The following is a 142,780-nucleotide window of genomic DNA, read 5'->3' on the forward strand; positions in this document are numbered from 1 at the left end:
TGTACTTTAGAAAACATCGCTCTAAATCACTGAATTTTACATTTAAAACAGGTAAACTTTACGATGTATAAATTATATCTCAATAAAGCCAAAACCAAAAATGCCTCTGGGGGGCTTTGAGGACGGACTGGAGGGCATAAAGCGGGAGGGGGCTGAGGCAGAAGTTTAGGCGAGAGGTGTCAGGCCCATCTGCTGGGAGATGGGGAAAACTGGTTTGGGGATGGGGTGGGGGGAGACTCAGGATGTCTTGCCCACAGGTAAGGAGAACCCGGTAGAACTTGTTTTCAGAACCCAGAGCTCCCAGACTTCAGCCCTCCGCTGACAGGTGATGGAGGCACTGTTCTCCCCCTTCAAAGAGAAATGCACTTCAGAAACATATTTCCAAAAAATGTTGCTAAGGGTTTTATTTCTAACAAGAGGAAAATAATAAAATAAAATTAAAATAGGCTTCAGTTGGAACCAAGTTTCTTTTTTTTTTTTTTTTTGAACAAATTAATTACACACCAACGATCTTCTTTTATTACAACATGAACCCAGGAGGAGGAAAGGAGACAGGGCAGGACAGGGGGAGAAGGTCAAGGTGGTTTTGAGGACAAGCACCAAAAGCTTTCTTCAGATCATAAGGAGCCTGCTCAGCTCCCCAACCAAATTCATTTAAAATAAAAAACTGTGAGCACAGCTATGTGAAGTTTCCTCCTCCTGGGTGGAACAGTCGGGGGGGGGGGGGCGGAGAAAGTAGGGTGGGGGTGGGGGGGATGGGAGGGAGAGGCAGGAAAGGGGAGGGAGGAGAAAGAGTGAGAGGGAGGTGAGGTTAGTGTAGCATGGCCTGGCCAGGACCAGAACTGGGGAGAGAAGGGAGAGGAGTTTTCCCCCAGTTTGCATACGCACTGGCCTTGTCTCTGGAATGGTGCTGGCCCAGCCCCAGCCACCCCCCTGCCCACCTGCCCATCCATCTGTCTATCTGCCTCAGGTGTCTGGGAATGCTGGTTAGAGGCTACCAGGGAGGGGGACTCCAGGGGCCGGCCCCCAGGAGCTGAGGTCTGAACAATACCTTGGAGTCAGAATATAAAAGTCAAGGGACTCGGGAGTGGGCTCGGGGGGGAGGGGGGTGGCCATCCCCCCTTCTTGCCCACCTCCCAAGAAGCAGGCTTGATGGTCAGAGGATCCTTGAGGCCAAGGGGGGGGGGGTCTCTGTGGGGGATCTGTGCTAGGCTCAGCCACTGTCACAACTGTTGCTGAGGCGGCTGCTGCGGGCAGGGCACATGCAGCCGAGGAGTCAGAGTAGAGAAAGGGGCCGTGGGGCCTGAAGTGGCCCCTAGCGCCGGCTCCAAGCCATTCTGGTTCTCCTGGGTGCTGGGGCTGCCAGTGGTGGGCAGGGGTTGGGGGGGGCCCTCACCCCCAGTCTCCTCCTCCAGCTCCTCCTCCTCCTGGGCCTCCTCGGCCTCTGGCCCTGAGCTCCGTACCCTCTTTGGCTCTAGCTCCTCTCGGGCTGGGTCATCGCCCTCCCCACCCCGATCCACCTTCCGCCGTCGCCGCCTCTCCAATGCCCGGCCCCGTGCCCGGCTCCCATGGCGCTCTGCCTTCTCCAGCTGTGTATCAGACAGGCAGAAAGAGGTGTGGGCCAGTGGTCAGGCCTGGGATCCCTGCCTCCTTGGCCTGACCTCCTGGCCCTGTCCGCGATCCCTGTCCTCACCTCCAGAAGTGTGCGGATCCGCTCCATGTCTGGAGGCTGCCCAGCCCGCAGTAGCTGCCAGATGCTGTGGTTCTCATCCAGGGTCACCTCAAGCAGGTCCCCTTCTAACATGAGCTCCTCCAGAGGGGCCCGGGTGGCCTCAGGCAGCTCTAACGCGGGGCCAGTCAACTGTGGCAACAGCGACGACAGCAGCTCCAGGTCTGGTGGGTTGCAGGGACAGGCTGGGTTAGATGCTGCTCTGGGTTGTACCCCTCCACCCCCACCCCCCACTGTGAGCCGAGGAGCACACGGGGCCCTGGGGATATCCAATCAGCAGCCTACCCACACCTGGACCTACCTCTCTTACCTGAGCCCTCCCCCGGGGCTACCTTCTCAGGGCTGGTCACACTGTCTCCGTTCTCCAGCAAGCCCGGGACCTGCCAAGGAGAGCGAGGACGGATGGTGGTGACTGAAGAACCAGGCCCTGTTCCCCACCGACCCCCGACTCGGCACGTTCCACCTCCTGGAGGAGGAGAGCAGACAAAGGCTGCGGCAAGGAGCAGTCGGGGGATCTGGGCGGAATGTAGAATGGGGCAGGGAGGCCGGGCCGAGAGAGAGGTCGGAAGTCAGAGAGCAGGGATGGGGCTGGAGCCTAAACAGGGGCGGGGCAAGGAGACAGGAATGGGAGGGCAAGAGCTGGGGCGGGCAGCTCACCTTGGGCATATCCTTGCCACTGCCTTCTCTGAGAGGGTCAGAGGCAGGGGCTGAAGGGTAGGTAGGGGGTTCCTCAGGCTTGGGCTCAGCCTGCAGCCGCTGGCGAAGCTCAGCCAGCCGTCCCAACAGAGCAGTCACGTCCTCAGAGGCCAAAGCCTGCCTGGCACGGCCTTGCCAGCTGATGGCCCTCTCTGTGAGACACTGCAGGGCCTCGCCCTCAGGCAGCCGCACGGGCAGTCTCTGCAGGGCCACCAGCAGTGCCAGGATGGTCTCCAGGCGCGGGCGCCGTGAGCGCATGCACAGCGGACACAAGAATTTGGTGTCCCACTCCCACCAGGCCAGCAGTGGGGACGCGGTGGGACTAGGCCTCGGGGAGCTGAGGAGGCGGGGTACCGACACACATCGCCCATGGAACCAGTCCTGACACAGGTCACACTGCAGCGCTCCCGCCCCAGCCGGCACCTGCCCACACACACAGACAGAGGGTGCAGAGGAAGCCGTGGCCGACGATGCCAGTGGACTGGGCTTGGCGGAGTTGGCGCGACGCAGCTGCAGGATACCCTCCTTCTCCTTCTGCTCCCCCTCCTTGAAGGCCACGATCTGGCATGCCCAGGACAGCGGGAGAGGGGGTCAGCGGCCCGTCCGTCCCCTCCCTCCTCCGGCCCCATCAACACCCTACTCCCAAACCAGGAGAAGCGAGGCCTAGGGAGCAAGCAGTCCGCCCAGGGCGGCCCCGCTCAGACACTTATCACCGCCAGGCTCTCCGCTCACTGTGAGTCCTCGCTCCTTACCACAGAGCCTGGGTCCCTGAGGTCCTGTGCGGACAGTCCCAGCAGCTCCGTGTCAGATTTGTACAACCCCAGCTCCTTCTCCATCCACCGGCTGCGTTTAGTGCTGTCCGAGCCGGCGTCTGCACACGGGCAGAGCACCTAAAGCAGGCAGACAGGGCGTGGATGAGTAGGCCTCCCCTCCCTCCCACTGCCAGGGCCCCGCAAGCCCCACGGTCTCCTGTGAGCCGCCTCACAACAGCTGGGCTGGAGGCAGGAGAGGCTGGCGGGGGGGGGGGGGGGGGGCGGTCAGGGCCCAGGCCTCACCTCCAGCAGTGTGTAGCAAGAGTTCTTCTTGAGGAAGGTCTTGGAGGCCTTCTCCCTCCAGGAGTGCGCTGTCAGCACCTGTAGCTCTAGCTGTCTCAGCTCCTCCAACCCCACAGGTAGGTCCCGGCCCACAGCCACCAGGCCCTCTAAGTCATCCAAGCAGGGGTAGTGGTCGCCATTCTGGGACAGAGGCAAGAGAGAGCTCAAGTCAACTTGCCAGCATTTACTGAGGTTACTCTGTGCCTGGCCCTGAGCTGGGAAGAGGCACCAGACTTGGAGTCTCTGGGCAGAACCAAACAGGGATCATGCGAAGGGAAGCGCCCCCCTACAACCCCCACAGCCGCCGGCTCAGCCTGCAGGTAATCCGGTCAGTGCCCGTGACCATCGGACTCATCATTTTGTTGTGGCCTGCCTCTTCCACCCTCCCTGCCCCTACCCTCCTGACCCTTTCCACAACCTCTCCACCCTCAGGCTGGCCTTGCGAGCCCTCCTCCCATGGCTCGCTGCCAAGCATATTTTGCCTCCTTTCACTGGGCTGGACTGCTTCTCTAGCCAAGCCAGCCCAACCCGATGTATGCCAGCTCTCTTTGCTGGACTGAAGATCTAGGGTAGAGGTTCAGGGGGCGACAGGTTCCTCACCTGAATCTCGTCCACATCAGCGATCCAGGCCCGGGCCTTAGCAAGAGCCTCCTTGAGAGCCTGGATGTTGGGCAGGTGAACAGGGATGTTTTCTGCCTCGTGGATTATGGCCTCGAGCGTGGCTGGTGGATGCTTCTGCCTAAAGGTAAGGGGAAAAAAAAGAGGCCTCAGTCTAGAGTGATCTGCCTGACCGGCAGCCTGGCCTGCCCAGCAGATACATCGGCAGCGGCCCCTGGAGAGGCCACTTGGGCCTACTTGCTAGCACTCCGCCTACAGAGGGCTGCCGGTCCTGCTCGCTCCAGACCGCACACGCCCACCCAACTTCTGCCGTGGCCTCTGCGCCTCGGCTTCTCTGCCTGTCAGCCTGCTTGCACGGCCGCCACAAGCGGCGGTGCGCCCCTGGCGCCACAGTATGTCAGGGTGCCCTGCGGGGCTTTGCCTGGCACCTGTCCGTCCGCCCATTAGTGTGTGTGCCCACGTCAGCCAGTGGGGCTAGTCCTCTATCCGTATCTGTCCATCTCTGCTTCCCCGTAAGCCTAGCTCTGCCTCTATGTATACATGTAGTTAAAAAAAAAAAAAAAAAAAAAAGATAAACTAGGGAACAAAAGAAGGAAGAAAGTCAATACACGAGCACTGGAGTCTGGTACCCAAGGCCACCCATGGAAATCACCCCATCAGCTTTCCCACTAAACCTTGAAGGTTGGGGCCGGGGGGCGGGGCGGGGAGAGGGCTGGACCTACCTGGCCTCCAGGCAGAGGTGGGCTTTCTCCTCCCAGCGTTCCGCAATGGTCAGCAGCTCCTGCAGCTCAGCCCGGGCCTTATCGACAGCAGGGCTAGGGGCGACGCTAGCACCCGCGACCAACAGTCCCCGCATGACAGCCAGGGTGCCCCTTCGGGCTGAGGGGGCCAGCGTTCGCTTCACCTCATCCAGCCATCGCGCCTGTTCCACCTGCCGCTGGAGCTGCTGGGCCTCAGGCACCTCCACCCCCAGCTGCTGCCCCCTCTCCAACAGGGACTGCAGTAGCCCTGGGCTGGAGGGCAGTGAGGCCAGGGCCTCACGGGCCTCAGCCTGGTAGGCCTCCACCTGTTCCAGAATACCCTACCAGGATACAGAAGAACAACAGACTCCTCAGCTGGGCCCACTTGGAGGTCCCACCACCAAATACCTTTGCCCCACCTACCTTCTTACCTGCCAGTATTTGGGAAGAGAGCCTAACATGGGCTGCGCTCTCCTCCTTTGCCATGCCCTAAGGTTCCTGCCCGCTAGAATACCCTGGGGAATTTGTTAAACACAGATTCCTGGGCCCCACCCTTAGAGTCTTAATAGGGTTTGGTCAGGAGTCTATGCTTTGTTTCAGTCCCCAGAGGATTCTGATGTACAGCACCAGGAGACCCTCTGCCTTAAAAACACTCTGCTACGCTTGGCCTCCTCACAAACCCTTACGCTTACACTGGTGTCCACTGCCCTCTTCGTCCCACCTCTCCTCTCCCTTCCTGAACTTGACTCAAGCTTTCCAGGCCCACAAATATCCTTGTTCCTTTCTCCTCATCCACCTCCCACCAGGACACCTTCTCTTGACTCTGCATCCTGTACTTACACCCCTGCCACCCGCCCCTTTGCCTCCCAGCTCCTGTTACTCTGACAGGCGCATCCTGTCTTGCCCAAATATTTTTGACGCTTTTTAAGGAAGCCAAGAGTGGCCTGCTGCTCAGGTCTCCCAATCCCCCTGAACCCTCATCAGCACTCTGAGTGCACTCCTCCTCACCTTGACATCCCCAATCTGGTGCATGGCACAAGGCAGGTTGTTCATCTGGTCCAGAAAGGCCCGGAGCTCAGCCAGGGTCATCTGTAGACCAGCCACCCTGTGGGGGCTATGGAGTTTCACATGTGGGGTTTCAGGTCCAAACCCAGTCCCCTCCCTCCATCTCTGTGCTCAGACCCAACACCTTTCCTCACACCTGCCCACCTTGATCATGCCTCCTACTCCACAGTGCCCCCAACTGTCCAGATTAGAGGAGGGGGGTTTAATATTTCAGCACATACATATGATGAGAGCAAATAAGAAGAGGGGAATATAGGATATATGGCGGGGGGGGGGGGCTTAGAAATTAAATGATGGTAACAGAAGCTGGACTTTTCAACTCATCCTCTATCGTGAATTCTCTGATCAGGCTGATGCTTCTTGTCCCTAAACCTTCCACAACTCCTCCCTGCCCACAAAATCCCTAAGCCTGCCGGAAATCTCCAGGTACTGATAAAAAGAACCATTTCTAGCTTTCTTAGCACTCTTCTCCATTCTAGTTGCCTGATCTCCTTGCCCTCCCAACACCTCTTAGGCCACCCCGCACGGCAGTGCTTGTCATCTGCCCAGTGGCGCTCAGAGTCCACTCCTCCTAGGTGCCGGCTCCTCAGCAGGCAGAACCTGAGCCCGCCACCTCCCACTGCCATACCCAGCTTCCTGGCCGCTGACGAGTCCCAGAGCCCGGGACACGCAAGCCTCCGCCTCGCTCAGGCAGTTCTTTAGTCGCTGCAGCAGCTCACTGTTTGGGAACCTCCGCTCACGGGCCTCAGACTCTAGCGCCCTCAGCTCTTCAAGGCCTGGGGAGAGAATGAAAGCGGCAAGGAGTAGGCAGTACTGAGTAAAGGCAGAGGAAGGGGGTGGGGGTGGGTTCCAGAAGAAAAGGGAAGAGAACTTGCCTGTGGAGTCCCTCCGTCCCCCCCATCACTCACTGCGCTTCCGCCCATCCTCCACCTCCAGGGCCACTCGAACTTTGTTGGCCCAGGTGTCAAAGGACTCGGCCCGAACCTTCAGCTTATGCAGCATGGCAGGGAGCTCATCCAAGGTGTATCGATACCTGGAGGAAGACGGCAGGGAAGCACACATCTGGCCCAGCTCTGCAGCCCTCTCCTCAGCCCGCTTTCTTCAGTAGGCCCCCTGCTCACCGCAGGTACTGCCGGCTACTGGAGCACTTGCAGAGGTCATTGATGTGGGAAAGGCAGACAAGGCCGTCTGGGCAGTCATAGCAGGCCAGGGCTGATAGGAAGCACGTGGTCTTGCACTTGATGCACTGGCGCTCATCATCTGGGAGCAGCTCAAAAGCCTCTCGCTCAGCTTCCGTGATGCCCTGGGGGCATTCAACCCACGCGCGTTATATAGAACCAGAACAGGGATACAGATAGGCCCCTATCTCTGCCACAACTGAGCCCCACGTTAGACTCCAATCTGTGCTAAGAGTTCTGGAGAGCAAACCCCACAGAACATACTGCCTCTGTGAAGTTTAAGCTCTCCACACTGGGGAAATCAGATGAACCAGGGCAAGATCAGTGTGGGCTGAGAGGAAAAAAAAAAAAAATCAGGTGAGAATCAGATCAGCAAAAAGGGCCTTTAGGGTGAGAGGAGGTGAGGAAAGCAGTGGGCCAAGGCACCAGAGGTGGCACTGTGTGGGAGTGGCCAAGGGAAAGGCTGAGAACAAGGGGAACAAGGCTGGCTTCGAGTCACTCAGCGCCCACCGTGTTCCAGGCGCCGTGCCGGCAGCCTGGCAGGCAGGACACACTGCAAAGCACATACGGAACTCACAGAAACAAAACTGCACTTGTGTCCAGCGTTTAAAGATAAAAAAATTTTTTTTCAACAATATGGCTTCCAAACCTATGCCAATGACTTCATCTGTTACTCAGATGAAGAAAAAGCATTCTGTTCCAAAAATGGAGAAAAGCCAGTTATGCTGAAGTAACTGAAAGACAGTATGACACTATGCATTATGGCCAATTTTAGGGATTTTTAAAGGGAAATTCTGACTAACAGTTTTTGTTCTATATTGACTGTAACATCTAACCTCTGCATCAGATAGGAGTCTGTTGTACATTACAAATCCCGCTCTGCCACTTATTTAATTAGTTGTGTGGTATGGAGTAAATAATTTACACCTCTCTGGGTTTGTTTCCCCATCTTATAATATGGGAGATAATGGCACCATCTTCATTGTGTTGTCATGAAGATTAAAAAGGTACAGCAACTAAGGACTTAGAAAAGTATCAAAACATTTAGAATAAGTGGAACCACAAAAGACCCCTAACAGCCAAAACAATCTTGACAAGGAAGAACAAAGCTGGAGGCATCACACTTCCTGATTCCAAACTATACTACAAAGCTACAGTAATTAAAACAGTATGGTACTTGCATAAAAAGAGACACACAGAGCAGTGGAACAGAATTAAGCCCAGAAATAAACCCTTGCATATACAGTCAACTAACATTTGATAAGAGAGCCAAAAATACTCAACAGGTAAAAGATAGTCTCTTCAATTAGTGGCACTGAGAAAACTGAGTAACCATGAGCAGAAGAACGAATCTGGGTCCTTATACACGCATGAAAATTAACTTGAAATTGATTAAAGACTTAAACATGACACCTAAAACCACAAAGCTCCCAGAAGAAAACATAGTGATAAAGTTCCTGGACATTGGTTGGCAATGACTTCTTGGATAGGATACCTAAAGCACAAGCAACAAAAGCAAAAATAAATAAGTGGGACTACATTTAGCTATAAAGAAAGCATCTGCGCAGCAAAAGAAATCATCAACAAAATGAAAGGAAACCTACAGAATGGGAGAAAGTATCTGTACACCATCTATTTGATAAAGGGCTAATATCCAAAACATACAAGGAACTCATCCAACATCAATAGCAAAAAAATAAAACCCCACTAACAATCTGATCAAAAATAGGCAGAGAACCTGAACAGACATTTTCCAAAGAGATACAAATGGCCAAGAGGTACATGAAAAGATGCTCAACGTGACAATCATCATCATCAGGGAAATGCAAATCAAAATATCACCTTACATCTGTCAGAATGGCTATTACCAAAAAGACAAGAGATAGTAAGTGTTAGCAAGGGATGTGAAGCAAAGGGAACCCTCGTGCACTGTTGGTGGGAATGTAAATTGATTCAGCTACCTGGAAAACAGTATGGAGGTTCCTCAAAAAATTTAAAACAGAACTACCCTATGATCTAGCAATCTCACTTCTGGATATATATCCAAAGGAAATGAAATCAGAATCTCAAAGAGATATCTGCACTCCCATGATCACTGCAGCATTATTCACAATAATAGCCAAGATATAGAAACAATCTAAGAGTCCATCAGTGGATGAACAGATCAAGAAGACATGGTATTTACATACAACAGACTATTATCCAGCCACGAGAAAGAAGGAAATACTGCCAATTATAATAACATGGATGGACCTTGAGGGCATTATACTAAGTCAAGTAAGTCAGACACAGAAAGACAAAATACTATAGAATGTCACTTATACGTGGAATCGAAAAAAGCCAAACTCAATAGAAACAAGAGTAGAATGGTGGTTTGCAAGGGCTGGGGACTGGGGGAAATGGGGAGATGTTGGTCAAGGGCACACACCAGTTAGAAGTTTGGGGAACCCAACAAATACTTACTATTATTAGCTCTAATTTTCAGATTAAGGATACCTATTTCACAGGCCTATCCCATTTTACTAAGGAGGAAACTAAGTCTCAGAGAGAGGGTCTATAACCTGCCCAAAGAATCTGGCTACAGTCTATTTTGACTCTAAAGTCAGAGAATGCTCTAAGTTCAGATGCAGTCCCTAGGTATTTTTGGATCATAGATTCCTCTGAGAACTGGATGCAAGCTAGGAGCCCTCTCCCCATAAAAGTGTACACACACACACACACACACACACACACACACACACCTTTTACAGATTTTTAAGACTGGGGGGTTCAGAACCTTCTCTGAGGTAAGAGCCAAGTAAAAGTACGTACACACACACACACACCTTTTACAGATTTTTAAGACTGGGGGGTCCAGAACCTTCTCTGAGGTAAGAGCCAAGTATAAAGAATTCTCAATGTCCGGATGAGAATACCTAGTCTTCCCACCTCGCTTTGACTCCTTCTTATAGTCTGGAACAACCCCAGGGTCATCATTTAATAATAGCACTGAAGAGAGAGAAAATGATGCCTGGGAAAGCCCAGGGGCTTACCAACTAACACCACAAACTTCCAACATTACCACAGCTGAAATTCTCCTTATAGCCCATGCTCACGGGCAAGTTATAAATGAGCTTTAACATAAGAAAGTATTACCCTAAATGGGCAGCAAGGGGTCACTCAGGACCAGCATTCCTTTGTAATACTATAGAGGACTCTCACTAAGTCACTTCCTAACTGGGCAAGTGTGGAGCTTTAAGAAGGCAGTTGAACTACATGAGTAGCAGTCCCACTCACCTACAAACACAACAACTGACCACTCGCTTATGAGAGATTAGAGGACTGCTTTAAAAAAAAAAATAAAATAAAGGAGGACCACCTTGTATTTGGTAGTAGCACCCTAGTTTGAGCTACTGAATCATCTGAATGTAATAAAATGGCATTTCCTAAGAAATGTTCCATATTTCAATCATTTTCTTCATGTTATTACCAGTAACAGCAGCTAGTACAATGCAAGTGCAATTAACAGATGCTTTGACATAAATCACCTTCTTCAAGCAATTACAATTCCCTTGCAAGTTCGGTATTTATTCCCATTTTACAGAGTGGGGAAGTGAGACTATCAGAGGTTAAATAACCTGAAAAGGTCACCCAGCTAAATCAGCAGTTGTGGTTCCACATGCCAGCCTGTCCTGTTGGGTTATTTAAATAATGACGAATAGCAGTGACACCAGCACTTGCTACGGGTCAGTTACTTAATAAACATAATCTTTAATCTATTCAACTATCCCAAAAGATAAACATCATAATCCCCATTTCCCAGAGACGGATACTGACAGTGAAGTAAATTAACTTGCTCACAGTTGTTGATAAATGGCAGAGCAGAGAATGGAATGTGATTTTTTTTTTAAGATTTTATTTATTTATTTGAGAGAGAGAGCACGTGAGAGCTAGAAACACCACAAGCAGAAGGGAGGGGCAGAGGGAGAGAGACAAGCACACTCTCTGCTGAGCAGGGAGCCCGATGCAGAACTTGATCCCAGGACCCTGAGATCATGACCCGAGCCGAAGGCAGATGCTTGACTGACTGAGCCACCCATGCGCACAGGAATGTGATTTCCAATCCAGATGGATCTAGTTCTTTTTACTATACCCCAAGAATAGAAGTTACATCTACTTCTTCCTTCCCCCACTTCTGCCAGGATTGCGTGCCTAATTCAGGGCCCTCTCCCCTCCACCCTACCTTCTCAAGCAGGGCCTTTCGCAGACGCCGTTCCTCCTGCACCATGATGAACATCTCCTTATGCACAGCTGCTGCCAGGTTCAGGTCCAGCTTCTCTGGGCAGGCAGCCATCTTACAGATGAGCTCCTCATGGGAGAAGACGCAGTATCTTCGGAGCCGGCGGTAGTGCTCAATGCACTGGCGCCCAGCCGGCAACTGTGGACAGATTCAAGGCTGAGTGCGGCCAAGGCTGAGTGTGGCCAAGTCTGAAGGCCGTGGTGCCTCAGCTTCCCCACAACCCTCCTGCTTCTCCCTGCCAGCCCACCAACACTCCAGACTCACCCAGTCAGCAGTGCAAAAGTTGACAGCCTCTGCAAAGTTGTAGCCTTGGTTGAAGCCACTGTGGTAAGCGCGAGGGAAGGTAATGACGAATTCTCCTGCACACTGGTTTGTGCGGACAACCTGAAGAAGAAAAAGGCCAAGGTCACTGAGACAGGTTTTCCAGAGTTGGGAGAAACTTGATTTAAGAGCAGGATCCTTAAGGAGACAAAAGAGAGCCTGAAGGAACAGCATGACGAAAGACTCTCAGATCCTCCAATTCTAAAAGGAAGAACCACTGGCCTCGGATCTCAAAGTTGAGATTTATGTTAGCAACAACAGAAGATTTGAGTCAAAAGTAGGCAATGTACATACCAAAATATCTCAACTTCCCTAATTTTTATAAAAATTTAAAATACTTTTCGTTAAGCTGGCGATGGTTTTTTTCATTAATAATTAATCAGTCACATAGGCAGTTCCAAGAGCCAAATGGTCTATAAGATTTGTTTTAAAGTTAGCAGGCCCTGCCATTCTCCACTCCTCAGAGCCAATCACTTTCACCTCTTCTGATTATTTTGGCATTTACCTTAACAACCCTAAATAACATGCCTCTAAACTTTAAAGATAGCCTATTATTTCTCAGTTTGCTTAGTTTTCTGCACGTCTTAGTAATTCAATCCCAACCTTTAAGACAAGTGTCCAACCCTCCTCTTGCCTATCAGTTTTCACCTTTCTGTAGCAGAGCCCTAAGATCTGTTCCAACTCGAATCAGCTGTCGTCCTCCCCGGACCGTCCTGATGATCTCTCCTGTTCCCTAGATCCCAGGTCTTCCTCTCTCTTGGTGTTTACTCTTGGGCTATACTTGAGCACCTCCAATAGCTTCCCAGGAAGTGGTGTGAAGAACTTTTTTTTTTTTGAAAAATGTCTCTATTCTACTCTTGCACTTCATAATTTGACCATATAGAATTCTAAACTGAAAACCATTTTGAAGGCATGGCTCTAGTCTTCTAGATTCTAGTGTTGCTTTTGAAAAGTCTTAAGTCATTCTGGTTTCTAATGCTTTGAATTAAACCTGTTTTCTCTCAGGAAGCTTGTAGGATTTTTCTGATCCCAGTGTTTGATTGACAGAAAAATTCACGAGATAAACCCTCGTGTGCACCTATTTTCATTCATGTACTAGGTAGGCCCTTTGATTCTGAAAACTCAGCCTTTTGGTTCAGGGAAATTTTCTTGAATGATTTCATTAATGATTTGATTCTTTGTTTTCATCTATTCTCTTTTCAGAACTCATTATTTGAATATGGAACCTCCTGAACAAAATTTCTTTCAACTTTACCATTTCCCATCTTCATTTTTTATTCTATTTTCTGAGAGAGTTCCTTAACTATTTATCTTCTAAACTTTTTTCTTCCCCTTCTACTATTACAGTTTTAATTTCCAAGAACTCTTTTTTGTTTTCAGGGTGTTTTCAAATAGTATCCTGTTCTTATTTCAGTTTGTGCTATATGCTCATCTCTGAAAATCTTCATGAGGTTTCTTTCCCTTTTTTTTTTTTTTAAAGATTTTATTTATTTGACAGAGAGAGAGGGAGACATAGCGAGAGAGGAAACACAGAGAGAGTGGAAGAGGGAGAAACAGGCTTCCCGCTGAGCAGGGAGCCTGATGTGGGGCTCGATCCCAGGACCCTGGGATCATGACCTGAGCCGAAGGCAGAACACTTAACGACTGAGCCACCCAGGCGCCCCAGGTTTCTTTCCCTTTTTGAAGTTTACTTCTCTGCCTGCCTAACCTGTTTATCCAAGTTGTTTTGTTTGGTTGGTTCTATTTTCTAGAGTTTCCTCAACTGTCTGTTAATCTGTGACTGTCAACTTTAAGAGTAAGAAATGGAAAAGCTGAATGGAAGTTCTGAGTATATAGGCGAAGTTTATCAACTGTGAGCTTCACTGCAGGGTGATCTGGAAGTGCCATTCAGTTTGGGAAATTCTAGGTCTTTCTTTTCGGGCCACTCAGATTCTCCAGAGAAAACTCTCCCATTTTTTTGCCTGAAGGAAAAAGATCTGTCTGCCAGTGTTCTAAGAGCCAAGAGGAAAAAGACAGTTGGGAACCTCAGCATCCATTATGTACACAATGATGAATCCTACTATTTTCACTATACCTCCACCCTCAACTGTATCTAGAAGACCTCAGTCCAGAGATCTTTTATTTTTACCTCTTCAGAAGTAAAGTCTTTTGCTTTAGTGAGGGAGGGTCACATTTCCAGCTGCCCAGTGTGGAAGGGGACCTCACAGCTTCCTATATAGACACAAACCAATCCCTATTTTCACCTCACTCATCTTTCTTCCCAGAATGCCTGGTGTCACTGACTACTGAACCTTTGGGGGAATTCTGAGGTATAAATCAGATTGGTTGGTTCTCAGATGTCTCAATACTGGCCTAAGATTCAGTTTTCTCATCCATTTTCTGGTTTCAAGAATTTTATCATTGTATCCTCTCGTTTTCTCCATTTTAGTAATTTTTAAAAAACCTTAAAAAAAAAACCCTTTGTGCCATTTGAGTGGTTTCAGTAAGGAATGGAAGCAGCCATGTGTTATGTTTAATTTGCCATCTATAGAAGAAGTCTCACAAAGGTTTTTAGGATGAACATTCAATGCTGATGAACACAGAGTGAAATAGGTGCAGTGCTGATAATAGGACCAGTAACTTCTACTCTCTGGAAAACCAAATTGCTAATATAGATCAAGAACCTAAAATGTTTATATCCTTCAACCCAACAATTCTTCTGTAAGGATTCTAGATTACTATGGAGAGAATTAATGTCCTCACAATATTGAATCTGCCCATTCATGAATACATCTCCAAATTTATTCAGGTCATATATCAGCTCCCACCTCCAATACATTTTCTTCTTCTCAAATCTATCCCTACTTAGGGGCAACCTCAGTATTTCTTGCCTGGATTACTGCCCTGGTCCCCATTACCAAGCACTAGAATGATCTTCCAAAAAACGCAAATCTGACTGGCAAAGTCATGGCTGAGAACCCCTTACTTGAAACCCCATGTCCACATGATGAAGCCACGGCTCCAACAGGCAAACTCTTATCTTCCTTCAAGGATCACCACTTCTACAAATGCTTTCCTGAGGCCCCCCCCACCCCAATGACCCAGTCTGCTGTCCTTTTGAAGCATCTCTTAACATTTGCTCACCTCTATTCTCCACTCAACTGCACATACCCAAAGGCAGGGACCAGTTTATTTGTCTTCAAGGTGTTGGCCAAAGGCCTGTACACAGAGGGAGTTCTAGCCAATACTTGCTGAATGATCTAGACCCAGCCTTAATTTTATAGATGTGAAAACTGAGTTCCAGAGAAGCGTCAAGTAGCAGGGCCAGAAACAGAACTTAAGGCTCCTGACTCTTCATCTCAACCTGTACCCTCACTTTGGCCATGTCCCTTTACCATTTCCTATGTAGTTATCTAAAAAGGCTCTCCTCACATTCTGCAGTCATTAAAAATGACCCAAATGTTCATCGAGTGGTGAATGGATAAACAAAATGTGGTACTTCCATAAAATGTAGTATTCCACCATAAATTTAGGAATGAAGTTCTGACACATGCTACAACATGGATGAACCTCGAAAACATTATGCAAACTGAAAGAAGCCAGATGCAAAAGACCACATATTATCCCATGTATGTGAACTGTCTAGAAAAGGGAAATCTCTAGAGACAGAAGGCAGATGACTGGTTGCCTGGGACTCGGGGTTGGAATGGAGACTGACTACAAAAGGGCATGAAGGATCTTTTTGGGGTGACAAATGTTCTAAAAACTGGATTGTGGTGATGGTAGCACAACTCTGTAAATTCATTGAACTCTTGTGTACTCAAAATGCGTGAATTTTATGGTACATAAATTATACTGCAATAAAGTTGCGGGGTTTTTTTGTTTGCTTGTTTTAAAAGACGGTTATAAGCAATTCATAGCAAGGAAGCAAAAATCATTCTAGACCAGCACTGTCCAAAAGAAATATAATGCCAGCCACATATATACTTTTAAATTCTCTAGTAGCCACATTAAAAAAGTAAAAACAGGTGAAACTAACTTCAATGTATTTTATTTACTATATCCACAATATCACCGTTTCAATGTGTATGTGGCATACTAAAGTAGTATTAGTGAGGTATTTTCATACTAAGCCTTGATATCCAACATGTGTTTTATATTTCAGAACATTTCAGATGAGATTAGCCATGTTTCAGATGCTCAGCAGCCACATGTAGCTAGTGGCTACCAAACTGGACAGTGCCATTCTAGACCATTTAAACTTAAAAAGAGATTATAAAATCCATACACTGATTATTATGTCAAAATTTATGTAGAAAAGTAACAGAAACGGGATGCCTGGGTGGCTCAGTCGGTTAAGCGTCTGCCTTCAGCTCAGGTCATGATCCCAGGGTCCTGGGATCGAGTCCCACATCGGGCTCCTTGCTGAGCAAGGAGCCTGCTTCTCCCTCTGCCTGCCTTTGTCTCTCTCTCTCTCTGATAAATAAATAAAATCTTTAAAAAAAAAAAAAAAGAAAAATAACAGAAACATAACAAAGTGTGGAGGAAATAGAGATGACCACTCTAAATTTCCATTTTCTGGAAAGGGGGCAGGTTTCTTTTATAATGAAGATAATACTTACACTATATAGCTATGAAAAGAAATGCCTGCCTTCCACCAAAGGGGAAGGGCGGAGGGGGTGGGCTAAAGATAGCTCCTTGGGGAGCTTCAGCTGGTGCAACTGCAGCCTGCCAGCATGAGAATATGAAAACCAGATGCCTTGGATTGAGGGGATACTGCCAAGTCCAGAAAGCCTGGAGATGGTGGGAACCACCTATAGGAGGGGCAGGGCCGGTGGGGGGGGGGGCAGAGGGGGAAGCAGCAGCTGGCCAGAGAAGCTGGTGAGCCATGAGCAGGACAAATGCTGTGGAGCTGGAAGCAAAGAGCACATGTTTAAAAATCTGTATTAAAGTTTTCTTAAAAAGAGGTAAGAGTTAAACAACTACATATCTTATCTGTCTAAATCCTTAAGGATCCTCTTCCACTCTTAGAAATTTTTCTTGACACTGCAGGCAAGGACTAATGCTGTGCTGTGGGTCAGGAAGAAAGGAGTATGAGGAAAAGTCAGATCCAATGCCTACTTAGGAAGAGCAGAAGTGGAAGGGCCCTCGATCACCTCTACCTCTCAAGTCCAATAGTTCTTAAAAGGAGTGAGGCAGTGAGAGAAAAGGATACCCCCACCACCACCCTGAGTGGAGAAAGGCTGCCTGAACTGTTGTGGGATACACTTCCTCTAATTCCCTAGCTCCCTCAATGCTTAGTTAAGTATTACTAAAGTATATAATAAAAAATATTACAGGGTATGTAGTGTATCAATACAAGCTGAAGGCAAGAAGAAATGTGGGTGAGAACCACTGGCCTAATCCAAAGCCCTACTGTACAGATGAGTGGGGATCTCAAGGAGACGTTACTTCAATATGCAGTGACTGCCTACCACGTCCTATGCATTAGAATAAGTGGCAGGGCAGCCAAGGTCGTGGTGGTGGGCAGCACCGGGGTGGGGGGAGGTTGAAGGAAGTGGGAAGGAGTAACACAGAATAAGACTTAAAACACAGGTGGAGGATGTACTAATTACTGTTCCTACAGAAGTGCTGATCAGGCTGCCTTAAGATCCACACCAGAAAAGTGGCTGATGCTAATGCTAGAAATTCCCTTATAGGCAAGCCAGACTGTACAAGCAGCAAAACATTTTATGGAGTGGGAGAGGAGTCCACAGAGGAGGATAGGTTCAGTCTAGGACTCTGGGTTTAACTTTTTTTATTTTAAATGTTGATAGACATTAGCACTTTTAAGAAGAGATTATGTACCACCCCCCACTTAAGATATAACATAAAATTGTTTAAGTTTAAAGTGCACAACATGTTGACTTGATACACTTACATGTTGCAAAAAAAATTACCATAGAACTTACGACCTATTACATAATTAAAAAAAAACCACCCATTGCTCTCAGAAGGGCTACTATATAGAACATGTCAGAGACGGCTAGTTACCCCCCAATATTCATTCTCACCCTCTTTCAGAACAATATGAATTTGCAACTGGTACATGACCATCCAAAATAAGAATCACATTCTCCAGTCTTCCTTGCAGCTAGATGTGGCAATGTGACTAAGTTGTGACTAACAGGAGATGAATGGAAATGATGTGGGTCTTTAGGAATAAGGAGACTTGTCCTCCCCTATCCTCCCATTTCCCTCTTCCACTGGCTAGAATACAGACATGAAAAGAAGCCATCCTGAGGTGTTGCCCTCAAACACATGGCCCAGAGGGCTCACCATCACATTGCTTATCTAACTACTATGATGTGAGGTCTCTATTAGAGTTGTCAAATTAAGACACAAGAAGAATGAGAAAGAGGCAGGGGTAGATTCCAGATGATGACCACCACCACGGCCACCACGACCACCACCACCACAAAGGACACGCTACATCATTTCTACCCCTTGGTCCTGTTTCCTGAGCACTCACCGGCACACCATGGGACATGAGGGTGTTGGGATTCATTAGGGTGACAAGTTGGTGCAGGAGGTCAGGCTGGCTATCAAAGAGCTCAGGTGTCAGCTTCTTCATCACCTCTTCCAAATGTTCTGCCGCAAGGGAGGGTACCCCATACCAGGTCTTCGGCTCACCCCTGGCCACGTGGAAAGGGGACACACAGAGTGGTCACACACGTGGTCGCAAGGGAGCCTACCCTGCCTCCCCGGCTTCCCAGGACCCCCACTCACCAATGGAGGTAGTTAATGGAGTAACTCCAGTGATCCTCAATATGCCAGCAAAAGGCTGAGAAGACCATGCCCACATAGAGCCAGGGCACCTTCATGCCGGAAATATCCGCATTGATATGGCACAGTACGGACTGCTCCAACACTGGCATCACATTCAGGTTCCAACCACTGGTGGCATACTCCTGTCAGGTTGGGTATTTGTGGAAAGGGGATGAGGGTTATGCTAAGGAGCTGAGATCTTTAGCCCAGGGAACCTTAATTTTGAGGTCACAGACCTCTTTGACACATCTGAGAAATACTATAGATGTTCTCCACCTCCTACCTGCCAGATGCACACACACAAAATTTCAATTCCCTTCAATTTAGGGAGTTTTACACATATACTCACTCACCAAAATACCTGCAAGCTAAAAGCCCCCGCTCTGGACCAAAATGCCCCCTTCTCTGGAGGTAGGCCTGGGCCCTCATTTTTTTCCCACATACACAATACCAGTCCCTGAACACTTCTTATGAATGAGCCAGGAACCCTTCCAAGTATTTCATACACCTTCTCATTTAATCCTTACAACAAATTTGTAAGGTAGATACCATCCCCATCCTACAAAGAAATAGCCAATCTCGTGGTTAGAGATGCCATGCCAGATACCGTGCTGTGTTCTTTACGTATACCATCTTATCTAAATCGCACAGCAGCCGTGGGAAGCGGGCATAATTACCCCCACCCAACAGAGATACTAAATGACTTGCCAAAGCACACACAGCTGACATATAACCATGAATCATCCACTCACCTCCTCCTCAGGGGTTAGGTGCCGCTTACTGTCACTGACAGGGAAACCGCTGCCAAATTCTTTGGAATGGATGTCAGCCCCATACTCAACAGTCACATCTTCCTCAATGCTGTTCACCAGCCGCCAGAACTCCTTCTCCACGAGTTCTGTAGGCACCATCTGGGGAACAGGGGTAGCAGATGACCGTGGCCCATCACATCCTGGCCCCAATGACTCAAAAGAGCTAAGCCCATCAGGCACCAACACCTATGACGCTAGCCCTGATGCTACCCCAGCCCTCCATCACCTACGTGCACGGGCATGTTGAAGTAATCGGCTTTAAAGGAGTCAGCCATCTCGCCAAAGCTCTGTAGAGTGTATTCCCGGGTAGCCTGCTCAAAGCCAAAGGCTTCAGGGGGGCGCTTACACTCCTGAAACCCAAAGGAGAACATGTCACCAAGACAGAGGGCACAGAGGTGGAGTATCCTCAAAAGCAAAGCTGAAATATGGGGGAGGAGCAGGGAGGAAGAGCAGCCCTAGGTCTGCACTCAAGGCCCCGGAGGCAGGCCTCACTTTACACCTCCACTGTTTTCTCCCAGCGCTTCAGCTTAATTAGTCTTTTCATCCCCCACATGCACTGCTGCCATGCTTTTGCTCTTCTCTTCCTTTAGGACTTTACTATCAAAACCACGACCTCTGACTTAAATACACTATCCTGTGTTCTTCCGCCACCGCTTTTTCCTCTTGAGCTAAAATAGGGAGTTTAAACAGGATGTCTAAGGAAGCTTTCTTATGCCCAGACTGGGAACTACAAGCCTGGGAAAATGGCACTGAATATTCTAGTAGCTCAGAGGATGGAAGTCAAAGGCACCAGCTTCTACACGGTCACCCCCTACACTGTTCCTGTTCTTTAGACGGTCTCAGAAGATAGGACATGAGACTACCTCGCTTTGAACCTAGGTTCACAGTTTTAGAAGAGAACTGTATGTACCCCAGAGTTAAGACAGACTCACTCATGTCTGAAAAAAAATCAATGTCAATCTGGTCCACTGGCCCACAACCACTTAAAGAGAGCCAAGTAGAGCTGACAGCCTTCACTGTCTATCATACTGTTGGTGTCCAAACTCCTCCCTGAAGGAAATCTCCACCACTTCCAAGGCCATTATGCACTGCCCTGGTCTCTTTCCTCAGCTGTGTGTGTGTGCGCACACGCACAGCTGGTCTCTAGGACCACAGATGAGTCCCTGACATAAGACGAGAGACCATCAACATCTGCTCTCCAGAAACCCGGAGACGAATGTAGATGAGCGCCCAGAATTTGGATGAAGGAAGGAAGCAAGCTCATGAAATGGACCTGGCAGACTTACCGGGCCTCTCAGCCCTCACTGATGCTTCAGATGCTCTCCTGACTGCCCTTCTTGCCCTCCTAAGTACGCCCCTCCCACCAATACCCTTGCCCTGGCATGCCTCCATCCCCAAGTTTACTAGCCCTGCCCACCTCTTCTAGTTAAAGCCTGTATCACTGCAAACCTAATCAAATTATCAAAACAAAAGGAAAACAAACAGTATCATACCCATATGATGGCCCCCCCAACAAAAAACAAAAAACAAAAAAAACCCACACAAATCACTACCCATGAATAAATGTAATGATATACAAAAATGATTATAAAATAGCAAATGAAAATATATAAGAGCCCAAACTTGTTAAAGATAGTTATATATATGCAACAACAAAAAGATGAGAAGAAAATATACCAGACTATTAACAATGGTTGTCTCTAGGTGGTGAGATGATAGGTAATTTGTCTATTTTCCAAGCTTTCTAAAAAAAACAAAGAATAACAAACTTGGAAATCAAAAGAACAATTTTTTTCTTCATATTCCTGTCCTCCAAATCTCATTCCTGACACCTTCCCTGATTACTACCCTTAGTCAGTTCCCTCTCCTCTGAAATTCTACGCCTCAGTTTGTAACGCATAATTTAGCATCTTGACTATACGTTGGCATACAATCTGTCCAATCAGGACTCTCACCACCCCAGGTGGTCTGGGGGCTCCCAGAGGACATATGCAAAGGCTACGTCTCCTCTTCTTTCTCCCCAAACTCAGCCCAGCCTGGCCCCACCCCAGGGACCCAAAACATTAAACCATGGCTGAGCTGGGAAGCTGCTGTCAGTAAGGCCTGATGAAGGAAGGCAAGAATACCCTCTGAGGCAGACATGAACTGGGGCTGGGAAGGCCTTACCGCCATGACACACTTTGGGCACCGCCAGACACCCTTGGGAATCTCAGGCAGAGGTGGCAGCAGGCAGAAGATGTGGTAGTTGTCATCACAGCCATCACACAGCAGAAGCTTGTCATCCTCATCCCCTCGGGAACACATCCGGCACACATAGGACTCGATCTGCCAGGAAAAGGAGGCAACAGTTCATCAATCTAAGCTCGTCTAGCCTTCAAACTGTCCTCCAGACAGCACCCTAGTCCACAGAGCTCTCCATTAGAAACCCACCGTGCTTGGTGGCTAGATCGTTCATTCACGGCCCTGTCACAGGCTAGTCGTGCTAGTTCTGGAGTTTAACTGCATGCACGTATCATCTCCCCAAATAAAAACTGGTAGAGCTGTGAGAGCAGAGTCTTTATCATGAGTCGTGAAATCTCCCATTTTTATTAATTCGATAAACACTGAGCACTTAGGTGTTCAACACTATGCTGGAATCTGAAGTACAGCAATGGGTAAGACATGGCATCTGCCTTCTAAAGTCACACAGTACTCCAGAGACACATATTCATAAAAATTAAAAGGTAATGTGGAAACCACCGATACCAGTTCACAGAGAGTACACTAGGGGACCCTAGAGAAGGGAGCACTCAAATCGGCTGGAGATAAGGAGGGACAGCCTTGAGGAAGAACTTCATTGAAAAGGTGACACTCAACAATGACATCTGAAACTAACTGAAAGCTGAAGGTAAACTGAAGTTTGGCAATGGGGCAGAGCACAGGGGAAAACTCTTCCAGGTGGGAGAGATAGCAGGTGCAAAGGGATGGGGGGGGGGCGCAGGGGGGAAGAAAGAGCATGGTGCGTCTCAGGGGAAAAAACGAACATACCTACAAGTAGTTCAGTGTGGCTATAGCAGAGGAGTGAGGTGGGCAGTGCTGGGGAATGAGGCTAGAGGTCAGCAGGGACTGGATCATGCATGGTAATGAGGAGCTTAGCCTTTATCCTGAAGCAATGGAGGGAGCCTCCTTCTTTGGACCCTTCCAGCACTTCCTGTTGACAGCACTTGATCACCCTTTCTTGTCCTTTGTTCCATGTGAGTTGGCCTTGTTTCCCCAATTAAGTGAGCTACCTGAGGGCAGGGCCCATCAGGCCCACTTTTCTGCTTAATGCAACCTGGTCCAGAGCCATGCTGGGGAAATGCTCGCTGAAGGGATGAGAAGCAGAGCATTAAGAAGTCAGGGCTGGGTCCTTACAAACTGGGCATTGCTGTGGTTCCTCCGCAGTCTCATGGTCATCTTGGTGCAGGGCTCTGGGCTGTGACTCAGCTCCTCCTTGCTCTCCAGGAAGGTCTTAGGTGAGGTTGACTCCACCTTCACATCCCCGCCTGACTCCTCCTTCACCACTACGGTGGGGGGACACTCAGGCCCTTCCTTATCTGGGAGAGGGAAGAGGGGCTCTAAAGTACAGGTCTAGAACAGTCAGGGCCCCGCCTCCTCTCCCCAGGTGAGGCCATCCTTCACACTGCCCCAGCCTGTCAGACCTTACCTTTCTTCCGCAGGGTCTTATCCTTGGCCATGAGGCCCAGGCCCATCATCTTGGGGCCTGCCCCATAGATCTGTAGCTTCTTCAGCTCCGGATTCTTTTCAATGTCTTCCTCTGTGGGTTCCGGCTGGGAGGGAAAAAGGAAATGAATCAAGTCTGCTATCTGAGGCAAACTGCCCCATCCTAAAAGAACAATAGCTTGGACTATATATCACTTGAGCTCATGCCAGGAGGCACAGGCAGGCTTGGGCAAGAATTCAGAGCTGCTTTTTGGAGACTAGGGTTAAGTGAGCTCCCCCATTATCCCTCTCTTGGAAAGAAAGTAAGGTGGAATTTCAGTTTTCCCAACTGTAAAATGAGAATATTAACTCCTACCTTACAAGGAGGTTCACAAAGGGGCTTGGGGATAACATATAGAAAGAAATCTGACAGTGTGTGGCACTACCAATAAACGGCAGTGACTAATACGATCTACTAAATGACACGCTTTGGTGAGCCCAGGGACAATGTCTATCTTGTTCTCTGTTGTACCCCCAGTGCCTAGAACAATGTCTGGCACATAAGCTTCTGCCTGAAACTAAGATATAGGTATAAGGGAAAAGAAGAGGTCTACCCCTAGGAGCAGAGTGAGTCCAGAAAGAACAAGACAGGCAAAAAAGGGCAGACACAGAAAAGCTATTATAGGAGCAGATCAAGACCCAGCTCAGAAGCTCAGCTGAGAGTAAAGGAAAGAGCAAGAGTGTAGCCAGAGGGGGGCACACTACTGCTCAGATCTCAGAGAACAGAGTGAAGGGAGAGTACGACAGGGAACAGAACTCTGGTCGGAACTTTGTGGACTCCCACCCCCGAAGCTCTTAGAAGTACTCACATCAGGCTGCAGCCTCTTGGCCCGCCGGCCATAGCTATTGAACTTGGAAGGCTGCACAGACTGTCGAAGGGGGATACTGTGGGGTTTGTATTCCTTGTCCTTTTCCTCATTATCAAATGGACGTGTGTTGCACTGCTGGGGACAAGTGAGGAGTAAGGGTCAGGGTACGGGGCTGCAGCCCCCAACGATGCCTTCCCTCTATCCTTACCCAATGGCAAACAAAACTGTGGCTGCACCCACCTGACCCACAACAATAGGCCCTGCTCAACTGGTCGTTATCAATGACACCAGCACACACTTTGAGAATTCTTCTCTTGCCTTTGCTTGTGTCATTCCACCTTCAAACCACCTCTCCACAAGCATCTAACTCAATCAGATGCCATCTCTTCCCAGACCTCTTGAGCCCCAAATGCCTCTCCCTCCTTGGAATTCCTTTATCGGTTACAATCTTGTCACATAGTGGATAGCAGGTTGGCCCTGTGGGCAACTCCAGGACCTCTGACCCTGGGCAGCATGGGAAAAGAATAGGCACCACCAGAAAAGGGCAGAGTCTAGCTCCCAGATCTCCAGCCCACTGAACCAGTTCCATTAAGAGCAAGTATGAGAAATCTGCATCTGGTGGGGGGGAAAGCCTTCTTCCACCCCAGCCTGGCATCCTTACCACCAGGTTGGCTCCAGACTGGTACATCTCATAGGGGTAAACGATGCGTTCATAGTGGGAGCGTAGCAGGGAGCCAATGTTTTTGCCTGGTGGGTAGTTGAGGCGCTGGGCCACCCGGGCCCATCGACGATCTTTGCAGATGGCTTCATAGCCACCTTCTTCCACCACGATCTGCAGGGACAAGCAGGAAGGGATGTGGATGTGCTGTGTGTATGTACATAAGGGAGTTGGCCTGCAGAAAGGGTGATGAGGACAACTCCAGCCCCTCACCTCACTGGGGGCTATCCCCTCCTCCTACCACCACCACTCAGGTTCAAACTGCAGTAAGAGATGCCAAGAAGTTCCGATGACAGCTCATGTGTTACGAGGCTGTGCCCCTTCCACTGCAGCATAGAGATCTAATATCCCAAACCAAGGGAGCCCCCAGAGTATGAAGGATATTAAGGGGTGGGGAGGGGTTTGAGAAAAGCCTTTCTTACTTTACTGAGGCTGTAGAGGTCTAAGATCCGCCGTTCTACATTGGGAATCTTTAAGGAGGAGCCCTGGATTTCCCAGAATTTGGCAATCTGGTCCAAGTAGTTCAGCTTCACTCTTGTCTGGGCCTGGAAAAGAAATGGCTCAAAGAGGCCGGGCTCCCCCTCCACCTGAACCCCATCTTCTGGCCTAATCTTATGAGGGGAGAAAGGGTACAGAGCAGTCCACCATCTAGGGCTTTTCCCAGTGAAATGGGTCCCAAACTCTAGGCAGTGCTTAGCCCACCTCTCTCATCTCTGCCACCTTCTAGGCAATAGGATAAGCCCAAGGTCCCCACACGGAGAAGGTCGAGTCACAAGAGCCACAGTTTTACACGCACACCCTCTCAATATCCCTGACAGGGCTGTGTGAGTATCATCATCTCTTTTACAGAGAGCCTCTGCTTAAGTCACAGAGCAGGTACCAAGAGATCCAAATATCAAATAACTTAAGTTTTAGCTATTCCCTGCTACTGATTTGCTGTATAGCCTTGAACAAATTGGTTCTACTCTCTGGACCTCCATCTTCTGATTATAAAAGGGAAATAAAATAACTGCCCAGTCCACTTACTCCAGAAGGGTAGACTTACAAGAGAGACAGTGAAGGTCCCTCTGGAACCTCCAAAACTGCATCTAAGCTCTAGGCATGTTTCAGAGATTGAAGGTTCCAAAAGAGCACATTTACCTCTTCTTTATGCACCACAAAACTTGTCCAATGGTGGCTGAAGGCTGAGAGTGCATGCTGAAGAACTAAGAGATAGTGTACTAAAGCAGCACTAGCACTCGGCCAACCCAGGACCCGATGTGGGCCAAGGATCCTGGGAACAAGGCATGTACCATGCTTCCCTGAAATTTCAGTGACCCAAGAAAGGCTCCCCAAGGTCCCAAGTCTAGAACCACCTTGCACGGGTCAGAAGGCCTGATTCTAGGGAGAACTAGAGAAGTCATTACCATTCACCACCTTGCTCAGATCCCATTAGAGGAACAGAAACAGTTCTATTTCATAGATTAGGAAAACTAAGGTCTATTTGTAGAAAGAAACAACCTATGGCTCTTTAGCTGTGAGAACATGATAGAGGCCAAGAACTCTACTCCCTCCACCTTAACTCCTTAGCTTTGTAATCTCATCCTTGCTCTTCCCCATCATTAGCCAGCACAGTATCTCTAGAAAACCTGTTCTTGTCCCATGCTAGATGACATCTTGCACTAGCTGTACGCCCACAGACCTGGTCAGATCCATTTAACTTACACCCCCTCCATGAGAAGATTTTTGCTCTGACCAGGACAGCACATAGACTCACTCTAGAACAGTGGTTCTCAGTGAGGAGAACAATTTTGCCCGCCCCTCCAACCCAGGAGACATTTAGCAATGCCCGGAGACATTTTTGGTTGCCATTACTGGGAGAAGGTATTACTGGCATCTAACACAGGTGAAAGGAAGCCAGAGATGCTGATACACATCCTAAAATGCACAGGACAGCCCCTCCACAACAAATAATTATCTGGGCCAAAATGTCAATAGTATCAAGGTTGAGGAACTGTGGTCTAGAAACAAGTAAGCCTTTAGGTCATGGGTTTCCAGTCGGGCCTAATATGCCCCCTCCCCAGGTCATCCAGTAAGGTTCCTGGATGTGTAACAGTGAAGCAGAAAGGTGGCAACAAACTTCTAAACTACATCTTCTGTGGGAAACTCCGGGATCTTCTCTGGAATTGGCTTCAAAGCACCCACTCTCATGACCCCAGGGCATTCTCAAGCCCTTAGTGGAGAACCTCACCTATTCATGCAAAGGGCCTGGACTTCCTGCACAGAACAAAAGGGAGAGGGAAAAGCCTACCTGCCCGACCCCGGTTCAAATTTATAACCATTCTAGCCTCCATACGGACTGGTTCTTGTGTTGTTCCTGCCCATCCAGCTTGCATCCCACCTTACCAAGCCCCACAGAAGGAAGGTAGGAAGCACAGGGCTGTGGAGGAATTGGATAATGAGGCCACATTCAGCTGGCCAAGAAAGGCCTCAGCCAACCTGTTTCCCTTGTTGACTCAGGTATGGTAGGTTAGCTGGCAGGAGAGCTTCAGAAGTAGCAAAGCTTTAGGGAAACTGACATGCCCAGTCTTTGAGCTATCAGACTGGAGATGCTAAATGCTCCTGCTCTTGGTTATATTCCGAGCTCTAAAGCTTCCTCCATGACCTCCACGCAACTTCACAGAAGACAGAATAAAGGTCGAGTTGGGGAAAGTACCTTAGCCCGAGAAGGAATGAGGGAAGTGGGATCAGAGCTCAGGTATCCACTCACCCAACCCCGCCACCAGCTGCTAGTTTTCTCACCTCTAGTTCATTCAGCCTCTGGATTCGGGGAGTAAACCTGAAGTTGTCCACTTCTACAGCAAAGGGTGGCTGCCAGTCCTGGGGTACAGAGGGGAAAGGGAGTTGGGTTATTCCAGCATGGTGTAAGACCAGAGGGCACCACAAACAGCTCAGCATCCCATTTGTGCCTTCCCAGACCTCTGGCCACCCCAGACTCTCTAACCTGACAAACACCCAACCCATTACCCACCCCCCCCGAACTCACAACAGGGCCCTAGCAGTCCCTGAAGTTCACACTCAATGCCCAAAGCACATGTCCTGGGAAATTTCTCCCAAGTCCCTTCCAACAGTACAGTACCAGGATTTCAAGAAATAAGAGAGATGAGGTCCAAAACAGTTGACCCCAAACTCTCCCTACATCCACATTAACTCCTTGTTTCCCAGGCATATGCTGTAGGACACAGGCTGGAAGTACTGGTAAGCACAAAGGATCTGGAGTCAGAAGACTTTGGTTCATGTTCTAGCTCTGCTACTTACGAGCTATGGGATTTTACCTTTCTGAGCCTGTTTCAGCAGGAAAGAAGGGTGCCCGGAGTTTTGGGTTTGAGTACCTTTCTACCTGCACTAAGGGGAGTGCCCTACTGATGGGTGGCAAGAGGGCACGGGGAGCTTGTCTGGGCTTGAGCCATACCATTTTTGTCTTTTCTCTCTCTCCCTCTCTCTCCTTTTTTTTTAATTTGCCCGTGGTTCACTGAGCCTCAGGTGTTTGCCGAAAGCCTGCTTCAGCTGGGGGCTTGGGGGGAGTATGTGTGCATGCAAGGTTCTCATCTGTAAGGTGGGAATATGAACACTTGCCCTGGCTTCCTCATAAAACTGATATGGAAAATTAAACTGGTTTTCAAATGAAAATGTTATCCAAAGGAGTCATCCTTAAAACTTGGTATCTTAAGCTGACCCCACACATGCAGGGTAGCTCAGCTCCAATTCTGGCAGGATTTAAAGGTTTGGGCCTTTAATGTCTGTTCTCTCAGTTTAAAGGGCCCGAGACAAACACTGCAGGGGAAAAACAAGAATCTGCATCACTTGCCCAGTCTGGAAGGCTTCCTGTGGGTCCTCTCTCAAACACCTGCCCAGTACAGGAAGAGGCGGGGGGGGGGGGCAGTTAGTGATGGAATACCCAACTGTGGTGGCAAAGAATGGGAGGATTTGGGGAGGAGGAAGTCAGGGAAAGATAATGAAAGTGGGGGCTGACCGCCCTGCCAAGTTGGAGCTTGTTGTGTCCTACCCAAAGGGTGGCTGCGGAGAGCCCCTCACTGATGCCCTTCCCCCCCAAAACCTCCCATGCAGTCCTCTCCTCCCCAGAGCCCCGGCTCCTGCTGGAGTGGTAAGAAGAACCTAGAGTAACCTAGCCCAATGCCCTCATTTTATGAATGGGGAAAGTGAGGCCCAGAGAAGAAATGCAATTTCTCCAAAATTACATGCTGATTTAATGGCAGACCCAAAACTAGAACCCATGTCTTCTGACCTCCAGTCCAAGGCTCTTTGCACTACACCAGGATACCAGTGTTCTCACACACACACACACACACACATACATATGGAAGCGGGTGGTAGTAAAAGAGAAGAAAAAGCTGCTGGCCTCTTCCGCACACACTTTTAGAAAAGAGGCCGGGGAACTTATACTTGCATGCACACATACTCCCCCCAAGCCCCCAGCTGAAGCAGGTTTTCAGCAAACACCTGAGGCTCAGTGAAACACGGGCAAATTAAAAAAAAAAAAAGGAGAGAGACAGAGAGAGGGAGAGAGAGAAAAGACTAAAATGGTATGGCTCAAGCCCAGACAAGCTCCCCGTGCCCTCTTGCCACCCATCAGTAGGGCACTCCCCTTAGTGCAGGTAGAAAGGTACTCAAACCCAAAACTCCAGGCACCCTTCTTTCCTGCTGAATCAAGTTCTAGATAAGTACACCATCAAGCAACCTGACAGGAACTAGCAAAACCAAATCCTAGAGCAGGAGCTGTAGGTGCAAGATAGCTGGGGAAGGTCCAGCAAACCTCCCGGCCTGGCTCTCCCTGGGACCTACGAGCTCCCTCATCCAGCCTTCAGTCTCATACACCTGTGTGCCAAATACACCAGTATTATCAGGATGGTGATAAAAAAGTTGGCTACCTGATGCAGGAAGCAAGGCCCTTCCAAGATCCCCTGGGTCTACTCCAGGGTACCAACACTTTCCTCCTACTCATCTTCCCCAAGACTAGTAGCAGTCAACCGTCTAGCAACTCAAAACCCAAATCACCCTTCCTCAGGCAAACCTCCAATTTCCAAGCACCCATCCATACACAGGTTCCCACTCTGGGCCCAAGCACCACTTGGACGAGTGCTTCAAATTCCAGCTACAAGGCCTGGCTGCCTAAAGGTGGCGTAGGAACGGCCCTACAGGAGGAAAAAAACTGAACAAAACCAGGGAGACCAGGTCTCCTGGATCGGAGGGAAGCACACTATTGAGGTAGAGACAAGAAGCACAACAAAAGATGGCCCCCTGCAGGTCTGCCTCTCTCTCTCTCTCTCTCTCTCTCTCTCTCACACACACACACACACACACACACACGCACGCACGCGCGCGCAGGGGACATGTCACTTTTCCCCTTCCTGGTACCCCAAGGAAGGGTAACAACACCTGCACAAGGCCAGCCTGCCCGTAAGTCCAAGGCACAAACATGGAAATGCAGGCCTCAGGCACCCCCTATATCAGATACACTTCTTTCCCACAGGTCTCCTCGACCACTACAGGGAGTGCCTCCTTAAGGCTGCCCCGGGACTCCAGCCTCTCCTTTCTGCTAGCCTTCCTGACTTCTCACTACCTAATACTACACCTTCACTATGAATAAGGATACCTCAGAGATCTGTGGCCAGGCTCCAACTAGGAAAAAATTAGCTTAACCAACACCTCCCAGAAGATCCATTTGAAACTAGCCTAGAGGGGCGCCTGGGTGGCTCAAGTCAGTTAAGCGACTGCCTTTGGCTCAGGTCATGATCCTGGAGTCCCGGGATCGAGTCCCGGGATCGAGTCCCGCATCGGGCTCCCTGCTCAGCGAGGAGCCTGCTTCTCCCTCTAATCCTCCCCCCCTCATGTACTCTCTCTCTCTTTCTCGCTCTCTCAAATAAATAAATAAATCTTTAAAAAATAAAAAAGAAAGAAACTAGCCTAGATCTGTAGATGAACACCAGAAAACACCAAGCTGGATAAGGAGGCCTGTGGTGCCCTCCTCAGGTGGCAGTGAGGCTTCCCAGCCCTTTTCAGACAGGAGACACCCACTCAAAAACACCCTGTTCCAAACTCAATTCCTGCCTTTGGAATCCCAAGTGGAGACGGAACAACACATATCATTTCTCCTCCATGCCAGCAAGGTGGCAGCCTATCCTAGCCCTTGGGGGACTTCCTGCGGCCTGAAGCCAGGCCTAGGAACAAAGATATGCCCTTTGTGGTTGACCTCTGGGAATCAAGTGTTTTAAAGGAGACAGACTTCCATAGCTCCATTCTGTTTTTAGGAGTCCAAGAATCCCCCACCCTCTGGGACCTGCTACATCATGGGACAGAACACAGTACAAATCTGAGGAGGACTCGTACCCCACTGCCAAGCTGACTGGTCCAAGCCTATCCATAGAAGTCAAGTCTAGGGGGTGATGTGCAGGGAAGGATATTGCCTTCAACTAGGAAAAGGGGACAATTCCCTAAACCTATCTCAGGGGAGTCAGATAGAACATTCCCTGTGAGACTGATTTCCTGACTGATCTGCCAGGACATTATCATAGATGGATTGGTCTGGCAGGGTGTGAGTAAATCAGTCAACCCACATAGAAGCAAACCAATGACCACATCAAACACCTTCGCACTCACAATAATTATCTAGCGCCTACTACACACAGACTCTACCTAGTTTAATCCAATTCTCGAAATAACCATTCACGGGACTCATTTCACAGGCTCAGAGAGATTAAGTTACTTGTCCAAGGTCACACAGCTGGTAAGCTGCACTGTGGAATTATGAACTGTCTCCATTTACAGCTGTGGTCTTTCCACTACACCACACTGCCTGCCTTAAGGGAAGCGATGACAATAAACGGAAAAATGGCCTTATTCAGTGCAGCTTTGACCTGGGTGGTCCGGGGTAACTGAGAGATATGCGGGTACCTCTCTGAACTCTCCCCGGCCCACTAGGCATCCCTGTTTTGAACCTTACCAGGAATGAATCTGAAAGGCGGAGTGGAAGCGAGGGTGGGTCTCTGACCCCCAGGTCCCTTGGGGGCCTCACACCACGGGAGGACCCCCCCCCCGGGCCCCATCACCCTTTCTCCGACCCCGCGCCACATCCACAGCGGTCCCAGCCACTCCATTTCCCCACACCTCGAGATGTCCCCTCCGCCCCAGAGTTCTCAGCCAGCTACCCTAATTCTTCATCCCCGGCATCGCGGGCGGCGACCACAGACCCCGGGCCTTACCGCGGGTGGGCGGATCTTGCAAATGCCCGACTTCTCGGCGATGGGCCGGATTTTCGCGATGTAGCCTAGAGGGTCTCGGAACTCGGCCCAGCTAGGCTCGAACACCGGGCACTCCGGCGGCGGCAGGAAGTCGTCGGACCCCGGCTCCATGGTGGGCCCTAAGACTGGAGGGCTCGGACCACCCTTAAGGACTCATGGCGGACGCCGCTGTATGAAGCCGAGGCACTGCTCGGGGACTAGGCCCTAAGCGGGGTGGCCGCCGCCCGCCGAGGGCCTTGGGGGGCGTGTAGCTGCCGCGCTCTGGGAGGCTCAGGCTGGCGCTACTGCTACCGCCTCTTCGTCCTGCTCCGTTCCTTCCAAACTCTGCCGCTGCCTCCCAACTACTTCAGCCTTCCCCACCACAGTTACCTCCCAACCGCCGCGGCCTTCACCGCCGCCGCCGCCATCTTGGTTTGTCAGCGTCTCCCCCCTCCCCTCACCACAACAAACCGAATCCCTCCGCGGAGTGTCCCTCCGAGCCTCGTATACCTTGCGTGAGGCCAAGCCCTAGGAAACTTTCATCCCGTGGGGACAGAGCTGAATCTCATGTGTAGGTTCCCTATTTGGAAGCGGGAACTCAAAAGTACCTCCCAGACTGAGAGCAAATAGTCCACCTCGGCGGCGGAGGAGCAAAATTGTAATTAAGCTGCCGGATCCTTTTTCCGGATGGACCGGCGGCGCACGTTTAAAGGCCAGTGATGCGCATGCGCGTTATGAAGACAGACCGGAAGAGGAGCTGGCGTTGGTGGGTGGTGGGCCCACACTGGCGCCCCCCTCTATGACCTCAGCTCTGGCGCGGGCCCCGCCCCAACATTTTCTTCTTCAGGGTCTTTCCGGTGTGGGCCGCCGAAAGCGGCTTTGGGCGCTTGATTGCTAGGGACCCCTTATGCTGGCAAGCATGTTGGGAAAAACTTAGGGAGCTCCCAGCTCTAGGCGCGGATACCTCTGGGGCTTTGAAAGAAGGAGAGCAAGCTGCTGCTCACGCCCTGGGGTTTATAGATTTTTAGAACTCTGGGTCCCAAGGAGAGGAAGGAAATATATATTTCATCCAAGGTTATGTGCAGAGGCCTCTCGGAGATGGGGCTTCCATTCATACCCCGCAAAGAGTCATTGTCAGTCAGCATTTTACTGAACTCTTTGAACTGTGTCTGTATGCACTTTTATTGTGTGCACATTTGCAGAATGGACTCCCATAAGCTAGGCCTGAGTGTATATATATTTTCATTGTTGGATGTTTAACAACAGCATATTTACCTATCGCATACTAGCGCCTACTGTATGAAACAGCATTTGTGAGCCCACAGCCTCCTTATCAAACATCTGTGTACATGGGTTGTATTTATTGTGTATAGCCCCTGTCACAGGCATTTGAGTACCTACTATGTGTACATCTACTCCTATTGTGTGCATGTTCATTGAGCAGTTTCTGAATAGGTTTATTGCAACTACTTTGAGTATCAGACCAGTACTTTGCCCACACATCAGGCATCTGCTGCATTTGAGGATTATGTTATTTCTTGGTTGTGGGCCTATTGCATACAGTGTGAACATCTACTGTGCACATATTAAAGTACATGTATACATGCTGATTAAATGCTTATTTTGTGTTCCCCCATCAGACTGAATTCCTTAAGGGCAGGGACCATGTGGCTTTATACATCCCTAGGTTTTGTCACGGTAAGCAGTAAACAAAAGAAAAAAATGAACGTATATTTTTGAGCATCCTTAGCATATATTGACTGAAAATAATACATGCTCTTTGCAAATACTTCCTGTGTATATTAAGCATCTGTTACAAGCTTGAATATGTTTGAAGCAGGAACAGTTAACTGTACCATGTCCCAGTTAGGTACATCATTCTGCCTACTTCAGGACTGAGCTGAAGACATCCTGATAGAGCAGTGCACACCAGTAGGAGCTCACATCCTAGTGCCAGATAGGCCTAATTATTTTAATTATGATTAATCTTTGCAATTTCCCTTAACCTTTGTCCCGGGAAAGATGTGGGTCAACTTACCCATTCTGTAGATGAGGAACTAAATTCTAGAAAGATTAAACAACTTGCCTACTATTGCCCAGAAAGTTGCTACCTCCTGGTCAAATGCTCTTCCTATCATTTGCTCTCACCAGGAATAGGACCAGGCAGAAGGGCGAGGAGAATGCAGAAGGTGGGAAATATGCCAAATCCTAGGCTGAAGGCAGTTCAGCCTTTCCATCAAATGCAGCTCAGTGAAGGGCAAAGAAATGAATCAGGAGTCAGGAGACCAGGTTTGGGGGCTCAGCTCAGCCCACACATCCATAGCCTTCTCTGAGGTCCTTAGCCCAGACACCACCCCCACCATCTTGGAAGGGCAAATGGAGATTGCACAGAGTCTTTGAAGCCAGTCGGATCTAATTCATTCACTCACAAATATTTATTAAACTCCTCTTATGCACCAGGCACTCTTCTGAGCCCTGGGAATATGATGGTGACCAAGACAGATATGGTCCCTGCTTTCCTGAAGCTGACATTCACCAACAGAGATCTGCCGAGTACCTCTTCTTCCTTAGCCTTGATTTTCTCATTTATCCAATGAGGCTCTGTAATCCCTTCCTCACAGGGTAGTTATGAAGATTAGAGATAATGATAACTGCCATTCATCAAGGGCCAAGGGCTATGAAATAGGTATTGTTATCCCTGTTTTACACATTAAGGGGACTGAAGCTCAGGGAAGTGTGAACTTACCCCGGCATATGGCTAGTAAGTGGCAGAGCTAGAATTCAAACCCAGGTCTGTCTGACTGCTGCACAATTCTGCCTGTGAAAGTCTCAGATGGTGCTCCCTGCCCCCACCACCCAGCCCCAGTGAGGTGCTCAGGAAACGGGTTCCTTTCCCAACCCTTGGGTCATGCTGGAGATCAACCTGCATCTGGGCACTGCAGAGAAAAGAATTGGGAAGCACCAGGGAGCTCACCCTGGGCTGGGGGCTAGGTCGGCCTCACCCACCCACCTGGGAGAGAGAGTCTGGCATGGAGCCAGTGCAAAGCAGTGATTGGAAGCCTAGGCTGGGCTCTCCACCACCCTCACCCCATCCGTGTTTTCTGAATGGACAGGATGAGAGTGACTCTGTAACCTTACTTTTTTGATTTGTAAAATAGGGTCCCTTCTAGTTCTGAAGTAGGTATGAGCTGTGAGTTCTAACTCCTGAATACCTCTGGAATCCATTCCCTCCTCCCTCTGCCATTTTCTATTCTTTTATTCCCCTGAGAGCCACTTACTATCTCTAGCCTGGGTTATTAAAAGAGCCTCCTCAAGGTATCAAGGTATCTGTGTGAATTCGTGGATATATCCATACACATAACAATAAAATGATATATTCAAAATAATAATTCCAAATGAATTATGATAGTGGATTATAACTCATTGAAGAGTGAAATAAAAATCCATGACTCCACACTCATATACATAAATAAAATGAGGGAAAAAGGAAAGCTTTTCCTTAAAGGAAGGATGGAGTAAGAAGATCATCAGCAGATGTTCAGACTTTTTCCAAGCAAAAAAGTAAATTCTTAAAACATAGCTATAACACTGAAATCTTGGCCCAAATCTTGCTTCCCAGATGCCATTCTCTACTAAAAAGAACCAGGGCTCCTTGGAAAAAGTGGCTGATTCCAAGACTGGGGCAGGGAAAGTACATGATGGGCCTGGAGCATCTTGTGGTGCCAGAATACAAGGAAGTGCTCAAAAAAAAAAAAAAAAAAAAAGATGGAGACCTGCCAAAAGTACATAAGAGCCAGCTCCCAGAGGGCCTCCTGCTGGCCAAATCTGGGGCATTTTAAACATCATAATAAAGAATGATACTAATGTGTTATAACCTATCGAATACAATAGACAATCAAGAGTCCATGAGGATATAAACAAATACTTGTAGAAGAGGGGCAAGCTCTTCCTTACAGTGGAAAGCCAACTAATCCATGTCAAAAGAATGATGGCATTTGAAAATCACCATTTGGCAACTGGAGAATCATCAGTGAATACAGGTGGGTGAAAGTTTGAGGAGAACGGGATATTTACATAATCTCAATGTCGCTCTCTACGAGATGCTCATTTACTACAAAGGGGAAAAACTAACTTTACAGTGGGGAACACTGTGTAGCTCAATGTGCCACGGGGTCTTCCTTTAGGTCCTCATGAGGCTCGGGTGAAAAAAACCTGTTGGCAACAGAGGAAAGAGGGCACACTGCCTGCCAGCCTCTGGGCTCCGGAATATGCCGTGCCTACCACCTGGGCTTCCATCTCCCATCTCACTGTGCCACTAACAGATCACACACTCACACGCCTCCACGCCTTTGCATACCCTGCTCCCTCTGACGAATGCCCTTCTTTACCAGGGTGATTCCTACTCACCTTTCGAGACTCAGCTAAAGGGGCAGTTCCTTCCTTGCCCACCCACCCCCACCCCCAAGTTGGGTTTTCCCCTTCTCTGCACCCCTTCTAGGCAAGGGTGCTCTGCTCCCTTCTGGGCCTGTACTTAGTATCATATGGCATGGACGTTATCCCTGCCAGGCTGTTCCCTCCTGAACTTGTCTTGTCCTGCTCTGTCTAATATGGTAGCCACCACCCACACGTGGCTATTTCTATTTAAATTTAAAAAAAAAAATCAGTTCCTCGGTTGCACTGGCCACATTTCAAGTGCCCAATAGGCACATGTGCTAGCGGTTACTGTACTGGACAGCACAAATACAGGACATTTCCATCATCCCAGAAAGACTTACTGGACAGCACCAGTCTAGGACAAAGAACTCTGTGAGAATCTAGGACTTTTGTCCTTTGTTATGTGTTGCCCCTTCCCATCCACATCCCCAAAGAGACTGGCAGTAGAGCCTTTGATGGCCAGACAGCCACTGGGCTGCTTGTCTTCAGGCCCTCAAAGAAATGGGGAGGCGAGGAGCCAAATTACCCCTCCTCCACAGTCTGGATGGTGAGGCTCCGGGGAGTTGGGGGGGGGTGTGGGGCAGGGACAGCCCAGTGCTGGTGCTGCAATGAGGAGGGGCGGGGAGAACATAGGAAAGAGCTGAAGGAGGCACGAAGAGGTCCCAGGGGGCCCAGAAGCTCGATACACAGGTTGCACCAATCAGTAAACCAACCAATGCAAAGATACCTTACTCTAAGAGTCAGCTTAGAAAGAACTATACATTCATTCAAATCAACAGAATTTCCGTGTGATCTGTGCTGTGCAACACTCTGAACAGCAATGATTCAGACCATTGTCATTCTTGAGCCACTTAGGGCCTGGTGGGGAAGAAAGACAGCGACATGAAGGATCTCAGAGGATGTGATCAAGGGCACATTTTGTGAGGAATGGGCCTTTTAAGCCCATCTCAGCAGAGTGAGGAAAACTTCCTCAGGGAGGCCGGGGGGCGGGGGGGAGCACTTTTGGTGGGGATGGGGGCAGGCACAGGTAAAATACGGAGCCGGAAAATTACACACAGGCCTTCTCAGGGAACAGTGAGTGGGTGGTCGAGGTGTGGGCAAGGAATGAGGATGAGGAGATCGACTGGGGCCGCGTGGTGGAGGACCTCCAGTGTCAAGACAAGGAGTTTGCGTTCGTTTCTGTAGGTGGCAGAGAACAGCTATACTGTGTGTCTGGCAGGAGGCAGGCATTTCACATGCATCTGTTAACAATTTCCCTGCAAGACTGTTACCCCTATTATACAGGTGAAAGACCAGGCTCTGAGGAGCTAAGTGATTTGCCAAACGCAACACGGTCAAGTCTGAGACTGAGCCAGGATTCGAGTGCTAACAGCTAAGCTTTGGGAAGACAAAACCAGCATCAAGTTGAAGGTGGGAGAAGGGAGAGTCCAGCCTGGCCCACCAGGGAAGAAACAAACAAGCAGAATGCTTATTGGATTTCATTCTGGCCCCTGTGGATCTAAGCTCTTCGAAAGCTCAGTTTGGGTCCTCGAGGAGGCATCAAATGATTAGATGGCCCCAGCTGCTTCTTCCACTCAAATGTGCATACAAAGATGAAAACTGAGACATTGGTCCAAGCTGCTAGGGAGGGGCCCTCAAACCATTCCCTCTAAGAGGCTATTCCAGACTCTAAGAAGGCACCAAAAATGTTTACCGGCTGCTGCTTCTGGGGACCCTGCTGACCCTAACCAAGAGACAACGCTCTGCCCCATTCCTCCTGGACTCTGTCAGGACATAATTGGCAGGGCTGGAAACATGTTCATTTCCGGGGGGGGCAGTTTGGGGGACTGGAGAGTGGCCTGGCCTCGAAGTCAGGGACCCCTGTCCCGACTTGCTGTGTGGCCTTGGAAAAGACCCTTCCCCTCTCTGGACTTGTCCCCTCTCATGTAAGCTGAAGAGAATCCAGCCATCTGTTACCTGACAACCTAAGTATATACACGTAAGAGCTCTTATAATGGATCTAGCCCCTGGCTTCCTGGCCCAGATCACCTACCCCCTCCCCAAGGGCAGAAACACGGCTCGCCCTGCGGGGGGGGGGGGGGGGGGGCGTGCTGGGTGGGGAGGGCCCCAGGGCATAGCCAGGCCAGCCACAGGGAGGGTGAGCATAGGTGGCACAAGAGCAGAAGGAAGTCTCCAACCTGTGAAAGGAAGAGCAGGGAACTAAACTTCCCAAGACCACGTGCTCCATGCTGTCTGCTTGACATTCGTCACCGCCTGTCATCATCGTGACTCCCTGTGGCAACGGCTCATCACCTCCAGTTTTAAATTAAGAAAACCGAGACGGAGAGGGTGCTTTTCCCAAGTGTGCGTGCCTCAGGAGGGAAAATCCCAGGATTTCCAACTGGCTCAACTCCAAATCCCATACCCTTGCTGTGGTCCAGCGGGCAGTTAGTGAGTTAATGAGCTGAGAAGGGGAAACCTCCCTCCTCCCCCACCTCACACCCAACCAAGGCATCTCACCCACCCAGGTGCCTGACTGCTACCCTTAGTCCTCACCTCCCAGGGCTAAAGGCCTCTCTCTCCATGGGCTCCACCCCAGGGGGGAGGGGGCATAAGTAGGAGGCAGAGGCGGGAGGTGAGCACAAGGTCTTTTATGAGGCATCAAATATACATTCTTATATACAAGGAGGAAAAAAGACAATGCCTGAACCCCAGCTCCTCTCCATACAGCCCCTCCGGCTGCTGCCCTCCCCCGCCCCCAAGCCCCTGGGTCCCTGGACCTTCATACAGCCAGGGTCTGTCTGTCTGTACTGCAGCCCACAGTGGAGAGGGGGAGAGGGAGGCAGGAGCTGAGAAAGGAGCTGGGTATGCGGGGCAAGAAGAGGAGCTGGGGCTTGTAAAAAATATATTTATAATAAATAAACAGGGCTGTAAAGGGGCTGGAGAGGCAGCAGAGATTTTGACGGACAGAAGGACTCAGGCATCCTGGCTCCCAGCCCCCGCTCTGATGGCTTCAATCTGCCTCAGGAAGGACATCATGGGCTTATGGTGGCCCTCTGGGAGCCTCTCTCCCCAGGGCTAATGCTGGGTGCCCTTGCCCCAGCGAGGTGTATGTGGGCAAGATCTGTAAAGTGCATTGTCTTCGGTTGTAGGTGGGGTAGGTGTAAGGGAATGGGGGGGGCATGCAATATGGGTGAGGGAGGGCAGTGCCCTTCTCATCCCAGACCTGAGCCCCTCCCCCCAAACTTGTCTGGACTTTGATCAGGGTAAGAACGTTGCTGTGAGAGGCAAGGTCCTGAAGCTGAAGAGGTCTGGGCTGGGGCCCACTGGAGAGAGGACAGAGGCTGGTTCTGGAGGGGAAGCACTGCCCCTTTGGGGGGCCAGCCTTAGTGGGGGCCCACCCACCAAGGGCACTGACAGCCCTGTTCCTCTGGCAGGTGGAGAGACACATGGAGGAATTTAGCCAGGCCCTGAGGTCTGAGAGAGGGCTGAGCCAGCTGAGGTTTGGCCACAACTCTACAGAACTCCCTCCTAGCCCTGCGTGGCTAGAGGTGCTCTGGGGAAGCCTTCACCCTCACCGCTCCTGACACCTGCCTGCCCTTCTCTACCAGCCAGAGCTGACAGGGAGCCCACACTGGCCCAGAGGTCTGAGGCCACCTCTGGGGAGTGGGGGTGGGGTGGGGGATGGAGAGAGGGGGAAAAAAAAAATGGACGAGGATCTCCAAAAGGTCCTCACCACTCCCCAGAGCTTGAGAGCCCTGCGTCCAGGCTTCAAGGGGCAAGGATCCTTGAATCTGGAAGGAAACCCCACGGCGCCTGTTGGGGGTTAGAGGAGGGGTTCCGAGGCAGGGAGGGAGTGGGGGGGAGGACATCTCTATGTGTATATATATATTTTGGAAAAACCGGGGAATCTCTTGTGGATTCCCCAGACCTCCCTGGGCCCCAGCTCGCTCCCTCTGTTCATCAGACCACGGTGCTGATCCGGCTTGGCTTGGCCTTGGGGTTCGCACTGGGTGGGTTGGCCGTGCCAGGGGGCCCAGAGGCGTGCAGTGGGCCATGGGGGGAGGTGGGCGGCAGGGGCGAGTGTGGGGTGTGGGGTGAGGGTGGGGGCAGGGGTGGGTAGGAAGGATGGGGTGGGATGGGGGAGTGCGGTGACAAGGGTGACTGGGGGTGGTGAGGGTGGGAGTAGGAGCCCCCTGGTGGCCGGGATCCAGGGCCCCCAGTGGCCCCCGCTGCTGGCATCATCTGTGGGTGGTGGCTGAAGATGAAGTGCTTAGGGCCCTGTTTGTGGGCTGGAGGGTGCTGGGGGGCAGGACTGTACAGGGGCAATGGGGATGTGGGCTGGTGCAGGGGGTGGCGGCCATGTGGAGCAAACTGAGGGTGTCCTCCAGCCCCCCGTCTGGGGGCCCTACCTGGCCGGCCCAAGGTATAGTGCTGGGGGCCTGGGACTGGGCCATGGGCGTGGAAGTGGCGATGTGGCCCCACGGGTGGGGCCGAGGCGGGCGGTGGTGGGATGGAGGCCAGCTGGGGCAGGGGTGGGGGCTGCTGAGGAGGTGGGGGGAGAGGGGGCTGCTGGGGTGGGAGGTAGGGCGGCGGGGCAGGGCCTGGTCCTTGGCAATATTGGGCATGCAGGGCCTGGAGCTTGGACTGCCCGTCAGGCAGCACCCCCAGGCCACCGTGGCTGTGACCGTGGTGGTGGTGGTGGTGGTGGTGGTGGGTGGAAGAAGCAGATGAGGAGGAGGCAGAGGCCTGGCCCGTTGGCGGTGGTGGCATCTGGAAGGGCCCCTTGCCCCGCTTGCTTCCAAACAGGGAGCCCAGGAAGGATGAGGAGTTGGAGACGGGCCTCTGGCTCTTGTACTCCTCTGGCGGCGGGGGTGGGGGTGGAGGTGGCATCCTCTGGTGAGGGCGTGGACTGCTAATAACAGACCCCTGGAAGCGGGGAAGGGGGGGGCGGAAAGTCAGGCCAGTCTAGATTTCCTAAACCCCCAACCCTAAACTCCACCCGGTCCCTGAGGGCTGGAGCTGGGGAGACAGGAACGCCCAGGGCGTAATGAAAACCAGTAACAGTCCTGTGCTTTGTACATGGAGCCCCCCAGCTTGCAGGGCTCTGCTGGCACATCCACTATCTCATCTGAGCCTCCGCCGGGAGAGAAACAATCAGTAGGACCTCCTCCTCATCCCCCTTTTGCAGGGCCCCGAGACACAGAGTGACTTGCTCCGTCCGGCACAAAGAGCAGGACTTGGAGGGGAGAGCTTCTCACGTTCCAACTCCAAGGGCATCTCTACTCAGAGTCGGCCCTGGGGTTGAGAGGGGGCTAGGGAGAGTGGAAGACAGACTGAGAGACAGGCAGAGTGAGGACAGACAGAGTTGAGGACAGATGGAGAGAGTGGGTGGCTGGGAGAGGCGGCCTCAAGGTCCCCATCAGGGAAGAGGGGAAGCCACAGGTCCCCGCCTCCTCTGGGGCCCCCCCGTGGCAGGGCAGGGCTCATGCAGAGGGCGAGTGGGGCAGGAGCTGGCACTTACTTCGATGGTGCTGTCCAGCGATCCCACGCTGTTACGCCGCCCCCGCTTCCCTGCACCCACAAGCAAGGAGCCCAGCGTCAGAGCAGCAACCCCCCCTCCCCACCCTGCTGGGCTCCAGAGCTGGGCACCAGGCCTGGGCCCCTCCCGGGGACAGACACCCCTATCCCCTTTCCCCCCGTTGAAGAGGGGAAGGTGGGGAGGAGGAGAGGTGGAGGAGGAGGCGTGAGAGGAGGAAAAGATGGAGAAGGAGGAGAGGTGGTGCTGGAGAGATAGAAGAGGAAAGAGAGGAGGAGAGGTGGAGCAGCGAGAGAGAGGGGCTAAGACCGTGGCCCCACTTCACACTCCCTGGCCCAGATTCCGGGCTCCACCTGATCTGACCTGGCTCCCGGGCCCCCTGCGGCGCCGCGCCTAGGGCTCTGGGTAAAGGCAGGGTGCGTGCAGGTGTGGCGGGTGCAGGCAAGGCTGGCAGCCAGTGACAGGAGGCAGAGAGGACACCCGGTCCCACATCTCCCCAGCCAGGGCGGGGGCCCCGAAGACTTGCCTGCGTCAGAGAGGTCTCGCAGGGAACTGCTGAGAGCGCCCCGTTTGAGCCCATCGCCTGCCCCATACGTGTCCTCCAGGCTGCTGCGGGCCAGTGTGCCATTCACTGAGTCCTTGGCCCCTCCAGGCTGTGAGGCGTTAGGCCGCATCATACCTTTCTGCTTCTCTAGCTCCGCTGGGTCGTAGTGGGGGAGACAGGGACAGAAGGTCAGGGACAGGAGTGAAAGGCCACCTGACTGACCCCAGCCCTCCATGAGCCCTCCCCATCCTTGCCCACTCTCTCCCCAGGCCTCCTGCTTTGCCCCCTGGACAGGCAGCACGCTCCCGCCAAACCTCAACTCCATCTCTGAAGTCCTCCTCCACCCACCCCACCCCACCCCCGCCCCACAGCGCCCCACAGCACCCAGCCCCGTTTTGCGCCATCTCCTCTGGTTGGGTTTTCCCTCTGTTCCTCCTCTTCAAGGTGCTTGCTCTTCCCGCTCCTCTAGCTCCACCTCCCTTCCTTTCGTCCTTCTTGCTCCCTCTTGCTCCCGGCTTCCCTGCCCACTCTCAGTCTGCTCTTCCCAACCCACCCCTGCCCTTCAAAACAGAGCTTCACAGCTGCTGGTCACAGCAGGGACAGGAAGGCCTTTCTGGATTACGGCAAAGGGCAATCATTCCAAAGTCCACTCAGTTCTCAGATATCTTGCTCCACAGCAGAGGGCTCCTGGAAGGACAGGAGCAGGAAACCAACAGGAATTGAAGCCTCTATTATGTGCCAGCTGTATGCTGGGAGCTGTGCGTACTTGATCTCGCTCCATCTCACAACAGTTCAGAGGTAAGTATTATCCACATTTTTCAGAGGAAGAAACTGAGAACCCGAGAAGTCATAGAGCTTGCCCAGGGTCATACAGCTGGAAATGGGGGAGCCCATATTCTGGAAGCAGGTCTGCTGAGTCCAAAGCCTGCATTCTCCAGCCTCTCTACACCCCCACCTCTCCGAGGAGGTCACGGAGACTTCTATCGCCTTCCCCCTCATCTTGGTATGCTCACCCCTCTCTGAATATCCCCTGGGTCTCAGGGATCTGGTGAACTGAAATGTGTGACCCTGCCTTGCTGAGGAGTAGCGTCGACCCTGGGACGTGAAGAGCTCACCAAGTAGCTGTCCACTGCCTCAGTTTCTCTCTCTGTGTCTGCCTGCCTCTTTCTCCTCAACACCATGTTACTTAACTGTGACTGCTTAGCCTGGAGAAGAGAAAATTTGGAGGGCATCGGGTGGAATGAGATGTGATCACTATTTCCCATTATATATGCTGAAAACGACTTGATGTGGCCCTCTGGGGGCCAGAAAGATGGGCGATGGGGACTCAGCTCAGGAACTGGAATGTGGGCAGACACCTTGTCTACCTTACCTCACCGAAATGCCACAACTCTATGAAGGAGATTTCATCTTCCCAATGTCATGTATGAAGAAATTGAGGCTCGGGGAGTCAGGCAACTTGCCCCGGTTTACCTAAATAATGAGTAGCAAACCTGGGATCTGAGTCCAGAGTCCTACCTCCAGAACCCTGATTCTTCTCCCTGCTGCCTTTCAATAGAAGGAAGAGTCGGTTCATAATTAGGGCCTGGAGTAATAATTAGCCATTCAGAGGTAATGAGCCTCTTGTCACTGAAGGTATTCAAGCAGAGGCTAAAAGGTTCCTAGAATGAGGGTAGGAAGGCTGGACAAGCTAACCCTCAACTCTGAGGTCCTCAGAGGACAGGATTCTTGGTGTCTGCAGGGTGCTGTGTCAGGAAAAGGGGAAAGAGGCGCCACTGGGCTACTCACACTCCACGCGGTATTTCTCCATCTCCTGCACCTCGGCAATGGACTCGCGCAAGTCAGACGTGAAGCGCAGCCGGTCCTGGAGGCTGGGCGCGTTGAAGATGATGAGGACTTTGCGTTCCCCGCCAGGTACTGCGGACAGCAGCTTGATCCCAAACTGGTAATCTGTGCGGAAGGGGGAGGTCAGGCACCTCTGTCAGGACTGAAGCCAAGTGGCTCACACGTGCATCGGTTTTTCTACTGTCCAACCCTGATCCAGCCTCCTCTCTGCTCGAGCATCTTTAGCGGCTCCCCTTTGTCCCCCCGAACCCCCAAGCTCCTGGTAGTCATGGCCCCATTACGCCCTATACTCCAGATACAAAGGCAAGCTGGACTCGAGCTGCTCTCTCGAACCCCTTCTTTCACACCTCTGCCTCTACTCACATTGCTTCTGCTGCCACCCAACAAAGCTCCTCTGGCTCAGTCCTTCAAAGCGCAGCGTGATCACCATCTCTTCGGCCCACCAGAAAACATACACACCGCGGTTCTCGGCCAGACCATGAGCTCCCCAGGGCATGGACCCCAATTATACTTCACCCCAGCCTGTCCTGCATCCCGGGACCATGTAGGTGCTTTGGAGACCTTAGTCCCATTGTAAAGGGCTCCAAAAAGCTGGCGGTTGGTATGGATGAAGGAGGAGCACAGGGGCCATGGCATAGAGTTTTGGGATGCTGGGATCCAAGAAGGGACTCACATGAATTCTGGAAGAGCTGCATGTGCATTTCCACGAGAGGAAAGGACTGACGGAAGCTGTACGTCACCAAGATCTTCTTCTTCTGGAAAATTTTGGTGACCTTTGGCAGGGGGCGGGAAAAAGACAAGAGGCAGGGTTTGGGGTGGGGAATTTCCACATGACACCTATTTCTCATAGCCACCCTCCCCTCCCACCGCCACTAGCAGACATAAACACACAAACACACATACCCACGAGTTGGGAAGAACTGAAGCTTGAGGAGCAGAACGGGAGAAACGGGAAAAAATGCAAGTTCCTCATGTAATGACGACGCACAACAGGCATTTACGATTTTTACAGGAAGTAACTGAATGCTGTTCTCTCCAGAAAGCCCGTTCTATCTAACACCTCACACGGAATCCCCCACCCCGCTCCCTTCTCAGAGCTTCCAGAGTGCTGCTTCAGTGCCTTTCACCATGAAGCTTTAGGTGAGCACTCTGAGGGTGTGGTCGCCCCCTGCTGGACCGAGAGCGCCAAGAGGAGTCTGGTTTTCGTGTCTCTTGCCCCCCCCCCCCGCCCCCCCTAAAGAACCCAGCAAACAATGGCAAATGCTAATGAACCCATGTCTAGAGTTAACAAGTCTTCCTCTCAATAGCCCAAGGTCTTTATCAAGGACTTGGGCGCTCTAGATTTGACCACCATAGGCTGTGAACACCTCAGACAGTCTCCAAGTGGAGTTCAAAAGTAAAGTATTTCATTTCAGGACAGTTACAGCACACGGTTATGCTGAGCGTTTTTTTTTTGTTTTTTTTTTAGTGCTTTGGATTGTGAGCTCCCGAGAACAAGGACTGAGTCTCACTCATCTCTGTGAACCCAGTGCCTAGCATGGGGCCGGACACACACAGGCGTCAGTGCGTGACAGGTGGTGAGACATTTACTCAGCACCTGTGTGGGCCAGGCACTCCTCTGGGTTAGGCTATTCCACATCTGACTTCTTAACTCCATCCTCATGACAACCCCATGAGATAGGGATTAGCCCCACTTCACAGAGGAGGAAATTAAGGCTTAGAGAAGGCATCGGAGGGGCTTCATCTAAAGCAGCAATTCTCAACTAGGGGTGACTTTGAACCCCGGGGGACATCTAGCAACATCTGACAACAGTTTTGGTTGAAGGAGTGCTACTAGTATCTAGGAGGTCGAGACCAGGGATGCTGTCCTCCAATGCCCAGGATAGCGCCCCCCCAACAAAGAAGAGTTATCCTGCCCCAAATGTCAATAGTGTTGAGATTGAGAGACCCCGTTCTAAAGAAGAGAAGACCACGGGGGTGGGGTGGTGGTGGGGAGACAGGTCACTGTCCTCAAATCCCTGAGGAGCTGTCTCAGAGCAGGAGAACACTTGTTCTCTGTGATTGCAAGGGCCCAGGGAAGATGGTTAGAGGAAACCCATTGGGAGACAGTTTCTATCAGTCAGAGCTGTCTAACCAGGAAACTGTCTCTGCAGTGATGCAAGCAGGGGGCCATGCAGGAAACCGGTTCCTGCCTCGGGGAAGACGTTGGACGGTAGACCCTGAAATTCTCTTCCCGCCAGCAGGGTCCTTAAGAGTCCCAGCTCTAAAAGATGCACGTCTACAGTGGTGACAAGCTTGGTTTTAAGACTCACTTCCAGCATCCTGACCACCCGAAGGTTTCAGAGTGACCCCAGGGTCACAGGTTCATCTCCCCCAGCCAACACTCTGGGCTACGGAGATGGACGGGGACTTTTCCTACCGCTTCCCAGGTTGTAGGTCTGTCACCTCCCCTGGTCCTCACATTTTCTCCCCCTGTGCCACTGTCACCACCTCCAAACGGATCCGAGAGGGAAAAGAGGGGCAGAGGGGGCCTGTGCCTTATCCGAGACTGCACAGATCCCATGGCAAAGCACCTCACCCACCACGCCCCCACCCACCAACGTTAACATGGTTCACCCCGGACCCAGGGTCCAAGCTCACCACCTCCCCTTCGTTTCCTCCCCCCACCCAGTGCTCATACCACAAGGAGATCGTTGAAGAGGAAGACTTCCCGCTGATGCAACCCTAGCCGCTGGGGGCGGTTTGGATCTGGCACCTCGTAGAGTTGACAGCAGCAAACCAGTCGACGGTGGGGAAGAGACAAGACCTAGGCAGGCAAGGGGAAATAGGTGTCAGCAAGACTAGCATGCCAGCTTCAGGCCTCCGGCGCCTTATCATTCAACCTCAAGAGGAAGTCTACCTCTGATCTGTATCACTGTCACTCTGACACGAGGAGTCTGAGCAACGGAGGCCTCGGCTTGCCTTTGTCCGTCGAGCTCTCTCTGTCTGGAGTACCTTTCTTGCCCAGTTCCATATTCCACTCTTCCTCCAAACCCCAGTTCTAGTGACTGAAAATGACCTCTCCCTCCTTGCTGCTCCCTTAGACTGATGATAAGGCAGACGTATTGGGCTGACACCCCCACTCCCAGTCTGTGAATGCCCCCAAGGATGGAGACTCTGTCTGATTCGTATCTGTGTCCCTACTCCCTAGTGAAGTGCTGGACTCTGTGGAAAGGCATCTGTAAATGTTTGTTGACTACAAGACCAGAGGGTGTTCTTGGTTTTGGTTATCAGCTAACTATTAGCTTGGCTCCTCACCTGGGATGGAGAGGCAAAACCACAGGTGGGAAGGATGTGTGCTAGATTCATTCCCCCAAGAGGATCTCACTCTGCACAACGACCCCCGAGGAATGCATTATCACCCACTCCATCAGAGGGGGGAGTCTGGGGCTCAGAGAAGGGTACTGACTTACCTACCACTCAGTGGCAGAAGCCGACCCAAACCCTGTCCCCTCTGCAGCCTCCCAAGGCACTCACCGGTTTCTTGCCCACAATCATGCGCTCCACGGCCTGCACCTGGGACACATGGTCATCATTGGTTCGCAGTTCACGCCCCTGGATACGCTGGTAGATGCCTACCAGGAGGTCTCGGGGGATGTCCTCACCATTGTCAACCCCTGGGGAGAGGAGCAACACAGGGATATATTGCATGATGTGGGGAGTGGGTGGCAGGGGTTCTCCACAATGCCCCACACTGAGGCAGGAGTGCAAACAATGGCTAGGACTGGAGGGAGCGGGCACCCTCAGTCCCTCGGTCAGGAGGATTGGGCCAGAAAAGGTGTCCTTTGCCAAGCAACTGGATAGCAAGTTGCTTTCTTTTCCAGTGTGGGGATTTTTTTCTAGGCAACTCAGAGCACACTGTGATGAAAATAATCAGATAGCTTTGCCTTTCTAACTAGCAAAAATAATGTTAAATGATATAGCCAGTGTTAATAAGGGGGCAGGGAAGCGGGCATGTATATTAACATAACTGTTTTGGAAGGTAACTTGGCAAAAGCCTAAATATTCCGTGATTCTTTTTCTAGGAATCTGCTCTAAGGAATTACTCAGAAATATGTGCAAAGATACAGGTACAAGTGCTACATACAGGAAAACTTTGAAACAACCTAAGTTCTCACGATAGAGGCATAATTAACTAAAGCTGAGTGTATGCACTTAAAATAATTTACAGCTATTCAAAACTTGATGTTTATAAAAAGCATGAGAAAATTCCTGTAGCAAGGTAAGTGGGAAGAGCAGGATAATAAATTACATTCCTGGCATGATCTTAACTGTATAAAAAGTCACATATGCATAGGGAAAAAAAAGACTAGAAAACAGCAAAATATCAACCACGGTTGCCAACAGGGGGCAGAATTCAGGATGAGTAAATAATTTTTTCTCATTTGCTCTATTTCCGTAATTTCTGGGTACGAGCAAGTATTCATTTCGTTTGTTTGTTTGCTTATTTATTTAATAATTGGAGGGGGAAGAAACACGCATATATAATACATATATATACACATGTACATACATACATGTATGCGTACGTATATATATTTGTATGTATGTATATGTGTATATATGTATATATATTTGGAGAGGTACCTCCTCTCCACACAAACACACACACAATTACATATACACACATATATGTACGCACACATATACACATGTAAGCACACACACACATACATACAGAGAGAGGAGGAGGGAGGGAGGGAGGGAGAGAGGATGCGTGAAATGAATGAATGAATGAATAAATGACTAATAGCAGGATTCTGGGAGACAGCTCCAGATGGCCTCTGATCTAACTCCCTCCTCCCAAGTCTACCATCCTTCTCCACTCCTGTCTGCTGAGTGAAACCCACTCACTCTTCCCTCTAAACCTCCCGCTAGAAAAAATGTTTTCTCCTTTGGGAATGCCACACCTCCTCCTTGGACAGGTGCTAAGAGAACATCCTTCCTCACACCGCCTTTTTCCCTCAGCTGCCAAAGAGCTTGAGCCCAGCAACCGCGCACAGCCTGCCGGTCAGCCAATTTGTCTCATCTGTTTGTTTTTCCTCAATTCTATTTCCCTCGTTCATTTCTGTTTAAATAATCCTAATGCCTGTGCCATTTTTAGTAGGCTGCTCTTTGGTGAGATGCCCAGGCTTGACATCAATACGATAAACCAAGAAAAAAACGTCAAGGTGATACCTTTCACCCGGCATGCAAGGCCCTCACATATTGATTCTCACTGACCTTCCCATCCTGACTGTTCTCCCAACACCTTTTCCCTACCTCTGTGCCTTTGTAGTCTTACTGCTAGGTAAGCCTCCTCTATTGCTGTTCTGTCACATTATCCATGCCTTCAAGGCCCACCTTAAAATGAAAATGCTACTTCCTTCAGGAAGTGTGTTGGAGGTGGGATCTCCCTCCTCTGAGCTCTGACTGCACTTTTGGCCCATCTGACATCATGATTCGCTTCTTCTCTTGTGTTGGGTATCTGGTCCTCTAAGTCAGTCTGTCCCACAAACCGGGAGCTCTCTCGGGGCAGGGGCTATAGTGTCCTTAGCGCCCATCACAGGGCCGGGCACATGGGAGGTACTCAGTGTCAGCTGGCTGGCTGGCTGGCTGGCTGGCCAAGGGATTAAGTGAATGCGTGGATGGAGGAAAGGGTACAGAGAATAATTAAATGAGCCTTTATGGGCGTAAATAAAGAGGAGCGGGAAAGAGAAAGTGATGCGTCAATGAGTGGATTAGTATAAGCTCTGTAAGAACCAGGGCTTTTATCTCTCACGTTCATTGCTGTAATAACCCCAGAACCCACTCGGTCAGTATTCGGTGCAGGAATGAGCAGACAAACGATATTTGAGTGAATTAATAAGGGAATGTGGCAGCTTTGGCAGAAAATGAGAGAACATCACAGGCTCATTTCCAGGGAGTCTGTGTGATCTCCCCCCTCCTTCCCCAGCCCACCCCCACCCTGCCCACTCTCCCTTCCCAGGTGAAGGACGGGACAAGCCGATAGGGAGGTCTAGGGTCACCTCTCAGGTTCTTGATGAAGTCATCTAGTTTCATCTTGCGTTCAGCCTTGACGCTGGGACTGTACATGTCGGTATTGAGGAGGATGATAGCAAAAGCAAGGATGAAGATGGTGTCTGGGTTCCGGAACTGGCGCACGAGGGCTGGGTTACACACACAGTACCGCTGGCTGCAGGGCAGGATCAGGGCCAAAGTCAGGCACCAGCGATCTTCACCTACCCACCATCCCTCCCTCCACAGCCCAGTCTGGTGCCCCCAACCCTCTTCCCCAAGAAATATTCCCAAGCCTTTCGGGCATGTCCTCTTCCTTCGGTTTCCCCAAGACTAGCATGTAAAAATCACAACCACTACCTTTTACGGAGCTCTGCTAGGGGACTTAGGTACGTTTTGTCATGTAATCCTATCACAATCCTGTAAGGTACCGATTAGCAGCCCCATTTTACAGAGGAAGTGATGAGGCCCAAAGAGAAGAGGTAACCTGCCCAAGGTAATAGAGCTGGCAAATGGCGAAGACAAGATGAAAATCCAGACCTTTCTGACTATAAGGCAAATCCTTCTGCCATTATGGGCAACAGGCTCTCGGCAATTCTTCTGTTTCCCTGCTACCTACCCCGAAGTGGTGGAGCCAGGATTTCTATCCAGGTCTGCCTGATCCCCAAAGCATGAACAGTAGAGGAGAAGAATTAAGGGCGTCGGGTCATGGAGGCAAACACACCTGGGTTTTGAGTTCAAATCCTGGCTCCACATCTTACTTGCTGTATGACCCCGAAAAGTTACTTAACCTCTCTAAATTTCCGATTTCTTATCTGCAACATGGGAATAATAATGAAAGCCCCTACCTCATAGGGTCGTTAGGAGTATTCGGCGAAATAATCGTATAAAGTGCCTAGCTCAGCACCTGATACCTGGTGAGTAGTCGACAAGCACTAGCTGTAGCTGCTGTTGTCACCTAATGGACGCCCACGTCCCAGGTGCTGAGCTAGATGCTTTAGGCTCACTACCTCTGTTCCTCACAACTGCACAACTGCCTGGCAAGATAGGACTTACAATTTCCATTTTCTGGTGAGGAAAGTATGAGGCTCAGAGAGGTGAGGGAAGGGACCCCCGGAAAGAGGGAAGCAGCTTCAGGAGTGGGAGACAGGCACACCTGAAGGCTTCGATGAGTCGCTCTACTTTCTGGGCCTCGCCTTGAACCCGGATATGGGATTGGAACTTCCGGAGTGCGTCATCCAAATCCATGGAGGAGAAGTCCATCTCATCCACCACACAGCTGCGGAGCAAAGAAGTAGGTATGGCACTCTCAAGTCCTCTATAGAAAAACCTCTGCCCTACCCTGACCTGCCCGAGTGGACAAACGCCCCCAGGGCCAGACTTCCAAAATCTGGACCCATGGCCCTTGCAGGTACTTACGAGGATGGAATGTTTGAAATGGAATCCATCCCAGAAAAATCAAGGCCCGACACATGGTTACTAAGTGTCCTTTCCATTGACCCACTCTTTTCAGAGTTTGGAAAACTGAGGCCCAAAGCAGGTCAGAGGACAAGCAGGGCAACCCAGAAGACTTTTAGGGACAGGGCTAAGAGAGATCAGACCTTTTTGAAGTATACAGGGGTATGGGAGCAGGAAGATCTCTTCATCCTGTTTTGTAAGGTTTATCAGAGCGAAAAGGACCAGCTGCCCACTTCCTCCCTCCTGCCCTTGTTTTCCAGGAATCCCTGGCCCAGTCTTCCCCATCCTGGGGTCCTCACTCCAACACGTCTCTGTTGAACTGCTTCTGCCGGTTCCCTAGGAATTCCCCTATCATCTGCCGGCTCAGGCCTTTCCGTTCCAGGATAAAGTGAGCCACTCCCACGGGTGTGTCTGACAGGAAGCCCCGCTCAATCAGATACTGGATGCCCTTCTCTGGCTTCCTGCAGAAAGAGGGGAGGTAGATGAGATGACTGTCCTCAGAAGAACTCGGCCGTCTGTCCCATGGCTTGAACTAATTTGGGGCCCAACCGTAGCCTCGGAGAACCAAGGAAGTTGAATATAGAATTTGGTCCAATCCCTTCACGGCACAGATGGGAACACTGAGGCCCAAGGAGAGGAAGCCACTCTCACAGAGCTTCCAAATTCCAAGGTATCCTCAACCCAACTTCCTCCTTCCTGGGGGCCACACTACGATGGAAAAAAAAATTAAGATCTAATGAGAGGCTGCTCTATGCCAGGGGTTTCCATACTCCCAGCAGGCACAGAGGACTCCTGGGAAAAGGCCTGAGCTCCAGGCTATGCCCTTCTTCCCGGGTCACAGACCCTCCAAATAGGAAACCAAAGAGGTTACTTTGTCTGCATCCCACATTGCGCCCAGACAAGGTATTACCCAGCCTCTGTGGGTGGTTCAACTGACAAGATACGCCCTGCTTTCCACGAGGCCAAATCCAGGTCTGAACTGTCCCGTATTCAGAACCCCAGAGCCTTAGGCCCCCCACGAGGCTGGAATTTGGAAGAGCCTTTGGTGCCACCAGAGTCTCAAGTCCGTTACTTACCAGTTGTATGACTCAGGACAACTCCTCTTACTTCTCCAAGCCTCGGTTCCTTCTCTATAAAACAGGGACACTACTTCCCACCTTCCTGAGCTATTTTGAGAAGTAAATACAGGTGGCAGTGTCTACTAGGCTATGAAGACATAGGCCACTCGCTTTCTCATTCTTTTCTGCCCAAATGTCACACTTCCACCCGGCTCCTAAGCACCTGGCACAAGACCAGGCATCTAGAAAGAGCTCGGTCACGGTCACGGACTACTCCAGCACCCCACCCTGCGCCCCCAGTGCCTCAAATATACACACCCTGCTAATCAATAGATGGAAGCCCTGAAGCCCAAGGAAGGAACACACCTTGCCCAGAGCTGCACACAGCATTTGGCCGAAGTCGGTTTAGGGGTCCAGGGCTCCTGTGACTCGGGGCATGGCTCTTGATACCTCACATCGCCTCCCCACCATAAAGTGGATGTGGGGGAACCAAGGTTCAGAACCCATCCCTATAGACAGCGAACTGGGGAGAAGGAATCTTCTTGCCCAAAGTCCCACAGCCAGTCAGAGGCAGTATTAGGCCTAGAGCTGCCTCTGACGGAAGTAGGGGTGTGTGTGTGTGTGTGTGTGTTGGGGAGGGCTTTCTCTTCGGCCACCCTGCTGCCCATCCTCTTCCCTGAAAGGCCGGGGAGAAAGCCCAGTCCGCAAAACGGAAGTAGGGGTGTGTGTGTGTGTGTGTGTGTGTGTGTGTGTGTGTGTGTGTGTGTGTGTGTGTGTGTTGGGGAGGGCTTTCTCTTCGGCCACCCTGCTGCCCATCCTCTTCCCTGAAAGGCCGGGGAGAAAGCCCAGTCCGCAAAACAAGAGGACTGCGGAAGCAGGGTCTCTGCTTGGAGTTCAGCCCTCGAGGTCCAAGCGCCCCTAGCAGGGGAGGGAGGGGTGAGGAGGCAGGATAGCGAGCACGTACTTGTTGAACAGGTTGAGGCCAATTCTGTAGTGCCGCCTCTGCACCACGTCGTTGTTAAAGGCTGGCGAGTCCCAGCTGTGCCGCGTCTCCCGCTGGTAAGTCTGCTTGCACAGGCCTGTGGCTGGAGGCTCCCTCAGGCTGTCCCTCGAGGAGGAACCAGAGCTGCAGTTGATGGTCTCATTGGAATTGCTGGAGCTCTCAAGGCTCTCATTATCTCCACCATCAGAGTTCTCGCCTGCTGCCTCGCACTTCCCCAACCTCCGACCCCCAGCCACACCACTGGGCCCAGTGCCACTGTTGGGGGCTGGGGGCAGGGGCCCTGGCGGGGCTGGGGCTGAGCCCTCTGGGGCTGGGTAGTGGCGGTGTGGGATTGGGGCCCTGCCCGGTGGCCCCTTGTGCTTCAGGGTCCCATGGGGGCTGCAGCCATCAGCCTCATACACCAGCTGGCGGTGGACAGAGCCGCGATCTGAGCGGTCGCTCAGGTCCACGGAGCTGTCACTAGGAGGCTCAATGGTAAGCAGGGGAAGGTGGGCAGCCCGCAGCCGGAAATCCCGGCACTCCAAGCACCCAGGACCCCTGCGAGTGCCTTCCTCACGGGCACCATCTTCCCGGGTCCCTGGTGGCACTGGTGGAGGAACTGGTGGGAGAGCGGCTGGTGCCCAGAACTCAGGCCGGCCCTGGGGTGGGGGCTCTGTGCTGGGCAGTCGCTCAGGGGATGGTGGGGGAACTGGGTCATCCAAGTAGAGGGGAAGATCACTGAAGGATGTGGCCGAGCTGTCCTCTTGCTGTTCCTTTGACTCCCGCTTCTCCAGTTGGGCTGACCCTGGCTCCTCAGACATGGGCCCTGATGGGTGGCAGTTCAGGGCCTCATCAATGGATTCAGCCAGAGACTTTACCTGTGTGGGCGGAAAGGGGAAGGGGGAAAGGGAGAGAAAGGAAGGAAAGATGAAGGGAAGGAGGGTGGGATGGTGCAAGCGGGGAATGAGGAAGGGGGAGGAGGAGGGAGGATAGGAGGGAGGGAAAGAGGGGGAATCTTCCTAGTGGGTCAGCCAAGAAGAAGTGGGTCCCCTCCCCCGCCTCCACAGGTTCTCTGCAGTATATAAAACAACTCCCAGGGAGCCATTGTGAGCTCACAGGAGCCTGGTAATGGCGCCAAGTTCGCTTCTCAGATATCTCAATACCTCCTTCATGTCCCTATAGACCCAAGCCAAATGCCACCTCCTCCTTGATTTAATCCATATTTCTTGCCTCTGCCATCCCCCAGGGTAAACCCAAATCTCGGCTTCCTCCAGGCTCCCAGAGCCCTCCATCTGGTTCTGTCTTAGGAAATGCATAATATTTATTATGTGAGAATCCAAACCATGGCTGGTAACTCGGCTTCTCTGTGGTATCCAGCCTCCAAACTGGTCTCTAATGATCCCTACCTCTTGGTATCTACACCCTTATGTACCACACTGTCCCAGACGTGGTCTGTGGAACCAACAGTATATGGCAGAAGGGATGGGATGTCACTTCCGAGATTAGGTTATGAAAGACTACAGCTTCCTTCTTGAGCACCTCTCTTCACTTTGCTCTTGCGCTCTTGCTCTCTCTCTCTCTCTCTCTCTCTCTCTCTCTCTCTCTCAGACCCCTTGCTCTGGGGGAAGCCACACCATGAGCAGTCCTGTGGAGATGCCCACATGGTGAGGACCTGAATCCTCCTGCCAGTAGTCAAGTGAGTGAGTTTGGAAGCAGACCCATCAGCCCCAGTCAAGTCTTCAGAGACTGTGGTCCCACCCTACAGCCTGATTGCAGCCTCATGGGAGACCCTGAGCCAGAACCACCAGCCAAGCCACTCCCAGGTTCCTGGCCCTCAGAAACTGTATGAAGTAATACATGTTTCTTGCTTAAGCTCAGTCTTTAAGTTCAGTTTTAAGCTACTGAATTTTGGGGTCATTTGTTACACAGCAATGTAACTAATACATGTAACTAATGTACTTCTCCATCGGATGTGGATAGCACTGATAGCTGGGCCCAGGCCTAGTTCCTCAATCTCTGCACCAGACTGTGAGCCCCTCTCCCCCATTCTCCCCTTGATCTTTTCTCATGGCTTGGAGCACACTATTTCAGGAGACAGTCATGCATACACGTCTGCCATTTCCTACTGGCCTCGGATATCCTTAAGAACAAGGACCCTGGATGGCTCTCATCTGTCTCCATCACGGTACCCAGCACAGAGCCTGGTCCCTAGTAGTGCGGTATAAGGGAAGGGGCACAGAGTTTGGAACCAGACAGAGCTGAGTTCCACTCCAGTTTGGAGCAGTCACTTCGCCTCTCAGGGACTTGGGGCCCCAGTCTCCTTCTCTGTAAAATTGGGAAAACACCACCACCACCACCACCACCCCACCCGGGTCTTGCAGACTGTTATGAGGCACACCCAGCCCCTGGCACAGAGTAGGAGCTCATCACCTGTTAGGCCTGAACTTGACAGTGGATCAAGTTCCAAAGAGTGGGAACATAAATTTTCTTATGTGTTCTCCACACCTAGATTTTTAACTTGCTTGTTTTAATGATCTGATTCTTTTCGTCTGGCCAAATCTTTCTCATCGATCTCACAGCCCCTCCTCAAATGCTTGCCAGGCAACTCCTTTTCGTATGGAATATAGGTAAAGAGCCGGAGGAGTAGCCAGCGCATGGGGACGGGGATGGGGAGGAAAGGCCCTTTGCAGGGATGCTGACCTGTTTGGAGAAGGAGTCCTCGAGCTCTGTGATGTCATTAGAAAACTCTCCAGATGTGGTGACGGAGCTTCCGCCACCATCGATGCCCCCTCCACAAGAGCCTCCGTAGGGGAGCCCTCGTTCGAGCCGGTGGCTCCGAGCACCAGCCATGGCGCCCTCGTCCAGCGAGGCAGGCTTGCCCTCGAAGTACGCGGGGTTCTGTGCCTTCTCGTACTCTTCGAAGGAGAACTGCATCCTCATGTTGGAAAGGATGATGCGGCGGGACATGCGGCTCTCTGAAGCTGAGCTGCGGAGCCGCTCAAAGTTCTTGTTCATGCGGTACTGGCGAAAGGCGGTCTGGATGGTCCTGGCAGCTCTGCGGCTCAGGAAGGAGCCCCCATACTTCCTCTCCAGCATTTCCACCTAGCAGGGGAGGGTTGAGGGGAGCAAGGTCAGAAACTCACGCTAGCCTCATTCATCTCCCTGGGCCTCAACCACACCACCGCCCCCCCCCGCCCCGCCCCAGTCACAGGGAACTGCCTAGAGCTGCCTGGACATGCCAGGCTGGGCTCTGTGTGGTATCCTCACTTTAATCTTCGATAGCGCTTGTCACATGGGGCTGGATTGTGGTTTTCTTTCTTATTTACAAGTAGAGGTACATTATTCCAAAAAAAAAAAAAAAGTTCGAAAAAAACCCCAGAGAAGCCAAAAATGGAGAGAAAGTAAGAAATAAATTGAGAGCCGGAAGGAGGAAAGGAAAGAGGAAGAGAGAGAAAGAAGATGAAGAGGGAGGAAGGGAGGGGGAGTGGGAAGAGAGGGAAAGAAAGAAGGAAGGAACAAAGAGAGGAAGGAAGATTGGTTCGCCTAAAGTCCCGATACCTAGGAATAACCACAATTAACATTTTGGTATATGTCCTTCCAGGTTTGGTTTTTGTTTTGTTTTGTTTTTTTCTATACATGGTATTTTGTGCACCCCCCACCTTTTTTTTAAGCTAAATGATATCTTGTGTGATATATGTGATATACTATAGCACACTCTTCTGAAAGTGTCAAGGTATGTGTGTGCTTCTTCTATTTGACAGATTTTTGGAGGACTGGGTGCGGGTCTCATTCATCTTTATGTCTCCAGCACAGGCTTGGAGCTCAGTCGATGTTCGTTGAGTGAACAGGAGACTCCGCAGATGGGTGATGAATGAGTGGGTGAATCCCCAGTAGGGTGAAGGATCTTAGAGCTAGTCTCCCATTCTAGGCTCCCTATCCCTCCCTGGATACCACCCTCAAGTGCCACATCCCGATCCCTCCCTTGGTTCTCTCGCACCCCCATTCCCGCTCCCAGCTCCCATTCCCAGCCAGAGCCATCTCCTCTGCACCTTCTTGTCCTGCAGGTCCGTGGAGAGTTCATAGCTGTCCGATAGGGCCTTGGAGCGCTTTATCTCCTCCTCCTCCTGCTTCCTCAGGGCGACACTGGCTGGCTGGAGGCGAGCTCGCTGAGCCCAGGGAAGGCCCACCCCAGCTGGGGGGCCCCCCATGTGGCTGCTGGTGGGGGGCAGCTGACTCAGCCGGTAGGGGGGTTGGCTCCCAGGACTATCAACCGCTGTGCTCAGGTCACTGCCTGGGGCATCACCCTCCACACTGTGGGGATGAGATAAGATGAGCCAGGATGTGGGACCAGGAGATGGGCCTGCTCAGCCAGACTGAATGTGGGTGGACCAGATCCCTTCCCACAACACCATCCTCCCCAGCTTCCTCACAGACATAGGAACCCCAACATTTAAAGGCCAGAGGGGAGTTCTACCCTCCCCCCCAAGCTGCCTTTTGCAGTCCCTTCCCTTCAGGCCCCCTTGTCTTCGCAGCCCTACCCTCAGTGCCCTTCCGCCCCACCGCTCACAGCTCCAGCTGCTTCGACTCCTTTACCTCAAGGCTGGGTCTTCTCACAGGCTTGTCCCCATTCCTACTCACCCCGCATGCCTGGTCCCTTCATGGCCACGTCCCCTCACAGCCTTATCCCCAGACCAGTTTCCTCCCAGTCTTGTCCACTCAAGTCCCTTTTTCTAATAGTCCTGGCCCCTAACAATTCCATCCCCAAACCCTCCTTCCTTTCATGGACCAGTTCCCTCACAGCAACCCCCCCCGGCCCCTTCCCCTCTCAGCTCCAGCCCCTCATGGCTCTGTTCCCAACACTGTGTGCTGCAGTTTCCCTCCCAGCCTGATCCCCCGGCACCACCCCAGATCAGCCCTGACCCCAGGCCTGGGGCCCACTCCTGCATCCTGAGCCTCCAGACTCACCCCTCCCCTCCCCAGCCCTGCCCCCTACAGCCCCACCCCTGTCCTCAGCTGCCTGGACACTGGCCTGGCCAGTTCCCAGGGTTCCCTGGCTGCAAGGGCTCAGGCTCCGAGACAGCGAGAGGTGCCTCCAACTCAGCATCCTCACAGGTAAAGAGCTGCCCTGCGGGGCAACTTCTTTTTTCTCCTCATGGCCTCCTCTGCTCAGCTGGGGGCGGGGGGACAAAAGTCTTGAGGTCGAAGACTGGCAGGAGCGGGGCACTGGGCCTTGCCTGCCCTGGTTACCCAGAGCTGTTGTTCCGCCAGACCTGCTCCCATGGTGCCATGGCAACCAGGCTGCCAGGGAACCCAGGTGGCGACAGCGCCCAGGCGCCCTGAGCCTAGCAGGCAAGGTGAGGAGCCACAGAGGTGAGGAGAATGGAGAAGGGGGGGCCGGGAGGGAAGAGACAGGTGGGTGAAGCATGGGGGTTGTGGGGGGAATGGGTGTGGTGGAGCCCAGAGAATGGTCTGGTTTGGGCAGGCACATGGTTGACAGGGCTCTTGGCTGGAAAGGCTTAAGGGGCCACTCCCCAACCCCTACTTGGCAGAGGCCAGGACGCAGGGCAGGGCAAGCTGGGCTGGATGTAGGGGAATTCCCTACCTGTGTAGGAACTTAAGCTGCATCAGACCTGCCAGCCTTGCGGGAGAGCACTTTGGGCTGGGGGCTGGGTGCAGGGGGGAGGCTGCACCCACCCATCAGGCCCGGTCCCGGGCTGCAGGGGTAGAGCTCAGCTCTACCCTAGAGGGCCGCCCCCCCCCCCCCCGCCCACCATTCATCCTCCACCCTCCCAACGTCAGTCTATAACATTGTCAGGAGCAAGGCAGAAACAGACTGGGGAACTGCCCTCTACCCCAAATCCTCTCTCCTCCTGGATCTCAGGGGCTTGTGAAGACCCACTTTGGGGGTCAGACCTAGTCTAGCCCCTCCCCAACCAACCCAGGCATCTAAGATGCTCCTCAGGACTGAAGGATCCCGCCCATCAACCTTTCAAATCTCTCCCTCTCAGCACACAGCTCAAACCCCGATTTGATCCAATTGTCTCCTCTGTTCATGAACCATCCATAGCTCCCGCTGCCCACAAGAGATAGCCCAAGTTTCTCATTCTGGCACTTGAGGCTTCTCAAAGATACAATAGCTAATGCTTATAGAGCACTTAGCACGTCAGGCACTGTTCTTGCCACTTCACGTTTAGTAACCTGTTTACTCTTCAAAACAACCCTACAAGATAGGTATCGTGATTTATCTTCATTTTATACATCCAGAAACTGAGGCCCAGAGAGGGTAAGTAACTTATCAGTGGTCACACAGCTACTAATGCTAGAGCCAGGATTCAAATCCAGGCAGTCTGACTCCAGAGCTCACGCTCTTAAACATTCAACTAGTCTGCCGGGTGAGCTGCCAGCCCCCCATCCCATCCACCCTTCCCTCCAGCCTGGCCCAGATCCTGTTTCTCCCAAATACTCCTCTGCTTCCCACCTCCCAAGCTGCTCATACAGTACCTTCCACCTGGAATGCAGTCCCTATCATCTCTGCCATCTGCAATCTGAGAAATCCCCCCACACCCTACTTCTATCAAGATTCAGGTCATATGCCACCACTAAGAAGCCCTCCTGAAGCCCGCCTCCAGCCAGAAATTATTGCTGATCCTGTTCAGAGCTCCCACACACAGCACATGTCTGTCCTTCTTTTTATGGTACAGGTTAGCTTTGGCAAAGCGTGACAGCTATTTGTGTTCATAACTCCCAGAATCCCAGCACAGGAAGAGAATTTGGTAATCTCCTAGCCAGCACCGAGCACAAGGCCTGGAACAGAGTAGCTCGATAAAAGCTTCTGGAGTGAAGGAGTCTATGAACGAGCTCTGGCGGCTGTGCTAATAAATCCTCCCACCTGAGCCTTGACCTCCACCACCAGTGTCCTCTTCCCATCCCTTCTCCAGCCTGCGGCCAGAGAGAGCCCTCCAAAGTACAGATCTGACCATTTTACTCTCCCACTAAACCATTCCCCCAGCTCCTCAGAACTCATTCAACGAACAACAGGTGAGCATTTTCCATGTGGCAGGCACAGTGCTGGGTGCTGAGTATATAACAGTGAACAAGACACATAAGATGTGCTCCCTAGGGGAGGTGACATTCTAGTGGGAGAGGCAGACTGTGAATATACACTATTGTTTCAGGTAGAGATAAGTGCTAGGAAGGAAAATACGGCAGAGTGATCCAAGGTGCTGTTTTCAACATGGCGGTCAGGGAAGGTCTTTTTGAAGAAACGGCATATAAGCTGAGCCCAGAGGGAAGTGAGGGAGTGAGTTCTGGGGTCACCTGAGGCCAAAGGAGTCCAGACAGAAGGTAGAGCCAGGGCAAAGACGTTGAGGTAGAGCAATGCCCGGCATGTTTAAGAAACAGCAAGGAGGCCAGTATTTGCTGGAGTGGGGTGAATGAGGGGAGGGTGAGAGGAGGTAAGATCAGAGGGGGAACGGGGACCAAATCGTGAAGGACATTGAGCCCGCGATAAAGACTTTGGCTTTTGCTCTGATTGAGAGGAGCAGAAGAGGGACGTGGTCTACCTTAGGCTTTATAGGAATCATCACCCAGGGGATAACCTCTAACTACCTCAGCAGAGCGGTGGATGGCTCTCCTGACCTGACCCCTGCCTCATATACCTTCTGCCCCATGACTTCAACCTGGCTACCTCCTGCTCACCCTTCAACATTTAGCTCACGTGTGCCCTTCCATGCCTACCTGCCCCCTCCACACGGGTTGGCTTACAGGTCCTTCCTCTGCTGCCACGGGGCCTTATGGTCACCTCTATCCCTAGGGCAAGAGCATTAATGAGCTGACTGAATCCTTGAAACTTATCGAGGAAGACGCCATTAGCCCCGTGTTATAGATGAGGACACAGAGGCTCAGAGAGGTGATATAAACTTGCTTAAGGTCACACAGCCTATTAAGTGAGAAAGTCAGGATGCAAACACAGGGCCCAGGCTGTTTTTTCATGACATCTCGCTGCCTCTCGCCACTTCTGGCTCCATGCTGCCCCTGGTTCTTCACTCATTGGCAATTCTTCCCTTCAGAGCTGGCCCCCAACTGTGGTTGCCAAGGGAAGAGTGGCAGGGAGGTCAGGCTATCAGCACAGCCTCCCCAAAGAGGGCCTGGCAAAAAGGACAGTGCTTGAGGGTGTTTTTCCTGATATCATACATCCTGCTGAAGAGACCAGACCTGGGCATGTGAAATCCCTTTACTCAGGGCCCCCAAAACACTGAGGGGCATGCTGATCACATGGAAAAATCTCTTCTCTCTCTCTCTCTCTCAAATGCATGCATACACACGCGCACGTGCATAATATGGGCAGGAAAAAGCTGGGAAGCCTGGCTTCAAGTCTTGAGTGCCATTTACCAGCCGTGTGAGCTTGGGCATGTCCCTTTACCTCCCTGCACTTGTTTTTCATCTGTGCAGGGCTAGAGGGAAACGCAATTCCCTCTTTGGATTCCTGGACTTCAGAAAGGGCCTGGGAGAACCCTCCCCCCCATCCCGGACTCCTCCCACCAGGAGCAAAGAACACAAGAACACACACACACGTGCCTATGTGCACTGTCTTCTGGGCCATTCTGTGGGGGAAACTGAAGCGCATCCTCTGCAGCGGGGGAAATAAACCACGTTACACAAATAACCACAGTACAAAGCTGAAAGTTCTCAAGGCTAGGGAACAGAGGAAGTGCTGGGGGAGCTCAGGAGAGAGATTCCTTCGGCTTGGGGGTGGCTGAGCAGAATAAAAATAAACTCACACTTACAGTGCACCTTCCCTGTGTCAGGCATTTTCCGCACATTATTTAATCTGCATGACAAACGTGAAGGAAGAATTAGGATTCCTATTTTGCAGGTGAAGAAAAAGGCTCTGAGGGGGAAAGTAACTGCCAAAGGTCTCAGAGTTAGCATGTGGCAGAACAGGAATCCAAAGCCCAGAGCCTGGACTAGTTCCCCTGCTGCCTTAGAGGCTTCCCTGGGGAGAAAGCGTTGACCTGGGCCTTGCCTAGGAGGAGCTGGTAGAAGTGAGTGAGTGACCTTGTGTGAGCCAAGGCACTAAGATGGGGAGAAGCAGGGCATGACATTCTGTAGGGATTTAGGGTGGACTGCCCGTGGGGTGGGGCATTGACTCTCCCAGGATGCTGCTCCTAATGGGAGGTCTCTTTCCCTCCTTCTCTTTATTGGCACTGCCCGGAGCCAGGCAGCCAGCAGGGGACAGGATCAGGATGCAGTTGCCATGGAAATGAATGGGGGCTGTCGCTATGGATACCATAAGATGAGGGCAAGAGGAAGCTAGGGATGCTGAGGACTATCCCCATGACAACTTAGGCTGGAAGGGGCGGGGGACTAGAAGTGGGAGACAAGAAAACCAGAGGAGGAGGTCAGCGCACCTAGATGAGAGCAGGGGCTTCGGGCCCTGGAGGAACACTGGGTCAGGAGACCGGACAAAGGGGTGGGTGGGGCAGAGGGGCCGAGGGACCCCAATCACCTCCGTCTCCTCTGATGGTTCTTCTGCAAGCTGTTTCTGCTGCCCAATCCCAGTGCCGTGGAGATTCCAAACCCAAGGCCAGCCCGGCTTGGCACAGGGGCTGGCAGGGGAGGTGGCCATCATAGGGGCTGACTGGGGAGACAGCAGGCAAACGTGGGCTTGGGGGCACGCAGACCTGGGCTTGAATCCCAGCTCTACTTCTTTGCAGTCCTAAAGAGAATTGCTGTCCTTTACTGAGTACCTACTTTTGGCTAGGCCTAGTCACTCTGCAAGGTCCGAATTGTTCTCCCTGAAGGAGATGGCAGATGAGGAGACTGAAGTGCAGAGGGATGAAGTAATCTCAAAGCTCAGCAGTGGTGGAGCCAGAAGCCAAATCAACACTCCTGTTCTAATCCCCCCGCCCCACCCTGGCCCTCAACACTGAACTGCCCCTCCCAGGTCTGGTCTGCATTCTCCAGCTCCCTGTGCCTTCCCACAGTGACATGTAGGGGTCCAGATGCTGGGTAAATATCTGTGGAGTGTGAGAAGAAGCAACCCAGGAGGAAGCAGGAAAGACTGAGGTTAGATGGAAGGAGTGCCTGACTTCGAGAAGAGTGAGTCATGGGTTTGACTGGCCACGGGGAGAAGAGCCACAGAACAGGGATGGGCTTTATGAACCGTCCAATCCCCAAGATCCAAATTGAGGCCCACAAAGTCAAAGTGACGTGCCCAAGGTCGTGAAGAATGAGAACCCAAATCCCCTACCTTCCAGGCCAGTGTCCCCACTTTTAGTGTGAGCGGCGCCTTGAATCTGTCCAGCTCCCCCCAAGCCCTGCGCCTTGAAGTTCCCAGACAACAGCTGGGCAAAAGCAGGCAACTTGCACTTGCCAGGCTAGGGAGCCCAGTGCCCGTGCTCATACTCTTCCTTTGTTTCTTCTGCCCAGGATGGCCTGCCTCTCCCCTTGGCCCCAGACCTCATCTGCATCTTGCAGCACTCTGAGCAGGTGAGCCCTTCCGGAAAGTCAATTCTGACTCACTTCCCCCCCCCGCCCCCCCACCAACAGAACCTGACAGGGTCCGCTACTCCCTCCTCTGCGTCTTGTGCACCCTCACCTCACGGGCGGTCCTTATCGGCAGCTAACTTGTGATACCCCCTTGAAGTGTCCCTCCCCTTCCCTGCTCCTGTCTCCCAACGGCAGTGGCCGGGTATGAGTCACACCTCTGTGGACCCTGCATGCCCAGGCCAGGGCCCAGCACACAGCACGTGCTCAGCAGCCACCTCGGTCCCCTAAGACAGGTAGCAGTCGTGTGTGTCTGAGTGTGTGTGACCATCCTGCCTGACAACTGTCACCCTAAAAGCCACAGCCCCACATGCTCAAAAGCCACCCACACCCAGTCTTGTGATTATCTCTACCGGGCCGACACAGAGAGCCTGCCAGGCACAGAAGGTCAGCACCTCACACAATCAACCTCACACACACACTCAGAATTCCTCACACCCAGCCTCACACAATCACATCCCCTTAGATACATAACAATGCCCGGCCTCTCACTACTGATCCACCTGCCTGCCACACATAAGGACACGCACACATATGCACAGGCACACACACTTCCCTCACAGCTGACAGAAACCTTCCCCCTTCCCCCAGCACAGGCCCTCGGCCAATTCAGTTGCCTACACAGGAGTCTATACCTCATTGGCTCCCACGGTGATCACCTGACCTTGGCTTGCCCTCTGCCTCCATTTTAGTTGAACTCCCACCCCTACCCTACTTCCTTGCATCTCCAGTCAGATAAAGGGTAGAATGGTCTCTCTAGCCACAGGTCATCCAGCCTCCCACTCCCTGGAGAGCCAGTTGAACAGAACAATCTACACGCCATTCCCCAGCACAACCCTGAGGCTCCCTGCCAGAGTTTTGTCCAGGCTGTGCCTGTCTCCTGTGATGCCTCTCAAACCCTTCCCAGCCTTCCACTTCTTGCCCCTCCTCCTCCAGCAAGCCCTCCTTGACACCACCATCCTCCCTAGCCCACCCTGACATACTCCCTCCTCTTTGGGCCAGGAACAGATGCTGCTCACCAGTGAAGCCGTATCTACTCCATCATTTCTGCCCCTCAGGCCCTGACTATTTTTCCAAAGGAATTCTCGTCTCCCCTGGGTGATGGAGAACTTAGGGAGAACACAGCCACTGTCTTCTTTTGGAGCCCTCACAGAATTTAGCTTAAAGCCTCGTCAGGGGACGCCTGGGTGGCTCAGTCGGTTAAGTGTCTGCCTTTGGCTCAGGTCGTGATCCCAGGGTCCTGGGTTCAGGTCCCGTATTGGGCTCCTTGCTCAGGGGGAAGCCTGCTTCTCCTTCTGCCTGCAGCTCTCCCTCTCTCTGACAAATAAATAAATAAATAAAATCTTTAAAAAATAAAATAATAAAATAAAGCCTTGCCCACAGTTAGGTGCTCAAGCAATGCCTTCTGGAAGAGTAAAGGAACGAGAAGAGGAAGAGAGAGGGGGAGCAACAGAGGAAAGGCCAGAGGGAGGTGAGAAATAAATTAGAATTTGAGTAAGTGAGTAGATGAGTTGAGAGGCTGAGTGAAACAGAGAGTGAGGGAATAAGGTGAGCCTCTGGGGAAAGGACAGGACCAATGTGATGGGGATGCTGAAGGGAGGGCTGAAAGAAAGGACAGGGGGGACTCTCTTGTGGGCTCTAATCAAAGCAAGAGCCACCCATCACTGCACACTTGCCCAGCTGTGCACCAGACCCTATGCTGGGCTCCTTGTGTTTCCTTGTTAATCTTCACGATAACCCACAGAGGTAGATACATTCTCACCGTGCTCGGGAGGAAAATGAAGCTCAAGCAGAAGATACTTGCTCAAGATTACACAGGCAATAAGTGAGAGAACCAGAAGGTAAACTCAGATTTGTTCAATGCCAAAGGCTTAGAAAGGGAAAGCCGGGGTATGAGCCCGCTTGGGGGGGTCTCCTGACTTTGTTCCCACCGAAGACACATTATGGAAGGTGTGGGTCCTACAGTCCAAAAAGGATACCTTCCACCCTCCTGCCAACAGCCTCCAGGGATTCTTAGAACACACTCCAGGAAGGTGCAGGAAATATTCAGGGTCATTGCATCTGGAGGAAATGGCTTCCCCTTAGATTCAGAGACCCCTAAAGTTGCAGAATCGGAACCTTGAAAGTACAGAATCGGAACCTTGAAAGTACAGAATCAAGGACTCTTACCATCACAGAATATTAAAATCATACCATCAGAAACTTTTTTAAAATAATAGAATCATGAAATCCACAGGATTGGAGACTTCCCCAAATCACAGTGTTGTGGAAATAGAAACCACAGAATTGCATGGAATGTGTCATTGAATTATCATATTTTAAACACATGTAATCATACTTCCTTAAAACTGTTGCATTTGAGATCGATAGAATGTTGGAGCTGGAGGTGCCCTTGGATATCCTCTGACCCAACCCCCCTCCACCTTTCACACACGGGGAGGGGGGGCAGAAACTAGGAAGCACAGGGGCCAAGCGGCGTGTCCGGGCTGGCCAGGCTGACGGGCTGGAGAAGGCAGCAGGCTTGCCCGTGGTGAGAGCGCCGCAGCACTCATTCATTGAGTGAGTGAGTGCCTGCCTCTTGGTGCTGGCAATACCAAAAATCGAACCCTACTCTCTCTCCCAGGCCCTGTCCCAAGCCCTGGATAGGAAAGAAGGGAAAGCCCTGGTGGGGATGCGGAGAGGGAAGTGGGGGGGAGGGTGGAACATACATCAGACAGAGAGAAGAGATCAGCTTTTATTGATGGCAATTCCTTTGTACACCGCGACACGCGCACTCTGAAAGGCCTTTTCCCCCTGACCACACTTACAGAGCGCTGTGGGAGTGGCAGAGGGCATGGGACGAGGCCTTCAAGCAGCAGAGGGGATGGCAACAATGGCCACAGCGAGGGAACGAGCAACGGGGAACTAGGCAGGCCGGGTCCCGCCCCCGTCTGGTCCTCTGAGCCCTAGGCACCCTGCATCTCTGTTTGTGCTCACAGAGGACAGAGGTAGGTCCTTGGGATGTCATTTGGAGACCTCTCCAGGAGTGGCAGGCTCCAGGGTGCCTGGGAAGTGGGGTGCGGGTGCGGGAGGGTCCAGGTTCCAAGCTCCAAGCTCCAAGCTCTGCTGCTCCCACATTTTAGTCAGACCTAGGGCTCCAGCCTTTATAATTGGGGGGCTGGAGTCCAGGGGAGACAGCAGTGGGGGGGTGTGGGAATTCCAAGGAGGTGGGGGAGGAAGGGGCACGATGCTTGCCCATCCTGAAGCAGGGACAGGGTCCCATGGGGGATCGCGGGCGGTGTGGGGGGGCTGGTTAAGGCTTTTGCTTCTGCATAGAAAATGACCCTTGTCCTCTCAGTTACCGAGAGGAGGGACTACTGCACTCGGAGGCCGGACAGCAGAACTGATGAGCGTCTTCCTCTTCCTCTTCCTCAGTCTCCTCCTCCTCCTCCTCTTCCCTGGGGCCAGGAAGGGCAGGGTAGAGGCCACAGGCGGGCGGGTGACAGAGAGAGGCAGAGGCATTAGTTTGCAGAGCAGGGGAGATACATGAACGGCTTTGGAACCAGGGTGGCGGGGCTAAGATGGGGGTCTGGATGGGGAGGCCAGTGTCACCGATGATCTAGGGCCACGCCCAGCTCAGTCTCCAAAGAGGCTGCAGCAGCCCTCCCCCACACCCAAGCTGGGCTGGCTTAAGGTCATGCCCAGAGTATACCAATTCCATTTCGGACCTGACAGGTGGCCCAACCTTCATTTGAAAAGAAATAGTAGCAGCCTGCTCGGTGCTGGCTCTTTGCAGACATCACTCATTTAACCCCTGCAACAACACGGCAACATTTTAGAGATGAGGGAATTGAAGCTCAGAGAGGCTGAGATAACCTGCCCAAGGTCACATAGCTGGGTGGGTGGTAGAGTCGGGAGTTCAGCCCGGAGTTCTCAGAGCTCCAAGTCTCAGGCTCATCCCACTGGGTCCTTTAGGTGAACTTGGCACAATGTCTAGAAATCTACCCTGCCCTTGAAGGACTAAGATTTGTATCTCCTGAACGCTCAGGGTCGGGGAAATCGGTGATGCTCAGAGATGGGGTGTGGAAAGCCCACAGCTTTGGAAGCAAACAGACCTGGGTTCTAACACCAGCTCTGCAAGTGCTTCCAGGCTATGTGCCCAGGCATGCTATTGCCCCTCTTGAAGCCTCAGGGTCCTCATCTGTAAAAATGGGGCTCATGATGCCAACCCCACAGGACTGTTGCAAGGACTGGAACATACGTCAAGTGCCTGGCAGAGAAGAGCAACGGGAACATGGTGGCAGTCCTTGTTAACTGTGCGGGAACTGAATTTGTTTCCCAAGGCGGCCACTGGCACCCGCATGGAAGCGCCACGGTGGCAGGGAGGAGATGGTGTGGGAGCAAGCTCCTGTCCCCGGGGTACTGCAGACGGCTACTGGGAGCCAGTCTGCGTGCGGCAGGCCCTGGAGCCGGGCTACGGTTTCGCGGCATGGATGGATGGACAGTAGGGCTCAGGGGGCCCAGCTGCCTTGGGAATGGAAAGTCTGCTCCTCTGGAGATAGCTGATGAAACAGTATCGCCCTGCTCCCAGACCCCTTGGCTCAAGAGAGGCAGGAGGTATGGAAGCCAGGTGACTGGAGGATTGGGAAGAGATGGGAAGGAAAGAGGAGAGGGACAGGCAAGGAAAGGCACTGCTGTCCATCGGACAGGCAGACGAGCCCACACATGTGCACGTAACACACACACACACACACACACACACACACACACACGTGCGCACACGCGCACACCCCGCTCTTCATACTCAAAGCTCCCTCTGACACATTGTTCCATAGAGTCACTGAGTCAGCAGAAGCACCTGAAGCAGAGCTCAAGCCCAGGGCAAGCAGCTCGCCCTTTCTGAGTCTCCCATTCCTTACCTAGAAAAGGAGAAAACGCCACACCTCTCAAGGCTGTCACAAAGGACAAGTGATCTTCCAGGCCACCCCCCACCCCCCTTCGCATCCAGGTCAGGCCTCTGCCACCCCTCACTCCGGCCCTGCGGTCATCTCCTGGTTTCTTCTCTCTACCCTTTTGGACCCGTTAGCCTTCCTAATAAAGTCGGCAAGCATGAATCTCTTGCTTGTCTCTGCTTAGACACCCACCTTGGCTTCCCGTTGCTTCCTGGATAAAAGGTCAAGACTCTTCAGCTTGGCATTCAAGGCTCCCCCATCACATGGCCTCACTTGGCCTTCCTCGTCCGGTGGAGAAAGCATGGACTTTAGAGTTCCACAGACCTGGGTATGAATATCAGCCCCACCTCCTCCTAGCTGGGTGACCTCGGGTCCACTTCTTTACTTCTCTAGGACTTATGTTCCTCATCTACAAAGTGAGCAAATGCCCATTCCGCAGGGCGTGGTGGGATTAAATGGATTCAAGTATGTCGAGCACCTGCCACAGGGTAGGTTTGGTGCTTCATACACAGTAACTGTTATTATTACTGTCAGTATCAGTGGCTCACTTCATGCTCAGCCTCCATCAAACCAGCTCGTTCGTTATTCCATTAGGATGGCTGGCCTCTTCACACCTCTGTGCCTTCGCTGACGCTGTTTCTTCCTTTTGCACACATCTTCCACTACTGAAATCCCATCTGAACATTATGGCCCAGCTTAAATGCTGCTTCCTGCAGGAAGTCCTCCCTGACTCTCAAGCAGAAGTATTCCTTGCTTCCTCCTAGCTCCCCCATTCCTGCCCTTGGCGGTTGCTCCGAACTCCACTGAAGCATTTCCCTCACCAACCCCCTCAACGCCCTTGTCTTCGCCCCCACTACCCCTGCTCTACCTCTCTGTGAGAAAGAGAGGGCCCCTATACTATTTAAGGCCAGCCCCTCCACTCGGGCTCTGGAGCCCACCCCTGCTACCTCCTCCACAACAATCATCCCCTCTCCCTCCTGTGTTTCAACCTCTCTCTCTCTCTCTCTCTCTCTCTTTCTGTTGCCTCCTTCTTACCAACATTTATAGAAGCTCAAGTCTCTCCCATCTGGGAATAAAAACCCTCGATCTGCCCCCACATCTCCCTCTAGCAATCACTGTCCCTCTCTCCTCTTCACAGCTAAGCTTCTTGAGAAATTCATCTCCACTGGCCATCTCCACTTCAGTACCTCCCACGAGCTCTCCAACCCACTGCAATCTGCCTCGTGCGCCCACCCTGCCACCAAAACTGTTCTTAGCCAGGTCGCCGAGGACCTCCTAGTGGTTAAAGCCAATAGACTCTCTCCCACCCTCATCTTCCTTCCCCCAGCTGTAACATTTGCCACTCTTAACAAGCCCCTCCTGTGCACGCGGATGGCTCTCCTTCCTCTGCTTCCGTGAACCCACTCCCTGCTGGTTTTCCTCCTACTTCTCTGGCCACCCCCATCTCTTCTTCCTCTCCCCATCTCTTCTGCGTTGGTGTCTCTTCCCCAGTTCTGCTCTGGTCCTCTTCTCTTTCATTCCACACCCTTTGCCAGCAGTCTCACTCCACTGCTTAACCTCAGGGATGGCTTAGGACCCCTCCCCCAACCCCGTCGCTGTCTCATGGACCTCTCTCCTGGGTCTCAGACCCATCAAGTCTAATGCTTGCAGGAAGCTCCACCAGGATGGCCTTTAGGGCCTTCACAGCTCACGGGGACCTCAAACTCAGCATCTTACCACTGCAAACCTGTCCTCTGCATGTTGCACCTTAGTGAAAAGCACCACCATCCACCCAGTCGCCCAAGCCCAAAACATACCTGGGAGTCATGCTAGACTATTCCTGCTCCCTTAACAAGTCAGTCACCAAATTCTGCCGATTCCACCTCCTCATCTTCTACTCCTCTCACTCCTTGTTGGCTCTTTCTCCAATCACACTGGTCTCCCTGCTGTGAACATGACCCGCACACTCTTGCCTCGGGGCCTTTGCGCTCCACGTTCCTTCTGTCTGGAACATCGTCCTCCAGAGAGGCGTGGCACCAGACACATTCTATATATTTGGTTGCTTATTTATTTATTATCCATCTCACCCACTGTAAGATCCATCAGGACCAGCATCTGTTCTGTTCAGTGCTGTATTCCCAATGCCCAGCACAGCGTCTGGCGCTCAATAAATATTTGTTGAATGAATGATTCCACTGCCAGACCTGAACACTGAAACACTGTGAATTCCAACCTCTGCCATCTCCACTCCCTCCCACCCCCACTATTTATTCAGCCTACTACTCCAGTTCTCTCCTCCTCCCAGTCACCTCTCAAATGCATCTCCTCTGCTCTATCCCCACAGCCACTACCCCAGCTTATCTCTCTTGGATTACCACAGCAGCCTCCTCCCTAGTTTCCCTTCCTCTAAAAAGCCTCTTTGATTAGTGTCATTTTGCCTCCTCAAGAACTGCTCAAGTCTCCCCAGCTGCCTACAATGAAGAAGGAAGCAGGTCTAAGCTCCGCCCCCTCCCACGTTCGGTTTCACCATCCCTCACCCCTGGGCCTTGGTGTGCTCTCTCAGAGCATCCTCCCCCATCTCTAGCTCTCCAAATCTTTATGGACCTTGAATGATTGACTCAAACACCACTTTCCTCAGGAAACAACCTGACTCACAAACCAGATGTAAATCCTCTCCAAAGTCCATAGAGTGGTAAGTGTCTCCAGTGTTGCTCTGGGACCTCCAAGAACCGAGTAGGATGGAAGTTAGTAACCACCAAGGACTGGGTAAGTGCTGGGTAAGCATTAACAGAGGTTCCCTTTTCCTCTTGCACTACTACCCTGGATTCATGTCCCTGTGGCCCTCTGCTAATGCCAACATATCCTTGTCTCCTCCCTTTCCTTCATCTTCTATTGGGTCTCTCATTAATAACTCTCAAAGGCTTTTAATTCCATAATTTGAAATTAAAATGTTTCTATATGACCAGTGCCCAGTGGAGTAGTGCAACAGGGTAGTTTTGCTCAAATCCATTCCCTTCTGTGCCAATACCCCAGTTTAGGCCCTCCAGCTGGCCCCCATGCATACAATCCATTTCTCATACTGACTGCTAATGTGATGTTTCTAAAACACAAATTTTACCAAATTTCTCTCCTATTTAGAATCCATTCTAAATGGATCTCAATCCCATGACACTTTGTCACTAGCAACATTGGTTCTTGACCTTTTTGGAGTAACACAAACCCTTTATGCATATAACGAAAGCCATGGAACATCTCCCCAACAACAACAAAAAGCCCATAGGTGCACACACAAAACATTTTGCACTCAATTCAGGAGGTTCATGGACCACCTGAAGCCCATGCCACCCAGGTTAAGAACCTCTGGCCCTACCCAATAACATCTAGGTTCTTCTGCATATGCCACTCCTTCTGCCTGAAATGTTCTTCCACACTTCACCCTTCTGTCCCTGACTACCTCTTACTCATCCTCTAAGACTCAGCTCTTAGGCTGAGTTGACCTGCAGCAGTCCTGGACCGGGCCAGATCCCTTCCTTTGGGCTTCCACAGCACCCACCCCCCACCATGAGCCCCTCTATCATAGACATCCTTGGTCTCCCCAACTAACTGGGGACTTGTAGAAGGCAAGAACCATTACCTAGCATAGGCCCTGGCTACAGCAGAACTCTGTTAAGTGTCTACTGAAATGAACACTAAGAAGAGCTATGCTTTTTTTGAGTACCCATTATGTGCCAGGCACTCAGCAACTGATCTCATCCATCAACCCCATGATGTTGGTGGTATTGTGTTTCTTTCAACAGGTAAGGAACTAGGCTCAGAGATGCAAAGGGAATTGTTTATGGTCACCCAGCTAGTGAGTGAAAGAACTGGGAATGAAATGGAGATGTATTGGCACCGGTGCAAATACTGGTCCACCATACTTCCCTGCCCCAGACTGTGAGACTGGAAGATGGGAGCAATAAAAGAACAGGGCCAAGAGCCAGGGCCAGAATGCCCTGTCTGGGCTCCATTTCCCAGGCCACCTGCCCATTTTTTTCCCTCCTGTGTCACCTTCATGGCAAGACCAGAGACGTGGCCCTCTCTTCTTATACTGCAATCCCCTCCATCCCATGTACTACTCTCAGCCTTCTCATCTCAAAGCCCCACTATGGTCAGGCCCATTCTTTGCTCCAGAACCATCCCCAGATCCAATCCAATCCAATGCTACACACTTGGCTATGAGGAACAGAAGACACGGGTGGTCCCTGCCCTTCAAGAGTTGATAGTCACCCAGGAATTTTACATGTACCATCTCCAATCCTAAATCAGCCCTGAGAGGTAAGTAGGCATTATCCTCACTACATAGATGAGGAAACAGAGGCTCAGAGGTTAAATGGCCTGCCACAGTCATAGAGTTGGTAAGTGGTCAGACTTAGGTTTGAATAAAGAAAGGTACTGACTCAACTCTTTTCCCCCATTAGGTCATCCTGCTTGGAAGAGCCAAAAAGTAGGCAAGACCACTTCTGGCAGGGTTGGGGGATGAAGGAAAGCTATTACTCTTCAAGACTCAGTACCCATGTCCCCTCCTGTAGGGGACAGATGGGATTAGGTGCCCTTCCTCAGGAAGCCCTCTGAACCTACTTCTGTCCCATACCAAACCACACTGTGCTGTCATTGTCTATGTGTCTCTCCCTTCTAGACTTGAGCTCCCTGATGGTAGGACCAGATACAATTCAGTCCTGTATCCCACAAAGGTTCAGCACAAGGCCTAACCAAGGATAGGCAGGACAAATCTCACTGAATGAATAAGGTGGTATTTGAGCTAGTTATTAAAAGGAAAAGCAAGATCTGAACAACTGGACATAGGGAAGTGGTACAGAGGAAGAAGGAAATAAGTTAGTAAAAGCAAGGAAATGGGACCAAGGAAAAAGGCCAGTGGTTTTGAAATTATGACAGGATGTGCATAACATGTTTTCATCATTGTTATGTGGATTTTCTTTTCCTTACAACAATGGGATAATACTACAAGCCCTGTTCTGCAACTTGCTTTTTTTCACATAACAATAAGTCTTGGAGATCCTTCTATGCCAGTATACAGAAATAGACCTTTTTCTTTTGATCTGTAAGAGTATTCCATGGTAGGGGTGAATCATGAAGGAAAAGCTGCTCTCTACTGATGGACATGAAGGTTGTTTTAATTTTTTGCAATCATAAACAATGCTGCAGTGAATATCTTTGTGTATGTCTGGAAGTGGTTTTGAAGGATAAGCTCTTAGAAGTTGAATTGCTGGGCCAAAGGAATGCACATTTTGTTTAAAATGTAGCTAAAAGTTATTTCTGTTGCTTTAACATTTTTATAGACTGGGTAAAAGATTATTCCTACTCACATAATCCTGTCTTTATTTTGAGTAGCATACATCATGCAACCTTTTCATTAAGGGTTGGCTGAGAATGTGATCCTACAAGGGCATGTGACAAAGAGTTGCGCAGTATGGTTTATGCTTGCAGTTGGGACTAAATGTTTTAGAAAAGACCTCTGGTTGGGGGACCATCTTGTAGTAAAGCCTTAGAGAAATTTACCTCTAAGACATGGTTCTCACGTTAGAAGTATATGCACATGTTAAGGTTCTGGGGGCAACTAACAAAAAGGTGCCATAAAAAATCGCACTAATTTGCACTCCAGTCAAGGAATGTGAGAGGTTCTGTTTCTTCACAACTCTTTCAATCCTCTCAATTTTGGCACTTTAAAATTGGTACTTCGTTATTGTTTTAGTTACATTTCTTTAGCTATTGGCAAGCTCAAGTATCCTTTCTCATTCATCAGCTAATGGATGTCAATTTCTTTGCTGAATTGCCAGATCACGTTATTTCTCTATTCTAAATGTGGTATACCTCTTTTTCTTATTGATTTCCAGGTGATGACGTATAGACAGAGATAATTAACCTTTCCCTGATATCTATGTAGCAAATACCTTTTCCTAGCCTGTTATGTTTTAACTCTGTGTATAGTATCTTTCTCCACACAGGAGTTCTTAACTTCATTGTAGCCAAAATTACTGCTCTTTACTTTATGGCTTCTGGGTTCTTCCATCATGCTCAGAAAGGCTCTTCCACCCTAATATTATAAAAATATTCTGTATTTTCTTCTGGTACACTTATAGTTCTATCCTTTGTATTTGATTTTATATGAGACAGGGGTTTAACTTCACTTTTTCCCAACTGATAGCCGATGGTCCTCTCCCACTTACTGAGTCCCTACTGATTTGACATGTGTTTTTTTATCATAAATTAAATTCCCATATGAATATGTGGGTTTGTTTCTAAAATCTCTATTTTGTTCCACGTATGTCATCCTCTATTTCTGTGTTAATATATGTAATTTCTGCAGCTTTATGGTAAGTTTTGTATTTAATAGGACAAGCTCCCCCTCATTGTTCTTCCTTTCCAAAATTTTCTTAGTAATCCATGGGCCTTTACTCTTCCAAATGAACTTTAAAATCCAATTGCCCAACCCCCCAAGGAAAATACCACTGAAATTTTAATGAGAAATGTGTTGAACCTTTTGACCAAACTGAGGGGAAAAAATTGTCATTTTTACCATATTCAATCTTCCCAACCAGGAACAGGATAGGACGCTTGACTATTCAAGTCTTCCCACAGCCTTTGATGAAATTTTATAGTTTTCTACAGAGAAGTATTTCATGTTTCTTGTCAATTCCTAGGAATTTTATCACTTTTCCCTACTATTGTGAAGGAAATCTTTTTCTATCATGTCTTCTAATTAGTTGTTGCTGGTATTCAGAGACGCTAATGGTTTGGGTGTATATTTATCTTGTATCTAGCCATCTCACATAATTTTCTTATTAGTTCTAATAAATTTTTCCTTTTATTCTCTTTGATTATCTAAGTAGACAACCACATCATCTTCAAAGAGTGCTAATTCTGAGTCTTTCTTTCTAATATTTATACCACTTACTTCTTTTTTTTAACCCCACTGGTTAAAAACTTCTATTAAAAAATGTTGGTTAGTGACAGTGATGGCAGTCATACTTTTGTTCCCGAACTTAATGGCAATTTATCTAGTATTTCACTATTACATTTGATGACTGTCTTTGGTTTCTGATAAAAAATTCTTTACCAATTTAAGGATGTTTTCACTGATAGCTTACTGTACTAGTTATCTATTGCTGTGTAACAAATTACCCCAATACAGCAAGAAATAACTAGGACACTTACTAAGAGTTCTAAAATCAAGAATGGATATGTAATTCTATCAGATTATGTTTTCAGCATTTATGGAGATAGTTATATGTTCTATTTAATCTATTAATGTAATCCATTATAATAACAGCTTTCCTAATGTTGAACAATTCCTGCGCTCCTGGGACAAACCTTCATTTGTCAAGATACATTCTTCTTTCAATACTTTTGGATGAATTCAGTTTGATACTCTTTTATTTAAAATATTTGTGACTGTATTAATATATGAGATTAGGCTATAGTTTTCTTTTCTTTTTTTTTTTTTTTTTTGTCTAAACATATCCAGTTATACTAGCTTTCTGGAATGAACTGGGAAGCTGTCCATTTTTTTCTATTATCCGATCTTTCCAGATTTGATAGAACTTCCATCATATGAGAACTTCCATAATACCAAGTGGGCCCTGGTACCATTTCTGAAGAGAAAACTTTGACCATCTTTTTAACTTCTTCTATATTGTTCTACTCTAGTCAGCTTTTCTGTCACTCCTTAAGTCATTTGGTGATTTATATTTTCCTAGAGAACCACCCATTTCATCTAGAGTTTCACATTTATTGGTATAAAATTATACAAAGCATCTTTTATGACTTTTTTCGTCTCTTCAAAATCTGTGGTTAAATCCCCTGCATCATACCTTATTTTATTTATGTCTTTCTTGCCTTTTTCTCTGTCATATCTGTCAGAGGACAGTCTGTCTAGTTTACTGATCTTTTAAAAAACCACCTCTTAGTTTATCAAATCCTTTGTTTTCTATTTCATTAATTTCTGGTTTTATCTATAATAATTACTTTATTCTGCTTTCTTTTGGTTGTTCTTTTTCTAAATTCTTGAGTGGAATAATTAGTTCATTTAATTTAAACTGTCTTGTTCTCTAATAAAAGCATTTAAGACTATAAATTTTCCTCTGGGAATCCCCCATGGTCACATCCTGTAGGTTTTGGTATATAGTATTCCCATAGACATTTATTCTAAATAGTCTATAATTGATACTTACCCTAAATAGCCTATAAATTCCATTCTTATTTCCTCTTTCAGCCAAGTATTTTTTCAACTTTCAAATAGGCCTAACCTTTTTTGCCATTGCTATGAATATTTCATTTTATTGCATTATAATTAGAAAATGTAAAATGTGATTTCCAATTACCTTGGAAATAATGTTGTTCTCAAAGGTGTGGGCAATTTTTCCCCCTGCCTAAACATCCTTCCCCATCCTATCCAACTGGCCAGCTCTTACTCATCCTTCAAAGCAGCTCAAATGTTACATATTCTAGAACCAACTACTCCCACTTTTGGGGGCAGGTATCTAGGGAAGGATTTTTAAGGAAGGACAAACTACAAACAGAATCTGAATGTCCTCTTTTGTCTCCTACCTGGTCTCCCAGTCACTCTCCTCACATGCTCAGACATCCATTCCACATTCATTCCAGGGGCTAGAGGGAGATGGGGGAGGGAGTCTGGCAATGCTATGGCAGATTTGTCCAGAAGGGTTTAGGATGGGGGGAGGGATGGGTCTAGCTCTTACCTGCTCTCTGCCAGCCTGCCTGAGGGGGTAAGCTTCATGGAGTCAAGGACCTGAGTAGGACAGCAATACTGGTGTAGAGTATGAGACGCTGTGGACCTGAGAGACAGCAAGAGACAGAGAGAGAAAGAGAGACAGAGAGAGAGACAGGGAGGGAGGGGAGAGGCAGGGTGGGGAATAAGGACAAGGAAGAGAGAGCGAGTGGGGAAGGGGAGAAGGAAGACTGGAAGGAATGGGTGGTAGAGGATTGGGAATGGAAGAGGAGGGGTGGGAGGTGGGGAGGCAGGGCAGGAGGGAGAGAAGGAAGAGAGGGAAGGAAGGAAGGAAGGAAGGAAGGAAGGAAGGAAGGAAGGAAGGAAGGAAGAAAAAAAGAAAAAAACCACAAAGTCAAGAAAGAGAGGACGGCACTCGAACCACAAACAGAACACAACGACAACAGGGGGCAGCAGAGACAAAAGAGCTGGTCTGGGCCTCCTGTGATCCAGGTGACTCCGTGGGGACCTGAGCCACGGAGACACTGGGACACCACAGCAGGGAAGGGGGAAGGGAGCCCTCCTCACACCAGACGCCACACGGGTAGGGAAGAGGGGAGGGGGGATGAAAGAGAAAGGGAAAAGCTGCATGGGGGGTCCCCCTTATAGAAGTCCCCTTATAAGAAGGGAGGAAGGGATGGAGAGAGAAGAGGCTCTGTATCCAAAGAGGGGGAAGAACCCAGGCCAGGTGGGTGGAGGAAACACTGTAGGAGGAGAGGGAAAGGGACAGAGAGAAACCGAAAGAGACAAGGAAAGGGTGAGACAGAAAAGGAGAAAGACAGAAAAAGAGGAAGACAGAGAAGGGGCGAGACAAAAGACACAGAGAGAAGACAGGGAGAGGCAGAGAGCGCCAGAGCAGAGGAGAGGCGAGGCGAGGGCGGAGGAGAGCTGACAAGGTCTCAGTGGTCTAGGTGACAGGATGGGACTGGGGCTGAGCGGGTGGGTGGGGCCCAGTGAGCCAGGGACAGGGTGGTTCCCAGCAGGAGTCTTGGCTTCCAAGGCCAGTGCTGTGCCCCCAGCCCAGGGCAGGGCCCACACTCCACTCCCCCAGCGCTGTGCCCCCACCCCTAGTGCAGGGTCCAAAGGCCCCTGTGCCTCCTGCTTCCCACGATTAAAGTCCAGAGAATGGGCGGGGGGTGGGGGGGGGGGCTGGACAGGAGGTTAGTGAGGCTGAGGGCCTGGTTTATCCAGTGCAGGGTGGATGCTGGGAGTGGAGCTGGCCCTTCCAGGTCAGCCAGCCCCTGTCCCCCACAAGCCCCTGAAGGCAGGTTGTGGTCAGGGCCTAGCCATTCCAGAGCCGAAGTAAAGACCCGGAAATGTGGCTGCAGGCCATTCCAGCTACCCAGCATCTCACTTGTGATTTTGAGGATGCCCAAATCTTAGATCCTTATAGAGATCTTAGAATCTGAGACCCTGAAGTAATCGTCATCATCAGAACGACTGTTTCTCAAGTGCCATCTAGGTGCCAGTCACCAGCCCCAGTTCTTGACTCATTATCTCATTAAACCTGAGAAGTAGTGCCCCTTGGGCTGCCGAAATGTTCACATCAGAGAATCTCAGCGGCCATGGGGAGCCCTGCAGTGCTGAGCCAGGCCAGCATGCCAAGGCAGCCACAGTTACACCCCTCATGGGCCACGGACTGTGCTGCTCAGGGCTCCAGAGTCCTCACAGGGCCAGGCACCCAGATGTCCGCTCTCGCTAACTCCCTCCCCAAGCCAAAGGCCTCCAAGAGTCCAAGAGGGGAAGCCAGGAACCAGGAAGCCAGGAGGCTGCTGAATCAGCAGCCCAAAGACCGAGTCCAGGCCGGGGCAGGGAAGGAGGGGGTCAGGCTGCAGGGTGGGAGGGGGGGCTAAGTTCCTACCTGCTACTCCTCCCGGGGGGCTCCATGGGTCTGGACCTGTCCCGAGGGCAGGCCCCCCTGGCCAGGCAGTGCCTCCACTGTGTCACCACCCCCTCCTCCCCAAGCCCTTCCCTAGAAGGAGGAACCAAGGAGGCGGGGCCAGGCCAGCCGGGCGGTAGGCCAGACTGCAACTGGAAACTTTGCTCCTTCCCCTGCTCCCCCAGGAGGGCTGGGAACTCCAAGTAAGAGGAAGCAGTTTTGAGAACTTACAGTGACTCCTCCGGGCCAAACCCAGGCTAGGCTCCCTACATGCATCTTTGCTGGAATCTCCCTAAGCACCCTCTCAAGTATGTGTCACTAGCCCTATTCTCCTGAGGAGAAAACTGAGCGGGAGAAAGAGATGCTAGGTCATTGGGCACAGGTTCTACAGCTACTAAGTGGCAGAACCTCAAGATCAAGACCTGGTTTGACCATTCCCCGGATCGGGATTCTGTCCCCTCGGCCATATTGCTGCCTTGTGAATACAGAAAACTTTCCACAGAAGCTTTTCAACAAACATTCTCATCTTCCGCACAAAGAGACTCTCTTTTGTTGTTATGCCCAGATGCTCCAGATCAAGTAATATTCAAATCAACCACCTGGGGAAATCAAGATGAGGCCCTGGCCAATATTCCTGACCACCGCAATAAGCTCTCATTCTCTTCTGTGTTGTTTCCTGGACTGGCTAAGAGAAATGTTCCCTGAAGAGAAAAGCAAAAAAAATCAGAAGAAACGCTGTTCTGGATCAAGAGGCTCTTCTCCCAAGGAAACTGCCCTGCCTGACTTGACAGATGGGGAAACTGAGGCCTAGAGAGGGGCAGAGTCTTGCTAATGTTCACACAGCCAGTCAGACAAGAATCCAGATGCCCTGACTCCCCACCTACCTATCACAGTAACCTCTCTCTCTCTTTCTCTCTCCTCCACATGGGTGGGGCTGGAGAAAGGAGAGAATTTGGACGATGTGAAGGACTGAGGGCGGGGGAGGCTCCTGAAGAGTCCCACAGCTCCAGCTCAGAGCGCTCCTGTCATTTCACAGCCCCAGAGCCCAGGCCCCTGGCTGTTCTGAGCAGAAGGCGGCCCTGGGAGGGGCCAGGGGGGCAGTGATCTAGAAGGAATAGGAACTGACAGGCAACAGGCCAGCCTTCCTGTCTTCCTGCCTCCCTGCCGGGGCAGCTGGTTCCTCTCAAGAAAGCCAAAGCCGCTGAGAGAGATAGGCCCTCCAGACCACCGGGAAGTTGGCATCTGTGGGCCGGTTGGTTGTGGCCTCCTCTTCCTCCTCCCACCCTCTAAAGCCCCTGGTCCTCGGGGCTCGACTCTGGCCTCAACCCCTGCTTTTTTCTTTCTCCTTCAGCAGCCCTTCTCGCTCCTGCAGCCAGCTGTGCCTTGTGCCCACTCACCCCTGGCCCAGACCTTCCTTTTGGCCTGGTAGGAGCTGAGAGAAATTCTAGTCCCGGCCTGAAGGCTGAGGTTGTGCGACCCGGGGCAAGCTCCTTTCCCTCTGTGGTGAGGCAAAGAGCCTACACCCCGGTGCCTGGTGGAGCGAGTGCAAGTCCCAGCTCTACCACTTTCTTTTTTTTTAAGATTTTATTTATTTATTTATTTAACAGAGAGCTAGAGAGAGAGCACAAGTAGGCAGAGCGGCAGGCAGAGGGAGAGGGAGAAGCAGGCTCCCCGCTGAGCAGGGAGCCTGACATGGGTCTCAATCCCAGGACCCTGGAATCATGACCTGAGCCAAAGGCAGCCGCTTAACCGACTCAGCCCCCCAGGCGCCCCCCAGCTCTACCACTTTCTAGCTGGATAACCCCTCTGAGGCTCAGTTTCCTTATCTCTAAGAGACAGGTGGCAATTTCTACCTCATGGGTTCTTGTGGAGATTCAGTGAAACGAATGTGCATATATGATGAAGAGTCAGCTTGAGCCTGAAAGAGTCTGACCCCTCTCCCAGGAAGACAGGGGAGACCCACGGGGGAGCCTATTTGTCTCAGGGAAGGGGAGAATTCTCAGAAAATCTCCCCGAGCCACTCCTGGAATTTAGACATATCTGAGCATGTTGGGTAGACTCATGAGATGACCCAGTGGGCCGAAAGGAAGAGGAATTAAGGGTGAGGAGCTTGACCCCAGCCGCAGGGCACTGGCGGGGCCTTCACTCAGTTATTCAACAGATCCTGTGGACCAGGCACTGGGCCTGATCTCATGGAGCCCGTATCCGAGAGGTGACAGACATTCACAAATGAATGGAGTGAAGCTGGGCAAAAAGTGGAGGTAGCAGGGGAGAATGTTCCAGGCTGAGGAAACAACTTGGACAAAGGACCTGAGGCGGTATTTCCAGGAACTGCGAGGAGGCCAACACAGCTGCGTGGAAAAAGCAAAGGGGAGAGAGGCGAGACCAGAGATATAGGCGGGGGTCCAATCATGCAGAGCCTCGGAGGCCACGATAAAGTTTCCATATTGATACTAAGAGCAGTTTGGCAGGCTGTGGTTCATGGGTGCCCCCACTGTGGGGAAGGGGGAGTATCTCTGAAGCCCCTGAAGTTGTATGGAAAATATTAATGAGTAACAGCATGTCTGGGGGGAGAGCAGACGCGTTTATGATCCCCAAAGGGCAGGGAAGCTCCTAATATGATTCTGTTCACTGAACGCCAACCATAAGCTAGGGGCAGGCACCCTAGAACCTTCTCTGAACTGGCTGCTACCCCCCCACCCTCCAGCTAGTCTCAGCCTTCCCCCGCCCCCCCATCTTCAATCAGTGCTCCACCCAGACAGAAGCACTTACATTCTCAGCCACACGGCTGTCCAAGCCTTCTCTTTGTCTTGGCTCAAAGAGCCATTCCCCATCCCCCCACTGCCCCCTCTCCACCTGGCTAGCTTCCCCCTTGTTCTTCACAAGTCAGCTTAGAGGGTGTGCCCTCTGGGAACTCGCCCTGACCCCTCCCCTGTTTCGTTCCCACCCCACGCTTCTCTCAGCATCGTCTGTTCACATGCTGATGCTCCTTCTGGGCCAGGGGCCCTGTGGGGACAGGGGCTGGGGCTTATTTATCCCCGTGTCCCCAGCACCCAGCACAGGGCACCTAGTCAAACAGGTCAGTAAGTGGTGGTTGGCGGTAGACAATCCACCCTGTGGCGGAGGCTGCAAGATGGGCTGCTGGACACTAGAGGGCACTGCGGTCACTGGAATCCTGGCCTGATGCTGCCCAGGCGGACCCAAGGCGGGCCCCAGGACCAGGTGTGCAGGGAGGCAGGGAAACTCTGCTCTGGGGGCCTGCAGCTCCTCAGCTCTGGGCCTAATTGACCAGGGTCCCTGTTACAGCCTCCCAAATTACCTTCTGCTCCTGTTCCAGACCATTTCTCACGACAGCCCCGTTCCTCTGCAGATACAGCTTTAGTTCTTCACAAATGCAAGTGCCAAACACGCCTCCCACAGTCGTGGCATACATTTTCTGCTCTGCCCCTGACACTCTCCACTTCACCTAACCCCACTCCACTCCTCACCTGGCCAACTCCTACTCGCCCTCCAAGGCTCTGCTTAGATGTCTGCTTAGAGAAGCCTCCCTGACCCCCTCAGGCTGGGTTGGGTATGCTTCTGAGATGCTCCCGCCCTGTACTTCCCCAGTAATAGTCTGTTTTCTCGTCTGTTTTCCTACTGGACAGTGACTTTCCTCACAGCAGGACTCTATTATTCATCGTTGTATCAACTGCATCTAATTTAGCGCAGTGCCTGGCACATTGGAGGTACTCAACAAATCATCCTTGAGTGAGTGAATGGATCGATGGATGAATGGATGGATGGGTGGGTGGGTGGACAGGTCGGTGGGTGGATGGATGGATGGATGACTCTGGCAAGTCACTTTACCTCCACAGGCTTCAGTTTCCCCACAGCTGTGAAGTGTACACAATCACCCCTACTTGGCAGGGTGGCCAGGAGGCTTAGAGACAATGTGTGCCGAAAGCTCCCTAACAGTACCTAATGCACAGCAGACATTTTGTGGATCAAAGCAATTATTAATATTTGGAATAGTAAAAAAAAAAAAGGGGGGAGGGGAGAAATTGAAGGAGACTCTGCCCTGAACCTGGGATGATCTCTCCCACTCACATTTACCATTTACACGTGAAAGATGGCTTTAACGATAATGAGAAATCTATCATTCTTATTTAAAAATAACGACAGCACCTTCCGTGTGCCAGGCCAGAAACAGGAGGCCCCTGGGGAGGTGGTGGGCAGCCTCTAAGTCTCAGCCAGAGGATGTGAGGCCAAGGCCAAAGTCAGAGCCGTGGGCATTGCCCCTGCGTCTGGAGAGCAGTCATAATGGGCACAGCTGGTTCCAAACTCTTTACTCATAGGTGAAAACTTGTCTAAGAGGTCATTAATTCTCTCTGTAATTAATGTAAAAACTGCAGGGGTTTGTATTAATGGAAAAGTAAGCTCAAGCGTCAAGCTGATAATATTGATAATGTGTGCTTGTAATTATATACTGCAGATAACTATAAATTCAGTCCCTGCGCTAATAAAATGTGAAAATTCCCAAAGCAACCAAGAACTTGGTAGCAGCTGGTACCATGAGTAGCATTTATGCCAGTTGTTCCGAGGCTATGAAAATCACCACACACAGGTAGCAATGGTAATATTCACTGTGCATTTAAAAGCTGTTCTGGCATTTAAAGGGGGGAATGATTTCGATAAAGTGGGGTGTTTTGAGGCAAAAGCACGGAACTTGAAAGCACAGTGAGGAAAGGTCAACTTGCATTAGAGTAGGAGTGGAAGTCTTGATGGATGGGCAACCTTACCACTGTGGGCTCTGAGCAGACTGTCTCCGCCCCAGGCGCTGACCTCACTTGCATACCCAGAAAACTGCTCACCGTGAAAGTATTTGACCTCTCTCTCCTCACCCACTTCTAAGGGAACTGACTCCCACCGACAGCCCCTTGCTGTCTTGTGTTACCACAAGCTGGACAGAAACACTGCAGTCATAGGGGATGGACCCTTAGGCTAGAAGGTCACATAGCCTGCGGGTTGCCAGTCATAGCAGGTCGTGGGAAAGCAGAGGAGGCTAGTCCAGAGAGACGAGTCAGTGACAAAGAGATGACAGGGACCAAGCAAGCCATGAGATACATAGACAAGACATGGGCCTGGGAGGTGCAGAGAGAAAGACAGAGAGAGAAATCTTGGTCCTTGACTTCTTGGTCCTGCTTCCAGTTGGTGTGAGGCCTGGCTATATATACTTCATTTCTCAGATTCTGTGAGAGGTAGTCTCACAATAGTCCCCCCCCCCCGACTCTTTATTCTGGAGCAAGTTTGAGTGGGTTTCTGTTCCCTGCAACAAAATGTACCCAGACTAAGACAAGGGAAAATTGGGGATATAAGTGCAGGGCTTGCATAAGCAAGACCGCATACGGAACATTATGCAGGGAGGGGGGAATGCAATTATAAAGTGTTTGTGATTGCTCCCTCATTTCCTGACACTTGCTACCCCAGACACACGCTACAGCCACGCACTCACACACACTGACATTCAGTGGCGCGCAGAAACAAAGGCAGCGATGGCTAGATATGCTGGTATGCAGGCACCCGGGCGCACATGGCCACGTGCCAGCACCCCTGTGCTCTCCACACCCGCGTGGACACGGAACCGGGTGGCACACAGGAGCGCGCCGACACGCGTGAACACAGTGGCACGGCCCGCGAGGCTCGGGGCAGGAGGCAAGGCTTGACTGGGCTCTGTGCAGCTTCCCTCCCCAGCTGCCAAATGACTCATCCCCAGGGCTGCTAATTAAAGCCAGGACAGAGGGGACAGAGGCAAGGGGAGGGGAAGAGAGAGAAGGCAAGTTTATTTTGGTGCCAACCAGGCACACAGCCAGCTCAGGGGTCACCCACTTCCTGGGGCTGGGCCAGGCAGAGGCAGGGGAACGCAAAACAGGAAGGGAGGGAAGACCCTCTTACCCCTTCTTGTCCCTCAGGAGCTTCCTGGAATGGCACCTCCTTTGGGAAAATTACCCAACTCCCCCCCCATCCTCCTCTATCCCACTGTCGTCCCAGCTCTACCCACTCCCGACTCTCGTCCTTACAACTGGCTTCTCCTCTTCAGCACGCTCCCATATGGGCTTGCCAGAGCCGGCTCATTGGTGTCTGTACCCCGCTTTTGTCCCGCCACCCCCACCCCCAACAGACCACCCCACACAGGTCTAGTACACCTGTCCATGTGCTTCTGGAATACAATCGGGTTGACTCCAGTATAGTGTGGGGACGGCAACTCGGATGGTCTGAATGCCTATCCTCCTTCTCCTACGGGGTAAATAATTTCAGCTCCCGTTAGTCTCCTCACTGGCAAAACAACAAGAATATACAGCCGATAGCATTATTATGGAGATTAAATGAGAGAGTATATAGGTAAAGTGGCCAGCAGGGTGCCTGGCATATAACAGCTTCAGCTACAGCAGTCAGTGCTGCTGCCACTGACACCCCACCTCAGGCCTGGGGGAGCGGCGATGACACAGAGCCAGGTTCCAAGCCCGGTTTCAGCACGCAGTGCCTGGGGAACCTCAAACAAAGTCGCATAAGCTCACGGAGCACTGCCTCATAGGCAAAAGGGGACTCATGATGTGACGCCAGAGAGCTACTGTAAAGATTTGAGCCTGTCAAGCATCCCGGGTGGAGCCTGGCCCTTAGAAGCTGCCAGATAAATGGCAGCAAGGAGGAGCTCAGACCTTTGGGGCCAGAGCATCCCAGGAGGGAGGAAGCAGGCGGGGTGGACCAGGGCAGCCAGGGAAGGCTTCCCAGAGTGAGCAGGGCTGGAGTTGGGCCCCCAGAGCCAGAAAGCATTCAGCAGAGAATAAGTGACAGGGTTTCAGGCACAGGACGTGTTGGGAACAGGGAGCTGGGCAGGGCGGGCAAGCAGGTTATGCCACTGAACAGGAGGCGGACGCAGCATGGGAGGGAAGACTTAGACACAGCTGGCTCGCCTCCAGGGACTGGTGGCGTCTCAGACATGTGGCCGTGGGAGCCTCGGAAGGTCCATGAGGTCTCAGCCACCCCAGATTGCCAGGAGGTCAAAGCAAGGAAGAATCTTGGGGATTATCTAATGCAAACTCTGGTCGGACAGATGGGGGCACTGAGGCCCAGAGTGGGAGGCCTCCTCTGGGAACCGAGCCAGCAGGGGCTCCTCCTCCCACTTCTCCTCCCCGAATGCAGCGGCTCCCGTTGCCATGGGGACATCCCTGGCTCTGCGGGTGTCAGTGGCTCCCCCCACCTCCTCCCTCCTTCCCTAGCAACAGGCCACCTCCTCGGCTCTCATCCTTGCGTGCCTGGCAACCCCAGCCTGGTCCCCAAGGCCCCCTAGTTTCAGCCTGACCCTCCCTACAGCGGCAGGGCCTCCAAACCTGGGATCCCTTGGCTTCTGGCTTCTGGGGGCAGAGGTATCAGCCCCTCCTACCTCTGGGGGGGGGCATCTCCACATTCCTCAAGCTTCACTATCCAGTAAAAGACAATAGGTAGAGGAGGGCAGAGGGCACTACCCTGTATTGAGCACTATGATATGAACGCTGTTTTACTTTCATTTCTCTCATCTAACCCAGAGAAGTCAGAATTGTTGTCCCCATTTCACCAATGAGGAAGCCAAGGATCAGAGAAGTTCAGGGACTTTGCAGAGAGCGCTCAGCTAGGAGGCAGGCTCCGCTGAGAGCCAAGCTTTGTGAACTTGAGCCATTACCCTCTGCAGACCTCAGTTTCAAGTGCCTGTAGGCTTGACAACTTCTCACAAATCCACAGGAAGTCCGGGCACCTTCCTCTGCCCACAGCCCTCACACAACACCAGCTGTTCAGCTCTAATTAGACTCCACACTTCCTCTGGCACCCCATACTTAGAAGCCCTCAGGCCCCGGTGGTTTTCAATCTACTGACCCTGCTCCCTCCTTGCTGTTTTGCTGCCACAATAGCCAAGGCCTAGCCCCTCTCCTTGGCCGTTCTTCTCCCCACCTAAACCTTTCCCTTTTACACACACAGACACACAGTGTTTACTAGATGAGGACACTGGGGGCTCCAAGGGAATGAACAGATTTGTCCAAAGTCACATAACTAGAAAGTGACCTGGCCAGAAATGGAGCCCTTTGCCCAGATCCAGTCACTGCCCTTGCTACCCTGCAGAGCCCAGTCTCTCTCCTCCAGCCTTCCCTGGCTCCCACCGATGATAGACGGTATCTGACCAGCCCCTGTCCGTGTTTACAACTTTAACATTAGCTCTTTTCCTGCCCAGATCTGTTTCAACCCAACCCACTGCGCCCACTCTGATCCTGTCCTTGCTTCTGATGCACGCTGGTCCCACTTGCAGGGATGTCAACCCACCACCCCCCCGCCCTTGCAGAGTCGGCCTGTCAGTCCTCCAAAGCCCGGATCAGATTCTGCCTTTTCCAGGAAGCTCTCCCAGACCCGTCACTGAAGTGAGCTCAAGAATCTATGTGCGGTCCTGGGAGCATCCTCACACGGCCCCACCCCAGCCCCGGTTCCAAGTTCCAGGGTCTTCCCACCGCGTTTGCCAGATCTTGCCCCACAGGTGCTATCCTTTAGGACCCTCCCACAGCCCGAGCGTGACCCTTGCTTCTCAAGTGCTGAGTCCTCAAGGCCCCCATAGCATCCTGGACTGTGGGCCCAGGACGGATGTCGGGAAGCATGTCTTAGTAAAACAAATGCTGGCTTTGGAACCAGACAGCACAAGGTATGAGTCAGAGTGATGCCACCCTGACCTCTTGCTCTTCTTTCCTCGGGCAAGGCACTGACCCTCTGGAGCACCTCATTTTCCTCATCTGTAAATCAGGGATCCCAATCCCCGTCTAACAGAGCTGTTGTGAGCATTAAATAAGATCATGTTCAGAGTTCTTAATATGTGAGAAGCAAATGATAACCACTATTATTACTAATATTAGGATGATGATGAGGAGGATTATTATTATCTGCAAGGCTGTCAAGAGCTCCCCCAGTGGCAGCGTGGGCAGGGCTCTGGGCTTGGTGCCAGGCAGACCTGGGTTTGAATCCTGGCCCAGCCATCTAACCATTCGTTGCGTGGCTGTGGGCAAAACCCATAACCAGCCCAAGCTTCAGTTTCTCCAACTGTAAAACAGTGATGATAAGGCCAGCCCAGGTTCCACCTACAAGGTCACTGGGAGGATCAAACAAAGAAAGTCCCTGACAACTTCTGTAAGTTGTAAAGGCCCAAGGCATGTCATCATGACTTATGATTATGAGCAATAGTAAATACCCCAAGCTATAGGTCCCAGGAACTTCCCTGCTGGGGAGAGCTGGGACCTGGAGATGCCTTTGATCAGGTTCCTTGACGAGTAGCAGGGCTATCAGTGCGGAGGCCTGGGGGCCTGTGCTCAGAGCCATGCCCCGTTGCCTTTCTCCAAACCCACAGTGGGACAGTAGGATCCATGTCCTTTGCTAGACTAGTGCCTTCCTAAATGCTAGGACAGGCTGTGCCCATGCCCTACTCCTTGGCTGCGTGCTGGGACTAATTGCATCTTGTCATGTACTCTTTGCTGGGACGCTGGGCCTGACTGCCTCCATCACAGTCCCCTGCTTTCCCACATGGCCACAGCCCCTACCTTGGCCCTAGGCATCAGCAGGCTGATCCCACGGCCCCTGCATGGGATGCCAGGACATGGTGTGTCCCATTACACACTCCCGGCCGTATGCTGGGATCCTCAGCTCCCCTTCCCACATCCACTGCCTGAATGGCAGGACCTGGGCTGTTGCATACGGTTGGGTAAGTTGTGCCCTGCGCAAGGGTTCACAGCCAAGAGGCCACAAATGGGGGCTGACATGCAACCTGTGCTCTGCTCACTGAGCCAGGAACCCCGGTGAGAGGCCGCAGTATCCGTGTAGGAAGGAAACATTCCTCCCACTGATCCACTCGGTGGATTCCACCCTTCACGAAGGCACCATGTATGCTAGCTAGGCACCAGGTAGCCCTGGCTGGGACACAGTGTACCCATCCCATGCCTCGGTTGCCTGGGCCCCTCTCATCTCAGAGGCTCACTGCATTGCCCCTAGCCTAGATGCTAAGACTGAATGGGCCCTCGCCTGAGTCCCCCATCATTCCCATTTCGACCCCATCCTTGACACTTGTGTCTTCATGAGGCCTCTGATGGGCTAAGGCCTGGGAAAGGTACAGTGAGTCCCTGTGTTTACCCCAGTTTTACTCCCACCTCCCCAAGTGGCATATTGCTCACACCGTGACAACTTAATGAAGCTTGTAAGCCCTTTTTAGCAAGCATGTAAATAAAAAATGTGCCCTTGTCACCATAATGTGTGTTTCTAATGTGTAGAATGTGTCACATTGAAAGTCCACCCGGATCCCACTACTCAGGGCCAGCACAGTTCGGGGTGGAGCACCAACACTAGACCAGGGAAGCCCTGCTTCTCTCATGCCCCCTTCTCCTGAAAGAAAGCAGAGAAGGTCCCAGGTCCGGAGCCGGCCTCTCTGCGGGTTGGCTTTCCCGTCTGGGCAGCAACCATGAGCCCCTCTGGGGTTCAGCCCAGCCCAGAGGAGCTAGGGTCAGAGAGACTGAGGAACAGTTTTCAACCTCCTGCCCACGCCTGCCACACTCACCCCAGCCCTCCCACTTGGCTCCATACCTGCTCCTAATACCAATGGGACAAAACCCCTGGGGTTGACCCCCCCACCCGTGGATTCCCCACATAACAAACCAGAGGGCTCCCCCCCAGTCCCTGTCCCATATCCCAACTGCTACTAGAGAAAGGGGCTACTGACCTGACTGTCCTGGAATTCTCACCGTCAGATCTGAAAGGGAAACAGAAGAAAAAAACCCAACAATCAGCAACATGCTCTCCATGCTTCTTCTCCCTGTGCCCTATGCAACGGCCTTGTGGCCCAACACATGTCATGAACGTGAGGGGTAGGGTGTTTCATGCAGAGAAGAGCCAGTGCAGAGGTTGGGAGATGGTGAAGGGCCTGGCCGGGTTGTTGGGAAAGGGAGGGGGACGGTGTGGCTGGGGTGGACCGAGCAAGGGGAGGAGTGGTAGGCGGTGAGGTCAGAGAGGTGCCAGGAACCAACCATGTTGGACCTGGAGGGTCAGGAGGGAGAAGTGAGGCCCAAATCCAAGTGGCTGAGAGGCAGCCTGCAGCTGTGGGCCAGGGCACAGCCGAAGCTTTAAACACAGAGAGACCTAGCCTTGGATATTGGTTCTGCCACATACCAGCCCTGTGACCCAAGCAAGCCCCTTCCCTTCTCAGGACCTGAGCCTCAGTCTCCCCACTTGGAACCCAAGGCCAATCCCAGCAGGGCTGTTGGGATGATTAAGCCCTTTGGAACCCAGCAGACAAATGCCAGGTATTATTAACAACACAGGAAAAGCTTTGCCAATTGCCTGGTCCAACCTGCTTATTTCCTAGATGAAGAGAAAGAGGCTGAGGGGGTAAGTGAGTCAGCTGCTGGGCTCCTTTCTACTACATTGGTCTGCCTTCTTCATTGTGAGGCCCCCTCAGAGGTGAAGGAAGGGCGAGAGAAGAGAATGGAGTGGAGGACAGCTTTGAAGGAACTGAGGGGATGAGCGAAATCTGAACCACACCCCTCTGGTTGCTCCTCTTCAGAGGGCTGTGGGGGGGGGGCGGGGATTGGGACAGCGGAGCCCGTGCCTTGGGGGTGGGGAAGGGGAGGTAGAAGGACCAGGGAACTTGGAAGAAGTGGGACAGTGTGGGAAGCCGCCTTTCTCATCCCCTTTGTCTTCTTCCTCCTTCTTTATACCCCTCCCCACTCCCTGCCCCGCCTTTGCCCTGTGAAGAAGACAAAGATAACACATCATCGGCTCTGTCCTTAGGTGAGGGAACCAAGACTCAACCTCAGTGAGAGGAGCATCATCTACGTTGGGTGCACAATGATAGAGGGATGCACAGGCAGGAGAGGTGGACCTCAGGAGGGAGTATTTGTTAGAAGAGTGAATGGAGGGCGCCTGGGTGGCTCAGTTGGTTAAGCGACTGCCTTCGGCTCAGGTCATGATCCTGGAGTCTCAGGATCGAGTGCCAGGATCGAGTCCTGCATCGGGCTCCCTGCTCGGCAGGGAGTCTGCTTCTCCCTCTGACCCTATCCCCTCTGATGTGCTCTCTCTCTCTCATTCTCTCTCTCAAATAAATAAAATCTTAAAAAAAAAAAAAAGAGTGAATGGAGCCCTCAAGGGCAAGGGGGGGCAGGCAAGCATCAGGGTGCTAGAGCTCTAACTGGGTGAGTACAGCCCTCCCAGTTCTTTTTTTTTTTAAGATTTCATGTATTCATTTGAGACAGAGAGACAGAGAGAGAGAGAGAGAGAGAGAGAGAGAGAGAGAGCGCATGAGCAGGGGGGAGAGGCAGAGGGAGAAGGAGAAGCAGACTCCCCGGACTTCCCACTAAGCCTGGAGCTGGACGTGGGACTCGATCCCAAGACCTGGAGATCATGACCTGAGCCAAAGGCAGACACCTAACCATCTGAGCCACCCACGCGCCCAGTTCTGCTACTTACTAGCCACACAATCCTAGGGAAGGCACTCCCCTATGCCCAGCCTCGGCTTTTTCACTTGGAAAATGGGGTGGGGGAGAGTCAGGTGGCTGTGAGGCTCCACCCAGCACAGTTGTCTGCGTGGCATATGATGCGTGTTCCCCCAAGGACAGTGGCACTAACCTTTAGCCTTCACAGCCCCCTAAAGGGACAGAGGACCAGGGCCACAGAGCGCTTTTTCACATTTATTAAAACTTTCCATCTCACTCCGCAGCAGCAAAATTGCTTCTGAGGCTCGGCCCAATTATTCACAGGTGCCAGGTGGGCGGGGTCTGACTTCAACAACTCCCCACCTGCCAACAGAATTGAGGCCAAGCCCCTCAGCCGCTCTCCCTGATACTAATCCTCTGCTCCAGGTGGCTCGTCTTCTCGCCACACCCCACCCCATCCCCAACCCCCAGCACACACTTAATCAGACCCAGACCTGGGAATACGAACCTTCCAGGAGCTCATAGGCTGGCCCCCTTGCCCCAATCTACTTGAGAGCATCAGCCACCTATATAGTCATCTCCATCATCATGTGACTAATCACTGAGCCCCTGCTATGCACCAGGCACAGTGTCAGGCTCTTTTCTTACATTATCTACTTTGGTCCTGCAATGTGGGAACTGCTCATCCAATTTTAAGATGACGAAACTGAGATTCAGAGAGGTGGAAATGATTTGGCACACATCATACAAGTAGGGGAGCTTGGCCTGAAGCCCAAATCTTGTGCTCTTACCCCCCCCCCCCACTGTACCAGGGGCTCTGTGCTGGGCACATATGCACCGTTAAGGTGAGTTCCCTTATCCTACTTCCCTAATGTCAAGACAGACTCTTCCTCTCTAGGGTTCTTTGTTCTGAGAGGTTATCACATATGCACCTCTGCTCCAAAAGCATTTCTCTCTTTTTTAGATTTTATTTATTTATTTGAGAGAGGGAGAGCACGAGCGGGTGGGGGGAGCGAAGAGGAGGGAGAAGCAGACTCCCTGCTCAGCTGGGAGCCCAACGCAGGGCTTGGGTGGGGGAGCGGGGCTCCGGGCTCCATCCCAGGACCCTAAGATCCTGACCTGAGCCGAAGGCAGACGCTTAACCGACTGAGCCACCCAGGCGCCCCTCCAAAAGCATTTCTATATGATGTGTTACGGTCCTCAAGACGGCAGCTAAGGGAGCTCTGAGCCATGATGCAGAATGAATTAACCAGTTCTCCTCACTGTGGACTGATTCTTACTAGTTTGAGAGTATATGGCATCGTGTGACCCTCAATGTAGGGGTGCATCCCACCTCAGAGGTTTACAGCCCCTTATGCACTTAGTATATTATTAATTATGTGTAGATAACAATCATCACTATTGCTGCGCTTTACCTCTTTGGGGCTAATGCCCTGCCTAATGATCAGTCTACCTCTTACTCCATGGAGCTGAGCCACCATTCTTTGGGAGGCAGCAGAGACTTGGATAAGTCACTGCTGTCTGGACCTTGGTTCCTCATCTATAAACAATGGGGCTATGCGAGTTGAGTTCCAGGCAATCTTCAGGCCCTAAAATATTTCGTTTCTTCAGAATGCCAGAGTTTCTCTTTTGTATCAGCTGGGTTCAGCTGCCTACATAGAGACCCAAAGACCCAGGGTACCAGGCCTTTATCAGTCCATATCAGGAGAAGAGATCCATCTCTCCTGCTACTCCCACAGCCTTCTCCTAATGAAAGGCCACTTAGGACCCCGGGGTTCTCAAAAGGTTTAGCGGGGCCAGTTCCTATCCTCAGGAGTGGTCCTCAATAAACAGTAACTTACTGAAGCCTGTGAGTACAGTGACCACATTTTCTGAACCAAAAACTTGGCTATGTAATCTGACCTAGGATTTTAAGTCACCTCTACCCCCAATGTGGGGCTCAAACTCATGACCCTGAGATCAAGAGTCTCATGCTCTTCCAACTGAGCCTGCCAGCAGTCCCTGACCGAAGATTTTGACGCTGCTGCTTCCAGGTACAAGAAGTCATCTGGCAGATGGGACAATAAATGGCAAAATACTGAAAATTCCTGAACCTTTGGGGGACTTACAGGGATAACAGGGCAGAATAACGGAAAAGAAGGTAAGCCCTTGAGTTGCCATGTTGAGGTTTCTACCCTCGCTTCCTGACTGGTTCCCTGCCTCTGGTTTTGATCCTCCGAGCCACCTGTAAACAGTATCTGGGGAAACAATGAGGTGTCTCACCCCAAGCACCTGGAATTAGATAAACAAGACCATCCTCTGAGAGCTAAACTAATAAGCATAAAATACATCAGAAATGACACATGCAAAGTTGCCCGAAAGAGACAGGTCTTCAAGTCAGGATTTGAGTTGAGTAACATGTCTAAAAATTCAGGTGTCCAACAGAAAGGCGAAATCTACCATGGATGTAGATTTTTTTTTTTTTAAGGAGGCTTGAAGGAGGGGCGCCTGGGTGGCATAATTGGTTAAGAATCTGCCTTCGGCTCAGGTCAGGATCCCAGAGTCCTGGGATCCAGCCCCACATCGGGCTCCCTGCTCATCAAAGAGTCTGCTCCTCCCCCTGCTCATGCTCTCTCTCAAATAAATAAATAAAATCTTAAAAAAAAAAAAAAGAAGGCTGAAGACAACTGTGAACAGGGCTCCTTCCAGCAGTGCCCTGAGGAGAAAGAGGTGGGTACCCTGGCCCAGGGATCTCACAGGTCTCTCAAAAAGCTGAGAACCAGCCCTGGGGCAGTCAGGCACCCTCTCTCCTAGCCATCACCTTGTCTAACTGCAAGTCTCTTCAATGGGGAACCCCCTTCTCACTGCTAAAGGAACATCTCTAAAATGCAAATCAGCTGATGTGGTTCTCCTGCTTCAAGTATTCAGTAACACCCTCCCCCCAACCAACTGACTTCCCTGCCTGTCGACCCCAAACTCTCCAAAGCTCTCCATCTCACTCTGCCCTCCCATCAACTTTTCTAGCATATCTGGTATTTGCTACCTGGAAAACTCTTGCCCGTCTTTAGGTCTTCTAATTGTATTAAAGTGATATGTGAAATAGTTTTAAAAAGTCAAATTGTAGGGGCACCTGGGTGGCTCAGTCGTTAAGCGTCTGCCCTTGGCTCAGGTCATGATCCCAGTGTCCTGGGATCGAGCCCGCATCGGGCTCCCTGCTCGGCAGGAGCCCTGCTTCTCCCTCTCCCACTCCCCCTGCTTGTGTTCCCTCACTTGCTGTGTCTCTCTCTGTCAGATGAATAAATAAAACCTTTAAAAAAATAAATAAAAGTCAAATTGTAAAAGGATCTCAACAGAATGAAACTCCTTTTCAACGTTATTTTTTTCTGAGTTCACTTTCAGATTTCTAAAGTATATGTTCATACTATATTGCTAATCTCTTGTGAAATTTATTTTCTTGTGTGTCCTTTTACAATTTTTTTTTTGCCAAAGTAATACATGTATGTAGATTTTCAAGTTACAGGGACTTCGAGGATTATAACAGAAAACACAAATTCCCCACTCTATCCCCTTCTCACACCCAACCCCTACTCTCTTCAACTCTTTAAACTGCTTGTTCGGGTATTTGCCTCCTCATTTCTAAAGAACCCACGAGGGGCACCTGGGTGGCTCAGTTCCTTAAAAGTGCCTGCCTTCGGCTCAGGTCATGATCTCAGGGTCCTGGGGTCGAGTCCCTCATCAGGCTCCTCTGCCCCTCCGCTCCCCTTCCCTCCCCTCCCCTGCTCCTGCTCACCATAGCATATGCTGTAACTACATTTCCTTTCCCATACAACTTTTCCTTTTCCCTGGTGTTGATAGTGGTGATGGTGATGATGACTTTGCTTGCTTAGTTTTCTTCATATCTATGATCGGTTCTCCCCAAACTCTGTCAGTTCATTTCTCCTCTCAATGTGTTTTTGACACCTCAGATAATCCATCAGATTTTCTTTTTTTTTTTTCCCTTCGAGACATTGTCTCGACTGCAATTCAGACTGTGTGCTCTCTAGACCTGCATAAGGGTGCACAGAGGATCTTGTCCCCGCCCCATCACTCTGGGATTCCTTCCACCTCTCTTCTGCGTTGGGTTTCCTGTTTCCTAGATCCCTTGGCCTTTTTTCTGACTTTATGTCCACATTTTGCTGGAGCACATTCTCCAGTACTCCCCCTGAGAAAAGAGGCCTGGGACATAAAATCTTTAGACCTCATCTCTCTGAAAATGTCTTCCTTACACCCTCCGCCTTGACTGATAATTCAACTGAGTATAGACTTCTAGAGGTTGGAAATTATGTTCGCTCAGAATTTTGAGAACACTGCTCCACTGTTTCCTAGCTTCCAGTGTTGCTGTTGAGAAATCCAATGCCATTCACTTTCTTGATCCTTTGTGCATGATATGTTGTTGTTTTTTTTCCTGGAACCTTTCAGGATCTTCTTGTTATCCCTGGTATTCTGGAATTCCACAGGGATACCTTGGTGTAGGTCTTTTTATCATTTATTTTGCTGGTTACTCAGTGTGATTTTCATTCCTTCGGTTCTGGGACATGTTCTTGTATTTTGGCTTTGATCACTTCCTTCCTGCAGTTTCCTCCACTCTCTATTTCTGGAACTCCTGTTGTTGGATGTTGGAGTTCCTCAACTGATCCTCCAATTTTCTCATCTTTTCTCTTCTGTTGTCTATTTCTTCATCTTGTTATTCTGCTTCCTAGGATATTTTGTCTCCTTTTATTTTCTAAATCCTTCTCGCTGAAATCTTTATTTTGACTCTCACTATCTTTAATTTCCCAGGTTTCTTCTCCTCCCTCCTGACCTCTGTTCCTTCCAAGTTCCTTTGTTTTCTGTTTGTTTGCTTGCTTTTTTGGTCACTCTTATAGGTTCAAATACCCTTGTACTATCTGATCATCTCTAGCTACCTAAGGCTTACCAGTGTGTGTGTGTGTGTGTGTGTGTGTGTGTGTGTGTGTGTGTGTGAAATGTCAGTTGTACTGAGGTTTAATGTACATAAAATCAAATATACCTATCTTAAGGGTCCTTGGCTGGTGATCCTTGGCGATTGGTTCCCATGACACTAACAAGCAGATGGGAAGCTCTGTGTATAGACGGAGCTTGCCAAGTGGTGGGCTTCACTACAGTTGCTGGGCTGAAGCCTGTTCTTTTGTTGAAAGACTCCCACATGTCATCATTTGGAGACCTTTTTCTAGAGCCTTTCAGTATCCTCAGAGAAGACTACTTTGTTCTCTTGTATGCTCCTGACTTTGGTGTCCTGGCAGTAGGAGAGTGGGGGGAGGTTGGGGTCCCACTGTTTTAGGATGGAGATCCCTTTTCTTATAACCCTGTTTCATCCCACCCTTCATTGTGCCTGGTATCCCCAATCCCAGGGCTTCTTAGCTTCAGTTTCTCCAAAGAATCAACCCCCATCCGCAGAGATGGGGCTTGGTGGGGGGGGGGGGAGGTCCTTCACTAGATGAGGCCAGGGTGGGGATGAGAGGGTCTGTTCGCAGACTTTCAATATTCTCCCTGTTTTCAATTCCACACCTCACCCAGCCTTCTGTGGTTCCTAGCACCTCTGAATCCTAAGCATTTCTTGGGCTCTCTGGGCGTAATAATTTACTTCTGGTCAGCATCCTGGACCCTGTGAGTTTCTACCTTTTTTATTTCTTTACTCATATTTCAGTTGGATTTGGGGAACAGCAGAGATAAATAAGTTTATTCAACTCATTATGTTTAACAGGAAGTTCCTCTTCTTACTGCAGCCAACTCCTATTCATCTTCCATGACTCATTTAGGCAAGACCTCCTCCAGAAAGCTTATCTTAATGTCTCTAGGCTGGATGAGGAGGCCCTCCTCTGTTCTCCCGCAGTGTCCCTTTCTTGCTTCCATCACAGCCCCAATCAAACTGTTCTGAAAGTGTCCATTTCCATGCCCAACTCTCCCTATAGATTGGGAGCCCCTGGCGGTCTGGGGCTGTGACTTAGTCACGCCTGCCCCCCACCCCAGATCTTGGTGTCTGGCCCACAGAGGTACAGGGCCACTGTGCAGTGATGGAATGAATGAATAAATGAATGACTACCAGAATGAATCAGACCCAGCCGGAGGGACCATCCAGAAAGGGAAATAAGCTGAGGACGATTGTTCCTCTCCAAGGCCAGTTCCCTAAAAGCTGCAAGTTCCCTAAAAGCTATATGCACACGCTTGCCCACTGCAGCATGATCTAAAGCCGTGGAAAAAAGGGCCCAGCTTCTATGCCCTACATTCAGAGGATGGTTAAGTACATTATGGTATATCAGTTGCTGTTAAAAATAATGCTCGTGAAGAATATGCAATTACATGGGGGAAACGCTCAAGTGAAAAGAAGCAAGAAAAACTTGTATGTGCTGTATCATTTCAGCTATATGAAAAGAATAAAAAGAACAAGGGAAATACACCAAATGCTCGCAGTGGCTGCCTTTGTGTGCTGTAATTATGGGTTAATGTTTTTCTCCTCTACTTTTCCGAGTTCTTCAACATTTTCTAATGCAAGAATGCATTAAATGTCTAATTTTTAAAAAGGCTCCTAAGAAACGAAGGTAAATGTCCTGACAATGCTATGGAGAAAACACTGTGAGGGGCACCTAAGAGTCTGTGTGCAGGCCCAACAGTGCTTGCTAGGAAGGCTCTGTTCTCCACTGTCCAGAGGCCTTGAAGACTCAGGCCCACGGACCACCACCCCCTCTCACTGCAAAAGCAGGATCTAGCTCAGGAAGCCAAAGGAGGAGGATCTTGGAGTCTAGCGTCTTACAAATCGCAACACCATAGGCTGTGCTGGGAAACAGAGGCCCCTACACGGGGCCCCAAACTTCAAATGCCCCTCTCCATGAGGTAAAGGGTCTGTGGGGCCAAGGGAATATGACCATCAGGATCTTTGGTCCTCTGTCTTCTAGACTGCACTCCAGGTACCCAGAACCCCAGAATTCCCTGCCTGTATCTCTTGAGCTTATTTGCAAGAATTGTGTGGTCTTATCCAGGTCCATCTGCTAGGCCCAACGGGTGGCCAAGGGGAAGTTGGAGGGAGGCAGGGCTTTGATGTGGCCTGGTGAGTCCACATATATCTCAAGGTTCTATATGAACCACAGGTGGGAAGAGAAGGGGGGAGGGCCAAGGGCCTCAGCTGGTACCTTGCCTGGGCCCTGCAGAAGTAGAGGTAGGCAAGTCCATAGGTCCTTAGGCCTCAGGGTTTATAGAAAGGCCTAACACTGAGAGATGGACAGATCTGCGTTCAAATCTACTTATTTGCTGTGCGACCATGAATGAGTCCATTCCTTTCTCTGAACCTCAGTTTCCCCAACTATAAAATAGGTATAGTAATTCCAACTTTAGAGGGTTGTGGTGAGGCTTGCTGGGGACAGAATGGCCTAGTGGTTATGAGCACAGGCTTTGGGTGAGACAGGCCTAGGCCTCAGTCGCAGCTCTGCCCCTCGTAACTATGTGATTTACATCTGTAAGGCTCAGTTTGCTGCTCAGTATAATGGAGATAACAATAATATTAATCCAATAGAGTTGCTGGAAGGATTGTGGTTGTAAAGAATATGTAATAACATTGGAAAGTGCTTAAATGAGGAAAGGCTGCTTAATAATCGTTGTGCAAATATTGGTTATGGTGGAGTTGACAGGGCCTTCTGTACTCCCCATGCCCCTGCCCAGCTTTATTCTTTGCCATAGCCCTGATCTCTATAGGCCATATTCTGTACCTTCTTGTTTCTTTTCTGCCCCTGCCCTCTGACATATACACACTAGAATATCAGCTCCGCAGGGCAGAGATTTTATCTGTTTTGTTCACTGTGTCCAAGTACCTAGAACAAGGTGAACAGAGAAGATGTTCTTCTACAGTTAAGTAGATAATCTGCTACTTAGGGGTAAAAAGGCATTCTTGGCTAATAAAATAGCCAGAATATAGGCATGGGGTCACAAAGAAGTCCACTATGCTTAGGGAACCCTAGACAGTTCAATCCAACTTGAGTACTGGTCAGGAAGGGAAGACCGTGGCTAGAGAGATGAGTGGAGCCATGGCCTGACCAAAAGGGGTACACAAGAGCTTTCCTAGACCACAAATGGTGTAAAGACTTACATGTGATGATGGCCAGGGAATGGAAAAGCCCTCGGGAAGAGGCAAAGATACCTTTCAAGTTCAAGAGCCACCTAAATCATTACAATGTGAAAAGTGACTGTAAAAACCTTTTGAAAGATAATTCAGTTGGAGAAGAAGACTCCTGCCTAGGGGACCCATCTGAGCCCAGAATCAGACCTAGAAATGACACAGAGGCAGGTAGAGAGGTCAGGAGGATGACAGAATGGTGACATGCAAGAAAATCTCATAAAGGTTAATAAGAGAGAACAACCAGATCAATCACTGGACAAATCAGAAAGCTTGCTGGATAATGAAACCACTTTCAGCAAGGGATCCACCCGACATCGAAGGCCAAGATGGTGGCAGGGATGCAAAATGAAGGCCATGGCAATTTCGGCTGCCCGTTAACCTTTTGCTGGTGATTACTCTTCCCATAGTCCTTGATCACCACTACTCCTTGAACAAGTTCTGGGAGGCCAAGGATGCTGAGGATGATGATGAAGACGGCTGCATACTTCAAAGGAAATAGTTGGCTATCACTTTTTAAATTTCTTCCCCGGGAAATAACGAGGCAAGTGCCACTTCACATTTTTTTTTAAAGATTTTATTTATTTATTTGAGAGAGAGAATGAGAGACAGAGAGCACGAGAGGGAAGAGGGTCCGAGGGAGAAGCAGACTCCCTGCTGAGCAGGGAACCCAATGTGGGACTCAATCCTGGGACTCCAGGATCATGACCTGAGCCGAAGGCAGTCGCTTAACCAACTGAGCCACCCAGGCGCCCCTCACATTTTTATTTTAAAAAGAAGACAGGCAGAGACTGCAGCAAAGAGCCTTGAATACCAGGCAACAATGTATTGTCCTATAATTTCTGGGGAGCCCTTGGGGGGCTCAGCCCTGGGAGTGATAAGGTCAAATGCTGCTTCCCCAACCTCATGCTCCTTCCTGTCAAGCAGGCTTTATTTGGTCTCTACCATGTTCTGCCTTCTAGTAATCCAAAAAGAATAAAGTGACTATTTATTAAGCACTTACGACGGTTTGGGGCTTGTGTTAGGTTCTTGACAGCTGGGCGAGATGGTTATTCTTCTTGCCATTGTGTAGATGTGAATACTCAGGCTCAGGGCAGCGATGTGATTTGCCTACAGCTAATGAGCAGTAGAGCTGAGATTCAAGTCTGGGTTGGTCTGACTTTAAAACCAATGCTTTTAACTGCTACAGCTGTTGTTTCCTTCTGTCAAGTCAGAGCTAAGTGGCACTTCATCTCCCATACCAGCCTGTGAGCTTGGCCTCTCTCCCTCACCTGGCTCCAATCTCCCCTACATACAGTGCAGCCCAAGCCGCCCAAGCCCGCCCCCCCAACCCAGTGAGCATTGGGGGGGGGGGATGTGCTTCTGGAAGAAACAATCATTCAAGGTCAGAGGGGGAGCACCAAAAAGGGAAGGTGGGGTTAGGCACAGGTATTGCAGCCCAGATCAGCTCAGCATTATGACCATAAAAAAAGGGGGGGGGAGAGAGAAAAGGAAAATGGAACTGGTTCTCTCCAGCCCTCCCTTCCTGCCTCCCTCTGCTAGAGGCAGAGGGATGGAGGTTCAGCCATGGTGGGGAGGAGAGTGGGTGGGAGGGGGAGCAGCTTAGAGCAGCTCCCTGTTCCAGAAGCCTCAGCTCAGCCTCAAAGCCCCCTTCTGCACGCTAGGGGCCCATCTCTGACCTACCTGCTCTCACTGCCTAAGCAAAGGAGGCTGGGCTGCACTCCCAGGAGCCCACTAAAATGAATGTGAAAAATAAAATAAGGTATGAAGTCATAACAGTGAAGGGGATGGAAGAGAGCAGTATCAATGGATGAGAGATTTCAACAAATTTCTGGAAGCCAAAAAAAAAAAAAAAACCAAATCCACCACCAACAACAACAAAGAGAAGAGTGTTCATAGTTGAAGGAGAGCCAGGGACACCGCTCGGGGTTGCAGCCAGGGTGGGAGCCAATCGGGTCAGCAGAGGCCCAGAGAGACTCCAGACTCAGAGATGGTAGGTACGAGGAAGGGCATAAATGATCAGGATCTGGAAACAGGGGGCGGGGGGACACGCTGAAGGTAAGTACATGAAATTCTCCCCTGCTCCTCTAACTCCCAAATCCAGAATCCAAGCTGCCTAGTATGGCAAAATATCAGAGCGCTCCTGGCTAAGGGAATTAAACTATCTGGGATGAATTAGGGTACCCAGGGGCATGCTGGAGTACCCAGAATGAAATGCTTTTCATTTGGGAATTTAGGGGGCACCCATTATAACAGCCAGCCCCCTGGAGGCTCACCTAAAATAAAGCCAGCAAGTGGACAAGCCAGCCTGGATATACAGACATCTCAATCAGACTTTCTCCTAACTCACTCAGAAACTATAAAATAGAAAGTATGAGAGAAAGATAGGCAGCCTCGAGGATCGATCCGGATAGTTCCACGTCTAACTAGCGGACATTTCAGAAAGAGGAAACAGAGAAAACGAAGAGGAGGAAACTACCAAAGAAATTATGTAAGAAAAGGGTGCCTGGGTGGCTCAGTTGGTTAAGCGACTGCCTTCGGCTCAGGTCATGATCCTGGAGTCTCGGGATCGAGTCCCGCATCGGGCTCCCTGCTCGGCAGGGAGTCTGCTTCTCCCTCTGACCCTCTTCCCTCTCGTGCTATCTCTCATTCTCTCTCTCTCTCAAATAAATAAAAATCTTTTAAAAAATTATGTAAGAAAAGATAAAAAGGCATCCAACTGAATGGACTCACTGAGTACCAGGTCGGGTGAATGGAAAACAGACCTTGAACTGATTACATAGGGTTACATAGGTGGTTACAGAGCTGGTTACCTAGGTGTATTTGGCTTGTAAAAATTGACCGAGCTATTCATTTGTGATATGAGCACTTTTCTGTATGCATATTATATATATTTCAGTGTGGTGTTTAAAAAAAAAAAAACAACCCTTCTTCTAGAAATCTCTAAGCAAATTGTCCCCAGAAGATATGCTATGATTCTCCTGCAGTTTCAAGGAACTCCACACAACAGTAACGACATAAGTGAGCAAGCGAGCAAGCAAGGTAGAAAGAAAGTCCTGGTCCCAAATATAAAACCATGTAAACAGTGGTATGATTTTGAACCATGTCGTAGAGCATAAGAAAGGAAAATTCATTTGCTCTTGATGCTAGGAAACCTTCCTGGGAGTACAGAGGTTGCGACAGTGGACTATGGAAACTGAGGTGCAATTATAGTCATAAGCACGTAAACATGGTGTATTTATTGGTGGTCAACTTTTAAAATCAATTTGTCTTGATAAAGCACCGAAGACCTAATTATTATAGGATGCAAATGCAATCAACCTTGCAGAATGCAAAAGTACGGAGCACAGAATGTGGGAGGTGCAAGGGTGGAGGAGAGACGGAGGGAAGGATGAGACCCTAATAACTAGGTCTTACAGACCAAGCAGTGAAGAGATACTGTGGAAAATGGATGGAATAGGAAACCGCAGTTTAAAACACCACTTAAAAAAGTTACAAAGGTAACTAACAGAGGAACCAAAGTGGTAATGTAACTATCACAATCTGAGAGGGCGAGAAAGAGTCAGGTGTTGTAAATAAGCTAAATCCTCATTTGTCCTAGCAGAAAGAAGTCAGTAGATAATGTTTAAAGTTGATAAATGAAGGGCGCCTGCGTGGCTCAGTTGGTTAAGCGTCTGCCTTTGGCTCAGGTCATGATCCCAGGGTCCTGGGATGGAGTCCCGCATTGGGCCTCCTACTCAGCAGGGAGTCTGCTTCTCCCTCTGACCCTCCCCCACCCCCCACTTGTGATCTCCCTCTTTCTCACGCACTCTCTCTAATAAATAAATAAAATGTTTAAAAAAGATAAAGTTGATAAATGAAGAAATAACCACTGAAGCATGTTATTTAGAGATAGGAAATCGCCACCAGAAAACCTAAATGGTAAAAGCAGTCACCTCTGGGGGCTGGAAGGGGGGGGAACAGGGAGACATCAGCTTTTTACTACACAGGTCTTTGTGTACTCTTTGCCTTTTTTTAAAAAAGATTTTATTTTTAAGTAATCTCTCCGCCCAACATGGGGCTCTAACCCAACAACCCCCGAGATCAAGAGTCATATGCTCTACTGCCTGAGCCAGTCTGGCGCCCCATTATTTGCCTTTTTAAAATATGTATATGTACCGCTTTAATATAATTTTAAAAAACAACTCCCTCCTCTTTCTTTGGACCTCAGTCTCCTGCATGGGACGGACAAAAGAGGGAGGGTGATTATTCCATGTGATGTGAGGTCCTGTTCTCCAATGCCGGCTTCTTTTTAGAGCAGGAATGACACAGGCAAGTGAAGGGCTAATGCCCCCCACCCCAACTAACACCTCAACTCCTTCTGGAGCCTCATTAGTCCGTGAGGATGCCTTCTCAGCTGCCCCAGCCAGCACCGCCCTCTGGTCCCCTTCCAGCCCCACCATCATCCGTCCAGCCTCCCCAGCCTTCCATTCATTTGACTATTTACACCCATTAGTTATTTATACCTGCCTGAGTCACAAAGGATTTGAGGTGGCTTACTCCAATAACACAGATAAAGAAAGAATAAAAAATTGAACTAGAAAATAGGAGCTCAGAAAAAGAGATCAACAAAGATGCTCAAACTGTATTTCAAATTGGCCGGCAGCCGGGGAAGAAGAACGAGATACAATGAGCCATGATAGCCTCATATTAGGAAGGAGGAAATACACCCATTCTCAGGGGATGCAAATCTTTGCCGGGCACGGAATTTTGCAATTCACTGTCCATGGGAGATTTCATGAAGGAGAAACAAAGTTTTGTTTTTTAAACTTAATTTGTCCTACTTTAATGATGTGTTATCCAGATCTTTGGATGAGTTATCTCCTATAAAAACTAAAGAATCTCAGGTAACATCATGATTATAAAAATGAGGTATAAGAGGGGTACCTGGGTGGCTCAGTTGGTTAGCGTCTGCCTTCAGCTCCGGTCATGATCCTGGGGTCCTGGGATCGAGCTGCACATGGGGTTCCCTGCTCAGTGGGGAGTCTGCTTCTCCCTCTCCCTCTCCCCCCGACTTGTTCTCTCTCTCTCTCTCAAATGAATAAATAAAATCTTTTTAAAAATACAAAAAAAAAAAACTAAGGTATAAGAGCATGTGCTTTGGCACAATCTTGGATTATTTCATAGGTTTTCTTCCCCTGGAAATGACTATTAAGCACCTACAAGTATCAGGGAATGCCATTCAAATGATCTCGGTTAATCCTGATGACATAGCTGAGGTCCTCCAGTGGGCTGGGGCACAGCTGAGATTCAAACTCAGGTCTGTCTGCTAGTAGCCACACTTGTGGTGAGCATAGCATAGCGTATAAACTTGTGGAGTCACCGTGTCCTACACCTGAAAACGAATGTAACACTGTGTGTCCACTGCATTCAAAACAAAACAAAGCAGAGACAAACTTAGGTCTGTCTGTCTCCAAAGCTCATTCTTTGTGTATCATATGATGGGGCCTCAAAACCAAGGCATCCGGGCTGGAGATACTCTGCCCAAGGCAATGGGCACACAAGTGATGACAGACGCAAGCCTGCCCTCTTCCATGAAGACAGAAAAAAGAGGGATGGACGACAGGCCTGGCTCTCAGGTGGCAAGCTGCTTCTGAGCTGCCTCAGTTACATTAAATGAGGACCCCGAAGGCAGAGGAGAGCCGCAGGAAAAAAGGTGGGCCTGGGTGGAGAAAGGGAAAAATCTGTGTCCCCTCCCTCACTGTGAATCTAGAAGATTGGGTTTCTGAGGGGCTGAGCCAGACAAAGCGGAGGGTCTGTCTGCCACGGAAGCAAGAGACCCTTTCTTTGGGTGATGCCTCCTCTTCATGGCTTCCTCCCCAGCAAGTCAAAAACCTCCTTGAGCCCCGGTTTTCTCATCTGTAGGACACAAAGACAATGAGCCTTGCAACCTTCCCAGGATTTCAAGGCATAAAATTGCACACTTAAGGAATGGTCCTTTGACCACTGGCATTAACACTGACGTGATTCTTCTGCTCACACATCAAGCGGCCTCGGACAAGTCCTTTCTCTCTGGGCCTCAGCCTTCTCATCTGTGAAATGAATAGCTTGAGCAGAATGATTTTTAGGGTCTTTCTAGCTCCAAGTTTCTTGGCTTTTATGCTGGGATTATTGAAATCCGCCTGATTGTGAATTAGCCCAGCAGTCGGCTGCACACCCCTTTGCCACAGCACTTGCCAATGTGCTGTCACTGTCTTTCTCCTCCAGTAGATTATCTCTACTCCCCACTGCCCGAGATCAGGCCTTATCATCTCTCATCTACACTGTCACACTAGCCTCCTCACTGGATGCCCTCCAATCTGTCTTCCAAACTGTCCACTCATGGGATCTCTCCAAAACATGGCTCTCGACACATCACCCCATACTCTAAAATGAGCACCTCTTTCCTCAACCTAAAACCCTATCTTGGCTCCCAATTCCCAACAGAATAAAGTTCCTTATCCTGCTATTCAAGTGTCCTCCTGATCTGGGCTGGCTGACTCTTCAGATCCTCCTCCAGACCCTTCCTGCCTCGCTGTTTGTGCTTTAGTTTGTACTGACCTCATAAAAGTATTCCCCCCCGCCCACACACACACCCTGCTGGTTCCATGTCTCTGCACATTCACTCATGCAGTCCCCTCTGCCTTAGCCTCCCTTTTGCTCTCCATTTCCACCAACCCACATACCGTCCTTCTTCATCTAGCTCACTCCTACTCATCCCCCAAGTCTCAGCTCAGGCATCACCTCCTCCAGGAAGCTCTCCCCGACGGTCTAGGTAGATGTCCCTCCTTTGGGCACCCACAGCCCCCTGTGCTCCCCTCTGGCCCAGCACACAGGAAACCCCAGTACCTTCATCTTCGCTACCCAACTGACAATGCCGTGAAGCCAGGAGCTGTATGATAGTAACCACGGAACTTCCTGCCTGCAGTACTACAAGGCATGGCTGACCTCTCTTTCAGAAACGTGGTGAGCTCCCACATGGTCTTTCCCTCTGGCTCTTCTACAGCACAGAGTTTGGCAAAGTTATTAACAAAAATAATGCCTATTGCTAAGTAAGCAGACACTGTGTGCTAAACCCTTCACCTATGTCATCTTATTTAATTTGCACAACGATCATGAGAAGATTTATAACCATTTATGAATTGGTCAGTCTATCAGATGGACAACTGCCTCCCTCCCAGTGTTTACAAGGGAATTTGGGGGAGGGAATACAATTTAGGTAGCTTTCATCACGGATATGATGACAATGATTCTAAAGTGGCTATAGAAAGGAAAATATTGGCTTTATTCAGGTGAGTGCAGCATCCTGGAATCCAGTAGGAAATCACAGGGCCCCCCAGACATGCGGTCATATTCTCCCTTTAAAAGGGTATAAAGATCACATAGCTACAAAGAAATGCACTGATATTAGGGAAATGATACATATCAGGTGCTAATTGTGATAAATTTCCTTCCAAAATGTTAGAGGAATCATCCTAATGTGCCCGCAGAACTCTGGCTTGTTATTTTTGTTTTGAAGATGTGAGGCGACAATCTTGGTGAAGTTGTTTTGTTTGCTACATTACACCTCTAGGGGGCAGGGCAGCCCCACAGATTATTTTCATCCTTGTCTCTCAGCTTTCCATCCTGATCAGAACCTTGATGGGTATGTTAGGCAGACAGGCAATTTCCTGACATATTTGGCGGCGGGGTTGGCGGGGGGGGGGGGAGGGAGAGGCGCAACATGAATCTTATCTATCAAAAAACATAGTTTTGGGGCGCCTGGGTGGCTCAGTTGGTTAAGCGTCTGCCTTCGGCTCAGGTCATGATCCCGGGGTCCTGGGATCGAGCCCCGCATCGGGCTCCCTGCTCAGCGGGAAGCCTGCTTCTCCCTCTTCCTCTGCCTCTTCCCCTGCTTGTGAACTCTTTCTCTCTTTCTCTGTCAGATAAATAAATAAAATCTTTTTTTAAAAAAAAGAAAACATAGTTTTATCCTCATCTGCTACTTGAGAAAACAGAGGCTCTCAAAGTTAAGTGACTTGCCTAGAGTCGCAGAAAAGTCCTCCTTCCACGGCCTTGCACTTTCCCTGACTACTAAGGCCCCTAGAGAGATTTGGCTCTTAAGTGCTTGAGAACAGCCTTCCCCACATAAATGGTTTCAACGTGGATGCTTGGAGAGAGACCAAATAACTTCCAGGAGAAAGTCGGAGTAACTAGCAAATTACCTGGTCCTAAGTGAGTTACATCAAAAGTGGAAACAAGTCACTTACTCATCATTCTTCCCCATGACCAGGGTATATCATTCTGCCAGGGAACGCAGCAGGGAAAGAGCCAAAGGGGCTGCATCTCATTTTGACTCTAAGATCCCACGCCTGGCCCAGGGTCTGAGCCCAATAACAACTCGATGGTAAAGAAGGCACTTTCCACTAGACTAGGCAGACTGCATGCAGGTCCTATGCGTGTCTCTTGGCTCCTTTCAGAGCAGAACATCTTACACTGAGGGTCAAGACCATGGTATGACACGGCCACGGCATGGGAGGGAGAGGTAACGATGAGCAGATTGGCCTCGATGTCCCCGAAGGTTCATCTGACTCTGCTAGCCTGACATCCTAGCAACTGGCAAGATGGGTGAGTGCGAAACGCACAGAGAGTGGAGGCCAGACCACTTCTGGGGGCAAGGCCACAGAGGAGCCAAGAGGACTCTGCAGTGGAGCCATCTCGTGCCGCAGGAGCCCCGGAATGAGGAAAGACGTAGGCTCCTCTGGCCATTAGTGCACCGAGGCTTAAGCTGACATTCATTTGTCTATTCAACACTTACTGGGCAGCTGCTATGCGCTGTGCTGTGCTGTGCTGTGCTGTGTGTTTCCAAGCTGCTTGCTCTCGCACTCATGCCCAGAGCACCTGCCACAGGCGTCGGCACAACATGCTCTCGACACGTGTCCGTTCAATCTCAATCTGAAGGGGCCCTCGATCCAGTAGTGAGGACATGAGATGCAAACAAAGAACCATAAAGGTATCAAAAGGGGCAAAGTGCTCATTTCAAGGGTCGGAGATAAACCAGCAAACCAACATGGGAGAGGGGACAGTGCAGCTCAGCCTTGGGAAGTGGATGGAGCTACAGCCCAGGAGAAGGAGACAGCATAAGTAAGGCCCACGAGACCCTCCGCAGGCTGAGTGGGCTAACGCGGGGGTACCCTGGCCCTTCTGGCTGGAGCATGGTCTGTGGGAAGGGGCCTGCAGGAAGATGAGAGGAGAGCGGTGAGTTGGGTCCTGATCCTAAGAGGGCCCCGCGTGGCAGGTGGAGGAGTGTGAACATTCTCCCACAGGCCGAAGGCAGAGCGAAACCCCGGGAGCCCTGCAGAAAGCTTGGCCTGGCTGCGTGTCACCAGAGGCTTGACAGAGCAAGAGCAGGGGCGGCATCTGTGAGAGAAGACTGTGGCAAAAATCCAGGCGGCCATCAGGAGACGGACCCTGACTCAAGCAGTGGTCTCGGCAGCTCTGCTCGGGGGAGGGGGGAGGCCGGAGCCGAGCCTGGAGTGTCTTTAACATCTTTCCACCTTGCCTGCAGGAGGCAATGGTGTGCACAGACTTGAGCCAGACACTTCGGGGCCCCATGCGGTTGTGTAACCTCAGGCAGGTCACTGCACCTCTCTGATCCTCGTTTCCCTGTCAGAACAATGAGGATAATACTAACCCCCACCTGGCAGGGACTCTGCAAGTGAGATAAGCAGCCGGACTGCATGGTGGGTGAGAATGCTGCAGATGGACTCTGGAGCCTGACCACCTGGGCTCCTCCGAGCTCTTTCTCAGTCCTGCTGCTTATTCACTGAGTGACCTTGGGTAAGTTAACCAACCTTTCTGGGCCTCGGTTTCCTCATCTGTGAAATGGATTTAATAACAATATCCACATCAAAGGATTCACGTGAAGACTGAATGAATTAATACATGGAAAGCGCTTAGAACAAATAGTGCTTGGCACACAGTAAATGCAGTAAAAAAAAAAAAAAGTGCTAGCTATTATTACATAAAGCCACAGAGGGTGGTGCCTGGCACACAGAAGGATGAGACTCACTCAGCACGTGTGTGGCCTCTTCTCTATGCTCCAGGCCTTTACTATGCTCTCAGCAAATTCAGAGGCCCCAGTAGGCAAGGCAGGGGGCGGGAGGGGTGTGAGATGAAAGAGTAACAGAGGGCAAGCCTGGGTCCCGTCTTTCTCCCGCCTAGGCCCCCATCTGACACCAGGAGACACCCACTCTCTTCAAAGCCCTCCAGCCGGGTCCTCGGCAAGTGGCCTGCCCTGCCCTGATCCTTCCTTCCTCCCAGAACCTCCACACCCCACCACCCTTGCTGCTCGTTTTGTGCTGAGCACTGTCGTTATGGTGGGCTGAGCCTGGAACCCTGCATCTCTGGCCAGGAAGAAGGGGCTCTGCAAGCGCAGAGAGCATGGTGTTTGCTCAGCCTGGTGGCCCCTCCTGCTCTGTGCACGCAGCCAAGAAATGTTTGTGGATGACAACAACCCCATTCTTGCCCCAGATCTAGACAGAGAAGCAAGACTCCTCTAATTCTCATTCAACTCGACATTATCATTTCCTCCCACGCAAGTGTAATGCTCCCAACACAGTGGGGGGAAAATAAATGGCTTACCCTCCTGGGAAGAAGGAGAAACCCCCCTCCCCAGGAAAAGCACCCTAGACCCCAAAGGAGACAGACTTCCCCGGGGCCCTCTCCCAGGGCTCACTCTCCCCCCGCCCCCCTCCCCGCCACACTCCCTCCCAGTGTCCTCGGCCCCTGCAGGAAGCACACACTGACACAGCCCAGCAGCCAAGCAGTAGACCACGCATTGCCCTGGCTGTCAGGAACACCAGGCCAGGCCCTCTGGTTGCTATCCCCCAATGTGAGCCAGCTTGCAGGGTGGGCGGGGAGGGGGGAGGGGTGTGTGCAGGCGGGGCGGGGGCAGAGGATGGAGAGTTACCACCAAACCAGCTTCAGCCCACCGCCGCCTACAGCAGAGCCGGAGCTGGGCCCGTGCAAGAGCGTGGGAAATACAGCTCTCAGCAGTGGCCCCCAGCACACCCGTAAATCATTCCAGGCGCCAGAACTGCAAGGGGGGCCAGGCCAGGACCAACAACGAATGCAGAGCTCTTCTCCAATCATCTGGAGACGGGTGACGATGCCAAGGATAAAAGACCCGAAGGAACGTTGGTGGAGACCAGCAGCGACTAACAAACAAGCAAGCAAACAAACAAGCAAAGCCCTCACATCCAGAAGACCAGTGGCCAGAAGGAGGTTGAGCCTCGTCTCGCTCTCTGCTGCACGAAAAAGGCCACACCCAGAGCACAGCAGAAGGCAGACTGGCATCCGGGAACCTGTCCAGAGGAGACAGCACGGGAGGATGTGGGAATCCTGGGGGTATGACACGGGTGGGGGGTGGACACGACAGCGGCTATCAGCTGCAGTAGACGGACAGTTCACAGGACCGAGAGTCCGTCTTCGGGCGTGTGACCTCTGGCGTGTCGCTTCCCTCCTCTGAGCCCCCTCAGTTTCTTCGGCTAGAAAATGTGGATCGTGGTGGCAGCCCCACAGGGTCGCAGGGAGGACTAAATTAAGTCCCCAGGCACACGGGGCCCTCACCAAGCGGCCGCTGGGCCCTGGCCCCCTCTCTCCCCTCTTCCACCGCCAGAGGGAGCCTGGGGACCAGAAACGTCTATAGCCTGTATAGCCTGTAGCCTGTACCAGCGCTACCTATCCCCCCTCCCGCGCTGCAGCCTCTGCTGCGAACACCGCCGCGCCGCCTGGCCCGGCTTCCAGCGGCAGCCTTCTCACCCGCTCCTTGCAAACCCAGGACGGGCCGGGCAGGGGCCTCTCCTCAGCAGCTGCGGTAGCAGCAGTGGCCACTGCATCCACAGGCCCCCTCTTGATGCCCGGCCAGGAGGGAGAGTGGAAAGGAGGGAGACACAGCCTTCTTCCCTCCCCCCGTCGGCGCCCCCACTCTTCCCAGAGTCAGCTCCTCCTGCTCAAGTCCTCTAGGTACCTAAGGCTCTCCTGGCCTCTCCCAGCTTGTGACCTGGCCAGGTCCCGAAGCCAAGAGACTCCTGTGGGTTGGAAAGCTCTGGTGGAAAAATGACAGGCCTCGGAGACAGGTGGACGTAGGTTCGAGTCCCAGCTCCACTAGGAGCCAGCAGCGTAATCTTGAGCAAAACCCTTTCGTCTTGGAGCCTCAGTTTCCCCAGCTCTAAAATGGAGTTGCTACTGCTCACTGCACAGGGCCTGTTGTGAGGCCCCAAAGAGGCAATAATGGATGTGCAAATATTTAATATATGGTTAGGAGAGAGTCACAGTACCATCTAAACTCTCTTATTAATCCAGTAGGAAATGTGAGGCAAAGAAATCCAAGGAACAGCCTGGAGGGTGCACAAAAGAGGGACAGACCGAGAGGCAGGCCTGTGCGGATGGCAGAAGCACAGAGCTCAAGAGCAAATGGGCTTCCGGCCAGCCAAGAGATTCAGATCCACGCCTGCAGGATGGAGAATCTGAGGGTAATGGAATCCTGGAATTGGGGAAGACCCAGGTCACTTCACTGAGCTTTACACCCGATTCAGGAACGGTGCTTTCTCCAGCTCTTCCTGACACTCACTGGGCCTCTGCCGGACATGTCCAGCCAGCTCCCACCCCCCACCTCTTGAGTCAGTCCACTGCATCACCCGACAGCCAGGTTGCAAAGTTCTCCCTGATTAGCCCCCCAATTTCCCCCTGCTCCTGGTTCTGCTCCCTGGAGCCACACATAATGAGGCTGTCGCAGGTGTGACCACTCTAGAAAAGTCGTCCACAGCCAGGCTCGAGGACCACCAGGCCCATCCAGTCTCCTGCTCCCACCCCCACCATGGCCCTCTCCTGAAACAGCCTCGCTTGGTGGGTCTGGCCCCTTCCTCCAGTGTGGGATCCATACAGGCAGTCTACAGGGAATGGGCTCCCAGCAACCATGCCTGGACAGGAGAACCCATCTCCCTCGGCCCCGGACTACTCTGGGGCAGTCCACACCAAAACTCAGCTGAGGGTGCACTGCAGTGGAGCCCAGCTGAGCCCTCGAGCTGCAGCTGCAGCTCCTGGGGCCCAGCCATCTCAACCCAGCACCCCAGCCTGCTGCCTCACCACGGGGGAGTTGCAGAGAGCTGTCTCCCGGCAGATTTCCCGAGGCAGAAGGCTTCCCCACCCCCAGCCCAGCCTCCAAGAGACACTCCACTGGTTGTGGCACATGGTAGGACCAGCTGAGCAGTGAGAGGAGGGGGAAGGCTGTCCATTCGCTAGAGGACTTTAGACTTGCTCGGTAGTATGGCTGGATTAGTCACAGAACCCTCAAATCTAAGCTGGGGGACCTTAAAGAGCATTCAAGGCAGACAAGATATGGGGGGACCTGATGGCCTGAGAGAGGAAGGGACTCAGTCAAGGTCACGAAGTCAGTCTGCAGCACAGCTGGAAGGGGAACCCAGGTCTCCTAACTCCCGGTTCAGTGTTCTTTCCAATACAGCAAAAGGGAAAGCAGGGAGCCTTCAGGGCAGCCCTGTGAGCCTGCATGCCCTTGACTCTCTTAAAGCCTGACATTTATCCCAACCAGCTCATGGTACTGTCTTCAGGGAAGAAGTGAACCCAGCCCATGGCCCACCAACCCAAGAGATACTGCCAAGGTGTCCCAAATAGGCTGACACAGACCCCAGCACAGAAACTGGCACTGATCCAACAAGAGGGAAGCTCTGTAGACTTCCCTTCCTGGTAGCTCTTTAACTGGGTGGTGTTTTTCTCCAGGGTGGAGAGGGGGTGGTCTTTGAGGAACTAGCCAAGGGCCTGGCCTCCATCTTTGCTCCCCCATCTTTGCTCCCCTGGCCAGGATGTGCTGCAGTTCCCCTCAGAGGGACGTCTCAGCCTCCAGCAGCCATTCCGGTCCCCACCTGCCTCTCTGGGAAAGGATGGGGCTGAGGCCGCCAGAGACAAGATCAGGCCTGCACTCAGGACCTGCAGAGGAGATCCAAAGTGGGGGGGGGGGGAAGATGGGGGCTTTCTTTCCCTTGGGGCTCTGAGGTGACACCATCAGATAATAGAAATCCCAAGCAGCACATCCAAAATAAATAAATAAATCAAAAGCCATCCTCTGACAAGGGTACAGCTAAGGGGGTGAAGAAGTGGAGGGGTGATGACTGCTGTAGGCCCTTACTGGCCGTGGTTTTGAGAAAGAAGAGACACCTGCACTCATCTGGCCAACCCAGGCTGGGGTGGCTAGAGAAGGGGTGGCGGCTCCTGGAGGAGGACCCAGCTCCTCCTGACGGGCTGGGATGGGAGAGGAGGACATGGAATCAGGCACCGGCTTCTTACTTTATCAGCCGGACAAGTTGGAGAGGGAACTAGAGGGGAAGAGCTGGGGTGAACGGAGTCGGGGGGGGGGTGGTTTACGAACACACGTTCCTTACTTTCTCTGGAGGGTTGTGGCCGGGCTGGTGCTGGTACTGGTGCTGTGGCCGCCGCCGGCCCCGGGGCTGGAGCTCCTGGATGCGCCACGGCTCATCTGGCCCCGCTCCCGCGGTGGCCGGGGCCCCACGCCCACCGCCGCCGAATAGCTGGCTTCCTTCTCGCGGCCCGGGTGAGCTGGCCCCGTCTCCCGCCCGCCACGCTCGCGACCCAGGGCTGGGTTCTCGTGGTGCAGGTGGCACTGGGCCACGTCGCGCTCACGGGCTGGGTAGCCGGTAGTGTCCTGGAGCGGGTAGGCGGCGTCCCGCTCCTTGTCCCGATACACTGCCTCCCGGTTCTGGTAGGTGCCGTCCCGGTTCGGGTAGCCCACGTCCCGAGCCGCCTGGTGGAACTGGCTCTCCCGCAGCTCGCGGTGGTGGAACTGGGTCTCGCGCAGGTTCTGGTACTGGCTCTCGCGGCCGGGGCTATCCCGCGCGCCGTGGGGGTCCCGGTGCAGCTCCCCGCGGTGCAGCTGGCTCTCCTCCCTCAGGTCGCGGTTCTCCTGGGTGAGCTGGTCCAGCTGGCCCTCCAGCTCTTCAATGCGCCGCCGCTGGGTCTCCAGCAGCTGCTGCTGGCTCTCGATGATGTTGTTCAGCTCCAGCAGGTACTCCACCGCCCGGTTGGGGCTCTCGGATCCCGGACCGCCCGGGGGCCCCGACCCCGCCTCCATTCTGGCGGCCCAGGGGCAGGGGAAGGGGCAGGAGAGCCCGGTCCCCGCTCGCTCACGGCGCCACCCTCCCCCGGGCCCAGCCGGGGGAGGGGGCCGGCGGGACGCGAGGGCGCGCACCGGGCTCGAGGGCCCGGGGGCCCGGGGGGGCCCGGGAGACAGCTCTGGGGCCGGCGGCACGGGGAGCAGGAGCTGAGGCTACCGCTGCCGCCGCCACCGCCACAGCTCAGGAGGACGCGGCCCACGGCGCTCCGCCCGCTGCGGAGTCACTGCGCAGCGCGGCCGCGCGGGACCGCCCCGGCCGCCGGCCCGCCCCCCGCCCCTGCCCCCACCCCGCGCGCCCGGTCCGCCCCCGCGCGCCCCACCTGCCGCCGCCACCCGCGCCCGAAGGCGGACCCGCCCCGAGACACCCGCGCCAGGCCGGCGCCAGCCGCATCACAGGCTGCGGGAGATCTCTCCGTGGCACCGCTCCCAGGGTCTTCGCCTAACGCAGCCCAACGAAGCCCTCCATCCCGGTCCGTTCCAGTGTCCCTCGGGTCCTCTCAGCCCGAGATCCTCATCTAAGACATCCCTGGAACCACCCCCCACCCCGTCTCAGGCAGCCTCTGGGTCCGGGCACCCCCACGGACTCCGCATCCCCTGGGTCTACCAATCCCAAGTGTCAGATTCCCCATCCCAGCCAACCCTTGGACGTCCTATCTCAGGCGACCTCCCTCCCGCCCACATCCCGGGTAGTCCCAGGATTTCTCATCCTCGCCAGTCCGTGGACCATTCTTCCATCCCAGCCAGCCCCGTGTCCCTCCAGCCCAGGCAGTCCACAGCTCCCCCTTCCCAGGCAGCCCCCGGAACATCACCCCCCTTTCCCCACACACTACATCACAGTTATCCCCCCACTCCAGCTAGTTCCTAAACTCTCCATCCAAGGCAGCATCCAGATCCCCTACCCCAGTGAACCCCAGGATCGCCAAAGTTAGCTGGTCCCTGGGTGCTCCAACCAAGGCAGTCCCAGGATCCCATCCCAACAAGTTCTGGGACTCCCCATGGCAGCCGGTCTTAGGATCAAAGCTCCATTCATGCATTCAACTCTCACTTTCTGCCCTCCTTTGGAAATGTTCTTCTCCACTCTGTCCATCGTCTTCATCCAGTGGAACTGTAGCCATCCTTCAAGACTTAAATGTCACCTTACTGAAGCCAACCTCGATTTCCCTGGCCAGAAGCTCTTGCTTTCGCTCTCCTCTCAACCTCCCATTACACTTCTCTACACTTCTCCTGTGGTACTGTGGGACAAGTGGAATTCTGCTTTAAAGCACATTCGTTTGTGTTCTTGTTTTATGTCCTCTGCCAGTCTGAGCTCCTTAAAGCCAGAAACATGTCTTCATTCATCTTTGTGAGCAGGTTGGGGTAGAGGAGAAAGCATCCGTTTTACAGTCAGACAAAAATGGATTTAAATTCTATCTTCTCCTCTCTGAACTTCCATTTCCCCAATTAATAACACCTGCCTCACAGGAATGGTCTTGGAAAAAAGCAGGTAAAATCATTTGGCACAGAGAACACAACCCACAAATAGGAGAAAATATTTGCAAATGGTATATCTGATAAGTGTTTTGTATTCAGAATACACAAAGAACTCTTAGAGCCCAACAACAAAAAAGACGACCCAATATTTTTGAATGGGTGAAGAATTTGAAGAGACATTGCTCCGAGGAAGATGTACAAAGGACCAATAAGCTTGTGAAAAGACGCTCACCACCATTAGCCACCAGAGAAATGCAGATCAAAAACCACAATGAGACACACACACACACACACACACACACACACACACACACACACACTGAGCTTTCTGTGCTACCCACACGGTGTTGTTCTGGGTTCCTGTCATAACTTTCACGATTTCCAGAGCCCTTGGTGTCCTGCAGATGAAGGAGGAGGCTGTCCTTAAATTCCTTGCAGCAGGAACACTTTTAGGAGGCACCAAGCTTGACTTCCAAGTGGAACAGTACATCTACAAAAGGAAAAGTGAAGGCATCTACATCTTAAATCTGAAGAGAACCTGGGAGGACCTTCTGCTGGTGGCTTGTACCATTGTTGCCATTGAAAACCTGGCTGATGCCAGTGTCATATCATCCAGGAATACTGGCCAGGGAGCTGTGCTGAAGTTCGTTGTTGCTACCGGAGCCACTCCTACTACTGGCTGCTTCACTCCTGGAAGCTTCCCTAGCCAGCTCCAGGCAGCCTCCTAGGAGCCATGACTTCTGGTGGTGACCGGTCCCAGGGCTGACCACCGGCCTGTCACAGAGGTGTCTTATGTTAACCTGCCTACCATCGCTCTGTGGAACACAGACTCTCCTCTGTGCCATGTGGGCATTGCCATCCCGTGCAACAACAAGGCAGAACCCTCAGTGGGTCTGATGTGGTGGGTGCTGGACCAGGAAGTTCTGTCTGCGCATGCGTGGCATCATCTCCCATGAGCACCCAGGGGAGGTCATGCATGATCTCTACTTCTACAGAGATCCTGAAGAGATTGAAAAGGAAAAGCAGGCCACTGCTGAAAAGGCTGTGTCCAAGGAAGCATTTCGAGGTGAATGTACTGCTCCAGCTCCTGAGTTTACTGTTACTCAACCCAAGGTCGCAAACTGGTCTGAAGGTGTGCATGTGCCATTGGTGCCTTTCCAGAAGTTCCCTATTGAAGACTGGAGCGCTCAGCCCACTACAGAAGACTGGTCCGCATCTCCCACTGCTTTGGCCACTGAATGGATAGGAACAACCATTGGGTGGTCTTTTGGGATGCAAAATGGTGTGGTCACTTGGGAAAACAGTTTGAAATTTTCTCAAAATGTTAAACATAGACTTACCACATGACCTGGAAATTCCACTCCTAGGTATATAGCCAAGAGAAATGAAAACATATGTCCACCAAGAAACATGTACATCAATGTTCATAGCAGCATTATTTGTAATAACCAAAAAGTAGAAATAATTAAATGTTCATCTGTTGATGAATGGGCAAACAGAATGCACCATATCCACACATTGGAGTATTATTCAAGCCACAAAAAGGAATAAAATGCTGATCCATGCTGAAACATGGATAAACCTTAAAAACATTATGCCACGTTATGCTAAATGAGACACAAAAGGCCACATATCGTGGGAGCGCCTCGGCGCCTCAGTTGCTTTAGCAGCCGACTCTTGATTTTGGCTCAGGTCATGATCTCAGGGTCATGAGATTGAACCCCCTATTGGGCTCCATGCTGGGTGTGGAGCCTGCGTAAGTTCCTCACTCTCCCTCTTCTTCTGCCCCTTCCCCCCTGCAGGCACGCTCTCTCTCTTAAAAAAAAAAAAAGGCCACATATCATGATTTCACTTATATAAAATTCCAGAATAGGCAAATTCATAGAGACAAAAAGCAGAGTAGTGCTTGCCAGGGGCTGGGGCATGTGTTGGGGGAAGGGGAGTGACTACTAACAGGTATGAGGTTTTTCTGAGGAAGAATGAAAATGTTCTAAAATTAGATTGTGGTGGGACGCCTGGGTGGCTCAATTGGTTAAGCCTCCGACTCTTGATTTCAGCTCAGGTCATGATCTCAGGGCTGTGAGATGGAGTCCCAAGGTGGGCTCCTCACTGGGTGTATAGCCTGTTTTAAGATTCTCTCTCTCCCTTTCCCTCTGCCCCTACCCCCTTCTCTCTCCCTCTCTAAAAATACAGTAAATAAAAAATAAAATTCGATTGTGGTGATGGTTGCATAACTCTGTTAATTAAAAATCACTGAACTGTACATTTTTAAAGGGAGAATTTTATGATACATGAATTTTATCTTGATAAGGCTAGTTTTAAAAAAACAAATACCTTGTACAGAGGGTAGCACATAAGAGCAACTACAGTAATAATAACTAACACATCTATGGAGCTCACCATGTGCCAGACACTGTGCTAAGCATTTTACATGTATGAGCTCACTTAATCCTCATGACAATCCTATGAGGTAGGTAGTGTTATTACCTCCATGTTACAGGTAAGGAGGGTGAAACCCAGAGGTTGAATGACTAGCCCAGGGTCACACGGAGGCATAGCCGGGATGCTCAGATGTTTCCTTCTCGCTTCTTTATACCTTTTCTCAGAGCTTTATACAAAAAAGGTGCCCCATAAGTGTTAACGCATCCATCAAATACTTCTATTCATCCAGTGAACACTTACAGAGTATTTATTATGTTCTAGGCAATACCTGCATTCTCATCATTATCCTTGTGTCTTTCATTCAGATTCCCTGTGGGGCATGGGGCAAATGGGTGGGACCATTCATTCACAAAATATTTGTTGAGTCTCTACTATGTGTCAAGCACTGTTCTAGACACTGAGGATAGAGTAATGAACAAAATAGACAACAATCCCTAACCTCATGATGCTAACAGATCTAGTGGCACAGAGAGACAATAAACAAATAGAATATACAGAGCATGTTGGATGGTATACCAGATTGAATAGTAGCCCTCAAAACTTGATGCCCACCTTGGGCATGTAAGCTTATTTAGAAATAAAGGTCTTTGCAGATGTCATCAAGTTAAGGTGAGGTCATGCTCTATTAGTGTGGGCCCTAATCCAATGACTGGTGTCCTTCTAGGAAGAGGGAAATGTGGGCATAGACACACACACACACACACACACACACACACACACGCCCGAGGAGAATGACATGTGAAGACAGAGGCAGAAATTGCCGTCTACAAGCCAAGGAATGCTAAGGATTGCCAGCAGCCACCAGAAGGTAGGAAGTGACAAGGAAGGATTCTTCCCTAGAGACTTCAGGGAGAGAGCATGGCCCCGCCAGCACCTTGATTTCAGACTTCTGGCCCCCAGAACCCTGAGAGAATAAGTTTCCATTGCTTTAAGTCACCCAGTTTGGAGTGCTTTGTTACAGCAGCCCTAGGAGACGAACACAGGTCGTGATAGGTGCTCTGGAGAAAGACAAAACAGGGAAGGAGGATGGAGGGCCCTGGGTGAATCAGACATAGCCTGTGCCCTCAGGGAGCTCCCCATCTAGTCAGAGAGCTACAACCATGGGTCACAAACGGGACTAACCAGACAATGTGTAAAGCGCCAGAGCAGAGGCACTGCAGGACTGGGGTGCTGGGAGGTCTTTATGGCTGTGAAGGTGTTTGAGCTGAGCTTAGGGTTTCAAAGGTCCAAGCGGAAGAGGTGGAAAATACCTGTTGAAGGGAACCACGTGTGGTGGGAGGAAAGGAACAGTCAGTAAAACCGTGTGTGTTTAGGGAGCCACACATAGTTTCATTGAAGAGAGCACAAGAGATGTGTGTGTGTGTGTGTGTGTGTGTGTGTGTGTGTGTGTGTGTGTGTGTGTGTTGTAAGGGATAGGAGGTAGTGGGAAGACATGGCTTGATTTCGCTTAGAGAAGACTCCATTGCCAGGCTGGAGCATCAGGACCTTCCCTTATAGGCAATGAAAAGTCATGGAACATTTTTAAGCAAGAGAGTAAATATTGAGGGTGGTCCACATGGATATCATATGTACCAAATATTACACACTACCAGGTGAGTTTTGTCTTGGTTCATTGTTGTTCGGCAGTAACTGTGGTACTATCTGTTTGTTTTCTCCTGCCTCCTGGCTCCCAGGGTCATTTCCCAGGAGCCCCAGCACCTGGTGTGATTGCTCTCATTCTCCTTATCCTAGGGTCAGCTTTGCCAAGGAATATGGAGCCAGAGCAGGAAAGAGCCCTGAAAACCACATCTCACCACTACCACCATCTAGTCAACAAGAACTCGTCGTGATAATGAGAGCCAGGAAATAGTTTCCTCAGATGCGAAGGTGGCATCTGTTCAAATTGGTTTTTCCTATTGGGTTCTCACAGCTCTGTCCATAAACAGATCTTCTCTTATACCGGTTAGCTGCCAGACACGAGATGGGAAAATCAAAAATTAAAAAACAACAACGACAACAACAAGCAATCATTGGTCTTTCCAACAAAGAGTTTACAGGTCCAGAATGTCAGAGCTGAAGTGACGTTAGAGATTAACTCACTTTTCAGATGGGGACACTGAGGACCCCAGAGAAATGATTTGCACATACTTGCTGTGTTACCACTAGGCTACAGTTCCTTACTTGGGCGATTTCCTGAGGTCTGGTGTTCCAAAGAGTCTTAAGATTGCAGACTTTAAAGAGCAGAACACTAAGAAAGTGACTACCTGTGAGGAACATAGGAGAAAGAAGAAGGAAGGGAAGAGGAAGTCTCTCATCTCTATGGGGATCCCTAAAGAGATAGCGGTGCTTAAAACTGAGACAACGTTTAGTTAATTAATTAATCATCCTTCCAGCCCTCTTTCCCCTAGTGGGGGAAGGGGCAAGATATATCCAAAGTACTTGTCAGTCTTGAACAGTCTCACAGAAAGCAATCCTAATAGGCTAGTCGGGAGTTTTGTTTCAGGAAAAAATTTCTCTCTGAAGATGATTTGTAAGCTTGATCCTGTCAGAACATAAAACCACATAACCCAATGTGTTTCCAAATTTGTCCTAGCTGCCATAAAATTTTGAGCCAAATTCAGAGTCCAATTATAATCCAGTTCATTTTGGGTACCTGGCAACATCTATTCGTGCTTCCTTTACATGGTCTCTGGTCTGTTTTCTTCTACATTTTTATCCCTAATTGTCTTTCTTTCATGTTATAACTGATGAGTCTCCTAATATCCTCTTTAAAGTAGGCGGGATATAAATCTTACATAAACTAAACTATATTTACAGATGCTAAGGGGATTTGAACTAGTGAAGAACATTTGCAGGAACAGATGATATTTGGCCTAGAAGAGAGCAGGCTTATGAAGACATGATTACCGGCTTCAAATATCCAATAGGCTGTCAGAGGGGCAATGCAGTGGAATTATTGTGCTTAGCTCCGAAGGGCACAACCAGAAGCAAGGTATGAAAAGTACAGGAAGACAAATTCCCAGAGAGAAGAATCCTCTCAGAGGCAAAGCTTAGCAAAGACGGTGAGTTCACTGTCACTGGAGGTCTTCAAATAGTGACTGGATGGCCTCATTTGGAGGGTCTGTCGCATAGGGAATGTAAACACTAGATGGAGGGGTTGGATAAGATGATTTAAAAGGCCCTTTCCAGCCCTAATATATGCAAAATGCAGCTCTAGGTGTAGAAGAGGAGACTGGGGCAAGGGGGGCAGGTGGGGAAAGGAGACAGGAAAGAAAGAAACAAAAGTTCATCAAATGCCAGAACATTCTAGTCAAAAGCAGCGAACCCTAACTGCTTCTGAGATCCTTGTACATGGAAAAATGGTCCATAAACAGAATTCCAGGCTGCATTTCCCCAGTCCTAGTCCATGTGACTCCTATAGGGCAGGAGAAACAAAAGAATCAGCTTCATTGTTCCCTGCTGTTATCCAAGAAAGAGCACCTCAGCACTGTTAGAGCTGGAAGGAGGCTTAGAGATTCCTATAACCCTAACCCCTCGCTTTAGAACTGGAGAGAAAGAAGCCTAGAGAGAATAAGGGGCCTGTCTACGGGTCAGCCACTTCACCGACCATGTGCTGCTAAAGGGCAGAGACAATTTTGTATACCTTTCAATCCCCCAACTAGACGTGGCCGCAGGTCCTTGCACATGGTGAATGCACAGTAAGCAGTTGGAAAATGGAATTGAATTGCCCAGAAGCGCTGGGAATAGAAGCTAGGTCTTTTGACACCCCCACCCCCAGCCCACGATGCTTTCCATGACAAAATTTCATCCAATTCAATTCAACAGGCATTGATTTGGCATATCTGTGTGCCAGGCCTGGAGCCATAGAGAGAGATGAACAAGAGGCAGGCTGTGCCCTCAAGGAGCAAACAGCTCCTCCTGGGAGCTGGGCTCTTCCCCTCTTGGGCCCTGCACACCTGCTGTTCTTTTGGCATGGAACGCTCTTTTCGCTGCCTTTGCCTACTTACCGCCTATTCATCCTTCAGATCTCAGTTCAAATGTCAATTCCTCAGCAGCACCACGTCTCACTCCCAGATGAGGCAGGTCCCTCTGATAAATGCTCTCAGTGAGTCGTTCTCCTTCCTTGAGCTTAGCAAGTATGTAATTACATATTGATTTGTGCGGTTCTTTGTTTGCTTTCCTCCTGCCTCCTTCACTAGACTGTTAGCTCTACAAGGGCAGATAGTCCGTCTGTTTTGCTCTCCACTGTACCACGAGTCTGGCAAAAAGCCTGGGACATGGTAGGTAAGAAATAAGCAATCCATGTTTGTTGAGTGCATGAATCAACACTCTGATGGGGTATATAGATAGATAAATTATAACTACAATTCACTGTGATAAGGGATATATAGTAATACAGAAATTAATTCCGTAGGAGGGAGAAAGCCAGCTCTTGTATCAACGGATCTGGCCTTGTAGAATAATTACACTGCCAGACAAAGCAGGGGCCTAACAGCAGAGCCTTGAGAAAGTGCCTGTTGGGGGCGCCTGGCTGGCTCAGTCATTAGAGCATGGGACTCTTGATCTTGGGGTCGTGCGTGAGATCAAGCCCCACGTTGGGTGTAGAGATTACCTAAAAAAAGAAAGAAAGAAAGAAAAAAGAAAGGAAGGAAGAAAGAAAAGAAAGTGCCTGTTGTGTTCAGACAAACTGAAGTTGTGGGTAGCATCTGTTTCCCCAGTACCTGGAGAGGCAGGGTAGTTCTGCCACAGTGGGACAGACTGGGCACCTGAGTACCAGGCACAACGGGCAAAATCAGACCACATGGGGCTGGCAAGACCAAAAGGACGCTCTTGGTTTTCAAAATCCACAGATCTCTCTGGTCCCCAGTGATGTCCTCTACGGGAGAAAGACTCCGAGGATTGACTGGTCCTGGAATGAGGGGGCAGTTCTGCACCTTTGCGGGGGTGGGGGCGGGTAAGACCTACTCCCAGGCATAAGAGAGTGTTGCCCTCTAGTGGTAATAATGATCATGGTGCCGATAATAACAAGTAGTGGATGTGGTCCTTGTTAGGGCAATCAGCCATCCCGGTTTGCCGGGGATCGTTTAAGCACTCAAGTTCTGCTTTCCGGGGAACCTCTGAGTCCCAGACAAACAATGACAGTTGGTCATTCTACCCCTTGATGCTGTTCAGTGCACGATGCATACACATGATCTCATTCAATGGCTCATAACCCCGAAGGCCAGGAATCAGGATTCCAGCTCCAGAGATCTGTAGAACTCTAGATAGCCAGCCTGATTTCCAGATGAGAAAAGAAAGCCCAAGAGAAGCAAATTCCTTGTTCAACATCACATTACAAATTTATAGCAGAACTGGGATCATCATGTAGGTGTCCAGACGCACAGTACTGTGCTCTCTACCCCTGCCTGGCATGCCCTTGCCTACTTTGTCAATTTGTCTAGGTCCCACGTCCTCCAGGAAGCCTTTCCTAAACTACCCACCTCTCAATCCTTTCAGAAAGCTTTCCCCTGAAACACTCATCTGACACTTAGCATGTGCTATAGGTACTGGGTTTTTTTTTTTTTTTTTATGCTTTAAATACATAACTGGAAAAAAAGGAAGGCTCCTTGGCTTCCCACCCCCAAACCCCCACAGGTACTGGGGAGGAGAGCAGCCTCTGGGAATGAGTGTCAGGTGTGCCCATAGTTTGTTCAGGGCCCTGAGGAAAAGGCATTTGGCACTGCAGAGCAAGGAAAGAAGCAGAGAGAGATTTTTGCAATTACCAGGTGGGATGGATTTGAGAGCCAAGAGCTGAGCAGAGGTGAGAAGGCATCCCTGTGGCCTTAAGAGGAAAGGAGAGAGAGTGAGAGCCTTCCTTGCCCCAGTGATACCATCAGGGAATAGGTCCTAGTTTCTTGCTACCAAAATTGCTGTGTCTTTTGGTGCTCCCCTGGTCCCTGTCAAGGACCCCCCAAATCAGCTCTTGCCTCTCCCCTCCACGGAGACAAATTTGCAAACTCCCACATCTCTGTGGAAACGGCAGAGAGCAGGAGAGAAGAAAAAAGGAGAAAAATCCACCCACATGCCAACAAACTGGAAAAAAAATAACCCAGGCCTTGTCTCACTCAGCTGTTGGCTTGCTGCTCCCTCCCACTGTGATGGGGCTCCTGCCTCCTGGACAGGGACCTGGCTCAGTGCAGCCTCCCTTCCCATCCTGAGCTGGCTTTTGTCAATACTCCTCCCCCAACCTCAGCTATGGGAAGGAGGGTCCTACAGCCTCGGGGTAGGAAAGCTGGAAGGTAGACTGACAGAGCCATCAAATGCATGTGACCAACTACGAACTCAGTTCCCATCACTGTCCCCAAAACCATGCAGGGGATCATCCTCCCATCCCAGGTAGAGAAGTCAAGGAGCTCTCTCCCACCAGGCAATTTCTCCCTCAAATGCTGTCCCTTGCCCATTCCTTCTGCTGCCTCTTTTTACCATTTCATTTTTAGGCCCTGTTTTCAGTCTATCTCCCTCTACTCCAATCTTTTTGTGCTCTATCCTTTCTTCACCTTCTGCCCAGTTCTGGGCATCATACCTTTAAAAAAAAAACAAGATGAGTGTGTTGGTAGGAAAGGAGGGCTCTGGAAGTCATCACTATTAGAAACTGTTAAGGAAAATAGAGGTGTTCAGTAATAGAGAAGATACAGACTCATAAATCACGGCAAGATGGAACCATAAGGAGCTTTTTGGATTACTTTGTCCAGCCCATCATTTTCCAGCTGAGGTGACTGAGGACCAGAGAGGGAAGAAGATCTGGGCTGTCATGCAGAAGAGGGGACAGCGTTGGTCTGTGGGCCTCCAGGAAACAGAAGGAGGACGAGTGGGTGAAAGATCTGAGAAAGTAGATTTAAATGACAGTTTTGTTTCTTCCTTCCAAATCCTTACTCCTGTTATTTTATGTCCTTGTCTTGCTGTGCGGGATCTCCAGTTCAATGCTGAGCAAAAGGTACAATAATGGGCATCCCTGTTTTGTTATTCATCTTAAAAGGAAAAATTTGAAGTTTCACCATTATATATGTTTGCTATAAGATTTTGGAGGATTCTTTTATCGGGTTAAAGAAGTTCCCTCTTATTCCTAGTATGTTTTGTTTTTGTTTTTTTTTTTGTCACTAACAGGTGTTAAATTTTATCAAAGTCTTCCTCAGCATCTTTTGTAGTGATCATGTTTTTTTCTTTTCTAATCTGTTTATATGGTCAAGAATGCAGTATTTAGCTCAAGAGAAAAATGAAATCTGTAAATTACAAAACCACCCACAGATGCAATGGCTGCCTCATAGATCAAAGCAGTCAGCTCCAAGTCACTGGAAATGTTCAAGCAGAAGTGCAGCTATTCAGTAAATATTTAGGTACCAGGCTCTGTTCTAGGTATAGACAACTCAGTGGTTAAGAGGGTCCCAGCTCTCTTGCTGCTCACATTTTAGAGAAAAGATGAAAGACACAAACAACCAACACATACAAGAAGATCATTTCCAAAAGTTAAAAGTTCTTTGAAAACAAATGGGAAAAAATGTACAAAGCCAGTGTGACTGGGTAGGGATGTGGAACAAGATTAAATAGAATAGGAAAGGATGGTCTCTCCAAGGAGGTGACAGTTAAGGCAAGACTGAATGACAAGAAGGCAGTCATTTCATGAAGATCCAGAGGCATGGCAGCCCAGGCAGGGTGAAACACAAGGGCCAAGGCCCTAAGGAGAGAATGAGTTTGGTATATTCAAGGGGCTTCAGGAAGAAGTCTGACTAGAGAGAGCAAAAGGGCTGACTGATACCAGATGAGGCAGGAAAGTTCTGGAGCAAGACTGTGTAGGGCATATTACTCAGTCATAAAAAAAGAATGAAATCTTGCCATTTGCAACAACATGGATGAAGCTAAAGGGTATAATGCTAAGTGAAATAAGTCAGTCAGAGAAAGAAAAATATACCATGTGATTTCACTCATATGCAGAATTTAAGAAACAAAACAAAGGAAAAAAGACACAAACAAACAGACACAAAAATATACAGAATAAACTGGTGGTTGCCAGAGGTGGGTAGGGACTTGGTGAAATGGTAGAGATTAAGAGTACACTTATCATGATTAACACTGAGTCATGTATAGAATTGTTGAATCACTATATTGCACACCTGAAACTAATATAACACCGTATGTTAATGATACTTGAATTAAAAAAAATAAGTTAATAAAAGACTGTGTCCAGCCATGCCAGCCATGGGAAAGCATTTAGATTTTATTATAGGTACAATGAAAAGCCAATGGAGACTTTGAGCTGGGAGTGATATGATCTGTGATCATTCTGTGTGATGTGAAGAGAATGGATTATAGTGAGGGCAAAACTGGTAACAGGTAGACGAGTTAGAAGGCTAGTTATGGAACCAGTCTGGAGGTCCAGTTGAGAGACCATTATAGCTTTGGCTAGGATAGTGATGGTGGAGAAAGTTAAGTGGACAGATTTGGGATATATTTTTACTTGAACATCATTATCAATCAACTTGATCTCATTGACATTTATAGATTACTCCATCCAACAGCAGAGTGCACATTCTTCTCAAGTCTGCAGTGAACACTCACTAAGATAGACCATATTCTGGGCCATAAAACACATCTTAACAAATTTAAAAGAATAGAAATCACACGAAGTATGTTCTCAGATCACAATGGAATTAAACCAGAAATCCATAACAGAAAATAGCTGGAAAATCCCCAAATGTTTAGAAATTAGATAGCACATTTCTAAATAATGCATGGGTCAAAGAAGAAGTCTCAAGAGAAAGTTTAAAATATTTTGAATTAAATGAAAATGAAAACACAATTTATCAAAATTTGTAGCATTGTAGAAAACCCCAAACAATCCATACACACACACACACACACAACTTCTGGAACTAATGAGAACATATATAGCAAGGTTGCAGATACAACTTCAATACACAAAAATCATTGCTTTCTTATATACCAGCAATGAAATATTAGAATTAGACCTTTTAATAAAATGGTACTATTTATAGCAGCTGCAAAACAATGAGATACTTAGGTATAAATGTAACAAAATATCAAATTATGTACAGGATCTGAATGTGAAAAGCTACAAAACACAAATAAAAGAAACCAAAGAAGATCTAAATAAATGGAGAGATATTCCATGTTCATGGATAGGAAGACTCAATGTTGTTAAATATGTCAGTTCTTCCCAACTTGACCTATAGAATTTAACATAATTTCAGTTAAAATAGAACCAAACTATTTTGTAGATATAAACAAAGTGATTCTAAAGTTTATATGGAAAAGCCAAAAACCTAGCACAACCAAAACGATACTGAAGAACAAAGTTGGACGATTCACACTACCGATTTCAAGATAGCTACAACACTATAAAACTACAGTACATAAGGCAGTGGTATTAAAAGAAAGAATAGACACATAGGTCAATGGAAAAAAATGAAATATATTTTAAAATAGAGCCCAAAAACTTGTTGATGGATGTACAGGATGAAGAAAAGAGGGGAAGCAAGAAGAACTATCTGTATGAGATGAGAGGAAGATCAGGTTAGATCCTTTTAAAAATTTCTTCCAAACTAAGTTTTAATAAAAAATTGTAAGGTCTATGATTCCTTGGCCTACCCCACATATTTCTCCTAACCTACTACAGCTATACTTGGGGTTGGTGTCTCCCTACTTACAGACACCACACCTCAAGCTCAGTCCCCTTTCCTCTTCTTCGGAGGGGTTGCTGGGGGTTCTCTGCAAGTGGGAACCAATGAACAGGGTGAAGCTGCCTCTAGTCTTGGTTTTAAGAGGCTTCAAGCTATGTGTATCAAAGATCTGATTACCCTATAATTATGTGTGACTGAAGCATGAGGGAGGAGCTGGAGAAGGAAAGGGAAGGGAAAGAGAATGGAGGATAGTTTTGGAGAAGATGAAGAAAGAGGGATGGGAAGGGAAGGAAAAGGGAGAGAATAAATGATCTGTTGGCAGAAAGTGGGGAGAGGAGCAGGCCACAGTAGCACACAGGAGCCTCTAGGAATAGAGTGCCTCCAGCCCTGCTAGCCTCAGCCCATTTCCTCAGCAAGATCCCCTCCTTATTTGCAGCCCTTAGAGAGCAAAGAGACTATTATTCGGAGAAATAACCCTCTGTAGTGACTACATCTGGTCAGAGTGGAGGGGTGGATGAAGAGAAGTGGATGGAGTTAGAGCAATATGCTTAACTTTCTTTTTTAATTTTTTATAAAGATTTTATTTATTTATTTGAGGGAGAGAGAGCACATGAGCAGGGGCAGAGGGAGAGGAAGAAGCAGACTTCCTGCTGAGCAAGGAGCCTGATGCGGGGCTCAATCCCGGGATCATGACCTGAGTCAAAGGCAGATGCTTAACTGACTGAGCCACCCAGGTGCCCCTATGCTTAACTTTCTGTCAAGTCACAGACCTGTATGAGAGTGTGATGAAAGCTATGGCCTGCACACTTTCCCAGAAAAATGCTAATACACATAACCATACCAAATTTTGCCTACAACTCAGCATGTTCATGGATTTTCTAAAACCCTCCAGGGCCCATGAACCCCTGTGTAGAATCTCTGAAAAAGAGAACACTTAGGAGGTAAAAATCAGCACTGTTAGTGAATAGATGGCATGTGGTAGTTAACATAGTGAGTCAAAGAAGAAGCCTGGATTTATGGCTGACGTGGCTGGGAGGATGGTGGAACGATTCACTGAGACAGAGAACACCCAAAGAAGAAGAACAGGTTTCAGAGGGAAAATGCTGAATTCGATTTTGGACCTGGTGACTTTAATGCATCTGTGTGATATCCAAGGGGAGATATTCAGGAGGCAATTGGATATATGGATCTGGAGTTCAGGAAAGAAATGTAAGCAGGAGCTATAGAACTGGGAGCCATCAGCATGTAGATGGTTATTAGGGCCATAGAAATGGATGAGATCACCCACCGTGGCTATTCAGAATGAGAAGAGAAAAGGGCCTTGGATATAACCCTGTCAGATACCAACATTTGAGAAAAGGAAGAGGGAGAGGGGCCCACAAAAGGGACCAAGAAGTAGTGGCCAAAGAGCAAAAAATAGAACCAGGAGAGTGTGGTGTCACAGAAACCAAGGGCAAATAATCTTCCAAATGGAGGGAAGGGGTCAACATGCCAAATACTACATGAAACAAAGTCTGAAAACCATCCACTAGATTTAGCAACAAGGTCACTGGTTATCTTTTTTTTTTTTAAGATTTTTTACTTATTTGACAGAGAGAGCACAAGCAGAGGGAGAGAGAGGGAGAAGCAGGCTCCCTGCTGAGCAAGGAGCCCGATGTGGGACTCGATCCCAGAACCCTGGGATCATGACCCGGGCCGAAGGCAGCCGCTTAACCGACTGAGCCACCCAGGCATCCCAAGGTCACTGGTTGTCTTGCAGAGAACAGGGAGTGATGGGGCTGGATGGCAAATTACAATGGGTTAAGAAGGAAGGAGGGGAAGGCAAAATGCAATGGCTTAAGAGGAGACTGGAGGAAAAAAAGATTAAAAGAAGAAAAAAGTGAACAGGAGGTGAGGAAGTGTGGACACGAGTGCAAACAACATTTTCAAGCTGCTTGCCCATGACAGAGAGCAGAGAAATAGGGCAGGAGCTAGAGAATAATGAGGCACTCAGGCATTGTTGTTGTTGTTAATTTAATTTAATTATTATTTTTGGTGAGAACACTTAAGTTCTACTTTTCTTAGCTAATTTCAATTATACAATACAGTGTTGTAAACTCTAGTCACCATGTTATATATTAGATCCTCAAACTTCTTTTTTTAAAGGAGTTTACTTTTATTTTTTTTAAGATTTTATTTATTTATTAGAGAGAGACAGATAGCAAGAGAGAGCACGAGCAGGGGGAAAGGAGAGGGAGAAGCCGGTTTCCTGCTGAGCAGGAAGCCCAATACGGGACTTGACCCCAGGACCCTGGGATCATGACCTGAGCCGAAGGCAGACGCTTAACCGACTGAGCCACCCAGGCGCCCCGTCAGACTTACTCTTCTTATAGCTGAAAGTTTTTACCCTTTTACCAACCTCTCCCCCATCTTGGCACCCACTCCCCCGCCCTTGGCACCCACTTTTCTACTGTTTCTCTGGGTTTGATTTTTTTTCTTTTAGATTCCACACATTGCCTGATAACCAGGTAATATTTGTTTTTCTCTGGCTTATTTCACTTAGCATAATGACTTCAAGGTCCATCCATGTTGTTGCAAATGGCAGGATTTCCTTCTTTCACATAGCTGAATAATAGCCTGAATATATAATATGTGGATGTATATCACATATTCTTTATCCATTCATGCTTTGTTGGACTCTTAGGTTCTTTCCATATCTTGGCTATTGTGAATAATGCTGTAATGAACATGTGAATGCAGATATCTCTTTGAGGCTCTGTTTTTATTTCCTTTGGATATATACCCAGAAGTAGGATTGATGGATCATATGGTAGTTCAAGATTTAATTTTTTGAGGAACCTCCATGCTGTTTTCCATAGTGGCTGCACCAATTTGTTTTCCCACCAATAGTGCACAAGAGTTCCCTTTTCTCCACGTCTTTGCCAACACTTATCTCTTGTCTTTTTTATGATAGCCATTCTAACAGGTGTGAAGCGATATTGTGATTTTGATGTGAATTTCCCTGATGATTAGTGATGTTGAGCACCTTTCATGTACCTGTTGGCTGTTTGTATGTCTATTCAGTTCCTCTGCCCATTTTTAATCTTGTTTGGGTTTTTTTGTTATTGATTTGTATGAATTCTTTATATATTGTGAATATTAACCATTATCAGATATATGATTTGCAAATATCTTCACCCATTCCATATGTTGCCTTTCCATTTCAAAAAGATGTGCAGCATAATGACTTTCCTTTGCTGTGCAGAAACTTTTTAGTTTGATGTAGTTACACTTATTCATTTTTGCTTTTGTTGCCTTTGTTTTTGGTGTCAAATCCAAAAAATCATTGCCAAGACCATTGTCAAGGAGCTTACCCTGTATGTTATCTTTTACGACTTCAGGTCTTATATCCAAGGTTTTAATCCATTTTGGGCTGATTTTTGGGTATGTTGTAAGATGGAGGTCCAGTTCATTATTTTGCATGTGTCTGTCCAGTTTTCCCAATACCACTTATTGAAGGGATTATCCTTTCCCTATGCGTATATCTAGCTCCTTTGTTGTAAATTAATTGACCATATATGCATGGGTTTATTTCTGGGTTCTCTATTCTTTCCACTGATCAGTGTGTCTCTTTTCATGCCAATACCATACTGTTTTTTTTTCCAGTTTTATTGAGGTATAATTGATATTCAACACTGCATAAGTTTAAGGTGTATAGAATAATGACTTGACATACATATATTGCAAAATAATAAAGTTTAGTTAATGTAAGTTTAGCTAACATCCATCACCTCATATAGTTACAAAATTATTATTTCCTTGTGATGAGAACTTTTAGGATCTGGCTCAGTTGGTTAAGTGTCTGCCTTCTGCTGGGGTTGTGATCCCAGGGTCCTGGGATCAGGCCCCCATGTCGGGCTCCTTGCTCAGTGGGGAGCCTACTTCTCCTTCTCCCTCTGCTGCTCCCCCTGCTTGTGCTCTCTCGTTCTGTCAAATAAATAGATAAAATCTTTAAAAAATAAAAATAAAAAGAGTAGGCATCCTTGTCTTGTTCCTAATCTTAGAGGAAAAACTTTCAGCTCTCACTATTGAGTGTGGTATTGGCTGTAAGCTTGTCATATAGGGCCCTTATTATGTTGAAGTATGTTCCCTTTATATCCAGTTTAATTTTTTTTAAAGAGTTTATTTATTTATTTGAGACAGAGGGAATGAGAGAGAGAGCATGAGCAGGGGATAGGGTCAGAGGGAGAAGCAGACTCCCCGCTAAGCAGGGAGCCTGACACAGGACTCAATCCTGTGACTCCAGGATCATGACCCGAGCCGAAGGCAGCCGCTTAACCAACTGACCCATCCAGGCACCCCGTATACCCAGTTTAATTTTGTCAAATGTTTTTTTCTGCATCCATTAGGAAGATCATATGATTTTTATTTTTTATTTTATTTTTTTAAAGACTTTATTTATTTATTCATGAGAGACAGAGGGAGAGATAGGCAGAGGCAGAGGGAAAAGCAGGTTCCCCGCAGAGCAGGGACCCCAATGCGGGACTTGATCCCAGGACTGTGGGATCATGACCTGAGCCGAAGGCAGACGCTTAATGACTGAGCCACCCTGGCGCCCCTATTTTTTATTTTTTAAAAGATTTTATTTATTTATTTGACAGAGAGAGAGAATGAGTGGGGGAGCACAACCAGAGGGAGTGACAGAGGGAGAGGGAGAAGCAGACTCCCCGCTGAGCAGGGGGCCCTATGTGGGGCTCCATCCCAAGACCCTGAGATCATGACCTGAGCCAAAGGCAGACGCTTAACCAACTGAGCCACCCAGGTGCCCTGATCATATGATTTTTATACTTCATTTCGTTAATGTGGTGTATCACATTGATTGGTTTGTGGATGTTGAACCATCCTTGCATCTCTGGAATATATCCCACTTGATCATGTACATGATTCTTTTAATGTATTGTTGAATTCAAGACAGGACACTGGCCTGTAATTTTCTTTTCTTGTGTTCTTATCTGGTTTTGGTATTGGGATAATGCTGGCCGCATAAAATGAGATTGGAAGTGTTTCCTCCTCTTCTATTTTTGGAAAAGTTTGAAAAGGACTGGTATTTATTCTTCTATAAATGTTTGGTAGAATCCACCTGGTAAGCCATCCTGTCCTGGGCTTTTCTTTTCTGGAGGTTCTTGATTGCCAATCTAATCACTTTACCAGTGATTGGTCTGTTTAGATTTTCTATTTCTTCATGATTCAGTCTTGATAGGTTGTATGTTTGTAGGAATTTATCCATTCTTTTTAGGTTGTCCAATTTGTTGGCATACAATTATTCACAGTCTCTTCTGATTCTTCGTATTCGTGTGGTTTCAGTTGTAATGACTCCTCCTTCATTTCTAATTTAATTTGTTTGGGTTCTCTCTCTCCCTCTCACTCTCTGTTAAGTCTAGCTAAAGGTTTGTCTACACTTTCAAAGGGATTTTGATAGTTTCTAATGTCTTTTTGTCTCTTTTATTTATTTCACTCTGATCTTTGTTATTTCCTTCCTTCTACTAACTTTGGGCTTTGCTTTTTCTTTTTCTGGTTCCTTTGTGTGTAAAGTTAGGTTGTTTATTTGAAATCTTTCTTTTTTCTTAATGTAGGTATTTATTGCTATGAACTTCTTTCTTTAAAACTGCTTTTGCTGTATCCCATAAATTTTGGTACGTTGTATTTCCATTTTCATTTGTCTCAAAATATTTATTTCTCTTTTGATTTCTTCTTTGACCTCTTGGTTATTCAGTAGCATGTTGTTTAATGTCCACATATTTGTGAACTTTCCAGTTTCCTTCTTGTAATTAAATTTTAGTTTCACACCGTAGTGTTTGGAAAAGATGCTTGATATAATTTCAATCTTCTGAAATTTATTAAGACTTGTTTCATGACCTAACACATGGTGTATCCAGGAAAATATTCCATGTGCACTTGAGAAGAATGTGTAGTCTGCTGCTGTTGGATGGTATGTTCTGTGTTGTTGTTCTTCAGGAAAAAAAAAACAGTTTTGGGGCACCTGGGTGGCTCAGTCGTTAAGCATAAGGCCTACATTTAATGACTGATCAATAGGGGGATATACGGCACCTGGGTGACTCAGTTGGTTAAGCAACTGCTTTCGGCTCAGGTCATGATCCCAGGGTCCTGGGCTTGAGCCCCACATCGGGCTTCCTGCTCAGCAGGAAGCCTGCTTCTCCCTCTCCCTCTCCCTCTGCCCCTCCTGCTGCTCATCCTCCCTCTCTCTCTCTTTCTCTCAAATGAATAAAGACAAAAAATCTTTTAAAAAATTAAAAAATAGGGGCACCTGGGTGGCTCAGTCGTTAAGCATCTGCCTTCGGCTCAGGTCGTGATCCCAGGGTGCTGGGATCGAGCCCCACATTGGGCTCCCTGCTCTGCGGGAAGCCTGTTTCTCCCTCTCCCACTCTCCCTGCTTGTGTTCCCTCTCTCGCTGTGTCTCTCTCTGTCAAATAAATAAATAAAATCTTTTAAAATTTTAAAAAATAAAAAAGTAGTTTTATTGAGGTATAATTAAACAGCATAAAATTCACCTGCTTTAAGTATACAGTTTAATTGGTTGTAATATATTTACAGTGTTGTATAAGTATCACAACAATCCACTTTTAGAACATTTCCACCTCCCTAGAAAGATCCCTCATGCCCATTTGTAGTCATTCCCCATCCTCACCCCTTGCCCCAGGCAACCAATAATCTACTTTCTGTTTCTATAGACTTGAAATTTTTGGAAATTTCATATAAACAGACTCATAATATGTGTTTGTGTGTGTGTGTGTCTGGCTTCTTTCATTGAGCAAAATGTTTTTGAGGTTCATATACGGTATAGCACGTATCAATACTCTGTTGCTTTTTATTGACAAATATGTACGAATATATCACATTTTGTTTATGCATTTACCAGTTGGTGAACAATTTGGACTGTTTCTACCTTTTAGCTATTATGAATAATGCTGCTGTGAACGTCCAAGTACAATTTTCTATGCAGACACATTTTCATTTCTCTTAGGTAGATGCCTAACAGTGGAATTGCTGGGTCACATGGTAAATTTATGTTTAACATTTGAAGAAATGGAGACAATGACTTTTTTGAGGTAAAGTTCACAATACATACAAGTAGCTATTTTAAAGTGTACAATTCTGTGACATTTAGTAAATACATAGTGTTGTGCAATCATCACTTTTACCTAGTTACAAAACATTTTCATCACCCTCAAATGAAACCCTGTACCCATTAACCAGTCATTTCCCATTCTTCCTCTGTGCCCAGCCCCCGGAAACAATCTGCTTTCTGCCTATATGAATTTACCTTTTCTGGACATTTCATGTAGGTGGAATTGTACAATATGTGGCCTATTATGTATGGCTTCTTTCACCTAGCATCATTCTTCAAGATTCATCCATGTTGTAGCATGTATCAGTACTTCACTCCTTTTATGGCTGAATAATACTCCATAATATGGACATACCACCATTTTGCTTATCCATTCATCAGTTGATGAACATTTGGGTTGTTTCTACCTTTTGCCTATTGTGAATAGTGCTATTATAAACATTCATGTACAAGCATTTGTTTGAATACTCATTTTCAATTCTCTTGAGTATATACCTAAGAGTGGAATAACTGGGTCATATATCTCTGTTTATCTTTCGGGAAGATGCCAAACTTATTTTCATGGTGGTTACACCACATTACATTCCCATCAGCAATATGCAAAGGTTCCAACTTTTTCATATCCTTACCAACACTTATTTTCCTTTTTTTAAGTTATACCCATCCTAGTGAATGTGAAGTAGTATCTCACTTGTTTACATTTCCCTGATGGTTAATAATATTGAGCACTTTTTTCATATGCTTCATGGTTATTTTTATATTTTCTTTGGAGAAATTTCTATTCAAGTCCTTTGCCCATTTTCTTTTCTTTTCTTTTCTTTTAAGATTTATTTATTTATTTGAGAGAGCGAGAGCACGAGCGGGAGGGGCAGAGGGAGAGGGAGAGAGAACCTCAAGCAGACTCCACACTGAGTGCAGAGCCTGATGCAGAACTCAATCTCAGGACCCTGAGATCACGACCTGAGCTGAAACCAAGAGTTGGATGCTTAACCAACTGTGCCACCTGGTGCCCCCCTTTGCCCATTTTCAATTAGGTTACTTGCCTTTTTGTTACTGAGTTGTAAGAATTCTTGGTATATTCTAGATGCAAGTCCCTTATCAGAGAAATGACTGGCAAATGTTTTTCCCTTATTCTATAGGCTATCTTTTCATTTTCTTGATGGTGTCCCTTTATATACAAAAAGTTTTTCTTTTTAATTTTGATGAAGTCCAATGTATATGTTTTCTTTTGTTGCCTGTACTTTTGGTGTCATATATAAGAATCCATTGCCAAATCCAAGGTCATGAAGATTTACCCCTAGTTTTCTTCTAAAAGTTTTATTGTATTATTTTAGTTCTTACATTTAAGTCTTTGATCCATTTTGAGTCAATTTTTGTATATGATGTAAAGGAAAGGGTTCAACTTCATTCTTTTGCATGTAGCTATCCACTTATTCCAGCACCATCATTGAAAAGGCTGTTCTTTCCCCCATCGAATGATCTTGGCATCTTTGTTGAAGATCCATTGACCATAGATGTTTCAGCTTATTTTGGACACAAAGTTCTATTCCATTGATCTATATGTCTATCCTTATGCCAGTATTACCCTGTTTGATTACTGTAGCTTTGTAGTAAGTTTTGAAGCTGGGAAGTGTGAGTCTTCCAACTTTGTTTTCTTCTTTCAAAATTGTTTTGGCTATGTGGGGTCCCTTGCAGTTCCATATAAATGATAGGCTTAACTTTTCCTTTTTTGCAAAAAAGATCATTGGGACTAGTTTTGAAGCATAGTTGGCATGCAATGCTATATTAGGATCATTAGGATGTTGATAGGGATTGCATTTTTTTGATAGATGGCTTGGGTTGTATCACCATCTTAACAAAGTTAAATCTTCCAATCCATGAATATGGGATGTCTTTCCATTTATTTAGTTCTTATTTAATTCTGTAATGTTTTGTAGTTTTTAGTGTACAACTCTTGTATATCTTTGTTAAATTTATTCCTAAGAACTATATTATTTTTTATGTTATTGCAATTTTTTTAAGATGCAAGAGACTTGAACATGTTTAAAGGCTGAGTCAGTAGAGAGGGAGGGACTGAAGATAGAGGAGGGAGAGAGAAAACTAAAAAGTCAAGGTTCCTGAGGAAGTAGTGGGGCATGGGGCACAGAACATCAGCAGAAGGATTAGTCAGAATGAAAAAGGGCATCTCTTCACTATGACAGAAGGGAAAGAGCAAGGATTCGTCAGGTGTAGATGCTCATGAGTTTGCAGGTAGTTTGTTGAGAGCACTGCTGCTTGGGATCTTCTATTTTAAGTTCAGTAGGAAGTGAAGCGAGGGGGAAGAGGAAAGTGTAAGAGGGCTAAGGAAATGGAGATTTGGCAAAGCTGCTATGGAGACTTGGAGAAGAGAGCAGGGAAACAGGATTCCCAGGGTGCAGTAGAGGTTGGGGACCTTGACTTTTTATTGGTTTCCATCTAAGCAATTGTATGAGCATAGGATTAATATAGAGAAGGCAGAGAGTTGTATTCATCTGGGGTTGGGGCTGTGATGGAAGGACAATAAGGCATATGATTGAGGATATTACTGGCTAGAGAATGGCAGATTGGGCAGATTTCCACTTTTCAGGGGAGAGAGGCATGTTTCACTTAAGTCAGGAGGTAACAGATTGGTTAGTGAAGGATCTGAAGAATGGAGTGAACATGGGTATTTTGGCTGTTCAGCATTCAAACACTCTTCCTAATTGGGAGGAATCACAAGATAGGTGTAGAAGCAGGGCCCTACCATGCACTACTAAAACCAGGGAGGGGGGCACATATTTCTTCTCCCCATCCCCTCATGGCTAGTGCATGGCCATGTGACCTCAGGATGGCAAATCACATGATCCTGCCTGGAACCTTGAATGTTGAGAGAGTGATACAAAGGTGTGCAGTCAGTTAGTGATTTTTCAACCAGCAAAGTAAAAAATCTGATAGTACAGCAATGGCATCAAGGGACAACAGGGTCCAGCTGTAGTGGTAAATATTAGTTGGCAATGGAGGCAACAGCATCATGCTATAAGACCATTCTGGCAACAAAATCTTTGCTGTGTCATGTCATGCCACCTTTGGTTCCTGACCCTATCTTGTTCTCCAGGCTCTTATGGACCCCATGAAATATGTGACACCATTTTCTGTTAGTCAGGATGGGATGGTTTACGATTTGATAATAAATGAACCCCAAATCTCAATAACAACACATACAAGTTTATTTTTTGCTCATGCAAAATCTATAGCAAGTTCTGTGACTTTTCAAGACTGCTCTTTTCCAAATGGGAACTCAGGGATACAGGCTGACATCTTGTGGCTGTCTCATCTAGCACTTGAGGCCTCCACAGTTGCCATAGCAGAACAGAGAGCAGAAGGATTGAGCATCAGTTCTTCAATGCACTATTGGCCAGAACTCTTCACATGACCCCATCTAACTCTGAGAGGACTGGGAAATGTGGGGAGGCACAAGGATATCCAGCAAACGGTAAATGACTTGGCCACACCTGCCAGTAATTTCATTTTCTGCTACAGTTAACCAAAATCATAAGTGATGCAATGCATTATTTATAATCAAGAACCATGACTAGTAAAAGATATAGGTGGTTAGAATATTTAAATATATATATCTTCATTTTTTTCTGGTTATGAAAGTGATACATGTTTAAAAATTTGAACATTACATAAACATTTAATGTAGAAAACCAAAAGTCCCTCATAATCTCACACCCTTGGGAGATAACTATTAAGTTTGTTATATAGTCTTTACATATTTTTCTATGCTAATAGTATGTTTTATCAAAAACAGGATCATACTTTGGTTACTATTTTGCAAGTGCCTTCTTCACTGAACACTATATATTTGACATTATTCTGAGTTATATAGATATATACTTTCTTGTTAATTCCCCCCTGTTTTTAGTTTTAATAATTTTTAATTATACAAGTAATATAGGAGTAGATGATCCTTTAAAAAATTCTGAAGCATTAATGTAAGGCTAAAGTTCTTTTTGACCATCATCCGATTCTAATTTCTTCCTTGACTTCACATGTGTTCGAATGACTACATAGTATTCCATTCTATGAATGCAACATAATTTACTTGAGTAATTCCTTATCAGTGGACAATCAGCTTTTTATTTTTACATGCAAATGTCTTTCCAAGTGTATCCTTTGACTTTATGTACAGTGTCACTCACTAAATTGAAGTGTACAGTTGTACACAGTTAAATTTACCTAGCCTTACATTGTTACTTGGGGAAAAAAATGAAAGACAGAAAAGTATGTATAGTATGTTACCTTTTGTGTAAGAAAGGAGAAAATAGGGATAAATATTCACATTTGCTCATATTGGCATAAGGAAACATTGGATGAATGAACAAGAAATTAATAAAATCAGTTATCTATAGTGTTCAAGGGGAAACAAGTGAATCAGGACAGGGTACGAGCACTGCATATCAGTGTACACCTATTTATATAGTTTTGGTTTTTTTAACTATATACATCAGACTTCCTATTGCTGCTGTAACAAATTACCACAAACTTACTGGCTTAAAAGAGTGCAAATTTATTATCTTGCAGCTCTGGAGATCAGAAGTCTGAAATGATCCTTTTGGTACTAAAATCAAAGACTTTTTTTTTTTTTCTGGAGACTGAGAAAGAATTATTTCCTTGCTTTTTCCAGCTTTTACACTTTTACTCTTGGATTCTTTGGCTCATGGACCCTTCCTCATCTTCAAAGCCAGCACTGAGGCACCTTCAGATCTCTCTCTTTCTGATCTCTGCATCTGATGTCACATCTTCTCTGACTCTGACTCTCCTCCCTCCCTTGTGATTACATTGATCTCCCCCACAAATAATCCAGCATAATCTCTCCAAGTCAAAGTCCATTTTAGCATTACTTTTTAGTGTCGGCTAATAGTCCATTGTATGGCTGTACCACATTTTGTTTATCCATTTACCTGTTAATGGGCATTTGGGTTGTTTTCAGTCTTTTTTTTTTTATTTTATTTCTTTATTTGACAGAGAGAGAGAGAGAGAGAGATCACAAGTCGGCAGGCAGGCAGGCAGAGGGAGGGGGAGAAGCAGGCTCCTTGCTGAGCACAGAGCCCGATGCGGGGCTCAATCCCAGGATGCTGGGATCATGACCTGAGCTGAAGGCAGACGCTTAACCAACTGAGCCATCCAGGTGCCCTTGTTTTCAGTCTTTTTGTGTGATTATGAATAAAGTATTGGGGGGAGAAGGCTGAACATTGATATTTTTAATACATCTGAAACTTATTTTGGTGTAAGCAATGAGACAGAGATCCAACTTTTTTTGCCAAATCACAAGCCAATTATCCCCAAACCACTTATTGCATAATCTATCTTTTCACCAATGAATTAAAATATTATCTTTTAATATACTAAATTCCCCATAGACCAAATGACCTTTTCCTGAGCTTTCTGTTGTGTCCCATTGATTGAATTGTTGGTTTTGAATCAGTACCACTGTGTTTTAATTGCTGTAGCCTTACAATGTGTTTCAATAAGTGGTAACACTGATTGGTATTCATTACTCTTCTTTTTCAGAATTTCCCTGGTTATTTCTGGATGTTTACTATATAATTTAGAACTGTATATAATTTAGGACTGTAATGTGAATGAAAAATGATTTTGGTTGCATTTAGATTTATAAATTAATTTGAGGGGAATTCACATCTTTATAATACTGAGTATGACCATGCAGGAACTAGATATGTCTCTCTGTTTATTCACATATTTCTTAACCTACAGGAGACCTTGTTAGCTATAGAATGAAGTTTCCAGAGGGTACAGTAGAAAGGTTTTGGAGGAAGAGAGGCATTTCAAGTTTGGCTAAAGGGAGGGAAAGCACAGAGTTGTATGAAATACAGGAGAGAATAGATGATTAGAGGAGCTTATTTATATAAGTGATGGTTACTATAATTAGTTACCTATTGCTGAGTAACAGATAACTATAAACTTGGTTGCTTAAAAAAAACAACAACATTTATTCATCTCATAGTTTCTGTGGGCTTAGCTGGGTCCAGGTCCTCTGCTGAGTTCTCTGTTTCAGGGTCTTTCACAATGCTGCAATCAAGATGTCTGCCATGGATGGGGTCTCATCTGAAAACCTGACAGTGGAAGGATGCACCTCCAAGATCACCTTATTGTTGGCAGATTTTCAGTTCCTCAAGGACTGCTGGACTAAGAGACTCAGTTCCTGGCTGGATGTTGGCCTTCACTTCCTTGGCACATGGACCTCCCTAACACAGCAACTTGCTTCATCAAAGCCAGCAAGAAAGAGAGTCCATTAGCAAGATGGAAGTCACAGTCTTATGTAGCTAAATCCCTAAGTGACATTCCATCACCTTGGCCACTTTCTATCAGTTAGAATTAAGTCCCTATGTCAGCCCA

At 49.5% G+C, this 142,780-nt stretch overlaps 2 protein-coding genes across 5 annotated transcripts; both read right to left on the bottom strand.

The window, feature by feature from the left end:
• Positions 1 to 1,122: 1,122 nt before the first annotated feature.
• On the bottom strand, positions 1,123 to 32,325 carry KDM5C (lysine demethylase 5C). Of its 4 annotated transcripts, none has more exons than XM_028092854.2 (26): positions 31,846 to 32,325; positions 27,368 to 27,445; positions 25,009 to 25,131; positions 24,530 to 24,700; positions 23,869 to 24,000; positions 23,004 to 23,127; positions 22,712 to 22,893; positions 21,485 to 21,643; positions 19,549 to 19,668; positions 19,259 to 19,417; positions 18,468 to 18,649; positions 18,211 to 18,373; positions 11,664 to 11,783; positions 11,343 to 11,537; positions 7,064 to 7,245; positions 6,851 to 6,975; positions 6,571 to 6,718; positions 5,886 to 5,991; positions 4,860 to 5,218; positions 4,120 to 4,258; positions 3,481 to 3,660; positions 3,178 to 3,315; positions 2,387 to 2,986; positions 2,040 to 2,109; positions 1,694 to 1,893; positions 1,123 to 1,589 (listed from the first exon to the last, which is right to left on the bottom strand). In XM_028092854.2, exons 1-26 carry the CDS (start codon positions 31,993 to 31,995, stop codon positions 1,224 to 1,226), a joined length of 4,671 nt encoding a protein of 1,556 aa, XP_027948655.1. In that variant the 5' UTR covers positions 31,996 to 32,325; the 3' UTR covers positions 1,123 to 1,223. The 4 variants fall into 4 exon arrangements, with proteins under 4 accessions (XP_027948655.1, XP_027948653.1, XP_027948654.1 ...); XM_028092852.2 differs by having other exon boundaries at positions 2,031 to 2,109; XM_028092853.2 differs by having other exon boundaries at positions 23,869 to 24,003.
• A 6,594-nt stretch (positions 32,326 to 38,919) lies between these two features.
• IQSEC2 (IQ motif and Sec7 domain ArfGEF 2) lies at positions 38,920 to 115,627 on the bottom strand. Its single transcript, XM_088028772.1, has 16 exons — positions 114,921 to 115,627; positions 90,617 to 90,646; positions 77,953 to 78,048; positions 57,788 to 58,049; positions 56,439 to 56,840; positions 53,721 to 54,616; positions 51,998 to 52,159; positions 51,397 to 51,519; positions 50,252 to 50,418; positions 47,721 to 47,860; positions 46,885 to 47,010; positions 44,878 to 44,977; positions 44,148 to 44,309; positions 42,342 to 42,515; positions 41,801 to 41,850; positions 38,920 to 41,205 (listed from the first exon to the last, which is right to left on the bottom strand). Exons 1-16 carry the CDS (start codon positions 115,625 to 115,627, stop codon positions 40,240 to 40,242), a joined length of 4,563 nt encoding a protein of 1,520 aa, XP_087884898.1. The 3' UTR covers positions 38,920 to 40,239.
• Positions 115,628 to 142,780: the final 27,153 nt, after the last annotated feature.

The sequence above is a fragment of the Eumetopias jubatus genome, unplaced genomic scaffold (genome assembly GCF_037043125.1).
Source record: "Eumetopias jubatus isolate StellerSeaLion01/CBP00866 unplaced genomic scaffold, mEumJub1_p1.0 scaffold_11, whole genome shotgun sequence".
NCBI lineage: Eukaryota > Metazoa > Chordata > Mammalia > Carnivora > Otariidae > Eumetopias > Eumetopias jubatus.

Excerpts from the sequence above, each read along its gene's own strand:
- KDM5C (XM_028092851.2), bottom strand. The coding sequence starts at position 31,995 with ATGGAGCCGGGGTCCGACGACTTCCTGCCGCCGCCGGAGTGCCCGGTG. Across the intron at positions 18,650-19,258 it reads ACCTAACCCCTGAGGAGGAG|GAGTATGCCACCAGTGGTTG; the intron begins GTGAGTGGATGA and ends CCAACCTGACAG. Across the intron at positions 5,992-6,570 it reads GTCAGCGGCCAGGAAGCTGG|CCCCCACAGGGTGGCTGGTC; the intron begins GTATGGCAGTGG and ends GAAACTCCATAG.
- IQSEC2 (XM_088028772.1), bottom strand. The coding sequence starts at position 115,627 with ATGGAGGCGGGGTCGGGGCCCCCGGGCGGTCCGGGATCCGAGAGCCCC. Across the intron at positions 44,310-44,877 it reads GCAGCTCTTCCAGAATTCAT|ATTACCAGTTTGGGATCAAG; the intron begins GTGAGTCCCTTC and ends CCTTCCGCACAG. Across the intron at positions 41,206-41,800 it reads CGCTGGACAGCACCATCGAA|GGGTCTGTTATTAGCAGTCC; the intron begins GTAAGTGCCAGC and ends CCCCGCTTCCAG.